Source organism: Girardinichthys multiradiatus, chromosome 3 (genome assembly GCF_021462225.1).
Source record: "Girardinichthys multiradiatus isolate DD_20200921_A chromosome 3, DD_fGirMul_XY1, whole genome shotgun sequence".
NCBI classification, from domain to species: Eukaryota; Metazoa; Chordata; class Actinopteri; order Cyprinodontiformes; family Goodeidae; genus Girardinichthys; species Girardinichthys multiradiatus.
In genome coordinates this window covers 48,436,125-48,575,870 of record NC_061796.1, presented here as the reverse complement: position 1 = coordinate 48,575,870, position 139,746 = coordinate 48,436,125, and the positions used below count along the sequence as shown (strand labels likewise).

General features: G+C 45.1%; 5 protein-coding genes and 1 long non-coding RNA gene across 15 annotated transcripts in view; 2 read left to right on the top strand and 4 right to left on the bottom strand.

Moving 5' to 3' along the window:
• Positions 1-4,900: 4,900 nt before the first annotated feature.
• On the bottom strand, positions 4,901-18,029 carry LOC124865743 (protein asteroid homolog 1-like). Its single transcript, XM_047361113.1, has 6 exons — positions 17,903-18,029; positions 16,410-17,230; positions 15,757-16,062; positions 15,424-15,628; positions 13,800-13,938; positions 4,901-5,324 (listed from the first exon to the last, which is right to left on the bottom strand). Exons 1-6 carry the CDS (start codon positions 18,027-18,029, stop codon positions 4,901-4,903), a joined length of 2,022 nt encoding a protein of 673 aa, XP_047217069.1.
• Positions 18,030-31,139: 13,110 nt separating this feature from the next.
• Positions 31,140-53,218, top strand: aldh5a1 (aldehyde dehydrogenase 5 family, member A1 (succinate-semialdehyde dehydrogenase)). 2 transcript variants are annotated; one of them, XM_047358996.1, is made up of 10 exons: positions 31,142-31,680; positions 42,722-42,805; positions 46,594-46,764; positions 46,930-47,046; positions 47,185-47,328; positions 47,458-47,601; positions 47,681-47,839; positions 49,071-49,234; positions 49,348-49,406; positions 51,359-53,218. In XM_047358996.1, exons 1-10 carry the CDS (start codon positions 31,393-31,395, stop codon positions 51,568-51,570), a joined length of 1,542 nt encoding a protein of 513 aa, XP_047214952.1. In that variant the 5' UTR covers positions 31,142-31,392; the 3' UTR covers positions 51,571-53,218. The 2 variants fall into 2 exon arrangements, with proteins under 2 accessions (XP_047214961.1, XP_047214952.1); XM_047359005.1 differs by lacking the exon at positions 42,722-42,805 and having other exon boundaries at positions 31,140-31,680.
• A 4-nt stretch (positions 53,219-53,222) lies between these two features.
• kiaa0319 (KIAA0319 ortholog) lies at positions 53,223-75,854 on the bottom strand. Of its 6 annotated transcripts, none has more exons than XM_047358941.1 (16): positions 75,699-75,854; positions 75,202-75,281; positions 75,041-75,107; positions 72,040-72,668; positions 67,652-67,763; positions 65,825-65,956; positions 60,664-60,808; positions 60,430-60,578; positions 59,632-59,783; positions 59,418-59,556; positions 59,189-59,348; positions 58,830-58,966; positions 56,555-56,677; positions 56,319-56,409; positions 56,152-56,243; positions 53,223-54,255 (listed from the first exon to the last, which is right to left on the bottom strand). In XM_047358941.1, exons 3-16 carry the CDS (start codon positions 75,081-75,083, stop codon positions 54,104-54,106), a joined length of 2,256 nt encoding a protein of 751 aa, XP_047214897.1. In that variant the 5' UTR covers positions 75,084-75,107; positions 75,202-75,281; positions 75,699-75,854; the 3' UTR covers positions 53,223-54,103. The 6 variants fall into 6 exon arrangements, with proteins under 6 accessions (XP_047214897.1, XP_047214931.1, XP_047214904.1 ...); XM_047358975.1 differs by having other exon boundaries at positions 59,296-59,348; positions 59,428-59,556; XM_047358948.1 differs by having other exon boundaries at positions 60,664-60,805.
• A 692-nt stretch (positions 75,855-76,546) lies between these two features.
• LOC124866046 (DENN domain-containing protein 4B-like) lies at positions 76,547-125,981 on the bottom strand. 2 transcript variants are annotated; one of them, XM_047361673.1, is made up of 29 exons: positions 125,836-125,981; positions 105,855-106,202; positions 103,961-104,216; positions 103,781-103,850; positions 98,819-98,988; positions 98,424-98,665; positions 98,241-98,307; positions 91,767-91,825; positions 91,127-91,271; positions 90,426-90,601; positions 90,236-90,336; positions 89,759-89,974; positions 89,369-89,514; positions 89,149-89,282; positions 88,933-89,047; positions 83,342-83,548; positions 82,962-83,090; positions 82,368-82,521; positions 82,129-82,284; positions 81,818-82,043; positions 81,464-81,743; positions 81,095-81,199; positions 80,845-81,020; positions 80,606-80,762; positions 80,286-80,525; positions 79,090-79,186; positions 78,847-79,012; positions 78,659-78,717; positions 76,547-78,339 (listed from the first exon to the last, which is right to left on the bottom strand). In XM_047361673.1, the coding sequence occupies exons 2-29, from the start codon at positions 106,181-106,183 to the stop codon at positions 78,194-78,196; spliced, it is 4,524 nt and encodes a 1,507-aa protein (XP_047217629.1). In that variant the 5' UTR covers positions 106,184-106,202; positions 125,836-125,981; the 3' UTR covers positions 76,547-78,193. The 2 variants fall into 2 exon arrangements, with proteins under 2 accessions (XP_047217629.1, XP_047217631.1); XM_047361675.1 differs by lacking the exon at positions 82,962-83,090.
• Positions 125,982-134,764: 8,783 nt separating this feature from the next.
• Positions 134,765-139,746, top strand: part of LOC124866048 — a 5,640-nt gene continuing 658 nt past the window's right edge. The window contains exons 1-2 of one of the 2 annotated variants that reach the window (XR_007037712.1): positions 134,765-135,084; positions 135,278-135,508. This is a non-coding gene — a long non-coding RNA (uncharacterized LOC124866048). Of the gene's footprint in view, positions 135,085-135,274; positions 135,509-139,746 lie in introns of both variants that reach the window. The other variant, XR_007037713.1, reaches the window with a different exon arrangement.
• LOC124866047 (CREB-regulated transcription coactivator 2-like) overlaps positions 138,611-139,746 on the bottom strand; it is a 28,932-nt gene continuing 27,796 nt past the window's right edge. For both annotated transcript variants that reach the window (XM_047361676.1, XM_047361677.1), the window contains one exon: positions 138,611-139,746. This exon is cut by the window's right edge and continues 2,360 nt beyond it. The gene's annotated coding sequence lies outside the window, so the exon portion shown is untranslated.

The following is a 139,746-nucleotide window of genomic DNA, read 5'->3' as shown; positions in this document are numbered from 1 at the left end:
AAATAGAAATTTGTATTTGTGAAACTTCATTTCCTACAAATTCAACCAATGACAGCTTTCATAAACTCCTCCCATAACAAGGCAATCTGACCAATCATGGTTTTTCCTAACTCCGCCCACACACAAGAACCTCCCCTTATTTGCTGTGAAGGCCCTACTTGATGCTTCCTGGGAATGACTCCTGGAACACAGTCGATGCACTGATTGGACCCCTTCAATTGAACGCATGTAATTTACAGCAGATATTATGTTAAAACAAGCTATGATGGTCCTGTCAGATGTTGTTGCACCCTGCTGAGAGCAGCAGATGTTTAGAAGGTTTAACATCTTTAACCAAATCTGCCCAAACAGGTGCAGGAACAAAGGAAGTTTCACAATAAAAGTCTTTGAAATAATCCCAGACTACAACAGTGAAACTCCTCCAACCTGTCAGCACGGAGTCTGTGATCAGCGGTCCACGGAGATAACTTATCAACGGGCTCCTTCACGTTCTACAGACAGACACAAAACTGTAGATTTGTTGCAGTTTCTTCACTGGTTTGAATCTAACTCTTCTTCTGAGATGTTTGAGCTTCAGCTTATGTAGCTCCACCCATGAACCTGAGTTCCACACATAAACCTCAGCTCCACCCGGGAACCTTATCTACACCCGGGAACCTCATTTCCATCTGGGAACCTCATCTTCACCTGGGAACCTCAGCTCCACACATACAATCCTTTGGCTGAGATCAGAAGATGAGTCTGTCCTGGTGGTGGATCTGAACCTTGATTGGTTGTCATCAGCCTCAGACAACCTTAAACCTATCTGTGACTCATTGTCAATCAACAAAGAGCCCAACTTGGTCCACTATAGATGACCCTGCTAGATCATTACTCCTCCATCTGATAATAACAAACGTACTGATGCTGGTGTTTTTGGGAACGATCTGCGAGACCAGAACTGAACCATGAATTCTACTCATAGGAGAACATGTTTCTGAGCAGGCTTTTTTTCTCCCTTCTTAATGATGTTGAGTTGACCTGGAATTTGTTTCATTATGATTCCTTGAAGCTAATCAAAAAGCTGCTTCTTTATGTAAATTCAGGATAAATATGAAAAATAATTCCTGGTTTGTCACTGGATTCTCAACATAGAGGTAACTGTGGCTCAGTGGGGGAGAGCAGTGGTCTTGCAATCCGAAACTTGTGGCTCCAATTCCAGTTTCTTCCTACAACATGTCAATGTGCCCCAGGGCAAGGCACTAAGTTGGCAAACAACATAGCGATGTATGAGTGTGACTGTCGCTTTAGTATAAAGTGCTGTGATTGGTCGGTTTGACTGGAAAAGCTCTAGATAAATTCAGTCTATTAATATGTACCTCTGATTTCTTTTTATCTGAAAACAGCAAAAATCTAAATGATCCCAAGAAATGTTGGAATGTTGTGAGATCTGCTTCTGGTGCTTTCTCCTCTAGTGAACTGCCTAATACTATATAAAACTCTGCTGGTCACCAGTTACTAGTACCTAGGATTAGTTATTGATGGGGAGCTTCTTTGAAGCTCCTGATATTAGCTACTTTTCTGCCTGTACTAGATTATGAAGATGTTGTTTATGTGTGCTTCAACCGTTTGCCTGCAGTCCTTGACTTTGGTCTACCACTCTGCTCTGAGATTATCCACTGGTTGTAGGTAAAGCTGACATGCCTTCCTTAAATGTAAGGCTATACACACACTGTATGATTCTGGTTTACAAGCCGTTTCTCTGCTCCTCGCGGTTGTTGGGACCACAGCCATGGTTACAACATGAAGTCCAGTACAGACTTTTCTGGAACTATCTGCTCAGTTTTGTGTACTGTGATCGTGTGTTTTTAAAGTTAAGACAAACTTTACTTATAGGGTGATTTTAAACACAGAAGATTGATCATAACGCATTTTAACTCTTTTATTAACCCTGGTATTTTAAAGGTATGTGTTTGATTCTGGATAAGCTTCTTTTGTTAGCTTTAACTGCTAACAGCTAAGAACACGTGCTGCTGCCAAATAATATTTACCCAGAAAGGTTTAGTTTTCAATCCAGTAAATAATGTGTCCCTAACATCATTTTACTAAATTTGATAACTAAGTAAACACCATTAAACCCATTTCTCCAGAAAGATTTGGCTCTTTTCCAAAATATTTCCTTAATAATATTTCTTTAAATATTATTTTAATAAATAAAGGCAGTTAATTAAACACCGTTGAGAATTAGTCATCCAGAAGGTTGGTTTTATTCAGCAGATCATTATTTAAAACATTATTTTATTAAAATAATATTTTATCTGATCTTACATTGTGAATGATTGTCTAGATGTTGCTGATTATTTCCTAAGTTGGTTCCAAGACTAACTTAACTTCATTTCCAGATTCTTCAAGATAATCCTTGGTTCTCAAACATAAACATTGCATGGTAATGTTGCATCACTCTTTTGGTCATAATTATCAATCATCTTTAATCAACTTGTTTATATTGTACATAGTCCATTAGTCTTCATTATTCTTTAATTCTGCTTGGTAGTTTAGTTGGATTGTTTTAGCAAAGTAAAGAGTTTATTGAGTCAGATTTAGCCTAAACCGGCTCAGTTATGGTTGAGGTCCAAACACACCCTCCATTTCTGCTACCTGTATGACCCCTTCTCTTTTCCAATGGTTATAATCAGTCTGACAGAGAGAGGTATCTCAATCCTTGTGGTTTTTAGTAGAACAATGACCATCAGTGGGACCCTTTGTGAGGTTCCTTGAGACGACATTGTTGTAAATAAGCGCCGTTTAACTAAATAATCTGAACTGAAACTATCTCTGTAGTTATGCTGCTATAGGCTTAGGCTGCTGGAGGACATAATGACCACTTTCACCCTCTTTGCTACATTCTCAAACTACTCTCCAATTTTGCATTATTTGCTGTTATTTCAGCTTTTAACTTTGTTCTCTCTTTTCTCTTCCTAGAAGCTACACCTGGCCTGACTCTCTGTCTACCTGTGACACCTTTCTGGAGAGGGGCATCATCCAAGCTTCTGCTGGCAACAACTTAATGCTCACCTTCTACAGATGATCCACATGGCCCTGTCTTTTAGTATTTAACCCTTTCTCTCTCCTAGACATGGCTACTGACTGAGCTTCTACTGTAACTAACTCTATGTTCTCTCTTTCAGACTCTAACCTTGAAAACTGGATCAGAGTTTATCTGTTCTTTCTTTCTAGATGAAACGACTAAAGGAGCTACATCCATTAACATTTACTTTTCCTTCCCATAGAAAGTACTCCTGGATCAGTGCTTCTTTGTTCTCTTTGTGTCTCTGCTCTGTTCTCTCAAACCTCCAGTCGGTCGTGGCAGATGGCCGCTCACACTGAGCCTGGTTCTGGTTCTGCTGGAGGTTTCTTCCTGTTAAAAGGGAGTTTTTCCTCTCCACTGTCGCTACATGCATGCTCAGTATGAGGGATTGCTGCAAAGTCAACACCAGTGACTGTCCACTGTCTCTACATGCTCATCCAGGAGGAGTGAATGCTGCAAGTCACTGACTGGATGCAATCTGCTGGGTTTCCTTAGATAGAAAAACTTTTTATCCAATTTAAATAAATAACTGAATCTGACTGAACTGTTCAATGGTTACGATTAATTGGAATGTATGAACCTGACTGGGAATCTGGATGATTGAATTGAATTGACTTAGCCCATTTTAAACCATTCACACAATGCAACAGGAAACAACTCTCTCCAATTATTTTTTACCTCCGTCTTCTTCCCTCCCTGTTGGATGGAGTAAGGGGGAGTCAGGTTTAGCCTAAACCGGCTCAGTTATGGTTGAGGTCCAAACACACCCTCCATTTCTGCTACCTGTATGACCCCTTCTCTTTTCCAATGGTTATAATCAGTCTGACAGAGAGAGGTATCCCAATCCTTGTGGTTTTTAGTATAACAATGGTCATCAGTGGGCTCTAGATGGACAAACTTTATCATTTTATTATTTAACTTAGTAACCCTACACATAGCCCATTCTAAAATGGCCAAACTCTCAGTAGTTTAATCTAACCTCCCCAACAACCTGCACCATTCCTAACCGTTTGAGATGACCCTTGAGACGACATGTGTTGTGAATTGATGCTATATAAATAAAACTGAATTAAATTGAATTCCTCTTTACTGGTTCATCTGTCCAGTGTAATTTTACCGTCATCGTTTTTGCTCCACGTTCCTGGTTTGTTTTTGGTATTAATTTTGTTTAAACACTTTCATTTCATGTTTTTGGATGTCGAACTTTGTTTTTGTTGGTTTCTCTTTTGTATTATTAAACATATTTATTTTTTGCTCCACCTCTTCCTCCCTTTTTCCTGTATTCAAGTCCTCCACAACCACCACCTGCTTTCTGTGACAAGATTGTGGGATATTCTGTAATAGTTGAAGGATACAACGTCCCACCCCCTTGGGCAGGACACTACATCCCATCCATTTGTTCTCTCAATCTATATACAAAAAAATAAAACAAATACAAACTCCTTTTCAGAAAATATTTTAGCTTTTAAACTTGAATCCTTTCATCAACAGCAGCTACAGGAAGTAGTTAAATTGTGTAACAAAGTAAGTTTATTTGAAGATTTCCTTTCATCCACAGGATAAATGATGTGTTTAACAGAAAGAAATAAAAGACCAGAGATGAGACCCATTAGAAACATGAAACATACATTAAAAGATAGATAATATATTACTATTAATATTATTATTATTGCTTTATCTGCATTATCACTGACAATGATCCATAAATATGCAGAAAAACATGCCGTCTCCCTGCAGGATGTTCAGCTGTCTCCTAGTTTTGAAGCCAACAAGAACAGACTGAAACGATCCACTCACACTGCTTGCAACAAGTCTGAAAGTCACACTTGTCCATCAGAGGAGGTCCCTGCCCCGACATTCCTCCTTACGGGCCAGTTCTGGTTTCTTACACCTGTTGCTCCTCTCCTTGGTTCTGTACCGTGTTCTCACCAGAAGTTCCTCCTCCAGTTGCAGCTCCTCCTGTGCTGTGATCGCTGCCTGAGCTTCCTTTTCTGCCTCCTCATCTTGGTGCACAAGGAACAGCTGCTGCAGGTCGGTGCTCAGGTCCTTCAGACTCTGCTTCTGCTGCTGATCGGTCGTCACTTTCTGATGGTTCTTTGAGGGCACCGACAGCTGCTGAGCATGGAACTGGAGAACCATGGAGAGCATGGTTTGGTACAGCTCCACACTGCGCCTGTCGCTCTTCAGGAAGGTCTTCAGGTCTCCACCGGTCCTAATCATGTGGACCAGCTGGTGGACCAGCGTCCCCTGATATAACCTAGAACAAAACAGGAGTTTAGATCATTTACCTTCAGAACCTTCACTCATTGGTTAAAGGCTTTTTATTCCCTTGAGGGAAACATTCAGTTCTGCTAACCAGGGTGGAGTTGACTGACAGCTCTCATCCGAGATAGATAGATAGATAGATAGATAGATAGATAGATAGATAGATAGATAGATAGATAGATAGATAGATAGATAGATAGATAGATAGATAGATAGATAGATAGATAGATAGATAGATAGATAGATAGATAGATAGATAGATAAAAACATTTCCAGGCGGCTGCTGTGCTGGGCGCGCATGAACCTGCTCTCCATCAGAACAGTGTACATCCCCGGCGTCCTGAACAGAGGAGCGGACATCATGTCCAGAGGTGGTCCTCGTCCCGGGGACTGGAGTCTCCACCCGAGCTGATTGTTCAGATCTGGAGCAGGTTTGGGAAAGCAGCAGTGGATCTTTTCGCCACACGGGAGAACGCACAATGTCAGTTGTGGTTCTCACTGAGGCCACGGGAGGATCCACCGTTAGGAGTGGACGCCTTTGCTCACAGCCCGTGGCCGAAAACGTTCCTTTATGCTTGTCCACCAGTTCCGCTGATCCCGCGGCTCCTGGACCGAGTCCGAGAGGAACAGCTCTCAGTGATTCTCGTAGCCCCCGAGCGCAAAAGTGCGCCATGGTTACCGACCCTGCAGCAGCTGGTGTCAGGTCGCCCATGGCAGCTGCCGTGGAGAGAGGATGCACTCCTCCAGGCGGGAGGGGCGATCAGGAGCGTCCCAGAGTTAGGTCAACATCTCTGGGTCTGGCCGCTGAACGGGAACGCTTAGAGAGGCTGGGTCTCCTGCACGACGTGGTGCGCCCGATTCAGGGGACACGATCCGCCTCTACCACAGCGTCATACGCATCAAAGTTTTTCAGCGCTGGTGCGCAGAGAAAGGCGTGGAGCCTTTTTCATGTCCATTAGGCTGCGTGCTGTCATTCCTCCAGCAGCTGATGAACAGGAAGTTAGCTTTCAGCACCATTAAAACTTATGCTGCAGCTATTTCTTCCTGTCAGGAGGGTTTTGGTGACAGAACGGTTTTTAACCACCCGCTGATGAAGCGTTTTCTGCAGGGTGTACGTAGACACAGACCCGTGTCACGCCCTCTAGTCCCTCAGTGGGATTTAGCGCTGGTCCTGCGTGTACTGGTTAAAGCCCCGTTTGAGCCCTTAGATCAGGCTCCACTTAAATTTCTGTCTTTTAAGATATTTGTTTCAGCACTAGAGGCCTTTATTTTTGATAGTAGGTAGAGAGGAAAGAAGGGCAAAGAGAGAGGGAGACATTCGGCAAAGGTCGTCAGGACTCGAACCCGGGACAGCCGCTTCGAGGACTATAGCCTCTATATGTGGTCGCGCACTTAACCCCTACACCAGCGTCACGCCTAAATTTCAGTCTTTTAAAACAGCCCTGCTGTTAGCTCTGACATCTGCAAAGAGAGTGCGCTCTCTGTCGCTCCTTAATGTCTCAGAATACGAGCCGACGGCAGCTCAGCTGTGCTGCGTCCTAACCCTGCTTTTACAGGATCGGCGTCCTTTCTGCTCCATTACCGTAATGCATCTTGTATGCGTGACGCTAATCTTTAAGAGAGAGCTGGTGTCGGCTCACTTGACCGCAGTTTTCTTCTGTAGAGTTGATGTCTCCTCACTGAAGCGACGCTGCAAACCCTGCAGTTCGAGCAGAAGTTCAGAGGTGCGGGGTTTCAGAGTCTACAGCTTTAGTCAGCGCTAACCAATAGGGAAACGTCTTACAGCGTTCGTCTTTAGGCCCCGCCCAGGATGTTCATGTTTCCAGAACTCAAAATTCTTTGAGTTCAACCAAAAACAGAGATCGTCAAAACCAAAAGAGAGTCGTAACCAAAGATTTTTGACATGCGCAAATAAAAGTTTGTTTTGGAAATAACTTTTTTCTCTTTGTGAGAAAAAATGAGTCATTTTAATCAAAAAACGTTTTTTCAAACAATTTTTTTCTCCCCAAAATAAAATATTCCATTTAAAAAAAATAATCGTTACAACTCTGAAAGTTTTGATCACAACTTAATATTTTTTGATTGAGATTAATTTTTTGGTTGATTGAATAATATTGAGAGAAATTTACCTCCATACGCTCCCAGCGTCTGTTCATCCATTACAGAGAAAACTCTGCAGGAGGTCCTCTGTCCATCTGTCCAGCACCTCTAACATTGGCTGTGAGGCTATTTCACACACTTATATTTCCTCTGGATTGGATCCTCCAGAGAATCTTAGAGCTCATTCAATCAGGGGGATTTCATCCTCCACGTCTCTGCATGGAGGAATGACAGTGGAGGACATCTGCACAGCAGCCTCATGGTCTTCTTCATGCTCATTTATTTGTTTCTACCTGCGAGATGTGTCAGGTTTCTCCATGACTCATTCTGTTCTCAGGGTTTTGACGGAATGATTATTATTTCGTTATTGAGTCACCCTTCCTGCATGCTGACGCAGGGTGCCATAATATTTATTATCAGCCACGGTTTGTGACTTATGATGTTATTGTCACTGCGGCTGTATTTCATTAAGCCTCTGTGTGAACAGAGGTTATTCTCCTCTGTTGTGTTATCTGTGGCCCACGAGGTTGTTATGCTGCATCATTACGCATGATCCAGTTGCTGATCTGTCTCCACGTCCCTCATGGAGATTTTTGACCTGCTCTGCTCATTGTTACACTGTTACAGTTAGTAACCTTCGGTTTCCTATTTACAGCAGCAGGTCTGTTATCTCAGTCTTTCCCTGACCAGAGATATTCTCTGTTCATTGTGATGCGCAGGATGCTTGGAGTGCGTAATTACACATTCAGAAAGCTGAGTTTGGTTTCACTCATGCGAGCAGATGTTTCAGTTGTGGTCTGGATGGACCCAGTGAGGCATAGACTACATCCTGCTTCACCTTTAACCCACTAGCGATAGCCTTAAAGGCCGAAGCCTAAACGAAATAGAGCATTGGTTACCTGTAACCCCAAATTCTAGGAGTATAGGCGCAGCCCTTTAAGCTCTGGGCCTCACTGGTTCCTGAAAGGCTGAAGAAAAAAGCTATTTGGGAGCCATTTGTCCGGTCTCACCGTAATTGATATGGACCGGGGTGGGGCCCACACAGCAGGTGGTTGTGGACTAAAGGGATAAACCCACTAGCGATAGCCTAATGGTGCGTTCATACCGAACGCAGATTCTGCGATAGCAGCAGCCAATTTACATGTTATCCCTATGTAGAGGCGCGTTCAGGAGCGGCGCGGTGCGAAGGACACGTTGCGGAAGGCACACCGAGTGAAGCTGGAGCGAAGCGAGAGCGATGAACGAGTTGAAAGATCTGAACTTTTTCCTAAAGTCGCGTCAACCAATCAGGGACTGGATGTGGCTGTGATGTAGGGTGAAGAACCGCAGCGGAGAAGAAGTGGTTGTCAGTGAAGATGGAGGACCAGATCATAATGGCGGTGTGCAGCAAGCCAGAGTTGTATGACTCAACTAATTACTTTTACCGAGACAAGTACAGAAAGGACCTGGTTATGTTTAGGCACAAATATCTTATATTTAGGAGATGTGGACATTAAAAACCGACTGTTTTTTATTTACTCACCGAAGACAGATGGACAGGCGTTCAGCAGCGGGGATACAGCGCCGGTAGTTGGTGTCTCGGAGGCCGATTCATCTCACAACGCGGGGCAGCAGATCTTCGAACTGGGTCTTGGATAGACGGAAGTACCGCTGAAATCAACCGTCATCCAGACGCAGCTCCTGGAATAAGTGGTGGTAATCTCCGAACTGTTCCCGTCCCTGAAGAATCTGGTGTTTTTCAGCTCTCCACAGGTAAAACACCGTGATTATCCGTCAAATCCATGTCGGCCATGTTCAGTTGAAACCAGCAAGCAGCAGATAGAAGCTCCTCCTACTTGATGACGCGGCGAAGCGTTGCCGCTTGTTGCCAGATGGCAACGTGGAGTTCACGCAGAATGTCAAGCAGACAAAAGCACACAAATGAGGCGAAATATTCGCAGAATCCGCGTTCGGTGTGAACGCACCATTAAAGGGCTGCGCCTACACTCATAGAATCTGGGGTTACAGTACGTAACCAACGCTACAGCAGTAACGTGCAGTTCAGCCGGCCTACAGAACGAGCCCCCCCACAGCTACGGAGGTTAGCTGCAGTTAACCCTTTGTTCACTGTGGATGTTTTTCTTCAATTTTGTCGCCCTGGACAACTTTTCCTCAGCACGGTTCAAGTAAGAGGTTGGTGTTTTGGGCAGAGAGAAATAGTTTAGAATGAAATAATTTAAACAGTTTTCCTTTTATGTTGTTTGGTTTTGTTTATGTTGAAAACTCAGCTATCTTAGTGCTAGCAGATTATCTGTTCAGTTTGTGTGTTCTGTGTTTGTGTTTTTATTAAAGTTAAGACAAACTTTATTTAAAGGGTGATTTTAAACAGAAGATCAGCCATAACACGCCGTCCACGCTTATACATTTTAACCCTTTTATTAACGGTATTTGAAAGGTATGTTTTTGATTCTGATGATAAGCTATAAGCTTCTTTTGTTAGCTTAACTGCTAACAGCTAAGAACACGTGCTTGCTGCTAAGATCATTTACCCAAAAAGGTTGCTAGTTTTCAATCTAGAAAATAATATTTCCCTAACTATTATTTTACTATTTCCTTAATAATATTTCTTTAAATATTATTTTAATAAAGGCAGTTAATGAGACACCGTTGAGAATTAGTCATCCAGAAGGTTGGTTTTATTCAGCAGATCATTATTTAAAACATTATTTTATTAAAATAATATTTTATCTGATCTTACATTATGAATGGTTGTCTAAACGTTGCTGATTATTGTCTAAGTTAGTTCTAAGACTAACTTAACTTCATTTCCAGATTCTTCAAGATAATCCTTGGTTCTCAAACATAAACATTGCATGGTAATGTTGCATCACTCTTTTGGTCATAATTATCAATCATCTTTAATCAACTTGTTTATATTGTACATAGTCCATTAGTCTTCATTATTCTTTAATTCTGCTTGGTAGTTTAGTTGGATTGTTTTAGCAAAGTAAAGAGTTTGTTAATTGAAATATGTTTGACTTTGAGTTGACTTATTTTTGTTAATAAATTCTTGTATTTTAAGAAATTGTGTGAATTTATTCCATATATGTGCAGAGTTTATGCTGTTCAATAATGTCAGAGCTCGTCTCACACCTTTCTATTTTGTCCTAACAGCCTTACTGGGCTGGTATTCACAGGACAACCCTTAACAGACCCAAATATTATTTGATAAAATATGAAAGTATTAATATTAAATATTAAATGATCACGTTCTTATTATTGGAGACTTTAATATTCACACGTGTTGTCCTGATAAACCACTGGTAAAGGACTTTTTGACCTCATTGACTCTTCTTGGCTTGGCTCTTCACACAAGCGTATCACACATTGGATCTGGTTCTGTCATGTGGTCTGCCTGTGTCTAACATGTACATCTGTGACTTCGAACTTTCAGATCATACGACTGTTTTATTTGATGTTGCTTTTAAACTCTAGTTAAATCTTGGATCCATGCTCTCGCTGTCTGATATTTAATTCTTCGTCTGGTGCATAATTATCTGCGGTTCTAATCAGCTCCCTGTCCCTCCTGATTTCTTCTTATCTCCTGGTTTGATTGTTCCTGTCAAACCTTCCTGGACTGTGGTTCCATTAAAAGCCAGGCAGTCCAAGTCTACACCTGAGCCTTGGTTCAATGACTCATTTTGTCGGGAAGAATCGGAGGTGGAAAAAAGACAAACTGCAGGTGTCACATCAAATCATGAAAGAGCGCTGGCGTCTGTACCAGACACCGTTAGAGAGAAAATAACATATTTTGAAAATGTTGTGTCATCCAGTATGAGGGGTCAAAGTAACAAAAATGAACTTGAAATGAACTGAAGGTGTGAAATACTGACCATGGTAAAATTTAGTGCCGTAAATACAATAGAATCCGTAAAATTGGAGGTCATTAAAATAATAACAGGGTAAATATTAATGTTTTAAATATTAAGGTTATCAAATTTAACGTCTGTTTTCATTCACTGCCTTGATTTTAGCGCGTCCATTTTTACCATTTCAGTTTTATCGTTCATCGCGTTCACGGCATTATTTTTGTTACTTCCAGTAGATCGAAATACGTGACAGCGGAGTACTTGTAGTCCAGAGCCTTTCGATTCCGATCTACCGGAAGTAACAACAATTTTTAAGTTTTAAAGCCCACCTTAGTATTGAATCAGCATTATTAAGAGTCAATACGAGTCAAAAGACCATTATTATTCTTTGGCTTTTAACGTTCCCTTCCTTAAACCACCACCTTAACATGGTGGTGGGGTTTGAGTCCTCGAATGATAGAGGCTATGTTGTCCGGGGCTTAAATGCCCCTGGTAGGGTCTCCCATGGCCAACAGGCGCTGGGTGATGGGTCAGAAGCCTTTATGAGGACTACCACGAGGCTTGTGATGTCACCCGACTCCCACCCAGGAGTCGGGCCTCAAGGGGGAACCAAGAGGGACTGGTACTAAGAGGATCTCCGGATACTTAAACTGGGTATAGGGATAAGGAATATCACCTCGCTGGGGGGCCAGGAGCCTAAGCGGGAGGACGAGAAATTTTGGCTAGATATAGTCGGGCGGGTAGGAAGGTTGTAATAGTGCAATATGCTCGACTACCATGGCTGTCAGGTGTTCATTGTATTCATCAGAGACAGTTTATTATGGATTATTCTTTTTTTAATAACATTTCATTTGTAATAACATTTGGCTAAATTGTACTTTTAGTGGGCAAAATGCCAGCTCCGCCTGGCACTTTGCCCACTAAAAGTTTTGTGGAACATATATGCTTCAACTGATTCAGTCCAGATTTGCTGTAGTTATAGTCCAAATTTTGATGACCCCCCACTGAGGCTTCTGCTGTGTGTTCAAAAGGATTTTTATGATGTTTTGTAATGTTAATTAATTAAAAAATGTGGCGAGGCTCAAAATCTTTTTCTTTTTTCTTTGTTTAATCATAAATAAATCAGACGGAGTAACAGTTACAATAATGACCCACTGGAAAAATATTCTCTAATCTCTTACCTTTTTTTAAGGTACCAGAAGATTGCATTTAGACCTTAAGAACTGTGGAGCTACACTTTTACTTACTATTACTTACTATTGTTCAGTTATGTCATTTCAAGCTAAATTGCTTACAGGCTAGTCTTTTAATGTTTTTATGCTATATTTTTATATTTCTCTTTTCTTTTAATGTATGTTTATAGTTTACAGTTATGTGCGGCACGTTGTTTCAGCTCAGGTTGGTTTAAAGCTCTTTATAGATAAAGTTGGTATAGTATAATAACGGTTCAGGAAGGGGACGGGTTCTGCGTCCCTGAGAAGAACAGTTCAACATGGGCTTAAACGTCATTTAGAGAAGAAGAAGTCATTACATTTGAGTGTTTGGATCTGCATTCAGGGACACAGAGTTTTAGTTTTGGAGATGTCCTGTTTTCTGACGGAACTAAAACCACAGTATGTCCCTCAGCATACCTCCAAATTAGTTAGGTTCCTGATCGAACCGGTGTAACCAGACCTGGATACACCGGTTCTGTCAGGAGGAGTGTGCCAAAATTCCAGTAAATGAATGTGAGAAGCTCCTGGAAAGAAACCAACAACATCTGACCCAAACCAATTTTGCAAAATAATAAAGGAGATGGATGGAAAGTTCTGAATGTGAGGAAAGAAATATTCTCTCTGCTTATTCTGATGTTTAGCAAATTGAAATAATTAAATCAATTTATGCTTACTGACCTGAAACAGGAAGTTTATTCTGATTTATGTATGTAAATATCTGGTTCCACATGTGTACAGTAATGATGAGGGGCCCCATGTCAGCTCCAAGGGGCCAAAGAAAAAGATTGTATTGCATTGAATTAATGCACTTTTACTACTAAACCATAAATCTTCAAAGTAGTCTGCCTGTTTTCGACTTAAATAGGCGCCGTACAGGAAAATGCCATTTTCTGTTTCCCATGACTCAGCATGGCAGTGGTGTATGGGGACAGCTGGAGTAGTTTCAGATACCAGAACAAACCCAGCAGGATATTAGAAATGCCCCAACCTAACTTGTCACTGAAGTTTCAGGTTAATGGAGCTGACAGTCCGATTGTTTCTCAGCTTCTGATTGGTCGTTACATCCTTCAGCTCCCCATCCTGAACAGGGAATCTGATCAATTTGTTCCTAAAGTTTAGATTAGTAACACCTCTCAGGTCGATTTGAAGGTTTGGTGTGTGCTACTCTAAGCCCTCAGATAAAACTAGGCCCAACACACCCAGAGCTCAGAGAAGAAGTATTTAACCAAATCTTTGAGGTATTTTTTACCAAAATAACCTCCAGACGTTTAATGAAGACTTCAGGAAACTGTGTGAACTTCTCACCCTGCGACGTCTGGTTCAGGCAGAGGGAAGTGCAGCAGCTGGTTCAGACGGATGCTGTCCCTCAGACAAGCCTGCCACTGGTTGAAGGCATAAGCCACACGCATGTCCACCTTCTGTTTATGGCCGTTATTCTGCAAAGCTGCAACACAGGCGTACAAATACGAACCAGTTGTTTTACGGGTGTCTTTATGTGAGTCTGCTCACCTGAAGAACAAAAACTTTGATTAAAAGCTAAAAACTTGAACTTTTTAGTGTAGAAGCAGAGCTAAAATAAAGAAGTTCATGATGAACAGGAGACCTAACGTTAGCACCTTTTCATCCTGTTGTGGACATTTTCTTATAATACCCCATTTTTACCAACACTGTTCGGAGCCCATTCCGGTTCCTACTCCTGAACGTGATTTTGAACCGGTGGCACGTGTTTCCACCAACGAAAAGAGGTTCCAGAGCGCGAAATCTGGTTCAACAAGAGCTTCAAATAATACTTGACGAATGAACTGTAACGTCACCTGTGGGCGGGTCGAAGCTGAGGACAATAGAAGTAATAAATACAGCAGGGAGGAGGAAGAATGTACCATACAAACAGAATTTATGTTTGCAGAAACACACTAAACAGGCATTGTATAACTAATAGTTTCCATTACACTCGCAGATGCTGAACACATGCAGATGAGAACATTGTACCTGCTGTTGTTCTTGCACGGAGCCTCCGTCTCCATTTCTGTACTAATTGTAGTTTATAGATCCTCTCTTTTTGCATTAAAAGGAACACTGAGCAGCTCAGGCAGCTCCACTGTCTTGGTACCATGCTGTGTAGCACCTACTGTTGATGCCTCGTGCTTGGTTGCCAAAGCTGGTAGAAACGTCCGTCAATGCTCAACAGAACACCAAAGTTCTAAGGCACCTGAACCGAACCGGCTTAAGAACGAGAGATCCTTCGGTGGAACAACTATTAACGATTTACCAAGCACTTTCTACTAGCTTCCTAAAAACAAGCATTCAGGGCTTTTTTTGTAGCTTAAAAGTAAATAAAATGTGTTGCTGCTGTTTTGATGCAACTGCATGTGTTGGTATTTTCACTGTTAAAAAGAAAAGAAGGCTAAGAAAAGAATCTGGGTCAATAAAAGCAGCTGCTTTGGTCAAAGGCAATAGAAACATGTCTTTAATGTATTTTCTAGACGTAGAAGACTTTGTTTCTTATGGCATCAGACATGTAAGGGATTTCCTTCTTTCTATATGATCAGTAACTTGAACCATCAGGTGCTTTTCATTAAGTTCTCACTAAAGACCTTTTCCAGGGAATGCCAGAGTTTCCTTGTTCATATTTACTGCTTCCATTTGGGTTCACTCCCTCACCTATGGACATATTACAAAAGGATACCTTACCAGGACCTAACACTCCAGACAACACCTCCCCCAGCATCCTAATAGTACTCAAACTACTCCAACAGGTTGGCGTAGCAATGCTGCACTGGGATACCTCAAAACACAAAAATAAGCCCTAACAATGTCTAAGTACCCAAAAAACTGCCAACAGTTTCAACATCATTATTAGTTCCGTTCTAATTTAATATGGTGTTTACAAGTTCTTGTTCTATTTAGAGCCTGGCCTGGTTGCAGTTACCTGTTCTGGATCTCAGCATGTTCCCGTTGCTCATTCCCAGCAGCAGCGCCTCGAGCAGGCTGAGGTCTGGAGGAGGCTGCGCTCGTTGCATCCAGTAGCAGGTGACGGCTGCTGGGAGTTTTAGCTGAGGTGGCAGGAGCCTCAGAGACTCCTCAGTCCCTCCCAGAGCTTCTAGTAAGACCTTCAGACGGTCAGAGAGCGCCGCCTGGACTCATCATGGTGGAGGAAGACCATTAGTAAGGTGTTTAATCTATGAAAGCTCTACTGAGGAATATTTCTGACCAGTAGGAACCTGAATGATAGAGTTATTGCCTTCAGTTTGAATGAAATCACCTCGTTCAGGGAGTTAAGTACGAGACTCTTGCCGACATTGGTGGACTTTGGTTTGACTGGGATGGATGTCACCAGGAGACCCTCTCTATCTATTTCGTCCACTTGAATGGACTTCCTACTGCCCAGCAGCAGCCCGTACATAACCTGTCGGAGCAAACTGGAGGTCAGGTTGGTGCTGGGTGAATCTTGAGGCTCAACGGCACCACCGAGACCTATCGTCTGGAGCCGCAGCACATCCAGGACATATGGAAAAAGCCGGGCTTGAGTCAGAGGCAGCAACATCCAGTTTGGAATGAGGTCAGCTTCCTAAAAGAGAAAACACTTTCAATTCAGTGTGAAATGACTTCCAGCCTTCACTATCATCATCAGCCCTGACTCCTGCTCATATCTGGATCTTCCAGAAGGATTTTTCAATAGATTCAGAAGATTCTGGATCTTTCATTCACTTTGAGTGTGCAGTTGTAGATCTGAAAACCTGATGAACAACAGAAGATTTCCCTACATTTTATAAAGTTCATGTATGCACTGTTAAACATGACATTCAACACCACTCCTGGACTGAGGTTTTAACAAGCTTTGGGTGTTCAGGTCTTTTAGGTTCTAGTTGAAGGTGTTCTGCTATAAACGGGTTTTAGAAATAAGCATTTCATCACCTCTTCCAGTGCTGGGAACTGAGGCGGTGCTCCATGAAGGAAGAACCTGCTCAGAGAGCTCCGACATGGCTGATAGTCCTCCATCCCCAGATGTAGTGTTTGCAGGACCTCCTTCTTCTTCTTCTCGCTCAGTTCTCCCATCAGGACCAGTGCTGCCTCCAAGGCATCCTGAGGGTCCTGGAACTTCTTCAGCCAGCAGACCAGCCCCTCCAGGCGGCTGGAGGTCTCCCTGCCTGCTGGGACAAACTGAACCCAGTTGATCCCTCTCAGCTTCACATAGTCGTTACCAGCCAAGGCGGCAAAGGTCGGCATGAGCTGGTGCTGGAGTCCAAAGGAGGCACAGAAGCTGGAGGTGTAGTATCTCCTACAGGAGATGTAGCTCTGAGAACCGCTCTGTTTCACCTCCTTCCACTGGAAACCAGAGATGGGCAGAAAACCAGCTGGTAGGTTGAAGATGTAGAAGTCACTGTCGTTGGAAAGAACCGGGCACTGCCATTCAGCGGCCAGGGCCGCTATCTCTTGGTCAGCTTCCTCATAACATTGGGCCACCGGAACCTCCAGCCGGGCCAACGTCTGTTTGAAGACCAACTCAGCCATTCGAGGGAGAATCCTCATCTGTTTTCCGCTGACTGCTGCTTGATGTGCTCTCTGGACCCGATCTTCAGACCTCTTTGCGACTGTTTCCACCTTTTTATCAGTTACATCAGAACCTCCATCCAGAACCACATATGGAGTGATCTCACAGGTTCTGAGAGCTGTGATGAAATTCTCAATCAGGTTCCTATAGGCAGCATACTCCCCACCATGATTCTCATCCAGACCTGAAACAGCACAGAACAGAGAGATCAGACTGCTGACCAGAACCAGAACCCTGCTGTCTTAATGGTGACCGGAACTGGTGACTAAACACTCATAACCAGTTATCATGAACACTCGACGGCAGCTGTGGCTGCCAAGGGCAGAGCAACCGGTTCTTAATCTTTTTTTGTATTGAACAGGTCATCTCTGTCTGATATAAAACATTTCAAAATATGGAAAAATACTTTTCCAGAACTCAGGAGACACCGGGCGCTCCTGTGCAGATTATGTGTAGTTTTGATTTTAAATAATTCACAGAAGAAAAGCTTTCAAACACTCAAACTGTCGTTCCATGAATGTTTTATCTGGAAAAATGTAATCAGCGACCGCAAATAAAAGGAAATCTGATGAAATGAGCTCACTCCTTCTTCAAACGTGAGAGCAACATATTATATACATGTTTGGTTTCTATTGATCAGTAGCTTCTGAATAATAGGTTCAGCTTTGAACAAACAAGAGGACAACAGCAAAAAACTAATAAATGTTGGTGTAAATGAGGTACAATAAAAATAAATAAAGACCCAGGCTTCACCTCAAATAGAAATTTACTGAAATGACAACATCTGGATGATTTAACTGGTGATTAAATGAAGTCACCATATTCACTTTGAAATGAATCTGCAGTTGAGTCTCACCTGAACTGAAGTACAGCAGGTAATTCAGGTTGCAGCCGTCAATCACCAGCCGGCTCCTCCTGAATTGGACCTCCCGGTAAATCATCTGGTGGTTCTTTAAGAAGGTCGTCAAGCCCTGAACACCCATCTTCAGTGTTTGTCCTAACATCTCAGTCAGCCTTGGTATACCTTCCCCGTTTCCTTAAGTTTCACTTTCCTTACTTCATGAGGAGTCACTGACTGACAGGTGCTTTGACAGTAGGGTTAAAAATAAATCATGCAAACAATGCATGCAGGATGGAAACATGATACCTGATGAACCTGTAAATAAGGACATATAAAAACTAATATGTGTAGGATAAAATTAGAATGATCTCAGTGTTTGACCTGGATGTCTGACTGGGATCTAATGATTGTTTTCTGTAGGCCTAGAAGGTTTGAGTTCAATCCTTTCTGCTGGCTGTATGGCACTTAAGTCATATTGGTAGATATATGAATTTATACAGAACCTTGTTACAGTAAAATGCACCATAAAGCAAAAACAAACACTTCTGTGTATTTTACTGAGACAGACTAAAACACAGCAGCAAAGGGCAAAGAAAATTATTAATTTCAAAATAAATATCTGTGCATTTAGTTAAGCCCCCTGAGTCAATACATCAAGTTTCAAGTATTGCCACAGATTCTCACGTCTGGACTTTGACTAGGCCATTCTACCACATAAATCTGCTTTGATCTAAACCATCCATTGTATCTCTGGCTGTATGTTTAGGGTGGTTGTTCTGCTGCAATGTCTTTTGCAGCCTCCAACAGGTTTTCTTCCAGGATGTTTCTGGATTTATCTCCATCCATCTTCCCAAGTCTGACCAGCTTCCTTGTCCCTGCTGAAGAAAACCATCCTTTCTTTTCTGCCTCACAAAGCATTCTACATACAGTCCATAAAAGGGACTTCTTCCATATCTTTGCAGTGTCTCCTTGTGACTAACTACAAAAATGACTTTTCTGGCTTTCTTTCAATAATGGTTTTATTCTTTCTTCTCACCAAAGTTCAGATTTGTAGAATGGATGACTAATAGCTGAGGACAGATCATCTCACCTGAAGCATGGATCTCTGCAGTTCTTCTGGTGTTACCATGGACTTCTTGCTTGCTTCTCTGATTAATGCTCTCCTTGCCCAGCCTGTCTACTGTGTTCCTTTTACTTCATGATGCTGTTTGTTCTCTAACAAACCTCTGAGGCCAGAAACAGAACAGCTTCATCCAGCTGGACTCTGTTTGCTGATTAGGTGGCTTCTGAAGGCAAAAGGTTGCACTGGATTTTAATTCAGAGGTATTGGAATAAACGGGGGCGAAAAGCAAATGCAAGCCACACTTTTTAGATTTTTTATTTGTAAAAATGTTGAAAACCATGTATGATTTTCCAGTTCTGCACCAGATAGAACCCAAATTCACCAAAGTTGGTGTTTGGAAAGAGAAAAATGTGGAAAAGATTGTGTGAATACTACTGCTTTGAATACTTTGGAAATAAAAAGTGAAACCTAACAGAGGCTCTGAGGAAGAATAAAGGCCAGCTGATAACAGAATCAGCTGATTATTGCCTCGCTCCACAGACGTGACCTCTTGTCACTATCTAGTTGATGAAGCCATAAGCTTCACGCTCTCCTTTTCTTCTTGTAATCCAGGTGACGGCGAGACAAAACAACTGCATCCTCTCCAGTAGGTTCACCTGTTTACTTCAAAAAAAGAATTATACAGACAAAAATTACCCTCCACATCTAAATAAACTTGAACTGAACTTAGCCTTTTACATTACCAGCCCTAAATTGTTATCAATGTCCTTGAAACAATTACTCAAGAAGTGTGAACACTAATAGAAGGAGCCTAAATAATCTTACTAATACTGAGTAAAACAAGTCCATGTCCTTCACCTCAGTAATAACGTCACCTCTTTACTTCAGAACAGCCCATCAGTTATATTTGGTTCCTAAAGAAGACATTAAGAAGACGATTTGCGTACTGATCATTCTTCTGAAATACGCCTGGTGGTAACTCATGTTTGACCTTAAGCAACAAAAGATGGTTGAGTGTTCATGGTTGAGGGATCTAGGTCATTGAGGTCTGATAAAGCCTTTGTAATGGGCATGCTGTTTATAACCTCTTCTGCTTCAGAAAGCAAGGTGTGTAGGCCTTCTTTATCCAAAATCTGCTCTTTGACTTTGACATTCAGGATTAACTGCTCCCAGGTTCCTTTGTGGTGAGAACCTGCTGGTGGATTGAAATTCCATTGAACACCTCGCTATTGCAAGTGCTTCTCTAAATTGGTTTTGCTCAATTCTTTGTTTGATTTTTTATTTTCACCGTCAGCCGATTTGAAGTTGGTTCTATTATCTGAATAAATCTCTCTGACCTGTCCTCTTCTGGCAAGAAATCTTCTGATTGCGTTGAGACATGCATCAGAGTCAAGTGAAGAGGCAGCCTCTAGATGCACAGCTCTTGTAGCAAGACATGTGAAGATAACATATCTCCATACTTGACCTCTTCCTCTTTTCACTAAGAGTAATCAACTCCAACTCTTGTAAATGGAGGATTGTCAGGCAGGATTCAGCATGTCAGTAGATTTGCCATAAGTTGCTTGCCAGCGGTTCCATGTAGTCTTTTACATATGAAGTGCTTGGAGAGAAATCTCCTGATGACTCCTGTTGGCTCCAGGAATCCAGAATCTTTGAAGTAGTTGAGCCAACATGTGATTCCTTCCTGTGTGTGCTGTAATGTCATGTATGTATCTCAACACAAGCCTTGTGATGTGTAAGTCCTTAGGCAATATGACTTGGTGCGTGGTGTCATCAGGCATTGCTGCGCGGTTCAACCCTTACAACTTCCTCTCGAAGCACAGGATTCAGCATAAATAGTGAGCTACATTTCTTTACTCTTTGCTGTTCCATCAGCATCACCAGATCTTTGAAACTTTGCCCTTGACAGAACTTAATGATTTCTGTTTCTGCTCCAACCAAGTCATAACATGTCAGATTCTTGAAAGCCTACTTGAACTCTGCCATCTTGTTTTATGGAAGGCAAATACTATAATGACCATCTTCTAGCTTCACAGATTTAGACACCATGCTCATAGATTGATGATCATCCTTGGACATCTTGATGGAGTCATTTTGTCCAGCATCAGGAAAGTGCTGCTTAAATTGTAGTTGCCAGAGCTCCTCCAACATTCATATTTAACTGGTTCATCAGTGACTTTGTGGTAAATAAAGTCACAGCTACCTGGATCCAAAAAGGCGCATGTGGTTACCATCTTGGTTCCTTTTTGTGCCTTGACACATACTGGAATGATCGCAAGAATGCAATCTTCCCTACTGGCCCCGGTGACACCAGAGTTGTCAGCTGTTTGTACCAAAGCACTTGATACAGATTGCTGTTCACAACTTTCCTTTATTGGTTATTCCTTAGCGTTTTTACTTGTAATATGTAAAAATGTCAGGTAAAGTCTTTAGCATTCTTGAAACTGAAGCTTCTGTTTGCAGCTGCTACTCATATGACCATGCTTCAAACATGCAAAACACAAACCTTTGCTCCTCAAGAACTCAATCTTGTCTTTGTGTAGCATACGCTTGAATTTTTTGCAGATTGTGAGGATGTCCTGCTCTCCACCACAATAAACACAAAGTTTGGTGGTAGCCTCTGTCATTGTAGATTGTATTTTTGATGATAGTTGTTTGTTATTTTCTATCGTAAACCCTTTCTTTGGTTTGGGTGATTCCATATAATGCTGTTTTCGTTTTGTGGGTTCTTTTAAAGGTTATGGTGGTATCCTTCAAGATTCCATAGAGTGGGTGCAAAAGATACTTAATTTGCTGGTTCAGAAAGTTGACAAAGTCCTTAACCTAACTCTTTTCTTTGTCCTTTCCTGCAGATCACAGGCAGGCTTTCTCCATGATTTATTGAGTTTGTATGGCACTTTGTTTGCCAAAGCCTTTATATTAGCTGTGTTGACCAAGTCTTCCATATAGTTACTTATCCATAAATCCTGATGAGCCCAACCAGTTATATAGACTACAAGCATGTCTTGAAGATATAAAAACTTGGATGACTTTAAATTATCTGCTTCTAAATTCAGACAAGACAGAAGTTGTCGTCTTTGGACCGGAGTCTTTAAAAAAGAAACTGCTTAGTCAATCACTTAACCTGGATGGCATTAAATTGACCTCTGATAATAAAGTAAAAAACCTTGGTGTTAACTTTGACTAGGACATGTCATTTAAATACCATATTAAACAGGTTTCTAGGATTTCCTTCTTTCATCTCCAGAACATTGCCAAAATTAGAAATATCCTGTCCAGGAGTGACGCTGAAAAACTAGTCCATGCATTTGTTACTTCAAGGCTGGACTATTGTAATTCTTTACTATCAGGATGTTCACAAAATGCAGTTAAAAGCCTTCAGCTGATTCAAAATGCTGCAGCAAGAGTTCTGATAAAAATTAAAAAGAGAGATCATATTTCTCCTATTTTAGCTTCCCTTCATTGGCTCCCTGTTAAATCCAGAATATAATTTAAAATTCTCCTCCTCACATATAAAGCCCTTAATGATCTAGCTCCATCATACATCAGAGATCTGATTGGTCCATATGTTCCTAACAGAGCACTTTGTTCTCAGACTGCAGGTTTACTGGTGGTTCCTAGAGTCTCTAGAAGTAGAATGGGAGGCAGATCCTTTAGTTATCAGGCTCCTCTCCTGTGGAACCAGCTCCCAGTTTTAGTCCGTGAGGCAGACACCCTGTCTACTTTTAAGGCTAGGCTTAAAACTTTCCTTTTTGATAAAGCTTATAGTTAGAGTGGCTTAGTTTATCAGGGAGGGAGCCTTCCTCCCTCCCTGTTGGTTGGAGTTGCAAACACACCCTCCATTTCTGCTACCTGTATGACCCCCTTCTCTTTTCCAATGGTTATAATCAGTCTGACAGAGGGAGGTATCCCAATCCTTGTGGTTTTTAGTATAACAATGACCATCAGTGGGACCCTTTATGAGGTTCCTTGAGACGACATTGTTGTAAATAAGCGCCGTTTAACTAAATAATCTGAACTGAAACTATCTCTGTAGTTATGCTGCTATAGGCCTAGGCTGCTGGAGGACATAATGACCACTTTCAACCTCTCTGCTACATTCTCACACTACTCTCCAATTTTGCATTATTTGCTGTTATTTCAGCTTTTAACTTTGTTCTCTCTATTCTCTTCCTAGAAGCTACACCTGGCCTGGCTCTGTGTCTACCTGTGACACCTTTCTGGAGAGGGGAATCGTCCGAGCTTCTGCTGGCAACAACTTAATGCTCACCTTCTACAGATGATCCACATGGCCCTGTCTTTCAGTGTTTAACCCTTTCTCTTTCCTAGACATGGCTACTGACTGAGCTTCTACTGTAACTAACTCTATGTGCTCTCTTTCAGACTCTAATCTTGAAAACTAGTTCAGAGTTTATCTGTTCTTTCTTTCTAGATTAAACGACTAAAGGAGCTACATCCATTAACATTTACTTTTCCTTCCCATAGAAAGTACTCCTGGATCAGTGCTTCTTTGCTCTCTTTGTGTCTCTGCTCTGTTCTCTCAAACCTCCAGTCGGTCGTGGCAGATGGCCGCTCACACTGAGCCTGGTTCTGGTTCTGCTGGAGGTTTCTTCCTGTTAAAAGGGAGTTTTTCCTCTCCACTGTCGCTACAGAGGACCTCCTGCAGAGTTTTCTCTGTAATGGATGAACAGACGCTGGGAGCGTATGGAGGTAAATTTCTCTCAATATTATTCAATCAAACAAAAAATTAATCTCAATCAAAAAATATTAAGTTGTGATCAAAACTTTCAGAGTTGTAACGATTATTTTTTTTAAATGGAATATTTTATTTTGGGGAGAAAAAAATTGTTTGAAAAAACGTTTTTTGATTAAAATGACTCATTTTTTCTCACAAAGAGAAAAAAGTTATTTCCAAAACAAACTTTTATTTGCGCATGTCAAAAATCTTTGGTTACGACTCTCTTTTGGTTTTGACGATCTCTGTTTTTGGTTGAACTCAAAGAATTTTGAGTTCTGGAAACATGAACATCCTGGGCGGGGCCTAAAGACGAACGCTGTAAGACGTTTCCCTATTGGTTAGCGCTGACTAAAGCTGTAGACTCTGAAACCCCGCACCTCTGAACTTCTGCTCGAACTGCAGGGTTTGCAGCGTCGCTTCAGTGAGGAGACATCAACTCTACAGAAGAAAACTGCGGTCAAGTGAGCCGACACCAGCTCTCTCTTAAAGATTAGCGTCACGCATACAAGATGCATTACGGTAATGGAGCAGAAAGGACGCCGATCCTGTAAAAGCAGGGTTAGGACGCAGCACAGCTGAGCTGCCGTCGGCTCGTATTCTGAGACATTAAGGAGCGACAGAGAGCGCACTCTCTTTGCAGATGTCAGAGCTAACAGCAGGGCTGTTTTAAAAGACTGAAATTTAGGCGTGACGCTGGTGTAGGGGTTAAGTGCGCGACCACATATAGAGGCTATAGTCCTCGAAGCGGCTGTCCCGGGTTCGAGTCCTGACGACCTTTGCCGAATGTCTCCCTCTCTCTTTGCCCTTCTTTCCTCTCTACCTACTATCAAAAATAAAGGCCTCTAGTGCTGAAACAAATATCTTAAAAGACAGAAATTTAAGTGGAGCCTGATCTAAGGGCTCAAACGGGGCTTTAACCAGTACACGCAGGACCAGCGCTAAATCCCACTGAGGGACTAGAGGGCGTGACACGGGTCTGTGTCTACGTACACCCTGCAGAAAACGCTTCATCAGCGGGTGGTTAAAAACCGTTCTGTCACCAAAACCCTCCTGACAGGAAGAAATAGCTGCAGCATAAGTTTTAATGGTGCTGAAAGCTAACTTCCTGTTCATCAGCTGCTGGAGGAATGACAGCACGCAGCCTAATGGACATGAAAAAGGCTCCACGCCTTTCTCTGCACACCAGCGCTGAAAAACTTTGATGCGTATGACGCTGTGGTAGAGGCGGATCGTGTCCCCTGAATCGGGCGCACCACATCGTGCGGGAGACCCAGCCTCTCTAAGCGTTCCCGTTCAGCGGCCAGACCCAGAGATGTTGACCTAACTCTGGGACGCTCCTGATCGCCCCTCCCGCCTGGAGGAGTGCATCCTCTCTCCACGGCAGCTGCCATGGGCGACCTGACACCAGCTGCTGCAGGGTCGGAAACCATGGCGCACTTTTGCGCTCGGGGGCTACGAGAATCACTGAGAGCTGTTCCTCTCGGACTCGGTCCAGGAGCCGCGGGATCAGCGGAACTGGTGGACAAGCATAAAGGAACGTTTTCGGCCACGGGCTGTGAGCAAAGGCGTCCACTCCTAACGGTGGATCCTCCCGTGGCCTCAGTGAGAACCACAACTGACATTGTGCGTTCTCCCGTGTGGCGAAAAGATCCACTGCTGCTTTCCCAAACCTGCTCCAGATCTGAACAATCAGCTCGGGTGGAGACTCCAGTCCCCGGGACGAGGACCACCTCTGGACATGATGTCCGCTCCTCTGTTCAGGACGCCGAGGATGTACACTGCTCTGATGGAGAGCAGGTTCATGCGCGCCCAGCACAGCAGCCGCCTGGAAATGTTTAGCAGCTGAGCCGAGCGCACACCTCCCTGGCGATTTATGTAAGCTGCTGCCACTCTGTTGTCTGTGTGGATCAGAACATGCTGATCCCGCAGCAGAGGAGCAAAATGCTGTGTCACCTTCCACACTGTGAGAAGCTCCAGCACGTTTATGTGGAGAGACATGTGGTCTGGCCACTGTGCTCCCACCGCCTGAGACTGACACGTTCCTCCCCATCCCGACAGTCTGTGTACACTGAGACGTGTGACGCCGGTCTGCTGAGGGGATTTCCCCAGTGGGCCAGGTCGGGTCCCACTGAAGGAGGGACTGAGATCATCCGCCTCTTCTGATGTACAGAATCTATGTGCAGGCGGATGAACCATCTCTGTAGACGTCTCATATGAAGCAGATCCAGCAGAACAACCAGGTGAGCTGCTGACATCATTCCCAGTAATCAGTGACAGAGCTGTCACTACGCTGTGATGTTTGACACGGAGGAGAAGCGCTGACAGCGCGTCTGTTCTCGGCTGAGAGAGCCAGGCTCTCATTGTGGCTGAGTTTAACTCCACCCCCAGATAAACAATCATCCGGGATGGGAAAACAGAACTTTTCTGCCAGTTTATTGAAAACCCCAGAACTGTCAGATGTGCGGCCAGCTTCTTTGTCTGTACCGCTGCTTCCTCTCTGGACCGAGCCAGCAAAAGCAGGTCGTCCAGATAAAAGAGGATTCTCATCCCTACCGAGCGCAGCGGCTGCAACGCCGTCTCCACACATTTGGAGAACGTGCGTGGGGCGAGAGAGTAACTGAACGGCAGGCGGTTGTATTGATATGAGATCCCCTGATAAGAGAAACGTAGATATTTGCGGTGTTTCGGGATAACGGGGATCCTTCAGATCTATGGAGGTGAACCAGTCGTTCTGGTGAACGTTCTCCATCACCTGTCTGACTGTCAGCATGTGGAAACGTCTCTCCATGATCGCTTTGTTGAACAGGGACAGATCGAGAATCGGTCTCATTCCTCCTGTTTTCTTGGGAACCAGAAAATATCGAGAATAAAACCCCGTAGCTCATGGTGTAGTCGGTATTACACGTCGGGCAAAGGCGGATGACGCTAGTCATTGGTCTTCTTCCAGAAATCAGTGCTCTTAAGTCGCTGAAGAAAAAATGGGAGCTGTTTGTCCAGATTTGATCAGAATCAGAATCAGAATCAGAAAAGCTTTATTGTCAAGTACGTTTTTGGACATACAAGGAATTTGTTTTGGCGTAGTCGGTGCAATACAATACAAATTAAACAGTATAAACATATCTACAATATAATATAAATATATGTGCACAGTTTTAAGTGAGTGAGAGTAAATATAGAGCACTATAAGATGCAAGAGCAATACAACAGTACAGGTGATCATTGTGCAAGTAAAGCAGGAGTCCAAGCTGAGCGTTAATGTAACGCATAGAGTTACAGGTTACAGGTGAAAGGGAGAGTGTCAGGGTGGTTTCTGGGCTTTGTTAACCAGGCTGGTGGCAGATGGGAAAAAACTGTTCTTGTGGCGTGAGGTTTTGGTCCTGATGGACCGCAGCCTCCTGCCAGAGGGGAGAGTCTCAAAGAGTCTGTGACCAGGGTGGGAGGGATCAGCCAGAATCTTCCCTGCCCGCTTCAGGGTCCTGGAGGTGTACAGTTCCTGGAGCGACAGTAGACTGCAGCCAATCACCTTCTCAGCAGACCGAATGACATGCTGCAGCCTGCCCTTATCCTTGGCTGTAGCAGCGGCGTACCAGATGGTGATGGAGGAGGTGAGGATGGACTCAATGATGGCTGTGTAGAAGTGCACCATCATAGTCTTTGGCAGGTTGAATTTCTTCAGCTGCCGCAGGAAGAACATCCTCTGCTGGGCTTTCTTGATGAGGGAGCTGACGTTTGGCTCCCACTTGAGATCCTGGGAGATGATGGTTCCCAGGAAGCGGAAAGATTCCACAGTGTCAATTGTGGAGTCACAGAGGGTGATGGGGGCAGGTGGGGCTGGGTTCTGCCTGAAGTCCACAACCATCTCCACTGTCTTTAGAGCGTTGAACTCAAGGTTGTTCTGGCTGCACCAGTCCAACAGATGGTCCACCTCCCATCTGTACGCGGACTCGTCACCATCAGAGATGAGTCCGATCAGGGTGGTGTCGTCCGCAAACTTCAGAAGCTTGACAGACTGGTGACTGGAGGTGCAGCTGTTGGTGTACAGGGTGAAGAGCAGAGGAGAGAGAACACAGCCTTGGGGGGAACCGGTGCTGATGGTCAGGGAGTCAGAGACGTGCTTCCCCAGCCTCACGCGCTGCTTCCTGTCAGACAGGAAGTCAGTGATCCACCTACAGGTGGAGTCGGGCACACTCAGCTGGGAGAGCTTCTCCTGTAGCAGAACTGGGACGATGGTGTTGAAGGCAGAGCTGAAATCCACAAACAGGATCCTGGCATAGGTTCCTGTGGAGTCCAGGTGCCGGAGGATGAAGTGAAGGGCTAGGTTGACTGCATCATCTACAGACCTGTTGGCTCTGTAGGCAAACTGCAGGGGGTCCAGGAGGGGGTCGGTGATGTCTTTTAGGTGTGAGAGCACAAGGCGCTCAAAGGACTTCATCACCACAGAGGTCAGGGCGACGGGTCTGAAGTCATTAAGCCCTGTGGTCCTTGGCTTCTTGGGAACAGGGACGATGGTGGAGGACTTGAAGCAGGCTGGCACATGACATGTCTCCAGTGAGGTGTTAAAAATGTCTGTGAAGACTGGAGACAGCTGATCAGCGCAGTGCTTCAGGCTGGCTGGTGAGACAGAATCCGGACCAGCAGCTTTCCGGGGGTTCTGTCTCCTGAAGAGTTTGTTGACGTCCCTCTCCTGGATGGAAAGAGCCGTCCTCAGCGTGGGTAGGGGGCTGGTGGGGGGGAACTTCAGGGTGGGGGTTGGAGGTGCCAAGGCCCCTCTTGAGGTTGGAGAGATGGGGGTGGTGGATTGTAGCTGCAGCTGTTGGGGGGGCGTCGTGGGGGATGGTTACAGGACTGTCCCTTATCCAGTCTTAACCTTCTGAGTTTAGCTGTGAACCAGGGTTTGTCGTTGTTGTAACTCACCCTGGTGCATGATGGTACACAGCTGTCCTCACAGAAGCTGATGTAGGAAGTCACAGCCTCTGTGTACTCGTCCAGACTGTTGGTAGTAGTCCTGAACACATCCCAGTCTGTACAGCCTAAACACGCCTGGAGATTCTCCACAGCCTCACTGCTCCACTTCCTTGTCGTCCTCACAACAGGTTTGCAGAGCTTTAGTTTCTGCCTGTATGCAGGAATCAGGTGGACCATGATGTGGTCGGATTGGCCCAGTGCAGCACGTGGGACGGCGTGATAAGCGTCTCTGATGGTGGTGTAACAGTGATCCAGAATGTTGTCCTCTCTGGTCGGACATTTTATAAACTGTCTATATTTGGGGAGTTCGTGGGTCAGATTACCTTTGTTAAAGTCGCCAGCGACGATAACTAAGGAGTCCGGGTTGGTCCGCTCCACACTCAGTATCTGGTCGGCGAGCATGCGCTGTGCGACCTGCACGTTAGCTTGCGGTGGGATGTAAACACCGACCAGGATGAACGAAGCGAACTCACGGGGGGAATAGAAAGGCTTACAGTTTATGATGAAGGCTTCCAGGTCTGGAGAACAGTGCTGCTGAATCACTGTCACGTCGTTGCACCAACCACTGTTGAGGTAAAAACAGATTCCTCCACCTTTCGCTTTGCCGGAGAGTTCCGTGTCTCTGTCCGCTCTGTAGAGCTGGAATCCTGCCAGCTGCAGCGCAGAGTCTGGTATTAATCCACACAGCCACGTCTCCGTGAAGCACAAAACTGCCGATGAATAAAAGTCCCTGTTTTTCCCCAACAGCAGTTGTAGTTCCGGGGTGGGGCCCACACAGCAGGTGGGCATGGACTAAAGTTTTCAGTGCTGAGCGCGAAGGGATAAACCCACTAGTGACAGCCTTAAAGGGCGAAGCCTATACGAAATAGATCTATATGTGATTAGAAGCTGAGTGTGTGGGATGTATGTGAGATGTTGACATCACTCCTCCGGACAGAGGTGGCGCTGTGCGCTGTCGTAGCTGAGAATTAAGAGTGAAGGAGTGAGGTCGGTGTTCTTGTGTGTGGGGGTAGAGACGGCGACCGGGGCGGCGTTATATGAGTCTGTTAGCCCGGTGTTTTACGTGCTACAAAGTCATTAAAAAAACCCGAATCTCAGCAACAACTCAGTGTTTTGATGCTGTTCCTTCATGCTCCAGAAGGAGTTAACCCCGAGGAAACTAGTAACTTCGGCCCTGGAGGAAGCGTCTCCCCTGGTTACCAGACTACGACCAGGGGACGGAAACAGGAAAGGTTAACACTGGTTCATAAAAATCTGTCTGGATGACTCGACACACGCTTGGAAGCATCGGCACATTGGACCCATCACTATCGAAAGCCGCAGAAATAAAAATTAAAAACTGCATAAAAATGACTTTATTTATAAAAGACAACTAGTGGAGACAAAAATTTTTCATAAATTAAGAAGCTATACAGTAACTTATTTCTTTCCATCCATCTCCACTCCTCAATTCAATTCAATTCAATTCAGTTTTATTTATATAGCGCCAATTCACAACACATGTCGTCTCAAGGTTCTTCACAACAGTCAGGTTCATATATTCCTATTAATCGTAACTATTGAACAGTTCAGTCAGATTCAGTTATTTATTCAAATTGGATAAAAAGTTTTTCTATCTAAGGAAACCCAGCAGATTGCATCCAGTCAGTGACTTGCAGCATTCACTCCTCCTGGATGAGCATGTAGAGACAGTGGACAGTCACTGGTGTTGACTTTGCAGCAATCCCTCATACTGAGCATGCATGTAGCGACAGTGGAGAGGAAAAACTCCCTTTTAACAGGAAGAAACCTCCAGCAGAACCAGAACCAGGCTCAGTGTGAGGTTTGAGAGAACAGAGCAGAGACACAAAGAGAACAAAGAAGCACTGATCCAGGAATACTTTCTATGGGAAGGAAAAGTAAATGTTAATGGATGTAGCTCCTTTAGTCGTTTCATCTAGAAAGAAAGAACAGATAAACTCTGATCCAGTTTTCAAGGTTAGAGTCTGAAAGAGAGAACATAGAGTTAGTTACAGTAGAAGCTCAGTCAGTAGCCATGTCTAGGAGAGAGAAAGGGTTAAACACTGAAAGACAGGGCTATGCGGATCATCTGTAGAAGGTGAGCATTAAGTTGTTGCCAGCAGAAGCTTGGACGATGCCCCTCTCCAGAAAGGTGTCACAGGTAGACACAGAGTCAGGCCAGGTGTAGCTTCTAGGAAGAGAAAAGAGAGAGAACAAAGTTAAAAGCTGAAATAACAGCAAATAATGCAAAATTGGAGAGTAGTGTGAGAATGTAGCAAAGAGGGTGAAAGTGTTCATTATGTCCTCCAGCAGCCTAAGCCTATAGCAGCATAACTACAGAGATAGTTTCAGTTCAGATAATTTAGTTAAACGGCGCTTATTTACAACAATGTCGTCTCAAGGAACCTCACAAAGGGTCCCACTGATGGTCATTGTTATACTAAAAACCACAAGGATTGAGATACCTCTCTCTGTCAGACTGATTATAATCATTGGAAAAGAGAAGGAGTCATACAGGTAGCAAACTCACTCCACAACCGTTATTTTTTTCTAAACAGTGTAGTTTGGATCTGTGATAGGGGTTTTCCTGCAGAGATGGGATTTGTAGTCTTTATGAGACCGGAAGCAGGTCGGAGCGGCCCTCTCTGTTTCACTTGCAGCGTTCGCAGGAGCTCCAGCTGCAGCTCTGCGGGATAAACTCCTCGCTGGTCCACCTCAGAGCTCTTCCCGCTCCCCGGGATGTCCGCTGTCAGAGTTTTAACGAGCCAGCGGTTCCTCCGGCAGGTTGCCTCCAGACTCCCAGCCTCAATGCGCCGACACTACAGCCTGGACGTGCCCGCTGCACTGCTCCGGACTCAAGGCTACTTGGGCGGCCGCTGGGTCTCTGCAGCTTCGGAGTTCCCGGTTCTGGACCCGGCCACCGGACAGGAGCTTACTCAGGTGTCGGACTGCGGTCCCGCAGAGGCCAAACAGGCGGTGGATGCCGCCTATGAGGCGTTTCAGTCCTGGAAACAGACCACAGCTAAGGTAGGAGGCTGCTGCCTGCTCTGCGGAACTCTGTTTAAAAGATACATTGTTCAAATGAATGCAGCATATTTACCAAATAAAGACTCGGAACCACCTGTTGGGCTTTTACATAACGACGTGTTTTCATGTTACTCTTCTCTGCAGTTTTTTGCCAAACTCGCACATATGATGTAAACATAGATCTAATTCTTCTGTTCTGGAAGATTTCAGGGTTCATGGCAGCTTTTTGCTGATGATGTGGTTCTGCTGGTCTCAGAAGCTGAAGGTGGCTTCTGATTCATTTTTCATCACCTTGAGCATCTTTAATCTGCTCCAGCACCAGAACTACAGAACCTAGAATCTTCAAACCTGGACCAGAATGTTCTGCATTAGTAGCAGAATGTTTTAGGATTTGTGAAAGGCCATATTAGTGGCTTTTTGGTCCACCTGTCAAACCGTGAAGTCTTCATGAATCTTCATGAATTCCTCCCTGTTTTTGGTCAATTTTTTTCAAACTCATTTATTCCTTCCTTGCTCTGCCAAATGTGTCGATCACATAGAACAGCTTTTAAAGCACAGTCAAATAGGGCTGCAACTCACCATTATTTAGTTCATCGATTAATAATCGGATAGCAAAATGTGTTTAATTGGAGATTTGTTTTTACAGAATTAGAACCAGGTGAATTTAAAGCCACGCCACCTGAGGAGCTCTAGATTGAGCATATTTACTAACCAAGGAAGTTTTTCATCTTAAAAGCAAAATGTGTATATTTTTGTTCAAATTTGGCCTAATTATTGCTCTGAGTAGGTTGTTCTTTCAGCAAATGGCCAGTTTTAGTCTGTATACTCTGTTAATGATTATTCCATTAATAAATTAGCTGACAATAACTTTAATAATTAATCACCATTACTTTTTTCAGCCCCACACTCAAAAAAGGCTGAGACCTGATTGTTTTTAGCAGACGTCTATGACTTTTATATTAGTTGTGGGATTGAATTATCAGATTATAAAGTTGACTTTTATCAGCATTAGAGGTTCATGTTAATAAACTGGCTATTTAGATCAACTGTTTTTATTGATTACTTTTGAAGTAAAAATTTATATTGTACAATTTTTCTTTTTCTTGTGTGAAAAAAGTTTATTATTTTATCCTTTAAATAGAATTTATACATAGAAATTTTAACTTATAGTCAGACAGACATGTTTCCATTATGTTACATTACCATGCAGGATTAATATTCTGCTCCTCCAATCATTTTACTGCTTCAGACTGCCACGCTTTAAGAATTGCTCTTAAATGTCTGGTGGAAGTTCATGCAGCAGAAGTAAGTTAGACTTCTGTCCTCATGTACCTTCGAGCATTAAGGTATTAAAGGCTAGTAACTTTGTAAAAAGGTTTGATATAATTACAGGGGATTCAAATTTAATCAGGCTATCCAATTGCCTCGCATCTTTTAAGATTATAAAGTTTTTGAGGCGGGGGCTGTCTGTGGAGCTGGGGTTCGGGCACGAGCCCGGGCTAGCCCGGACCTGGTTCAGGTGCTGGGGCGGTCTGCCTGTCCACCTGCCTGGACCACCTCCTGGGTCTGGGGGCCGGTTGTCCCTATGGGGTATCGGCACATGGACCTGGGAATATAGAGTATGTATGGGGAGTGTGAGTGAGTGAACGACGTCCATTTTTTCTTTACGTTGGGTGCGTGGGTGTGAGTGTTTCTATGTGTGCGCATGAAGATGGGAATGTTTGATTGTTACTGTGTGTGCCTGTTTTTTGTGTCAGGTTGTGTCTTGGGCTGCTCCCTCTCCTGGATCACTTTATTCCCTCCCTGCCACACAGCTTGCCGGTGTACTTGTGGTTCTTGGTATTCGGACCTGGGTGCTTTGGTGTGTGCAGGCTCACTCCCAGTGACTGCTGGCCGGGGCCTTGGCCCCTGGGACCTGTCAGGCTTCTGCTTGGGGGGTGATGTGTCCCGGGGTCTTGGGTCTCTGGGTTCATTGTTGGATCTGCTCCGGTCTAGATGGCTGACGGCGGGGCCTGTGGGCTTGTCGCTGCAGCTCCCGGGGGCTTCTGCACTGTGGCTGCTGGATGGTTCCCCTGGGATTATCCCCAGGTCTTCTCTGGGGGGGTTGTGGTAATCCCGGTGGTGGTTCTCCTGGGGTTCCTGTGCTCTGGGGGTCCTTTAGTTGTCTGTGGCTTGGATCTCCTCCGTATCTGTCCCAGGTCCAGGGGGGCAGGTCTGTGGCTCCTCACACTCATTGTTGCATATTTTTATGGAGAAACCTTGTATACACAAGCGGACTCACACTGAGACCTACAGGTGTTTAGATTCAGGTGTTAACAGATAACAGATGTTCTATATTGAGCCGCATTTACCACTAAATACATCTTGCATTCATAAGTACCGTGCACTTTTTTGGTAACAATGCTGCTAATACAAACATTTCTGCAGGTGTAGAAGCAAGCAGCGTGTTATCTTGTATTCTCTCAATCCTTCTTTCTTTCCTCCATTCTTTTCTCCTTCTCTCCCCTTTCCCTCTTCACCCTCCTTTCTCTTATTCATGCTTCATTTTGTTTCCTTTTCATTTCTGTCTCCGTGTCCGTAACAGCTGAAATAATCCCAAAGCAGTTTCCAATAAGGTTTCTTTTCGTGAATATCAAGCAGAGCTTTAAAGTGTTAGCTGTAATGCTCCGCTTGTGAAAGTAAATCTGTTGGGCTTTTTCTTGGCACTCAGACAACAATACTGAGCGCTTCTCTGCCGGACAGGACACGGTTAAAAAAAACAAAGATGATAAAGTTTTCAAGAAATAAACTACTTTTTATAGGGTACCATTTGTGTCATTGTCTAATATTTATAATTCTTTTTCCTTGGACCAAAGGAAGAGCGTTTAAAAGTTAGCACACAGCTTCAGTTAATACAGCTAGAAACCACCAGTCAGGCTGGAAACCTGGGTGTAGTGATGGACTCAGACCTGAACCTTCAGAGGAACATAAAGACAGTAAGAAGGTTGACCTTCTATCACCTAAAGAACATCTCCAGGATTAAAGGACTAATGTCTCAGCAGGACCTTGAAAAACTAATTCATGCGTTCATCTTTAGTAGAATTGATTACTGCAACGGTGTCTTCACAGGTCTGCCTAAAAAGTGGATCAGACAGCTGCAGAACCAGAACCAGAACCAAACATGGAGAAGCAGCTTTTGGTTCTTATGCTCCACTAATCTGGAATAAACTCCCAGAAAACTGGAAAAGTGCCGAAACCCTAAGTTGTTTTAAATCAAGATTAAAAATGTATTTGTTTAGAGTGGCCTTTGACTGGGCCATCTAAACATTATTAGTTAAGTTGTCAGTCCTTTCATTTTCTTATCCATCATTCTATTCTCTTTATTTTATTTAAATGACCTCTGTTTGATTTTATCATTTGTTTTTCTGTGTCTGTATCTGTGTTTATTTTCATTGTAATTGTATGTACAGCGCTTTGACTGTCTCGTTGCTATATAAATAAACTTACCTTACCTTAATTGAAGCCTGTTAAGTGGCTAGTGGATTTATGAAAATCTACATGCAAGCAGCCCCAATAAAGCAGCTTGACCAGAGTAAGATGATTTCATATAGACTGATGTTTTTAGTGAACAGGTATGGGGGGCCAGGAGGTTGTTGCTGTTGCTCCATTTAATCCACCAAGGAAGCTGGTGACAAGGCCTGCAGCAGTTTGAAGAGTAATCTGGCCTTGGATGTAGACAAGTAAACAACTGGTCCATGTTGATATGATAGCATCACACAGATGCTGCAGATTTGTCGGCTGCATCCATGATGAGAATCTCCCGTTCCACCACATCTCAAAGGTGCTCTATTGGATCTGGTGACTGTGGAGACCATGTGAGTCCAGTGAACTCATCGTCATGTTCAAGAAACCAGTCTGAGATGATTGGTGCTTTATGACATGGCGCGTTATCGTGCTGGAAGTAACCATCAGAAGATGGGTCCACTGTGGTCATAAAGGGATGAACCTGGTCAGCAACAATACTCAGGTAGGCTGTGGCGTTGACACGATGCTCAGTTGGTACTAAGGGGCCCAAAGTGTGACAAGAAAATATCTCCCACACCATTACACCACCAGCCTGATCCATTGATACAAGGCAGGATGGATCCATGCTTTCATGATGTTGATACCAAATTCTGACCCGACCATCCGAATGTTGCAGCAGAAATTGAGACTCATCAGACCAGGCAACGTTTTTCTAATCTTCTATTGTCCAATTTTGGTGAACCTGTGTGAATTATAGCCTCAGTTTCTTGTTCTTAGCTGACAGGAGTGGCACCCGGTGTGGTCTTCTGCTGCTGTAGCCCATCCGCCTCAAGTTTCAACGTGTTGTTCAGAGATGCTCTTCTGCATGCCTTGGTTGTAACGAGCGGTTATTTGAGTTACTGTTGCCTTTCTATCAGCTGGAACCAGTCTGGCCATTATCCTCTGACCTCTGGCATCAACAAGGCATTTTCACCCACAGAACCGCTGCTCACTGGATATTTTCTCATTTTCAGACCATTCTCTGTAAACTCTAGAGATGGCAGTGAGTGAAAATCCCAGTAGATCATCAGTTTCTGAAATACTCAGACCAGCCTGTCTGGCACCAACAACCATGCTACGTTCAAAGTCACTTAAATCCTCTTTCTTCCCCATTCTGATGCTCGGTTTGAACTTCACCATGTCTACATGTCTAAATGTATTGAGTTGCTGCCATGTGATTGGCTGATTAGATATATGCGTTAACGAGCAGTTGGACAGGTGTACCTAATAAAGTGGCCGGTGAGTGTATGTGTAGTCCTCCAAACAATTAATGAGGTCCTCAACTGAACAGTTCCTTTGGTCCCATGACTGAGTCTTTTTTTTCAACCAAGTCTTTTTATTGGCATTTTGTATTAGTACAAAGTTACAAACATATGTAAACCTAATGTACCACCCACCCATTACCGTACCACACAGCATCTTATATTTTACATATATTGCTCGTAAATTACAGTTCTATTTGGAGAAATAAAACAAAACGTGAATGAGTTTAAGTAATAGAAATACACTTGGATGAGTGCCTAATAAATATAAATGAATGGAACTGTGAAAAATTAATAAAATCGAAAAGAAATAGAAACAGATAAAAAAGCATTTGTTCTAGAATACGACGGGATCAGTCCTGAAGTACATCAACCATTGTGACATCTAGTAGTTCTATGTAAAATAAGAAAGGCTTGAAGTAAACTAGAGTTCTTGTGCACATCGTCTCATAGAACAGTGAATCTTCTCTAGAACCAAAAGTTGTACAAGATAGTTGATCCACATCTTAAAGGTTGGAGGGAATGGCTCCTTCCATCTAAGAAGAATCAGTCGCCTAGCAATTAAAGTCCCAAAATCTATTATATTTTACACCCTGCGGTTAAGATTGATATCATGTGGTATTACGCCAAATATCGCAAGGATCACTGAGGGATTTATGGGTGTTCTGAATATTGACTGCCAGAAACTGTGTAGCTCTAAACAGGACCAAAACAAATGTGAGAGGGTAGCTGCTGATTGCTTGCATCAATCAAAAATGGGACTGGTATTGGGAATACATTTTTCAAGCTTTGCTGTTGACCAGTGGAGATGATGCACTAGCTTAAACTGGATAGCCATGTGTCGTAGACAAATTGAAGAAGAATGTATCCTAAGGTTTTCCCCCAAATCGCAGAGATATCCAGACCTAGATCCCTCTCCCATTGGATTTTTTATATTATTAAGAGTTTCAAATTATGTGTGTTTAGGAGAGAGACTTTCCCAGTTGTTCCTTTGCAATTTATATTAAGTTCAAAGATCTAGGTCTGGGAGAGTTTCAGGTGGACAGGATGGGAAATAGGTATATAATGTTGAGGTAAAACTTCAAAGCTGGGGGGATCTAAAGAAGTGGCATCGAGGGATATTAAATTTAAATAGAAGTTGGTCAAAGCATGCAAAAATGACATCAATAAATAGATCTTCTACTGCAACAGTTCCTTTTATATCCACTCATGAAACGCTTGATCTGTGGTTGAAGGTATAAATTGATGATTTCTATTGATAGGTGCACACCTTGATGGGTCCTTGAGGGAAAATACTCATCTGAACTGTGCCCAAAATTTCTTAATTACATTTTACGTATATTTTGATGTGGTTTCAGAAAAAGGTAGTTTAGAACAAAGCAGAGAGTTTGGAGAAATATGAGAACAGCAAGAATTTTCCATTCGTAACCGTTCTGAGGGCATATTAGATTCCCTCCAATGAAGCATCGCTGCGATGTTAGCAGCCCAGTAGTAATCCTGAAAATGTTGACAATGTGGCTGTAGGATATTTTTCCTTATCCTGTGGTTCTTTTTATTCCATAGAAATCTTAATATCAGCTTATCCACATTTGTAGAGAAGGATTTAAATATGTATATAGGGAAACACTGAAAAAAATGAGGTAGTACATTCATTTTGATTGTATTAATTCTCCCTCCCAGTGAAAGGGGTAGCAGGCACCATCGCTCTAGAACCTGTTTAAGTTGTGTTAGTAATAGTGAGAAATTATCTTTAAAAATTTCCGTTAAAGAGTGTGTTACCCAAATTCCAAAGTATTTACATTTTTTGTAAACTGACTCTAAAAGGGAATAGATCAAAATTAGTTTGCTTGGCTTCTGTATTCACTGGCATGATTTCACATTTGTGTAAATTAACCTTGTATCCTGATATGTTGCTGAATTCATCAAATAAAGCCAGAGTGGTTTAGCTTCACCTTAATTACTGGTGTATTATAAAGCCTGTCCATAACTTTTGTCATAACAAATGGGGTATTTTTATTAATAAGAAAAGCCACTCCTCTAGATTTGGAATGAAAATTAGAGTGGAATGACTGTTCAACCCACCCTTCTCTGAGGCGGAAATGATCGAAGGTTCGGAGATGAAGATAAATAATTCCTACATTACGTTTATTCGTATGGCTTTTTACAGGAGAATTTAAAGATTTTACATTCCAGCTTATAAAGTTTACATCACAACCAGCTGAAACAGGGTGCATTCCCTGTCTAAATATTGAATAGTAATAAAGACAAATGTCAATGGTGTTTTAACACCCTAATCTGAAACAAATAGCAATTTAGTAAGAAAAATGTATAGTAATAACAACGCCATGCAACAAGGTCTTCACCCATGGAAGTGGTGTAGGTCAAATGGACTATAAAGTTTCAACCATCAGAGCAACATGTCACAACAGTCGTGAATATGATGAAATGACTAAAGTAGGGTGGCCTGGTACTCCCTTAGAGATAGGGTGAGGAGCTCGGAGTAGAGCCGCTGCTCCTCCACATCGAGAGGAGCCAGTTGAGGTGGCTCGGGCATCTATACCGGATGCCTCCCTGGGGAGGTGTTCCAGGCACGTCCCACCGGGAGGAGGCCCAGGGGACGGCCCAGGACACGCTGGAGGGACTGTGTCTCTCGGCTGGCCTGGGAACACCTTGGGCTCCATCTGGAGGAACTGGAGGAGGTGTCTGGAAAGAGGGATGTCTGGGTGTCTCTGCTGAGTCTGCTGCCCCCGCGACCCGGTCCTGGATAAAGCGGAAAACGACGAGTACGAGTACGACTAAAGTAGAATGTTCACATTTGTTTTGGTGTTCTCAGTTTTTTACTTTTACTCAAGTAGAAATATCTTAAAGTGGTGCTACTTTTACTTCAGTACAATTTTTTGGTGCTCTACCCAGCACTCACCATGAACTAACTAGCAAGGGACGTAACCTATTCTTGTTAACTAGCTTAACATGGTATAGTGGCATGTATTAACACGTCATCATTTAGCCAACGTTGGTCTAGCTGGTCTGAAGAACATCCTGACTCTACCCACACTGTGAAGCCCCTCGTTCAGCAGCAGGTGTCCCATCTGTGATCCACATTAGCAGTGTACGCTTATGGAACGTTTATGGGCAGCTGGGAAAAACAAGTTACCACATGTAAGAAGCGGATGAAACGGTTGTAGCGGCTGAAAAAAGTGCAGAGGACATAGGGCACAGATACGGAAAGTGGGAGGGACATGTCGCATGCATACTGCTATAAGGGCCCCAGGAAGTCAATATGCTTTAATGAATAGAAAGAATCGGAACCCATTATTAATGCCCAGATGTGTCTCATTATTGCAACGGTGGCCATCTCAGCTCATGATTATTATACAATAATTATTATAATTCTAATTATAATAACTGTGTTGGGAACAAACCTCCATCAGGCTCCTGGGTGATGGAGGCTTCTAGGCCATTAAAGATGGGACGTCCTGAATGTGTGTTTGGTAACAGTCTTCCTGATAGAAATACAGGTCCTTCTCAAAATATTAGCATATTGTGATAAAGTTCATTATTTTCCATAATGTCATGATGAAAATTTAACATTCATATATTTTAGATTCATTGCACACTAACTGAAATATTTCAGGTCTTTTATTGTCTTAATACGGATGATTTTGGCATACAGCTCATGAAAACCCAAAATTCCTATCTCACAAAATTAGCATATCATTAAAAGGGTCTCTAAACGAGCTATGAACCTAATCATCTGAATCAACGAGTTAACTCTAAACACCTGCAAAAGATTCCTGAGGCCTTTAAAACTCCCAGCCTGGTTTATCACTCAAAACCCCAATCATGGGTAAGACTGCCGACCTGACTGCTGTCCAGAAGGCCACTATTGACACCCTCAAGCAAGAAGGGTAAGACACAGAAAGACATTTCTGAACGAATAGGCTGTTCCCAGAGTGCTGTATCAAGGCACCTCAGTGGGAAGTCTGTGGGAAGGAAAAAGTGTGGCAGAAAACGCTGCACAACGAGAAGAGGTGACCGGACCCTGAGGAAGATTGTGGAGAAGGGCCGATTCCAGACCTTGGGGGACCTGCGGAAGCAGTGGACTGAGTCTGGAGTAGAAACATCCAGAGCCACCGTGCACAGGCGTGTGCAGGAAATGGGCTACAGGTGCCGCATTCCCCAGGTCAAGCCACTTTTGAACCAGAAACAGCGGCAGAAGCGCCTGACCTGGGCTACAGAGAAGCAGCACTGGACTGTTGCTCAGTGGTCCAAAGTACTTTTTTCGGATGAAAGCAAATTCTGCATGTCATTCGGAAATCAAGGTGCCAGAGTCTGGAGGAAGACTGGGGAGAAGGAAATGCCAAAATGCCAGAAGTCCAGTGTCAAGTACCCACAGTCAGTGATGGTCTGGGGTGCCGTGTCAGCTGCTGGTGTTGGTCCACTGTGTTTTATCAAGGGCAGGGTCAATGCAGCTAGCTATCAGGAGATTTTGGAGCACTTCATGCTTCCATCTGCTGAAAAGCTTTATGGAGATGAAGATTTCATTTTTCAGCACGACCTGGCACCTGCTCACAGTGCCAAAACCACTGGTAAATGGTTTACTGACCATGGTATCACTGTGCTCAATTGGCCTGCCAACTCTCCTGACCTGAACCCCATAGAGAATCTGTGGGATATTGTGAAGAGAACGTTGAGAGACTCAAGACCCAACACTCTGGATGAGCTAAAGGCCGCTATCGAAGCATCCTGGGCCTCCATAAGACCTCAGCAGTGCCACAGGCTGATTGCCTCCATGCCACGCCGCATTGAAGCAGTCATTTCTGTAAAAGGATTCCCGACCAAGTATTGAGTGCATAACTGCACATGATTATTTGAAGGTTGATGTTTTTTGTCTTAAAAACACTTTTCTTTTATTGGTCGGATGAAATATGCTAATTTTGTGAGATAGGAATTTTGGGTTTTCATGAGCTGTATGCCAAAATCATCCGTATTAAGACAATAAAAGACCTGAAATATTTCAGTTAGTGTGCAATGAATCTAAAATATATGAATGTTACATTTTCATCATTACATTATGAAAAATAATGAAGTTTTTCACAATATGCTAATATTTTGAGAAGGACCTGTATAGGAGGCAAATTCACGTCATTATGATGATCAGCATTGAGTTATGATTAAGTTCAGCATTTGGATCTGATGCAGCCACTGTAGAACTAAACGGGTTCAAATCAACATTTTATTTTCAGTCTGGTTTTAGTCGCTGATTAATTCAAGAAGTTGTTGGTTTGCTGGAACTGACTACAAATATCCCTCATGGTCTAGTCAAAGTCTCTCTGTGACTGTTACCACAGTGATGCCAGGGTTATTTGAACACATGATGGGTGTCTTGCGGTTATTTATGCATATGTATTTATGGGCGGGGACCAGGCGCTCCAGCGCCACGTGCAGCTGAGCCCAGTTCACCGCAGAGTAGATGTATGAAGGCTACGTGTGCGGTGATGTGTCTACGCATAGTTTCTACATCTTAATGTTTTTGTTTCAGAATTTGCCCATACCTCCAACCTTTAGTATGAAAGCTGCACACTTTTTAGGAAATGAGACCACTGATCTTGATCCAGAAGAAGTTGGATTGCCATCTTCAGATTGGGAATGAGTTGCTGCCCCAAGTTGGAGGGTTTATATCTCTTAGGGTCTTGCTGACAAGTGGGGGTAGGAGACTGGTGGATGGACCTGAAGCAGCAGATGTTGCAAAGGAAATTGATGCTTAATTTAGTTGCTGATGTGCGTCCTGACCCTGACTTTTGGCCAGGTGCTGTGCTGGAGGACTGAAACAAAGAGATCCTGCTTAGAAGCAGCGGAAAGTATCTTTTGCAGATCTACTTAACCTCAGGGATATGGTGAAGAGGTCAGAGTCTCCTTATCCAAAGGAGCCGTCTGTGGGGGTTTGGACATTAGCTCAGGATGTCTTCTGAACCTCTTCCCAGTGAGGTGTTTTGAGACATTTTCCTACAGGGAGGAGACTTTCTGCAGACTTCTTCTGTCCTGTAGGGTGGGGTTGGTGGGGGTTGTTTAGTGTTGATGAACATCTCAGCCTGAATGTCTTCGCCTGTTAAAGGTTCAGAAGATTAAGGTTTTTCACAGATTGCTGAATAAATTTCGAGCTTTATCCCAGAACATGACGCGTCTGACAGATCATCCAGACAACAGAAGATCTGATGTGATGTGTTGTCCTGCAGGAGAGGAGCGTCCTGCTAAGGAAGTGGTTCGACCTGCTGATCTTGCATAAAGAAGACCTCGCCAAACTGATCACATTTGAATGTGTGAGTAAAGTCATTCTTTAACATCTGCTGAATGTTGAACATCGATGCGCCAGAAGTTGAGGATGGTACAGAGTAAAGCTTTGATTCCTGCATTCCAGGCTACAGCTCATTCCGGAAAAACCTTTAGTTCAACTTTTTACTGCCTTGTAATGTTCCCATTCCTTTTGCCAACACCTCAAGCTGTTCTGACTTGTTAGAGTAGAAGAAGAAGGTTAGAAGAAGGGAACCAGAGAAGTTCCAGATATTAGTCTGATTTTTCCTGCAAACAGTTGTCCACCTGCAGATCATCTGAACATCTGTATCCCTCAGACTTTCCTGGAGGCTTCTATGACCACATCATAATTACAGTGACCTGTTTGAAGTAACAATATTCGTTATTTTTACCTAAATATCTCATAATTGGGATAGGTAAAAAATCTGCTGCCTGATCCATCTTTGCACTGGTCCTTCATGGTTCCCCCTGCAGGTGGTGGGCCCACTGGGGGATGTCCTCGTGTCTCTCGTTTGGGCTTGGCTCCCGCAAGGAGCTAAATAGCCACCAGGCACTCTCCGAGTCCCGAGCCCGGGCCTGGCTCCAGGGTGGGACCCAGGCTCTGCTGTGCCAGGTGACATCATGTGCCTTAATGTTTTTGGTCCCGATGAAGGCATCTTGAACCGGTCTTTGTCTGACCCGTCACTCAGAGCCTGTTGGTCATGGGAGACCCTACCAGGGGCATTTAAGCCCTAGACAACATAGCTTCTAGGATCATTCAAGCACTCAAACCACTCCACCACGTTAAGGTGGCGGTTCAAGGAGGACTGAACAGCCCATGCTGTGCTCACCTCCATGCACAGGCTCTGGAACCCAGCTCCCCACGAGAAGCTGGACTTTCTTCTACTCTGGAGTGGCCCGCAGGGAGAGGCAGCGAGCTGGGGTGGGTCTGCTTGTTGCCCCCCGGCTCAGCTGTCTAGTGTTGTGGTTTATCCCAGTGGATGAGAGGGTCACATCCCTGCGCCTTCTGGTCAGGGACAGGTCTCTGACTGTGTCCTTCTTGACATCCCTGTTGGGTGAGCTGCATAGTGCCCCTCCTGGTGGACTCCGTTATTCTGCTGGGGGACTTCAACGCCATGTGGGAAATGACAGTAACACCTGGAGAGGCGTGATTGGGAGAAATGGCCTCCCCGATCTGAATCCAAGTGGTGTTTCATTATTGGACTTCTGTGCTAGTACGGATTGTCCATAATGAACACCAATAAGGGTAAGTATAAGGGTGTCCATCAGTGCACTTGGCACCAGGACACCCTAGGCAGGAGGTCAATGATCGACTTTGTTGTCGTATCATCAGACCTTCGGCCGCATGTTTTGGACACTTGGGTGAAGAGAGGGGCTGAGCTGTCCACTGATCATCACCTGGTGGTGAGTTGGATACGCTGAAAGAGGAGAAAGCCGGACAGACCTGGCAGGCCCAAGCGCATAGTGAGGGTCTGCTGGGAACGTCTGGCGAAGCCCTCGGCCAGGGATGTATTCAACTCCCACCTCCAGGAGAGCTTTGACCAGATTATGGGGGATGTTGGAGACATAGAGTCCGAGTGGACCATGTTCTCCGCACCTCTTTTCCCCAGCAATCCCCGAACCCGGTGGTGGACACCAGCAGTAAGAGATGCTGTCAAGCTGAAGGAGTCCCATCGGCTGTGGTTGGCTTGTGGGACTCCTGAGGCGGCTGACGGGTACCGTGAGGCCAAGCGTGCCACGGCCCGGGCTGTGGCAGAGGCAAAAACTCGGGCCTGGGAGGAGTTCGGTGAGGCCATGGAGAAGGACTACCGGTTGGCCTCGAAGCGATTCTGGGGAACCGACCGGCGCCTCAGGAGGGGGAAGCAGTGCTTCGCCAACACTGTTTATAGTGGGGGTGGGAGGCTGCTGACCTCCACTGAGGACATTATCAGGTGGTGAAAGGAGTACTTCGAGGATCTCCTCAATCCTGCCATCACGCATTCCCTGGTGGAAACAGAGGCTGGGGACTCGGGGTTGGACTCTTTCTTCACCCAGGCTGAAGTCACCGAGGTGGTTAAAAAGCTCCGTGGTGGCAAGGCTTCGGGGGTGGATGAGATCCACCCTGAGTACCTCAAGTCTCTGGATGTTGTGGTGCTGTCATGGTTGACACGCCTCTTCAACATTACGTGGCGGTCGGGGACATTGCCTCTGGACTGGCAGACTGGGGGTGGTGGGGGGACCGGAAGTAAGGCATTCGACTGTGTCCCTCGTGATGCCCTGTGGGGGGTGCTCCAGGAGTATGGAATCGGGGGCCCTTTACTAGGGGCCATCCGGTCTCTGTACGAGCGGAGGGCTGCCCTTTGTCACCGGTCCTGTTCATAACTTTTATGGACAGGATTTCTAGACGCAGCCAAGGGCCGGAGGGGGTCTGGTTTGGGGACCAGTGGATTTCGTCTCTTCTTTTTGCAGATGACGTGGTCCTGCTGGCCCCCTCTAGACAAGACCTACAGCATGCGCTGGGGCGGTACGCAGCCGAGTGTGAAGTGGCTGGGATGAAGATCAGCTCCTCCAAGTCCGAGGCCATGGTTCTCGACCGGAAAAGGATGGCTTGTCCTCTTCAGGTTGGAGGGGAGTTCCTGCCTCAAGTGGAGGAGTTTAAGTATCTCGGGGTCTTGTTCACGAGTGAGGGAAGAATGGAGCGGGAGATCGACAGATGGATCGGTGCGGCTGCCACAGTAATGACGAGGTCTCTGGGGAGACGGAAGTCTGGGTGTCTTTACTGAGTCTACTGCCCTCGCAACCTGGTCCCGAATGAAGTGGAAGACGACGAGTACGAGTCTCCCATAAATCCTTACGTGAGGAATGGAAGAAGAAAAGACGTGGGAATTTTAGCTTCATGCAGCCGAGTGCTGAATGAAAGAAACTAGAGATATCAATGTTCATAATTGTCAGTGTTTTTTGTTGTTTACATCACCTCCTGACATTCTAGAAGTTACACATAGATTTTAAGCTGCTGTGGCCTGTGTGTGTGTGTGTGTGTGTGTGTGTGTGTGTGTGTGTGTCTGTGTGCGTGTGTGTGTGTGTGTCTGTATGTGTGTGTGTGCGTGTGTGTGTGTGTGTGTCTGTGTGTCTGTATGTGTGTGTGTGTGTGTGTGTGTGTCTGTGTGCGTGTGTTTGTGTGTGCGTGTGTGTGTGTGTGTCTGTGTGCGTGTGTGTCTGTGTGTGCGTGTGTGTGTGTGTCTGTGTGTCTGTATGTGTGTGTGTGTGTGTGTCTGTGTGCGTGTGTGTGTGTGTGTCTGTATGTGTGTGTGTGTGTGTGTGTGTGTGTGTGTCTGTGTGTCTGTATGTGTGTGTGTGTGTGTGTCTGTGTGTCTGTATGTGTGTGTGTGTGTGTGTGTGTCTGTGTGCGTGTGTTTGTGTGTGCGTGTGTGTGTGTGTGTCTGTGTGCGTGTGTGTCTGTGTGTGCGTGTGTCTGTGTGTCTGTATGTGTGTGTGTGTGTGTGTCTGTGTGCGTGTGTGTGTGTGTGTCTGTATGTGTGTGTGTGTGTGTGTGTGTGTGTGTGTCTGTGTGTCTGTATGTGTGTGTGTGTGTGTGTGTGTGTCTGTGTGCGTGTGTTTGTGTGTGCGTGTGTGTGTGTGTGTCTGTGTGCGTGTGTGTCTGTGTGTGCGTGTGTGTGTGTGTCTGTGTGTCTGTATGTGTGTGTGTGTGTGTGTCTGTGTGCGTGTGTGTGTGTGTGTGTGTGTCTGTGTGTGTGTGTGTGCGTGTCTGTATGTGTGTGTGTGTGTGTGTGTGTGTCTGTATGTGTGTGTGTTGCAGGGTAAACCCATGCGGGAGTCTCTAGGAGAGATGACCTACTCTGCCTCCTTCCTCGAGTGGTTTTCAGAGGAAGCTCGGAGAGTTTATGGAGACATTGTTCCACCTCCAGCTAATGACAGAAGGATCCTCCTCCTCAAACAGCCAGTAGGAGTCGCCTCCATCATCACACCGGTCAGCAGATGGGACAAAACATGTTAGAGCAAGCTTTCAGGGGAGTTGGAAGATAACTCTTGAGATAGGTCTTGCCTCCTCTGGATGCTCTCTCTGTCTCCTAAAGTCCAGAATGTAGAAAGTGATCCAAGCGAAAATGTAAACGCGTGTTTGGTTTTTTCTCAGTGGAACTTCCCCAGCGCCATGATCACCAGGAAGGTTGGAGCTGCTCTGGCTGCCGGCTGCACGGTGGTGGTGAAGCCAGCTGAGGACACGCCGCTGTCCGCTCTTGCTCTAGCTAAGGTCAACTTCCTGTTCTGGTTCGGTTGGTTTTGTCTGTGTTGCTTCCGTTCCCATCAGATTTCACACCAGTGTCCTCAGATTCTTTCATGAGACCCACCAGAAGGAGCTCATTTTTATGCCACTTCTTGTTTCCTGCAGCTGGCGGAGCAGGCGGGGATCCCTCCGGGCGTGGTCAATGTGGTTCCTTGCTCCAGAGAGAAGACTCCATCAGTCGGACAGGTTCTCTGCACCGACCCACTGGTGGCCAAAATCTCCTTCACTGGATCCACGGCTACCGGGAAGGTGAGATCCTGCAAGAACATTCTCTTTAGAAGAGATTTGTGTAGGAACCTGAGCTAGCTGCGGGGAACCAACAGGGATGGAGTTTCCTCAGTCGGGGCTCTGAGTCATTTCTGTTCTTTCTGCTCCCAGGTGTTGCTAAGAATGGCTGCCGACACGGTGAAGAGGGTTTCAATGGAGCTTGGTGGCAACGCCCCCTTCATTGTGTTTGACAGCGCAGATGTCGACAGTGCGGTGGGCGGAGCCATGGTCTCAAAGTTCAGGAACTCTGGGCAGGTGAGCTCAGAGAATCCATCTGTGCTGCTCCGATGCAGCATCATGCTGAACACGCTGACTGCTCCCCATGTTCCTGCAGACCTGCGTATGTTCCAACCGCTTCCTGGTCCAGAGCGGCATCTACGACCGCTTTGTGGACAAGTTAGGACGAGCGATGGACACTGAGCTCCGTTTGGGTCACGGATCAGATCCCAGCACTACACAAGGACCGCTGATCAACACCAGAGCTGCAGAGAAGGTTGGACTGAAACTACAACAGTCCCTGATCTTTCCAGTTTTCCATTTAACATTCCAAAACATTTCCAGAATCTTAAGCACATCCTCAGCTTCTGATTGGGTCCTGATTGAGGATATTGGATCCATGTGGTGTCCAACCACAGCTCATTCCTTAAGGAAAAGCTATGAAAAAACTTACGTTTTTGTGCTGTTTTGGTCGGGAACTGGGTTTTCTAATTCTATCATCTCTAGGCACGTGTTTCCAGAAAACTGTGGATGATTTAAGAACATGTGTTTCTGGAATAGTTAGTCCTGGGATAGATAGTTCTGGAGAATGTGATTCTGAAACAGGTAGTCCTGGGGCATATGTTTCAGGATTACATGATGAAAAGTCCAAGAACAGATGGTTCTGGGAGACTCCTGGAAAAAATAGTTCTTTATCCAGATGTTCTAAAGCAGATGGTTCATGATGGTTTTGGTTCAGATGTTTGTTGATTTAATAGTTCTGGGACAGATGGGTCTTTATTTCCTGTTCAAATGTTCTGCAACAGACAGCCTAGCATCAAAATACTACATGGAGTAAGAGGAAGAAACTTGACTTTATAAAAGTTGAATATTTGATATCGGTTGAAATTGTGAAGGAGTAGTTCGATGCTGAATATTGGGCGGAAGGCAGTCAACCATATACAGTACTGTGCAAAAGTTTTAAGCAGGTGTGAAAAATGATGTTAACAAAGAAAGCTTTCAGAAATATAAATGACGATTGTTTCTTTTTATCAATTACTAAAATGCTAAATGAACAAACCTAAACATAAAGCCAAAGTCATGAAGAACTATCTTCAGCACAAAGAAGAACCAGACTTACTGGAAGTGATGGTCTGGCCCCACAGAGCCCTGATCTCAACATCATGGAGTGTTTCTGGGATGACATGAAGAGACAGAAGGATGTGAGGAAGCCTCCATCCACAGAAGATCTGTGGTTAGTTCTCCAAGATGTTTGGAACAACCTACCAGCCGAGCTCCTTTAAACACTTTGTGCAAGTGGACCTAGAAGAATTGATGATGTTCTGAAGGCAAAGGGTGATCACACCAAATATTGATTTCTCTTTTGTTTATTCACTGATTTTTGTTGATTGATGGAAATAAATGATTAAAACTTTCATTTCTGAAAACTTTCTTTGTTTACAGCATTTTTCACACCTGCCTAAAACTTCTGCACAGTACTGTACTTGTTTTCCGTTTCCGTCCCTCAGGTCCTCCATCAGATATCGGATGCTGTGTCACAGGGAGCCAAGGTTCTGAAAGGTGGGAACCGCCTGGATGGGTCCTTCATGGAGCCGACCCTGCTGACTGATGTCACTGCAGACATGTTGTGTACGAAAGAGGAGACATTTGGACCGCTGGTTCCTGTCATCAGGTTGGTTTGATCACAGAAACCAGGATAAGAACTTGTTTTATGCTGGGAGGCTCTGAATGAACACAGATTTCTCCAGGTGTGGACCAATCAGCAGCTGTGTTTCTGATCTCCAGGTTTGAGACAGAAGAAGAAGCTCTGGCTGTGGCTAACGCTGCAAACGTCGGACTGGCGGGTGAGAACGTCTGGTTCCTCTGGGATTCATCCAGATCTGCAGAAACTGAGCTGATATATCATTTCTTCATAAATCAGATACTCTCCCATTAAAATCAGTAAAACACACAAATAGATAAACACACTACAACCAATGAAGGTCCACTCTAAACCTAAAGCAGTGAGAACATACATACTTTCTGAACTCTGAACTCTGAACCAGTCTTATGGAAAGCAGAACATCTTCCAGAGTTCAGGAGAAACTGCTGCAGAGACACCTTATGTGTGGGTCATCTGAAAAAATATCTGATTGGTTGAGCCCAGGGTTCTGACTGGTACCAGGATGTTAAATTAGTTTGAAACTCTGCAGTCAGACCAGTTAGAACTTTAAACACTCGTTATAAGATCACGGTTTTATGACCTACAGAAGAAGAAATGAACTTCCTCTGACTGAATACATGGACAATAATTACAGTAACCTGACAAAGTCTTTAACAATAAGGTCTGAAGATCTTCTTCTGACCTTAGTTTGGACTGCTCAGGTGCTCCTGTGTCAGAGTTGGTTCTTCTGTTCTTCAGGGTTATTTAGGATGATATTATGAGCAGATAGGTCCATCTGTAGTAGAACGAATCCACAAAAAATTCGAGGTGCAAGCAGCATTGGCGACCTTTGCCACACAGCGCCGCTTGGCCTGTGTGGCGACCGCGGCAGCCTGAAATCGTCGCCTCCACACCACCGATGAGCTCAATTCTGCACGTCGCCACTAGGCAGCACTGTGAGCAATCCTTCATACAAACTCCCTTCATGCCGAGTTCTGCTCTGGCGAGAAGTGTTCAAAATATGGGTGAATGCGACCTTCCCAATATAAGCTGCGCTCACTTGGTTGTTAGTGGGTGGGGTTAAATTGATGTATGATTTACAGCCAACCGTACTCAAATGGCAAGATATCAAGATTTGCCACGCCGCCACGCCCTGAGGCAACAAAAAGCTTTTGATAACTTTTGATCCACAATGCCTTGAGAGTATACTGAGTGATTTTGAAGTCTGTAAGTCAAAAGCTGTAGGAGGAGTTAGGCCACGCCCACCAAATATTTAACTAGGCCTCTTTTGGGGGCTGGACTAAGATGGAGTCTATAGAATTTGGTGCAGATCAGATGATATATGTGGAAATTAGAGCCAAACGTAAATGGCCACAGCAAGACATCACACTTCGCCACCCCGCCACGGTCACGCCCTGCTGCTTACAGGCTCTCTATTCCAAATGAAGTTAGACCAACTTGTTATCTGTCTTCTGACACATTTTTTAGTTGATTGGGTCAATCAAAGAAAGTTTGGTTTCAGTCAGTTGTTTGACTGTTTTGGCGAGTAGGTCAAGTTCGTTCCCTAGCCACCCCCCTAAACATGCTCAAAACTCATGACTTTAATAGCTTTTCACCCCACATGCCTTAACTGCATATTAACCAAATATGAAGGTGATGGCTCAAAATCCCTAAGAGTTTGTTAAAGTTCGACATGTACAAAAGTGAAAAATGGCCAAAAATGACCCTTTGACCTAAAATGGCCGACTTCCTGTTGGTGTTAGGGCATACCCCCAAGAGACTTTTTTTTTTAATGATTTGGAGGGATCTAACTATATACCCAATTTCAAATCTCTAGGACCTACCAGTTGACCGTTCTCAGTTTAGGGGGCGCTGTAGAGCTGTTTAGCCACGCCCATTTTCAATTCCATTAAAATTTAAACATTTTAGTTGGGGGACAATTTTGGGTAAAGTTTGGTGAGTTGGTATGTTTAGGCCTCCAAATAGCCGCTTTAGCGGGCAAAAATAAAAGAAGAAGAAGAAATCTGCCATTACAGTACGTCTTCGCAGCGACCTCACAAGCCTGCGTACAAAGAAAACTGGATGGAGCCTCTCTGGATCCTCTGAGACCTTTCTGGCAGTTCTGATCCAACTTTGTTCTTTCTCTGCTTACAGGTTACTTCTACTCGCAGGACGTGGGTCAGATTTGGCGGGTGGCCGAGGCGTTGGAGGTGGGGATGGTTGGGGTTAATGAGGGCCTCCTATCCACCCCTGAGGCCACCTTTGGTGGGGTCAAACAGTCCGGTTTGGGCCGAGAGGGTTCCAGGTATGGCATCGACGAGTACCTGGAGGTGAAGTACATGTGCTACGGAGGACTCAAACCCTGAACTGGGACGGTGCTGTTCTGCTGGGACCATAAATGAGTCAAGAGATGGTCGTATGTTGACTGTGACAGTCTTTTAACTTTTGTGTTTTAGAGATCAGAAGGACTGAATGTTGCTAATTAAAGTGATAGAGGAAACATCCTGTTGGGGGATCAAAACAGTCAGAGAGGATCGTTTTGACCTGGTTCTGTTTGGTGACTAGATATAGTGGTGATATTAACATGTAATCTGATCTGCTGTCTCGTTTCCACCAATTAGTGCGTAATAAATGCTGCCATCTAGTGATCAAGTTAGGGAATGCAATTACCCTGAACCCCATCAGATCACAGCATCATGATCATTTGGGTTAATGACATCATTTCCTCTTCAGTAGCTTCCACAGCAGTGCTCTTTGTCCTAACCCTAATGTCGTGCTTCCACTATGGGGTTGCTGAGTGGAACCTTCTCCCACTGCAGCAGTTACATCTCATCTAGTCATTACAGACTGCATAGAAATGTGGAACTGCCACAAAGGTTAAAGGCATTACACCAGCATGTTCTGTCACTTAATGAGGGGAGAGCCCTCTGTTCCAGTCATTAACTTGGATTACAGCACTGTGAAACTGGATTATAATCCCTTCAAAGTCAGAGGATTTTTCCAACATTCAGATATTTATTTAAAAAAAAGCCAGAGAGACATCCAAATGGAGCATAAACCAAATGTTTCATTAAAATCTGTTAACCCCAACTCTGCTTTCTCACTCCAGAAAACTCCCGTCAAACGTTCCTGGTACTTGGAATAGTACTGACTTCCTACCAGGGCTTTGTTTCGAGTACATTTTGTTTTACACTGGTACATGTAGTGGAAACACAGGGTGGTAATAACGGGCCGCTGGTTTCTGCAAAAGGTTCCTCTCTTGGAGACCTGCCCAGAATCTCTACAGAAACCTCTGATGTCTCAGACTGGTCGCTTTAAACGTTGTTTTTTGTGTCATTACTGACCATAAGAAGCTTTTTACATTTATTCTGGAACCACAAAGCTCCAAACATTCTCATACATCACATCTTTGAAGCCATTTGATTGGACCCAAATTTAGAAATTCCTCCCCTGATGCATTTGGGCAACAATGTGTAAACGATAACACCGTAGTTTAAGTTACTGTTGACTTTAATCTCATAAAAATGATCCATCCATCCACTGTCTTCACTTCTGATCTGAGATCGGGTCGCAGGAGCATCAGAGAACCCCCAGACATCCGTCTCTTCAGCGACATCCTCCAGCTCATCCTGAGGCGTTCCCAGTCCAATAGTTCCTTCAGCAAGTTCTGGGTCATCCCTGGGATCTCCTCCCAGTTCCTGGTAGACCTCTGAAGGGAGGCACCCAGAGGGCATCCTGTTGGGGTAGGGGGGATGTTTCAGATGCTGAAGATGAAATGTTTATCTGAACAAGTTTTTCTGAGGGTTTCCAGGCAGCTGCTTGAAATCTGTGGGTTTGTTTGATTAAACATGTCCTAGATGGGATTTTAGTGTCATTAAAACATGTTTGTGATCAGATGGAAGTAAAACATCCATCAGTTTCTCTGATTATCCTGGAAAATGTTGTTGTAGATCCAATAATTCAGATGTTTCTATCTGTTTTTGTTTGATCTAAATTAAACTGATGGGAATAAAACATGTCTGGATCATTTATTTTATTTAGGTTTTCTTGAAACTTCAGAAGAAGAACCTCAGGTGCAGAAACCAGCATAACAAACTGGATTCAAACAGGAACATTAGCCTGTTTGCATTTAAATAACTAACTGGTAACCAGTTAGTCTATGTTAAACCTGACAGACTTCTGGGAGCTGCAGCAGTGGAACATCTCAGTTCAACTTATTTTCTGCATGGTTTCTTTAAACCAGCTACAGGTCCACATTTTTCCAGGATGTTTCTTCTGGATCGTGTTATTCTGCTGGAAGTCCTTCAGCACTGTGTCTGTTTGTACTCCCAGAGCAAAGCAAAGCACATCACATGAGTTAATGTCCTACAGCAATTTGGTGTTCACCATTAGGAGGTCCGAATGCTAAATATTTGTGTGGAATTCTCATCTGGGTCGGTTTCACATGTTAAAAAGTGGCACCTGTAGGTGCTGTTAAAATGAACAGCGACACTAAAGGAACAATCCGCCTCTGCAGTCCAACAGACCCAGATGGACATGGACTTTGGGACAGAACCTGATCATTCCCAGCCAGGATAAACTAAATGCCTTTCCTGTCAGCTGTGGAAGCTGGCCAGTGCTGCCCCCTACAGGCGTGTTAGTGACGTCCCAGATGAACAGGTTTTCTGAGCTGGGAATAAAACCGGCTGATAAGATGTTACAAAGTTCTGGATGGAGATCAGTTCATCCTCTTGCTTTTCTGGAAGGAACATGTGATTCCTCGGAACCAAACTTTAAAGCCGTTGTGTCGTAAAGAATAATCTGTCTGCAGCCTCCAAGAGGAGACACTCAAAGTTCCTCTCTGCATCCCCAACCTTAGACATCCCTCTGAGATCCTGTCCAGGTCTGCAGAAGCTCCCTTCATCCGAAGGCGTTTCCATTCCGAGCGACCTGGGAGCCGATCCTGTTCCTGTTGCGGACTGGGCGGCTGAAGACTGAGTCCTGGTCGCTGTCCAGCTCCGACTCGGACATCATGAGGCTGGAGTTGTGTTCCGTGCTGCGGTGCTTCAGACCTGCAGGGAATGTGTTGAGTTAATTTGCAGAAAGAAGAAGAGTTTTTATCTCGGAGAACGGAACGACTAAAACTCCGATCCCTCAGTTAGAACATCTGATGTGTGAAAGGTTGTTACCTGGAATACTGTAACGATCCCACTTTCAGCACTTTTATTTTTATCTTCGTACAGATAAAGTATGAAAAGGTCTGAAATTAGCCTTTTATCCACTTCTGGATAAATAAGACATCATTTCCTTTCCTGACTTTATTCTATTCCTGAAAAAATCTAATCTGCATTTCTAAACAGTTCACACATCCAGAGGTTTCGTGTTGTTTTGAGTTTAAAGACGGTCCAACTAATGCTGGCAGTGTGATCTGGGAGAACTTTGTATTAAAACTGGTGCAAACTTTGCCACAGTTTTTTTTGCAAAGTCAGAGTAAAGAAGCGTTTCTTTCCATCAGGATTAAACTGATTAGTCGGATTTCTCGCTGTTAGGACATGAGATCTTTAGCTTTAAAAAGATTCTTCTCAGTTGGTTTCGTTCTGTGTTTTATTTAGAAGCTTTGCTGCCAATTACAGTAAAACATTAAAACGAGCCAAAATCTTGATGTGTTCCAGAACCCTCCGCTCAAAGCTCGTTGGAGACGTCAGGATTTAAGGAGTCAGCAGAAGATTTCATTAAGGATGCTCCAGTGGTTCCTGAGGGAGATATCTGAGGAAACACTGAAGCTCAGGTCTGATCAGGTGGAGGCCTCAACAATCTCCTGGATCAAAGACTATCTGACAAACAGACCACAGTTTGTGAGACTGAAGGGTTGTGAGTCTAACCAGGTAGTCAGCAGCACAGGAGCACCACAGGGGACTGTACTCTCACCATTCCTTTTCACTCTGTACACCTCAGACTTCCAGTACAAGACAGACTCCTGTCATCTGCAGAAATACTCAGATGATTCTGGAGTTGTGGGGTGGATCAGAGATGGACAAGAAGCTGAGTACAGGAAGGTGGTGGACCTCTTTGTGGCATGGTGTGGAAACAATCATCTCATTTTGAACGTGACTAAAACAAAGGAGATGATTGTAGATTTTAAGAGAAACAGGAATAAGTCAAAAACTATTTCTATCATGGGAGAAGAAGTGGAGGTGGTGGAGGAGTATAAATACCTCGATGTTCACCTGGACAACAGACTAGAGTGGAGATGCAACTGTGAAGCCATCTACAAGAAGGAACAGAGCAGACTGTACTTCTTGAGGAAGCTTAGGTCCTTTGGTGTTTGCAGCAAGATGCTGCAGATCTTCTATAAGTATGTTGTGGAGAGTCTGATCTCTTCTACCATCATCTGCTGGGGAAGCAGCATCAGAACCAGGGACTTAAAAAAGCTCAACAAGCTGATAAAAAAGGCTGGTTCTGTTCTGGAGACTCCTCTGGAACCTCTGGAGATCATTGTGGAAAGAAGGATTCTTCATAAAATGAAGAACATTATGGAGAACCCTGAGCATCCTCTTCATGAGACTGTCCTACAACAACAGAGTGTCTTCAGTCAGAGGCTTCTTCAGATCTGCTGTAAGACGGAGCTCTACAGGAGATCCTTCCTGCCCACAACCATCAGCATCTACAACGTCTCTTTGAAGAAACCTTCATAATATGAGCTACAACAACATTTAATTTCCCTTTGAGATTAATAAAGTATTTTTGAATTGAATTGAATTGAATTGAATTGAATTGAATCATGGATGCTGCTGAGGAAACTTCCAGCAGTTTTAAACTTTTTCAGTCGTCTGCAGATTAGATCATTTTTTGAATTTAATGTCAGGACATCAAGATCTGATTGGAGAAGGTTTTGGACCCATTTGCTGTCCATGTGTGTTGCTTCCACCTGATTGAACCCTTCCTGGAGCTTCGGGAAATAAACTCACTGAATCTGGGTCGGAGCTCCAGCCGCTCCTGCTCGTCCATGTCGTCCAGGATGGTGTACCTGGTTTTCTTCCTCCCTTTGGTCTGCTTCCTCCTACAGACACACAAAATACTTGGAGCAGACTGGACTTGTCTGGGATCAGATCATCACCTGGACGTTAAGATTCACCTCCTGCTGCAGCAGATGAAGGTCCAGCTGAGCAACAGGATGAAGACCATCATCAGGAAGCTGCTCAGGATAACGTACAGGACTCTCCACTCTGAGAGGACAAGCAAAGTTGGATCAAAGCCCTGCGCCCGGGTCAGAGGAAACATCTGAGGATCTCCTCAGATGATCTGATCTTTCAAAGTGATTAAAGCAGGAAATGCTTTCCACCTGCCCAAGAATAAAAATAAAACCGTTACCACAGTTACTCTCTCCATCACCAAGGTAAAGCCGGATCAGGTTCTCAGTCCAGAACGGGTCACAGGAACACTGCTTGGTGATTGGATCACACTGGCCCCGCCCCGAACAGCTCAGCTCACATGCTACCGTAAACAAACAAAGAACGTAACATGAAGTGACGCCACCTGAAAGCTCTGGTGTCTCTGTAGGAACCTGGTTGCCATGGTAACTGATCTCCCACCAGGAACCTTGTGGACAACCTCCTAAATCAACTCCCTGTCTGCTGCCCTCAGCGTGATTCAATGGTTCCTACTGGTGATAAATTAAAGGGCTGTTTCACCATTTTTACCACATCCAGACTGCATTTGATCCACTCTGGTTCAAAAAGTTGAACGTTTAGACGAACAAACCTAAACTGGATTATACTAAACTCAAAAGAGATGCTTTGAAACCGTTTCAGAAGTTGGAATCCTTCATTCTTTATATAACAAGTCAAAGAAAAGCTTTTTCAATGTTTTGTGGTATAGAACCTGGGTCAAGTTGGGTCTGTGTTTAGGACTTCAAATATCCTAAACCCTGTGTAGATATTTAAGCTAATTTCCTGTTCATCAGATGTTGGATCAGCAAACTGCTTCCACTTTAGCAAACATGATCAGATCTTTCCCTCCTCAGCCTTCTCATCCAGCTCTACTGGGGGACTTCTCAAGTCCAGATCCCAGAGGGATGTAGAGTCCCAGAGGTGACTGGGACAACTGGGCGACTCTGAGCTCCTCACTTCATCCCAAAGGATGAGTCCAGCCACTATGAAGCTACCTGGATCATTATTAATATTCAAATTTTATCACTAAAATCTTAAGATCTCCAGGCGGAGCCTTGAGTCATTCACTGCTCAATGATTTATTTTCTTCATTTAAACTGTAATTAGAATTTACAGAGCTGTGAAAAAGTATGTACGCCCTTACAGATGTCTTCTGTTTTTGTTTTTGTCAGATCAAACTAAAGTTAATATCAGACAAAAATAACCTGAATAATAAATCAGCTACCCCAATCAAGCTGGCACCATCTTAAAAAGTAATTACACCCCTTGTGTAATTGAGAAGTAACTGTGATTAACCACCGAACCAAATAAAAATCATTCAAATAGAACCTGTAAGACAACATGAAGTAAGGTGGAAAAAAATCTCTGACATCCATCAGTCTGCAAAGGGTTCCAGAATTGTTTCTAAGGCTTTAGACTCCACAGAACCTTAGCGAGAACCATTATCCATGGAGAAAATATGGAACAGTGGAGAACCTTCCCAGGACCTCATCAGCATATATCGTCTCATATTTACCAAAAAACATCTTAGATGATCTCCAAGAACTTTTGGGTAAATAATTTGTGGACTGACAGGACAAGACTGGACCAAACTAACACTCAGTAGTTTATTCTTACCTCCCCAACAACCCTACACCATTCCAGACCCTTTGTGAAGAGCCTTGAGACGACATGTGGTGTGAATCGGCGCTATAGAAATAAACTGAATTGAATTGAACCTTTCTGAAAGGCGAGTGACCCGTTATATCTGGAGTAAAACTAACAACATTTCATAAACAGAAAATCATACCTTTACTCAAACATGGTGGTGATGGTTTGATGGTAATGGGGCTGCTGTGCTACTTCAGAACTTGGAGAACTTGCTTTAAATGGTGGAACCATGAATTCTGCTTTCTAGCAGGAGATCCCGAAGGAGAATGTCCAACTATCAGTTTGAGCGCTCGCTGGTTGTGCAGCAGGACAGTGATCCAAAGCTCACAGGCAAGTCCACCTTTGATTTGAACAAAGAAATAAAGCCTTGGAGTGGTCTAGTCAAAGTCTGAACTTGAATCTGATTAAGATTCTAGGATCTAACCTTAAACAGGCTGTTTAAGCTGGAAAACACTCCAATGTGTCAGTTCAGCAAAGCAGAGTGGGTCAAAGTTCCTCCACAGTGATACTGAAGACTCATAATACCTGGTACCATGAAGACTGGATGGCAGCTGTTGCTGCCAAGGCTGGAGCAACCTGTTCTTAAGTTGAGGGGGTAAATACTTTTTAACAGCTCTGTGTCTCCAGCAGGTTCATTTAATAAACTGAAGAGCCAATCAGAGTGATCCAACAAGTGAAATCATCTAAACCGACCCACGTACCCAACGGACTGTTAACCTCTATCAGGACAAATGTCCCAGATGGTTCTGATGGTCCAGATTGTTCTGAAGGCCCGAGAGTCTCTGTGCTGGAAAACTTGATCACAGACAGGTCCGTCAACAACTTACCGACGGTGTCGACTCTCAGAACTTTGAAGAGCAAGAAGTTACTCTTTTCTTGCAGCAGCTGCTTCTTCAGCAGAACCACCAGGCTGGAGGCAGAGAGGGGCCCCGAGGGGCCCTGAACGGAGAACTGCAGCACCGTACTGGAACAGAACATAAAAGAGTTCTGACCCTACAAACAGGTCCAAACATTTCATTTACACTGAGGTGTGGGGTGCCGAGAATTACAGTTTAGACTCCAGCATTTACAGGTCAGGTAAGTGTCACTGGAACCCCAAGCTCATTCAGAACATTTTACAGATTAAACTTTCTGGAAACTGGGTCAGTTTGGGTCAAACTGAATGACCAAGTCCAGGTCCTGATACCTGAGTTGAGTTCTTCCTTGCAGCGCTCGGACCTGGATGTCTCTGTCTAAGACATGAATCAGTGCGGCGAGCTGTCGGACCACCGTGTCCCTCTGAGCCACACTCACCTGAGACACCAACACCAGCATCTCCAGCTCCACCTGCTGGCCACCTCCAGGTTCTACAGAAACAAAGCAGGAACAGTGACCAGAAGTCAGTTCAACCTTAGAATCTCAACCGTCAGCCCCACCTGGTCGGACCTCCACAGTGGCCGTGGCTGAGCCGGACCGGCCCTGAGCATCTGTCACCCTCAGCTGGAACAGGTAGGTCCCTTCAACCAGACCTGACAGGTAGAGGGATGGCTGGGTCTCTGAGCCAAACAGAACCTCCTGCAAAGAACCTGGGGGTTATCTGATCCGTTCTGTTTTCATTCTGCCTGTAGAATCTTTCTGAGCGGCCTGTACCCCAGCAGCAGGACTCTGGCTGTCTCTTTTCCACAGGTACCGGACCTCGGTCTGGTCTCTGTCGGTCACCGAGCCTTTTAGGACCAGAGAGTTGTTGGGCAGAGTCAGAACGTGGCTGCCGCTGGCGTGAGCGACCGGAGAAAGACTCCTGGCTGCAGGAGGAAGGACAGACAGTGTGATGATCCAGATGAGTCAGGAGAACAGGACATTCCATGTGCTGAAATCCAGTGTGGAGAACAATGCAGATTGAATTCTCCCTTGTGCTGATGTACGGTTTTATGTGAGCTAGGATTCATCTGACAAAATATTTGGCTAGGGTAAGTATTATTGGACAATATACATTTGGACAGCTATCACTTTTCAAGAGGATGGAGGATTCTGCATTTTTTGCCTTCTCTAGTTGAAAATCTCACATACTTAAATTGTTTCAGCCTGAGCTGGATTATTCTACCCCGAAGACAGATTCTGTAAAACACAAATGAAGATTGATTAATAAAAATGTATTAAATTTAGGATATGTGAAAAGTAGATAAATTTCAGATGTTTTTGGGTGAAGAATCAGCATAGAATAAGACAGGCATAACATTTTTAACTGGTCAAACCCAAATTCAACTGTTCTAAATGGATTACAGATAACCTAAACCTCAGTTTGAAACCTTTACAAGTACATCAGTTGTGACAACTAAACTAAAAAAGTGTTATAAAGTTCAGAACATCTTTATAACACTTCTTTAAGATGGGATCCACTTCTTCCACCAATCAGCAACTTTTGATCCATGAAGCTGCAGCAGAACTCACCTTCCTGAATCCTCACCGACAGCAATGCGCTGTCTGTCGCCCCCTCCTGGTCAGTAACAGTCAGTTTGAACGTGTAGCACCCTCCTCTGAGACCCGTCACCATAGCAACAGCTTGATCAGAATCCTGCAGCAGTAGCCCAGAAGGACCGCTGCAGAAACAGACAGCATACACTTTCCATCAGATACCGAGCAGCTGCTTCTGGATCAGAAGGTCCACCACAGAGCTTCACCCACCTCACCACCTCCCAGCTGTAGCTGATGATGCCGCGGTCGTCGGTGCTGCTGCTGCCGTCGAGCAACAGGCCACTTAGAGGGAGAACCAGCTTCCTGTCCGGACCCACGACAGCAACTGGAGCACGGTTTGACCCCTTGAGTTCTGCTGGGGATCAGAGGACAGACCGGATGTTGTTTTAATGTTTGTGGTGTTTGGACCTCACAAAGCAAATAAATGTACCGCCCAAACAAGGAGCAAAGCTTTAAACATGCTGCAGCCACAGAGTCTCATAGAAAGAACCAGTGAACAGTCGGTGCACTGAAGTTATCAGAACCACATCCGATTAAAGGCTGCAGGTCAGCGATGAAGACGAGCTTCCTGCTGACATGTTCTGCTGGGTTTGTGTTTATGACACAAGGAGCAAGACAGAAATGGGTCCAGAACCAGAATCTGTGCTGATTCTGAAGTTGCAGACATCTTGTTCTGGGTTCTCTTCTCTCAGGCGGGTTTTTACGGTGGCCGTGGGGTGCAAAACACTTTTACAAGTACCGAAACAAATTTACATTTCAGAAAATCAACCGGAAAGGGAATGTACCAACGCCGAGGCTGACCCGGAAGTCAGCCTCAGGGCTGCATCCTTCGAAGGCCGTATTTGTAGGCCGATTACGTCACAGCGCGGCGACGAAGGCTGTCCCAATTCATGAATCATTCCGAGCAAATGCTGCCGACAAATGTGTCCTTATTTTGCCCGATTTGAAGGATGCGTTGTGAGTATCCTTCGCGGCCCATCATTTCCCATCATTCATTGCGGGTCGAAGCGGATTGGTCAAGCAGGAGAAGCCATGGCGGACCATAGCAACAAAAGCTGTGAGTAAAGTGTGGAAAATTACACTTTCTGTGACACAAATTAACTTCTACAATGTTTTTAGTGCGGGAATATAACTATGTAGACGTGAAATATCTGCTTGATTTATCAAGACATCACTTAATTTCAAATGTGCTCCGACGTGTTCGGAGTTTTCCGTTCCCGGCGTAGTAACCGGCTCGCCTCGCCAGTCCTACCGGCGGTGAGGTGAGCTAGACCCGGTAGAGATCTGACCGGACTATCGGCACTAAGCTCCCGCTGGCAGTCATCACAATGAACGTTTAACACAAGTGATTTCTAACAGTTTACGTTATTATTTTAATTGTTACTGAAAATCTATTTAATATTTCAGGTGATATTAAGGTTAATCAGAATAAATGGACAGTTTTATGTAATCTAACTGTATCGCTGGATTGTGTGATTGAGAATAAATAATCTTTTCAATATGAATTTTTAATGAAGAAATGTGCTATATGTTTTAAAAGTTATTTATAATTCAGTTAGCATTATAATTTCTGATTCCAGGTACAATCCAGAGACAATCATGTTCAGGTAAAAAAGATGTTTGATTTAACTAGCCAATAAACAAAGAGATAGCAACTTTATGGCTAATATATGTCACATATTTTATATATATATATATATTATAAACAACAACTTTAAATTTTAAGATAGATGGGAATTATAAAGTATTTGATCCCCTCTGGCTGTTCTTAGATAATTATATAATAATGCAGTGTTTTTGGTGTATTAGTATCTACTTCCTTTGATTACTTAAAATATCCAGAAGCATGCCTTAAAAATAATGTGTTTTTCCATCTCCATTCTTCCCTTTTCTAGACCAGACCTCTTTACTGCAGGATCAACCTGAGTGTCCCAGTCCTGAAACGCTTCTTCAACCAGGAGGACACCAGACGCCACAGAGTTTTTCTTAAAGCTGTGGGTGCAATTGACGGCTGCCATATCCACTTCAGGTGTCCAAGCAGCCCTGATGGTCAGTGCTACAGGAACAGGAAACTCTTCCCTTCCATAATCCTGCTGGCAGTTTCTGAGAGCCATTTTATTGACACGTATGTGGGCTGGCCTGGGTCAGTGCATGACTCTACGGTGCTCCACCACAGCCCACTGTACAGTTTATCCTCCTCCAGGGTATTTTATCCTTGCTGATGGAGGATACCCATGCCTCCAATATCCACTCCCCCTCATCACTCCCTACAAGAGGACAAGACAAGGTGTGGGAGCCCAGCGCTTTAACAGCCATGATGAAAACCAGATTCAGGGCCATCTTCCTGCAAGCGCTGGAGGTGCACGACACCTTTGTACCTCACGTAAGTTTTGACCTAGATCCATTTTATATATATATTATACATAATATATACACATATATGCACCCTCTTTTAAATAGTTTTCAGGTCATAACAGCATGCACCATCCTCCACAACATCTGCCTTGGTGCTGGGGATGTCATGGACCCAGAGGATGACCCAGAGGAGGCTGTAGAAGAGGATGAGGGTGAGGTTTGGACTAAGACAGTCAGCGTTGCTCTCTGGCAGGACCAGCTTTCAGCTGAGGTGTCCGCCCTGGAGGAGGTACCACCAGAACATGACTACTGTGTCAGCCAAGTATAATATTATAGATGTGATTAATGTTTGAGGAGTATAACTAATTGTAATATTTTGTGAGCACCATCTTCTATTTCTGCATATTTCCGATTACATCTTAGTGATGTGGCAGCCGTCAATTCAGCCGCCCTTTAAACCCACTTGATGGACGATGACGTGGACAGTGGAGAGAGACATCACAAACATCTGCAGACCACCTGTGTGATGCTTCGCTCACCATCCAGAAAGACAAACCAAAGGTCTCAGTTGCAGCATCCATCCAAGTCTCTGACCTTGTGAGAGATTTAGCCACATCTCCAGACTTTCTGTTCAGAAAGACATCTGCCTCTTTGTTCTGTTGAAGAGGTTTTACCAGGAACTGGTCACTCAGGTTGATCCTGCTGTCTCCATTGTAAATATTTGTACATAGTTTTATTTTATACCTTTTGTCTTGTAATCTTGATCTGTTTGAATGTTTTCTTCCCTCATTCTGTTTAAAATGTTATTTGTATTTTTCATAATAAATTCTGTTTATAACTTTAAATGAAGTTGATGTATTGTTGGATCAAATGGAAATAAAATACATTAGTGACAAAAACAATTTAGAAATTTATTAGAACACCTTAAAATTTTAAGAAACAATCTGAACAAAACTTTATATTATTTCTTATGTAGCACCTTATTTCAGTACCATTCTTTCTAAGATGGAAAACAGTCTGTCCATTCTCTGTGTCCTCATGTCCTCCCTGATCAACTCCATCATCTCTGTCCCTCTTTCTTTTCTGACCCCTTCCTGCTGGCTCACTGTCTTCCTTCTCCATCTGGTTGTCCACCGCTCCACTTGGCCCTGGAGTGTCCTCAGGGATGGAGGCAATCAGGACAGGAGGTGTTGTGGAAGACCTCTGACCCAACATCTCATCCATAAAGACAAACCAGGTCCAAGTAGCAGCAGTGGGCTTTTCACTGACTCCCTCTCCTGACCCTGGATACTTACAATCCTAAAGTTAGATGGAATAAAAGAAGAGTTGACTAAACAGAGAAACCAACAAGACTTTTAGAAATATGTTTTTATTTGTGTGACATGAGAACTTCTGAACATAATCTAAATTCATTTTTTTTTTTTTTCAAATTGTCCCACATTGTGTTGTCCTGCAAGGTGGTGACCTTCCCCTGTTGGTCCATCTTCTCCAGAATTGTCCTAAACTGAAAGAAGTATGTTAATCACTGGATGGATATTTATGAAAGTTAGAAAGATAGGAGTTATTAAAACTGGACAGAAACTGACTGTAAAGAATGTAGTTATTGTACCTCCAAGCCACGGTGGCTGAGTTTTTAGCTCCAGTAAAAAGGTGGTGGTTCTGATCCCTGAGCTTCATAAACTGACCCGTCTGCTGCTTTGTACCTAAACAATAAAATCAACAAAAAAAACCATCTTGCTTAATATCAGTGTAAAAAAAAGTCTTTTTTAATTTTACATTTGTCTTAATTTTGAAGAAAATATCTCTATGCTAATGACTAAAACAAGCTCTTTCAAACTTTTAACTTCTTTACTGAGATTCATTTACATTTGGAGGTTTATTCCTCGTCGGGTTTACCTGGAATCAGAAATTATAATGCTAACTGAATTATAAATAAACTTTTAAAACATATAGCACATTTCTTCATCAAAAATGAATATTGAAAAGCTTATTTATTCTCAATCACACTCTCCAGCGATACAGTTAGATTACATAAAACTGACCATTTATTCTGGTTAACCTTAATATCACCTGAAATATTAAATAGATTTTCAGTAACAATTAAAATAATAACATAAACTGTTAGAAATAACTTGTGTTAAACGTTCACTGTGATGACTGCCAGCGGGAGCTTAGTGCCGATAGTCCGGTCAGATCTCTACCGGGTCTAGCTCACCTCACCGCCGGTAGGACTGGCGAGGCGAGCCGGTTACTACGCCGGGAACGGAAAACTCCGAACACGTCGGAGCACATTTGAAATTAAGCGATGTCTAGATAAATCAAGCAGATATTTCACGTCTACATAGTTATATTCCCGCACTAAAAACATTGTAGAACTTAATTTGTGTCACAGAAAGTGTAATTTTCCACAATTTACTCACAGCTTTTGTTGCTATGGTCCGCCATGGCTTCTCCTGCTTGACCAATCCGCTTCGACCCGCAATGAATGATGGGAAATGATGGGCCGCGAAGGATACTCACAACGCATCCTTCACATCGGACAAAATAAGGACACATTTGTTGGCAGCATTTGCTCGGAATGATTCATGAATTGGGACAGCCTTCGTCGCCGCGCTGTGACGTAATCGGCCAACAAATACGGCCTTCGAAGGATGCAGCCCTGAGGCTGACTTCCGGGTCAGCCTCGGCGTTGGTACATTCCCTTTCCGGTTGATTTTCTGAAATGTAAATTTGTTTTCTGAAATGTAAATTTGTTTCGGTACTTGTAAAAGTGTTTTGCACCCCACGGCCACCGTAAGTTTTGGGTTTTTGTTTACAAAAAGAGAAAAAAACTTTTTGGAAAATATAAAAATAAAACAAAATTAAACAAACATTTAAATCGGACCATTCAGAACATCTGACAGAAGCTAACAGAGACGTGATAATCTGAGGTAGAACATCAACCCAGTCCTTTCATGTATCTGAAACTGCTCTGAGTCAGAACCAGAACCTGGTGGAACTAGAAACATGTAAATACCTGCAGTGGCAGCAACCAGTGTTCTTGTGGTTGGAGGGAGAGCAGCTGAGGAAAAGGTGGAGAGGTCAGAGGTCACGTCGTGGTTCAGAAGGTCAACGGTAGCTGATAAAGACTGATGGAACTTTACCGGGCCTGTCAGAACAAAAAGACTAAGCTCAGAGACAGGTTTTATATAATGGGTCATATAGCAAGTTAGTTAATAATGGTTCTGTAAATCCTGGATGTGTTCCAGTCGGGTTTTAAAGCACTTCATAGCACAGAGTCAGCCCTGCTGAGGGTTTCTAATGATATTCTCCTGGCTTGTGATTCTGGTGACTCTGATCCTTGTCCTGCTGGACCTAACTGCTGCTTTCAATACAGTGGATCACAGCATTTTATTGTCACGCTTACAGCACCAACTAGGTATTGGTGGGTCCGTTCTGAAGTGGCTTAGGTCCAATCTGCCAGACAGAACATTTTGGTTGAACGGTTTGAATCATCTTCTGCTCCTCTGTCATGTGGGGTCCACCAGGGCTCAATATTAGGGCCTTTGCTCTTTTCTCTGTTCCTCCTTCCTCTGGGGTCTAATTTTAGGAAATATGGCATCTCCTTCCATTGTTATGCTGATGATTACCAAAGCTGTGACCCGTTAGGGCGAGGTGATGCCTGGTCCATCAAACCTCTTTTATCCTGTCTTGAGGATATTAAAGCTTGGATGGCTTTAAATTTCCTTCATTTTAATTAAAAAAGACTGAGGTACCTGTCTTTGGACCTTGTGGAGCATGTCAGACACCTCCTGTTAATTTAGACCCCCTGGCAATGTATATTATGTCCACAGTTAGAACCTTGGTTTTAAGATGGACAGTGATTTTAAACTTGATGGTCAAATAAGGGCCACCATTAAGTCTAGTTTTTACCATTTAAGAAAAATAGCAAAGGCAAAATCTATTCCTTTAAGGCAACAGTTGGAAACAGTAATCCATGCATTCATTACATCCGCTAGATTATTGTAATTCACTCCATCTTGGAAACAGCCAGTCCTCACTTAAACGCCTGCAGCTGGTTCAAAACGCTGCTGCATGCATTTTAACAGGAACACATTAGCCCTGTTCTGGCTTCGCTCCACCGGCTGCCTGTCTACTTTAGAGTCCATTTGAAAGTAAAACTCATTAAAAACGTATTATTACTCATCAAGTAAGCAGTATAGGAACCTGAACCAGAACAATGTGCAGGACTTCCGATCAGACCTGATGTACGCTTGTTTCCTGTTTCAGAGAAATCTGTTGGTTCTGATGGGACGGCGGCGCTGAAATCCACAGGGTCTCCCAGAGACGCTGCCAGGGGAGGATCTGCAGGGAGAGGTTCCAGACGAACCTGCTGAATCTCACAGTTAGGTAGGAGGGAACCACAGGGACCAGAACCAAACCAAACTGATGAAATGGATCAAGATGAAGTATTTCTGCAAGTGCAGCAGGTCCATTGGTTTTGACCCACTCACAGAGATTTTTTTGGTGTCCTGAAGTTAAGCAGCTACTCTCACAGAACAACACCAGTTACCATGGAAACAACCAGAACAGTTTTGGACCAGTCAGTGTTATTCTGTGGTGTCACTGGTTCTATCTCTGATTTTAATAAAGGGAAAGAACAGAGAGAGAACAGCTCATCCTTCAGAACCATCTTAACCATCAGATGGTTCTGCCTTCCTGATTTCCCCTAAAACAACCTTCTTGTCAACCCGACTGCGCTGGCAGAGTTCGGTACCTCTGACTCTGAACTGACTGGACCTTCATAGCTCAGTTTCCCTTAATGTTCTGCAAATGATCCGAGGAACAGTTCAGGGTCACCTACCTGGATTCACTGTGGTGCTGATGATGTCAGAGGGTGTGGTCATGTGATCTGTTGGGGCGGAGTCAGTGGCAGGCGTCAGTGATGGAAAGACTGCAGTTCTCTGCGTTTCTGTCTGAAAAAGTGAAAGAAAAAAAAAAACAGGATGAAGAGGAGCGATAAATTCCTACCTGCTGAGGAGGAAGGAGCTGAACACGTTTAAGAGGTTCTGTTAGAATTTCTGTTGGCCAAAACCCCAGAACTTTCAACATGTGTCCGTCTGGAATATTTCCTCTGATCTTCATCTGATCTTGTTCTTCTTGGAAAACTGGAAAATGTTTTAGTGGAAAAGTAGAAGAAGAAGTCAAATAAAATGGAAGATACTCTAACCGTTTTGAAAGGATTCACCCAGAACCTTTCCACATTCTGTCCTGGTCCAATAACAAACTCCAATCTATTTTATTGGGAATTTCTGTGACAGACAAACACAAAGTAGTGAAGAACAAAGAAGTGGAAGAAAAGTGTTTTTTTTTAAAATCATTTTTAACTAATAAAAGTATGAAGTATGTATGGTGTGCATTTGTATTTTTACTCTAATACCCCCAAATAAAATCCAGTGCAACAAGCTGCCAGGTGTCTCCCAATAAGTAACCAGTCCTTAGATGTTCTTTAGACAACATTCGAGAACAACCAGCATCATAAAGACCAAGGAACCCAGCAGACAGGTCAAGGAGAAAGTTCTGGTTCTGTTTAAAGCAGGGTTAGGTTCTACAACAACACCCTAAGCTTGGAACATTTCCTAGAACACTGATCATTCCATCATCTGAGTGAAGGAAAGTTGAAAACTCCACCTCAACCTGTAAACACCACCCACTGTCAAACAGAGTGGTGTTCACAGTTTACTGCAGCTGTTAAACGCTTCACCATCAAGTGACTTTAATCAGATCCCAGCACTGACAACTGGACTGAAAACGTTAGAGAAAACTATCAGATGGAGAGAATCCCTCACCGAGGATGCAGAGGGAACTGTTCACTAAAAGGTGGAGAACCGTGAACGCTCCGTTATTCTGAACAGCTAAACTGTATGCTGCTCCACACGTCGGCACATTCAATGGTGTCTCTGAATATGCGTCGTGGTATTTACACTGAGACCTGTGAGATTACTGTTTGGAGAAGGTCATAACCTTTAATTACATCTATCAGTTTGTATGAGTCATGAAAACCAAATAAAAATAAAGTTCTAGAAAAAACAGGGGGGTGGTAGTATCATGCTGTTGGACAGAGAAACTGGTCAAAGTTGATGAGAAGATGTATGGCGGTAAATCCAGGACAATCCTGGAGAAAAACCTGTTAGAGGCTGCAGAAGACCTGAGACTGAGCTGGAGGTTCGCCTTCTAGCAGGACAACCACCCTAAACATACAGCCAGAGATACAATGAGATGGTTTAAATCAAAGCATATCCATGTCTTAGTATGGCCTAGTCAAAGTCCAGATCTAACTCCAACAAAACAGATCTGTGGGAAGACTTAAAACTGATGTTCACAGATGTTCTCCATCAAACCTGACTGCGCCTGCGTTGTTTTAGAGATAGACCCCAGAACACCTCCACCCAGATGTGGTTCTATAGAGTTCTGACTCTATTGAATGCATTACTGAGAGTTTTATTTGTAAAAGAAAACCCAGTTTTTTTCTGGTGACGGGTGAATTCTGCTCAGCTTTGTGTTGGTCCATCAGACAAAGTCCTAGTAAAACTTTGTCTGTGGTTAAAATGAGACAAGAGGGGTTCAAGCCTAAACCTCCAACTTGTATGTTAGACCCAATCCCAACCAAATTATTTAAGGAAATGTTCCCTCTGATTACCAGCCCCATTTTAGATATGATTAATCTATCTTTAGTAAATGGATCAGAACCACAGGCTTTTAAGTTAGCTGTAATTAAACCTTTACTTAAGAAACCTTCGCTTGATCGAGATGATTTAATAAATTACAGACCTATATCCAATCTTCCATTATTATCTAAAAGTCTTGAGAAAATAGTTGCTAATCAAATGTGTGAACATTTATACAACAATGACCTGTTTGAAGAGTTTCAGTCAGGCTTCAGAGCTCATCATAGCACTGAAACAACTCTGCTGAAAGTCACTAATGATATTCTTATGGCCTCAGATAATGGACTTGTGTCTGTTCTGGTTCTGTTAGATCTCAGTGCTGCATTTGATCCAGTCGACCATAATATTCTCTTAGAAAGGCTGGAATATGCTGTAGGGATCAGGGGAACAGCGCTAGGCTGGTTTAAATCTTATCTGTCTGACAGATTCCAGTTTGTTCATGTAAATGATAAATCATCTTTAAACTCCAGGGTTAATTGTGGAGTACCACAGGGTTCAGTACTTGGGCCAGTTCTCTTTACTATATATATGCTTCCAATAGGTCAAATTATCAGGCAGCATAGGATAAATTTTCACTGTTACGCTGATGATGCTCAGCTTTACTTATCCATAAATCCTGATGAGCCCAACCAGTTAGATAGACTACAAGCATGTCTTGAAGATATAAAAACTTGGTTGACTTTAAATTATCTGCTTCTAAATTCAGACAAGACAGAAGTTGTCGTCTTTGAACCGGAGTCTTTAAAAAAGAAACTGCTTAGTCAATCACTTAACCTGGATGGCATTAAATTGACCTCCGATAATAAAGTAAAAAACCTTGGTGTTAACTTTGACTAGGACATGTCATTTAAATCCCATATTAAACAGGTTTCTAGGATTTCCTTCTTTCACCTCCAGAACATTGCCATAATTAGAAATATCCTGTCCAGGAGTGATGCTGAAAAACTAGTCCATGCATTTGTTACTTCAAGGTTGGACTATTGTAATTCTTTACTATCAGGATGTCCACAAAATGCAGTTAAAAGCCTTCAGCTGATTCAAAATGCTGCAGCAAGAGTTCTAATGAAAATTAAAAAGAGAGATCATATTTCTCCTATTTTAGCTTCCCTTCATTGGCTCCCTGTTAAATCCAGAATAGAATTTAAACTTCTCCTCCTCACATATAAAGCCCTTAATGATCTAGCTCCATCATACATCAGAGATCTGATTGGTCCATATGTTCCTAACAGAGCACTTTGTTCTCAGACTGCAGGTTTACTGGTGGTTCCTAGAGTCTCTAGAAGTAGAATGGGAGGCAGATCCTTTAGTTATCAGGCTCCTCTCCTGTGGAACCAGCTCCCAGTTTTAGTCCGTGAGGCAGACACCCTGTCTACTTTTAAGGCTAGGCTTAAAACTTTCCTTTTTGATAAAGCTTATAGTTAGAGTGGCTTAGGTTATCCTGAACTATCTCTGTAGTTATGCTGCTATAGGCTTAGGCTGCTGGAGGACATAATGACCACTTTCACTCTCTTCGCTACATTCTCATACTACTCTCCAATTCTGCATTGTTTGCTGTTATTTCAGCTTTTAACTTTGTTCTCTCTTTTCTCTTCCTAGAAGCTACACCTGGCCTGACTCTGTGTCTACCTGTGACACCTTTCTGGAGAGGGGCATTGTCCAAGCTTCTGCTGGCAACAACTTAATGCTCACCTTCTACAGATGATCCACATGGCCCTGTCTTTCAGTGTTTAACCCTTTCTCTCTCCTAGACATGGCTACTGACTGAGCTTCTACTGTAACTAACTCTATGTTCTCTCTTTCAGACTCTAACCTTGAAAACTGGCTCAGAGTTTATCTGTTCTTTCTTTCTAGATGAAACGACTAAAGGAGCTACATCCATTAACATTTACTTTTCCTTCCCATAGAAAGTACTCCTGGATCAGTGCTTCTTTGTTCTCTTTGTATCTCTGCTCTGTTCTCTCAAACCTCCAGTCGGTCGTGGCAGATGGCCGCTCACACTGAGCCTGGTTCTGGTTCTGCTGGAGGTTTCTTCCTGTTAAAAGGGAGTTTTTCCTCTCCACTGTCGCTACATGCATGCTCAGTATGAGGGATTGCTGCAAAGTCAACACCAGTGACTGTCCACTGTCTCTACATGCTCATCCAGGAGGAGTGAATGCTGCAAGTCACTGACTGGATGCAATCTGCTGGGTTTCCTTAGATAGAAAAACTTTTTATCCAATTTGAATAAATAACTGAATCTGACTGAACTGTTCAATGGTTACGATTAATTGGAATGTATGAACCTGACTGTTGTGAAGAACCTTGAGACGACATGTGTTGTGAATTGGAGCTATATAAATAAAACTGAATTGAATTGAATTCAAGGGGCATGAATATGTTTCCCAGACACTGGAAAATAGTTTGTTTTCTTATCTTTCTGTTTTAATGGTTCTGATACACAGACAGTTTATTCTTAATGGTTCTGGTCAGATCAGTTTATTTGATTGTGTTTTTCAGGCACAAACAGGTTGCAGTCTTCACTCACAGGTTTCTCTGCAGCAGCAGGATGAGTTGGCGCCATGGTTCCGTCCTCGTCCTTATGATACGTTGTTTTGTCAGACAGCATTTTGATTTGGGTCATGTTGCTCTTTGTCCCCACTTCTTCAGGACCCTCTTCCTGTGATTGGTTGAATGTGTCCTGGGTTTGATCCACCTCTGAGCCGACTCTGCCCCGTACCTCTGGGTCACCCTCTGAGTACTCCACATCCACCATCCCCGGGTCTGAATGGCCTGAGCGGGGCCCATCAAAAAGGGCAAGGCCCTTCAGTGGATCCAAGTCCCTGTCGGTCCCCCAGGGCCTGCTGTACGGCTCTCCTCTCACCAGAGACTGCAGCAGCAGGGACTGCGGGGACGCCCTCTGCAGGAAGGCCACGACTGAGTCGGCCCCAGGCCTAACCTGGGGCTGACAGTTCGCCCCCTCCTGGCAGCTCAGGATGTAGCAGCGCCCCTTAAAGAGCCAGGCTAGGTCGTAGCCAGGCAGGTCGCAACACGCCGCCACACAGTGTTGCAGGGAGGCCACACCTGGCACACGCATGATCCTACTGCTCTCCACTGCTGGGGACACAACCGCCTCTGGAAAAGTTGCCCCCTGCCAGCATGGAGATGCCACTGTAGCTGTAATGGAAGCAACAAAGCATGGTATTCTGCTGTGAAGGGCCGAGAAGAGTCTACATGCTCTGGAAAAATCCATACTGTGAGAGTATTAAACATTTACATTTCTGAGTCCAAAACAGTAAATCTATCTGAAAGATTTCAGAAGGTTCAAGACAAAGACTTTTATTAAAGGGTGCCAATGCAAATTCTATCTGAAAATGTTCACATACATCTGCTTCTTCATGTTAAGAAGTCTGATATTTCAAAGGAAGAAGAAGCTGCTAAGGAAGGTAAGAAACGCTGTAGAGTCAGTGGTTGCTATTGGATCAGACAGGCAGACAGAAACAGAATGTAAGCCACATGGAAACAGTCACTGTGTGAAAACTAGAGGTGGATTTAAAGACATTTATGAGCTGCAGAACTTTCTGCTGGCCTTAAATTTAGATTTTTATGTATCTGAAAAGTTTTTTGTAGAAGATCTGACAGGTTAAACAGAATCTTCGGGTCCAGTTTCTCCAGAACCATTCAGAGTTGAAATCTACAAGGAGTTAATGAGCATGTGGGTGTGCCTCTTTAGGCTCTGAGCTCTGATTGGTCAGAAAGCTGTTGGTCCTACAGGAGTGGAAGACACACTAGGAGACAAAAATACCTACGATTGGATGGAGAAACTGTTCAAATCCAAAAGATTCTGAATATTTCACCCAACACATTCTTCAATAGGTTCAGTTCAGAAACAAGCTCAGCATCCTCCTCTCCTGCTCACAGCCAAACAGACATTCCACCTTCCTTTGACCCACAGGACCCACAGCTGTCCAGTAACACCTCACATTTTTATCTTCCACCTCAGCCCTAGAACCTTCTGCTTCTACATGTTTGCCTTCAACCATATCAGAAGATGCTGATGCTTCCTTTGCTTCCCCCTTCCACCTGTGTGTCTCAAAAAGTCAAGTGAAGATGCAACTGGAGAGACTGAATCAGAATAAGGCTGAGACTGAAGGGTTGTGAGTCTAACCAGGTAGTCAGCAGCACAGGAGCACCACAGGGGACGGTACTCTCACCATTCCTTTTCACTCTGTACACCTCAGACTTCCAGTACAAGACAGACTCCTGTCATCTGCAGAAATACTCGGATGATTCTGCAGTCATGGGGTGGATTAGAGATGGACAAGAAGCTGAGTACAGGAAGGTGGTGGACCTCTTTGTGTCATGGTGTGGAAACAATCATCTCATCTGGAACGTGACTAAAACAAAGGAGATGATTGTAGATTTTAAGAGAAACAGGAATAAGTCAAAAACTATTTCTATCATGGGAGAAGAAGAGGAGGTGGTGGAGGAGTATAAATACCTCGGTGTTCACCTGGACAACAGACTAGAGTGGAGATGCAACTGTGAAGCCATCTACAAGAAGGGACAGAGCAGACTGTACTTCTTGAGGAAGCTTAGGTCCTTCAGTGTTTGCAGCAAGATGCTGCAGATCTTCTATAAGTCTGTTGTGGAGAATCTGATCTCTTCTCCATCATCTGCTGGGGAAGCAGCATCAGAACCAGGGACTTAAAAAAGCTCAACAAGCTGATAAAAAAGGCTGGTTCTGTTCTGGAGACTCCTCTAGAACCTCTGGAGATCATTGTGGAAAGATGGATTCTTCATAAAATGAAGAACATTATGGAGAACCCTGAGCATCCTCTTCATGAGACTGTCCTACAACAACAGAGTGTCTTCAGTCAGAGGCTTCTTCAGATCTGCTGTAAGACAGAGCTCTACAGGAGATCCTTCCTGCCCACAGCCATCAGCATCTACAACGGCTCTTTGAGGAAACCTTGGATGATATGAGCCATAACAACATTTAGTTTCCCTTTGGGATTAATAAAGTATTTTTGAATTGAATTGAATTGAATTGGTCAGATTCATCATCCCACTCTCCGCTGAAAATTATGTGAGAAAATCTGGAACCTAAACTGTGATTATGGGAAAACTGGAAAAGGAATCAAGATGATAACTGGGTCAGGTAGAGTCCAATTTCCTAACTTTAAATGATGGCTGAGCTATGGAGGTCCAAATAGGAAAGGTTTTATTCCTGCTGCAACCTAAATCACATCAAGGTCTATGAGGCCGATTCTTTAGTTGTTTTGCTTTTCTGAATCTTTACCGCTAAAATGTATTTTTGTGTTTGGACCTTCTAATCCTGGCTGCATGTTTGTTCACTATCTCTGGCAAACAGACAATAAAATATTGAGAAGCAACGTGCTCAATATTAATGATGGTGATTCAGTGATTTCAGAACCGCACCCTCAATAACTGGAGGGTCACATGAATTAATAAGAAAGGTTTTCTACACATCTCTTTGAGAAACTCCATCAGAGTAAAATCCTCAAGGTAAACATGAATGTTTTTACCTTCCAGGATGTGAAGGAGCAGCAGAACTGTTTTCCCCCACATGGTGGCGCTGTGTGGATATGCAGTCTGAAAACAAAGAATAGCTGGAAGATTCTGACTGACAAGTAACCAAGTCAAGGCCCGATTTTTATGTAAAGTAACATTTCTGGTCTGATTTTACCTGCAGGTTTGACCGGTAACAACCTGTGCTGCAGTTTCAGAACCACAGAGCTGGACAGCGCCACCTATAGCCCCGCCCAGCTGCAGGACGGAGGCAGGCAGTGACATAAAAATCAAACATTCACCTCTGTAAACCGTACAAAATAACACGTTTGAGGAATGAATGATAATAAAAGACTTTCTATTTATCACTCCATTGGGTTGAGATTAGGAGCAATAATGAGCAAAAAAATATCTAAAGACAAACATTTCAACTAGGAGATATTTCTATCAAATGAAAATAGTAAAATACAAACAAGACCGAATTATTAAACACATAAAACTAGTTTTGTTTAAAACAATATCTGTCACAAGAAACCGTAAATGAGATTTTTGAAGGCAGCTACCAGCGCCAACAATCCGCCATTTGCAACAATTTTCCCTAAAGATGAAACGACTCCAACCTTCCTCGTGCCGCCGGTGATCCATTTAAAACACGTGACAGGTTATTAAACCTACCTGGAAGAGGCCTTTCCTCCCAGTTCTCCCAGTTCCACTGTGACCCAGCTCGCTGGTTCTCTACAATCCGATCAGCATCTCGTACCTCATGCTGGAGGAATGAAGACAGTCACGTCGAGGCAGAATCACCTGTCCTGTCGACACAGACTTCCGGTCGATGGTCAAAATAAATGAGGAAAACAAATGATAAGATCTGTTCCCAACAAGAAACCTGAGCAGTTCCATTTGGATCCCTCATTATTTATCATCGGCCGGTAGAACCTCATGGAGCAGAAATTACTCTGCAGAACCTTTATCCAGTTCTACAAATCAGAGTAACATTCACAGACTTTACTGAGCAGAGAAGTTTACCTCAGAGGAGTCTGGGCTCAGAGGTTTCTAGGTAGGAGGTTGTATCATGGTGTGGGCTTACCATGGCTGAGACAAAATCTCCTTCATAAACTGAAAATGTTACCTTCTTCAGGCAAACCTGGCTGGACTGTGGTAGTTAGTTTGACACAGATGAATTTAATGAGACAATGTCACACAGTAACATTAACAGTAGAACAGCGACCTGACGGCTGTTGGAGTTGCTTCAGTCGTACCTCCAGCTGTCAGCGGGTCAGTGGAAACCTAGAGCCAGTGGAAAAAGGGCAAGAGACTGGATATCCTCAATGACCTCCAAGCAGACCCAAAACTCTCAAGATTGACCCTATATTCCTTCTTGTATAGCAATGCCTCGGATTCCACCAGGAAGAGCTGGAGAGGGTTGCTCCTCCTGGAGACCATCTCAGACTTACAACGATGGATAGATGGAGGGAGGGAGGGACAGATGATGGATGGATGGATGAAGAGAAACAGCAGCAGGGTATCATTGACGTCTTTTATTGGTTTCTTTGTTAAAAAAGCAACGTTTCCATGTGAGTCACAGTCAAATATAAATTAGACAAACAGCAGATTTAAATAAACATCTCTGTGTCGGAGCAGCCAGGACGTTCCTGGTTTCAGTCCTGAGTTCTGACCTTCAGCCTATCAATCAGAGTTAGTGAACAGAACCAAACCAGAGACAGGAGGGTGGGAGCAGGTTAAGTTAGGGGAAGCTTTCTCAGAAACAAGGATGGATTCCTGAATCTGAAAAACGCATCATTCCTGGGATAATATTCAGTTGTCAGAACACTGATTAACAATTCAGAAAGACTGGCAGCACTGACACCTCCTGGAACCTCTCATTATTATCAGCATCATATTGTGTATTTCTAATAGGTTTGGAGGAATGCTGTAGACCTTCTGCAGCTGGAAGAAGACCATCATGGAGGACTGAAGACACAGTGATGAACTGCCTGAGGAGGCAGTTGGAAAAGTAGCTGGAAGGTGAAGTCCTAAAGTGTTCCTGACTATCTTTATATCCCAGACTGGATTTCTTGAGGAAAGCTGAGAAGCAGACAGGTGATCTGGATCATTATTGGACGCCATGTTGGAGACGAGCTTCTGGTTGGAAAACTGATCACCATAAATCAGGGTGGCGGGAATATTTTCTGACTCAATTTGTGGCTCTGATGTCAAAATTCTGATCTTAAAATCAGAAATAAATGTCAATGTTTTACACATGAGCCCAGAATCGGCATGTTGTTGCCGATCAATAAAAACTCAGAACCTTGTCCGGGTTCTGGCTTGTATTTAACCATCCAACGGCTCCAATATTTTACATTTATTTTTTTTAATTTTCTTAGAATCTGTTCAGATTGAGATGGAAAACTATATTGCTGAATCTCATCACAGCTTACTAGAAGAGGTAACTACACCCAGGTGGTTCTGACCCGCCCTGAGCTGAATGGAGCTCAACAACGGGATATTTCTATTTGAAACCTGCAGCTACATCAAGAGGAGTAAAAATGGAAAGTTTTTGTTTCTGAAACTAAAACTCTGGTGGGCTTAGGATAAAACCCAAGCTGGTTGGAAAACTGAAGTCTGAAGAAGCTGTCAGGAGAAACATCTCAGTAGCTTCGCTGAGATTCTTTGTAATCTGGGGAAACAGAGAAGATGATCCTAAAAACATTTTCCAGTTGTAGTAAAACAAGCTTAAATCCGATCTGTGGATTCAGGAAACTGTGAGAGCCGATCCAAACCAACTCCACGCTAATTAAACAGTTTCTATGGAGTTTTTTGATGCTTTAAATCCACATTTCAGTTTCAACAAGAACATTCTTAAAGTCTCTCTGGAAGGAAAACAGAAATCCCACAACACTCCAGTTCAGGAAGACGATTCCAAGATAACTGCAGTTCAGATCCAGGATGCAGCTGATCCTGGTGCCGGTGCACGAACTGTCCTCCATCTCCAACTTGAAGAATCAATCCAAAATCAGTTTGCTCTCTGATTAAGCTCCGATCCGATTGCTCCGACTGTTTCAGGATTTTCCCTCAGGGTTGCAGCAGACAGGTGAAGCGGGTGGAGGCTGCAGGGTCCAGTCTGCCACTGTCCCCTCTCCCACAGAGGGCTGATCCAGAATCAGGAACGCTCAGCACTCCAGGGTCGGGTGGAAGCTCCTTCTGCAGTCGATGGCTTTGGTACCGGGAGGCTGAGCTCGCTTCCTGCGGAGCTCGTCCTGACCCAGAGAGCTGCAGAGCCGCATGTACGCCGCCTTGTACTTCTTATCGAAGGCAGCTGAGGACACAGACAGGGAGAAGATTACACAGGCAAAGCTTCCAGAAGCTTCCTGGTTCCTCTTCGGAGATTAAACCAAAGTCTGACATTAAGAATAAAAACAGGGGCTGCAGTCTAAGGATCACACCTCTGGTTTGAATCTGGAAGGAGGGAAAATCTTGGAATCTTTGGTCTGAATTTCGTTTGTCCCGTCAGGATTCTTCATGCTCCAGTTCTCTGATCCGTGTTAAAAACATCTGACCTTTAACAAAACCTTGACCTAACGCCCAACCTGGATTACTGTGGTAACTTACAGTGTGGGTTGTGTGTGGAGTCTTACCGGCGTGGTCTTTTCCCATCGCTGCCAGAGTCAGGAACAGGAATTCTCTGTAGAGACTCCTGTCAGCCAGGAAAACACAAACATCACCTTAAATTCATACAGACCATGAAAAACGATACATCAGAGCCGGATGTATGATCAGGGATGGGACATTTTTTATCAAAAATGTGTCAAATCCAAGCACACACCTTTGGATCTGTGGAGACCCAGGCTGCTTCTCCAGGGTGTCCAGGAAGAGCGTTATGGCCTTATGCACCTCATTCATGCCCACCCAGCGAAGCACCTCCTCCAGGAAGGACAGGGTGAATGGGTGGTTGTGTCGCCTCCAGCTGTAGCTTCTCATTAGGACGCCACCTGGTGGGAGACTCCATTAAAACCACTGCAGGGACTATTTGTGTCTCCTGATGCAGATATCTGCTGCTTGTCCTTACTGTGGATCCTCCAGAGGACATAGAGGGGGGGCCACCGGTCTGTGTCAGGGCTCAGGGTGTCCCAGAGGAGCCGGACTCTTACTGCAGAGGTCTCTGACTGGGATGCATAAAAACAACCTGTGAGTTAGCGACATACTCGTCTTTTTGTGTGTTTAATGACACAGAAGGCGCCCCCTGGAGGAGAGGTTCAATAAAACACTTGTTCAGGCTGCAGATTTGTGCTCAGAACCAACAAATCCCAGGAACACAGCAGCTGTTGGTCCTGATCCAAACAGAGCACAATCACTGAGAACCTGAGGTAGCAAACAGAGGTCTTTCATGGAGTTTTCCTGGAACATAGCCATTATTTTTCAAGAACTTAAAGGTTACTTCTCAGGAACGTACACGTTTCATTCCAGAAGTTATTTTCTTCAGAATTTAACTTTCTGATTATTTCTCAGGAATTTACAAGTTACTTTAAAAGAACCTGCAGGTTACAGGGCATTACTGATTATTTTATGTAGAACTTTTTCAGAACGTCCAGGATTCTTTCCTCTAAACTTACAGGTTACATTTAATTCAATTTAGAGGTTACTTTCCCCAGTGCTTCGGGGTTACTTTCTTGAGTCTTATGGTTTACTTTTCTGGATAACCCCGATTGCTTTTGTGGAGCTTACAGTAATGTTCATGAACAGGTAACTTTCCAGGAGTTTGACTTTATGTTTATTTTTATCGCCCGTTTATAGGAACTGCAGCGAACAGAATAAACAGAAAAAAAACGGCAGCTTTAATGACAGCGTTACGGTACGCTGTGAAAGAACCCTGGAGGTCTCAGCCTCCTTTCTGGAGTTCGCTGATTATTTACTGTGAACATCTTCATTCTTCAACACAACCCGAACCCTCTGAGAAACACTCCTCTTAGGCTGCTAAAGTCTTGTATTTTCTCCATCAGGATGGCTCCACTCTGCTTCAGTACCGTCTGGATCTGGGCCCTGTTGAAGTTTCTTTGTGTTTTCTGTCTATGTTTGTTTCCCTGTTGTAGGATTGGGTTTGGGATCAGTCTCAGGCTGCAACATGAAGCTCACATCAATCAGAAACCTGCTCCAGGTTCTACGTTCAGACAGCAGAACCTTATTGAAGTCAATTAGATCATGTTCACAGTTCACTACCTAAGCTAAATTCACATCTCCCAACCTGAACAAGTTCATATGAGTCACCTGTGTGAACTGGCTGGCCAGTGGTGAGCTCCAGACCAGCTGCAGCAGGTTACTGGGCACGCTGAGTCGCTGGAAGTACCAGACCAGGTTCCAGAAGATGATGGAGTGGCTGTCCAGAAACTGAGGTTGGGCCAGAACAGACTCGCCCTCATTCTCCAGCAAGCTCTCCAGCTCCTTTCTCAAAACCAGAGGACTCAGGTAGGCCACTGTCACCTGAGGAGTCCCTCCCACTGACGACACCTGAAGGAGAAGGTGGAGCCTGTCAGTGACTGAGGATCGATGGAAGAACGGCAGCAGAGGTGAAGGTGGTGAGATGTTACCGTGGTGGCCTTGCTAGTCTCAGAGTAGGAGCTGGTTTCAGAGCTAGAGTCATCGCTCAGGCCGTTCCACTGAGGCCGCAGGGACACCTCATGACCACTAGGGGGTCTCACAGCGCTCTCCACCTCATCCTCCAGGTTCACGTTACAGCACTCCACACTGTGAAGGAACAACAGCAGAATCAGTAACATACAGAACCTGGAACAAAGGACCGTCTCCATCCCGTCTCCTGGTTCTGTACCTGCCGACGGGCCCCAAGTCGCAGATCTCTGCGTTCAGGAAAGGGACAAAGGAGGCGCCGCAGAACGGGCAGGATGAGTTCAGGTTGGAGTCATCTGAGGACCAGCCCGCCATGATCTCCTCATCGTAGACCAACGAGTTGCAGCTACGGCACAGTGAGCAGCTGGACATCAGAACCTGGACACAAACACAGCAGGAAAATGAAGCCAGGACAGTGGAACCACCTTCACTGACCATAACAACCCACTTACCTCAATCCCCACCCCCTCCTGGTTGGCGTCCCATGACCTGCGCAGAGGATATGCTGCAGTGGGCGGGTCTGTCAGGTCCAGGTCACTTCCTACAGACAGTGAGCTCTGAAGAGAGATACTGCATATTATTCTAAACTTCAGGAGACGCTCAAAAATTCAGAACTTTGGTCAAGAACTATAGAGAAACATCTCAATGAGCAGATCTGAACAGTTTCTGTTCTGAAAACCTGAAGCTTTGATTCAGAGTTTGAGGTTCAGTTCAACATCTGAAAGAGAGCAGCCCCTAGTGGTGAACACTGGATCTGCAGCTCATCTCCGTCCACCTGCATCAAATTAAGCAACATTTACATCACATGAACATGCAGTCACCTCTGACGTGGCGTTCACCAACCGATCCTTTGCCTTCAGGAAAGTTTCAGCCACTTGAGATTTCCTAGACTGCCTCTGATCCGACACTCTGCGACCGATCCGTCCTCCTCCTGATCGGCGGTTTTCAACGCTGGTGGCCCGCCGTACCGACGTTCTGTGTCTGCTTGGTGTGAGGAGCTGTTGCAGTTTTCCTGCCAGACCTCCTCGGTTTGGAGACGACACATGGTTGTAGTTCTCATCTACAATCCCAGCCTTGTTCCTGCCACTGGAGCGTCCCGTTCTGTAGTTGGAGCATAAATCCCATCAGATTGGACGGAATAAACCTGAACTAACAGGAGAAACAAACACACCGACCTGCTGTATCTCTCCTCAGGATCACAGCTGCAGTCCAGTAGAGGTTCTGCACACTCTGTGTAGAAGGTGGAAAGGCAGACATCACTGCGCCGAACCACGGCTTCACCAGGCAGCGCTGCAGGTGGAGCAGAGGCTTCTCTCCGTCCAAGAGGGGGTTTAGAGAGGACTGGGTCCCTGTTTGTCGCTGAACTGGGGAGGATGGAGGACTTCTTACACACTCTGAGCTCTGAGGACCGAAAGGACATAAGAGTCATCATCATCAATCATTAGTGATTACTTTGTGGTACTGATCTGTGGGATAGAGTTCTTACTGTCGCTGGATGTTTTCATGCTGCTCAGGCTGCAGCTCTTCACCAGTGACCCACTCAAAGACTCGTGACTCGAGCTTTCACTCAGACCACTCCAGCTGGACTGACGAATCAGAGCACACTGTGGGCGGGGCTTCTGGTTGGGTTCAATCATGGCTTCTATGATAAAAACAGAGAAATCTGCATCACCTTCCTTAATTAGAGCAGCGACATGTTTATACCTGCAGGATGAACAATGAGACCTTTTGGACTTCCTCTGGAGCTCACAGAGTCGACCTTCTGCTGCCGTTTGATTGGCTGTCTAAACTGAGCTACAGCCAATAGAACGTTCCTTAGCTTAGCCCAGCGGAGATGACCGCCCTGATTGGTCGAGGGCCACTTACACTCCAGCACAGCCTGAGGAGGAAAAACATAAGATCAGCCTGAAACATTACAAAACGGGATAAGTGTTTATGTGTGTGTGTGTGTGTGTGTGTGTGTTCCTGTCTTGGCATCACAGTGAGACCATTTTCCCGATTTCACCATTAAATTGAGGACCGTTTGTACCAAAGTGAGGACATTTTGCTGGTCCTCACGACCTATTTTGCTAACAGTTAGGTTTAGGACTAAGATGTGAATTGAGTTTAGGTTAAGGTTAGGGTTAGGTAAGCACTGGTAATGGTTAGGTTTAGGGTTATTGTCAGGGTTAGGGTTAGACATGCACAGGTAATGGTTAGGTTTAGGGTTATTGTCAGGGTTAGGGCATAGAAAGGGTTGAAAATGACTGAAAATCAATGGGAGTCAACACATGGTCCTCACTACATATAGCAAAACAAGAGTGTGTGTGTGTCAGTGACCTTGTTGTAGTATCCGTAGGTGATGGTGTTGGGAGTGATTCCAGCCTTCTTCATCTCCAGCAGGACTCTGACGGCGAGGACCGGCTGACCGTACTGACCACACAGCTGCATCAGGATGCGGTAACACACCTGACGCGCGCGCACACACACACACACACACACACACACACAGATATTATGTATTTCTATCTTTATAAGGACTTTGCATTGACTTCCATTCATTTTCTAGTCTTTTCTTCGGCCGATCCCTAAACCCAACCCAAACGGCACTGCTCCATATGGGTCCCAAAGCCTGGGCCCCATATGGAGCAGTGCTTACCAGTGAGAAGTGTTCTGTAACCTGACATCGGAGCAGTTCTGTACGACCTGGTTGGTCTCACCTCATCTGGCAGCACCACCTTCCGGGTCTCCATGTGTTTGAGGACGTCGTAGGCCGTGTGCAGGGCACGGACCTTGGAGCTCTCAGCCCGGACGAAGGTGGGCAGGTAGATGAACCAGAGGCCGTAGCAGTGACCAAGCAAGCACTTGGACCACATGTCTGGAACCGCAGAGTACTTCTGAGCTTGTTTCTGGGCCAGCTTGATCTCCTGCAGAGACAACGTGGTTATATGAGCTGAAGCTAAATACATGAGAGGTGGATCAGAACATTTGAACTGGATTATATTTGGTCCAGTTTCTGTTAGGCTCACTGGTATTCTGCAGCAACCCCTGCTGCTTTTTGTAGTTTCTGTTTAAAACGTCTTCCTCTGCTTCAACCACATGATGAAACAGCAAATCATTTTGGATGATCAGAATCAGAATCAGAAATCAGAAAAGCTTTATTGCCAAGTACGTTTTTGGACATACAAGGAATTTGTTTTGGCGTAGTCGGTGCAATACAATACAAATTAAACAGTATAAACATATCTACAATATAATATTAATATATGTGCACAGTTTTAAGTGAGTGAGAGTAAATATAGAGCAGTATAAGATGCAAGAGCAATACAACAGTGCAGGTGATCATTGTGCAAGTAAAGCAGGAGTCCAAGCTGAGCGTTAATGTAACACATAGAGTTACAGGTTACAGGTGTCCTGTCAGTATAAAGGGGGGGTGTGGGTGAAAGGGAGAGTGTCAGGGTGGTTTCTGGGCTTTGTTAACAAGGCTGGTGGCAGATGGGAAAAAACTGTTCTTGTGGCGTGAGGTTTTGGTCCGGATGGACCGCAGCCTCCTGCCAGAGGGGAGAGTCTCAAAGAGTCTGTGACCAGGGTGGGAGGGATCAGCCAGAATCTTCCCTGCCCGCTTCAGGGTCCTGGAGGTGTACAGTTCCTGGAGCGACAGTAGACTGCAGCCAATCACCTTCTCAGCAGACCGAATGACACGCTGCAGCCTGCCCTTATCCTTGGCTGTAGCAGCGGCGTACCAGATGGTGATGGAGGAGGTGAGGATGGACTCAATGATGGCTGTGTAGAAGTGCACCATCATAGTCTTTGGCAGGTTGAATTTCATCAGCTGCCGCAGGAAGAACATCCTCTGCTGGGCTTTCTTGATGAGGGAGCTGATGTTTGGCTCCCACTTGAGATCCTGGGAGATGATGGTTCCCAGGAAGCGGAAAGATTCCACAGTGTCAATTGTGGAGTCACAGAGGGTGATGGGGGCAGGTGGGGCTGGGTTCTGCCTGAAGTCCACAACCATCTCCACTGTCTTTAGAGCGTTGAGCTCAAGGTTGTTCTGGCTGCACCAGTCCAACAGATGGTCCACCTCCCATCTGTACGCAGACTCGTCACCATCAGAGATGAGTCCGATCAGGGTGGTGTCGTCCGCAAACTTCAGAAGCTTGACAGACTGGTGACTGGAGGTGCAGCTGTTGGTGTACAGGGAGAAGAGCAGAGGAGAGAGAACACAGCCTTGGGGGGAACCGGTGCTGATGGTCAGGGAGTCAGAGACGTGCTTCCCCAGCCTCACGCGCTGCTTCCTGTCAGACAGGAAGTCAGTGATCCACCTGCAGGTGGAGTCGGGCACACTCAGCTGGGAGAGCTTCTCCTGTAGCAGAACTGGGACGATGGTGTTGAAGGCAGAGCTGAAATCCACAAACAGGATCCTGGCATAGGTTCCTGTGGAGTCCAGGTGCCGGAGGATGAAGTGAAGGGCTAGGTTGACTGCATCATCTACAGACCTGTTGGCTCTGTAGGCAAACTGCAGGGGGTCCAGGAGGGGGTCGGTGATGTCTTTTAGGTGTGAGAGCACAAGGCGCTCAAAGGACTTCATCACCACAGAGGTCAGGGCGACGGGTCTGAAGTCATTAAGCCCTGTGGTCCTTGGCTTCTTGGGAACAGGGACGATGGTGGAGGACTTGAAGCAGGCTGGCACATGACATGTCTCCAGTGAGGTGTTAAAAATGTCTGAAGACTGGAGACAGCTGATCAGCGCAGTGCTTCAGGCTGGCTGGTGAGACAGAATCCGGACCAGCAGCTTTCCGGGGGTTCTGTCTCCTGAAGAGTTTGTTGACGTCCCTCTCCTGGATGGAAAGAGCCGTCCTCGGCGTGGGTAGGGGGCTGGTGGGGGTTGGAGGTGCCAAGGCCCCTCTTGAGGTTGGGGAGGTGGGGGTGGTGGATTGTGGCTGCAGCTGTTGGGGGGCGTCGTGGGGGATGGTTGCAGGACTGTCCCTTTGTCTTTCAAAGCGGCAGTAGAACTCGTTCAGGTCGTTGGCGAGGCGTCGGTCGTTGATGGAGTGGGGGGCTTTCGGCTTGTAGTTGGTGATTTGCTTGAGCCCTTTCCAGACAGACGCAGAGTCGTTGGCTGAGAACTGGTTTTGGAGCTTCTCAGAGTACAGTCGTTTGGCCTCTTTCACTGCCTTGCCAAACTTGTACTTAGCCTCTCTGTATATGTCTTTGTCCCCACTCCTGAAGGCCTCTTCCTTATCCAGTCTTAACCTTCTGAGTTTAGCTGTGAACCAGGGTTTGTCGTTGTTGTAACTCACCCTGGTGCATGATGGTACACAGCTGTCCTCACAGAAGCTGATGTAGGAAGTCACAGCCTCTGTGTACTCGTCCAGACTGTTGGTAGTAGTCCTGAACACATCCCAGTCTGTACAGCCTAAACACGTCTGGAGATTCTCCACAGCCTCACTGCTCCACTTCCTTGTCGTCCTCACAACAGGTTTGCAGAGCTTTAGTTTCTGCCTGTATGCAGGAATCAGGTGGACCATGATGTGGTCGGATTGGCCTAGTGCAGCACGTGGGACGGCGTGATAAGCGTCTCTGATGGTGGTGTAACAGTGATCCAGAATGTTGTCCTCTCTGGTCGGACATTTTATAAACTGTCTATATTTGGGGAGTTCGTGGGTCAGATTACCTTTGTTAAAGTCGCCAACGACGATAACTAAGGAGTCCGGGTTGGTCCGCTCCACACTCAGTATCTGGTCGGCGAGCATGCGCTGTGCGACCTGCACGTTAGCTTGCGGCGGGATGTAAACACCGACCAGGATGAACGAAGCGAACTCACGGGGGGAATAGAAAGGCTTACAGTTTAAGATGAAGGCTTCCAGGTCTGGAGAACAGTGCTGCTGAATCACTGTCACGTCGTTGCACCAACCACTGTTGAGGTAAAAACAGATTCCTCCACCTTTCGCTTTGCCGGAGAGTTCCGTGTCTCTGTCCGCTCTGTAGAGCTGGAATCCTGCCAGCTGCAGCGCAGAGTCCGGTATTAATCCACACAGCCACGTCTCCGTGAAGCACAAAACTACCGATGAATAAAAGTCCCTGTTTTTCCCCAACAACAGTTGTAGTTCCTCCATTTTGTTGGGAAGTGAGCGCACGTTAGAGAGAAATATTCCAGGTAACGGTGTTCGTAGTCCACGCTGGCGAAGACGTACCAGCACCCCAGCCCGTTTCCCTCTCTTCCGGCGTTTCACCGCGTGAACAAAGGTGAGTAAAGGTGAGCGCACCTTTGACCAGAATGTCCAAACATTCCAGAGCAGTAGGCAGAAATGTTGGAAATAACTCCTCTGGTGTAGTAGCCCTGATGTTCATGAGTTCTTCTCTGGTGAGAGAGCTCCGGGTACCATCACAGAAGACCGTTTTAAAGCAAAAAACAAAACAATGCGAACCAACACGCCGAGGCGACCATCTGCGGTGCCGCATTGGGCCTATCCTGCTGAAAGGCCCAATGACCCATTTTCTGGCCAAGTTCACCAGATTTCTATTCAAATGTCCGGGTCTTACAACGAGTTTCAATTCACAACATTTCATTGACCTTAGCAGAAAAGCTAAGTTCCACCTGTAGACTCTGGACAGGTTGTTAAGGGATGATAAACCAGTCTATCAGACTAATCATTTCTTTAAATCATGATTCCCATATCACTGTAGCTTCAGTCACATACATTCATCGCTAACGGGTTCAGATTTGCTCAGATAAAAGCCATTTTCTGCTAGATGTGAAAACTACTACATGTTATAATCTCATTTATCAAACTATCCCAGTGACTCATGGCAACAAAACAGAAAGCACTTTTATTAAAAGGTGCTACATTTGGGCATGACTGACTGACTCCAATCGTTTTGTCTGAGCTCAGTGCAACAAATCGTAGAGGTAGAGCAGCAAAACCACAAAGGATTTCAGATGTTTGCATAAATTATTAAAGGTTCACAATTTTAAAAAATCCTATTAGAAAAGAACATGAAAGCAGTGATGCTGTCTGGATTTCTTGTTGTGAATCTTTAGAGCACTTTTATACATTGATTCAAGAGGTTTTACGAACGTCCTGCATGCCTGCGACCAACTAGCCATGCAGTACAGAAAACGCAAACAATCAGAGTTTAGATACACGTATGACATCTCAATGGTAAGAGAACCCTGCATTTATTTGAGACTTGAATTTTGCAACCAATCAGCAACCTTCTTCAGTTCCCTTGTCAATCTTCCACAGCATTTCCCATGAGGGAACAGGACAGTATCATCCGCATACATGATAACATTAGTGTCGCACACCGAAGGGAGATTATTGACATATAGAATAAAGAGCAGAGGCCCTAAAATCAAGCCCTGCAGAACTCCCATGATGCAGTGTAGGGCTGAAACAATTAGTTGGATTAATAGTGATTAATCGATTACTGAAATAATCATCGACTAATTTTGTAACTGAATAATCCTTAACTGTATATAGAGTATACAGACTCTAAAACATGAAATGTGCCTGAAAGATCAACCCCCTCAGAGTAGTAATTAGGCCAAAATTGAACAAAAAGACATACATTATGCATTTAAGATTAAAAATGTTCTTTGTCTGTAAATATGCTCTATCTAGAACTCATCTAGCTTTAGTTTCACCTGGTTCTGTAAAAAAAATCTCCTTTTAATCACCTTTTGCTATCCTATTATTTTTCGATTAATCAAATAAATTAATTGACAGATGAATCGATTACCAAAATAATCATTAGTTGCAGCCCTAAGGCAGTGTGTGATTTACTCTAGCACACCTGCCACTCAGGTAAGATTTACACCAGTTTATTGTTCCATTAGACAGTTTAGAGATCCTCCACTGTACTGAACAGTGACCGTTAGAAGATATCCCTCATGAGCATCCTTAGTTTTCACAGAAGACACGCCTTCCCTCCATGAACTGTATGATGTTTTATATTTTCCTGCAGACAGGTTCAGCTCCTGTATTAAAGTTGGTACTGATGCTGCCCTGCAGAACCATCCTCTGGTCTTCCTGACTTGTCCTAATCTAAAGCCTAACATTTCCCCACAGGCCCACTGGCAGCCTGCTGTCTGTGAATATTGGATGAGCAGTGAAATATTGATGCAGAATCATGCTGGCTCCATTCCTTCAGGGAAACTGGGTCACTCAGGAGAACCTATTCTCTGCTAAAATGACACATTTTTACCTTATTTCATCTCTCCTTAAAATTGTATAAACCTTTCGTTCTGTGCTCGTCAATGTGAGACCTTGTTGCATCAGCACCAGGTCAGCCACTGCATATTATCTACCTGTTTGGTCCGTCGGGGGGCGGGGCTGTTGGGGGCGCTGCCTTTAGCCGGGACACGGAGCGGGTCCTGCGGTCGGTCAAACAGCTCTGGTTTCAGGGAGGGGAATGTCTCATAACTGGATGGGATGTTTGTGAAAAGTAAGGAACGTGTCAGATCATGTGACGTCTCACCTCCACCTCTCATCTGTTAGCTCCACCCATTCAGGTGGAGTCTTACCTGTAGCGGGCAGAACACTCAGAGCCATCGGCTTCCTGCGGCTCTTCAGGAGGCATGATGAAGACGGTGTGTTCGCCACTGTGGGTCTCATCCAGGTCAATCAGCCTTACCTCCTCCGGTTTCTCCACATCCACCTGAGAACAGCCATATCCAAATGTTACCAGGTCAGCAGGTAAACCGAACTGTTTTGTTGCTGATGAAGAAAAAAAAAACCTCAGACCTTCTGGACGCACTCATCGAAGAACTCGAGGCAGGCGTGTCGGTCGCTGACAAAAGAGCATTCTTCGATGAACTGAGTGAACATCTGAGTCCTCGTCAGCTGGATGTATAACTTCTGCTGGGTTCGCTCACGAGACTTCAGGAACCCTGCAGGATGACAGGAAGTTGCTTAAACATCTCAGCTTTCTTCATTCAGCCCTGATTCCTACCATGTTTTGTTGCTCGCTGCTTCTCCCACAGGGCTGAGATAGCGAGCTCTAACTTTTGGTAGCAAGTATTAAGTGTTCAAGCAGGTGGACCATTATCAGGTGAGGTCCTCACATCTCTGCAATACAACTTTCAAGCAGCAGCTAAAACCCTTCAGATTTTAACATGAGAACGGAGGGCGCACCCTGCAGGTTGAACAGGGAGCTGCAGTCGGTGGTGGTGTCAGAAGGCGCCTGTGTGATGGGCAGCAAGAAGGTTCGGTATCCTTGCAGCAGGCAGCTCATAAAGCGCAGGAAGGCCTCCTGGATCTCCAGCTCCAGCTGCTTCTGACGCCTGTAGATCTGATCATAGTCTGTTAGCAGGAACTCCAGTGTTGCCTCCTCCTGGCCAGGACTGCAAACTGCAGGATAAACAACAGGGTCAAGGTTATGTATTGGGACTGTTTAGAGTTGCTATAGTAACGGTAGCCGGGGTAACGTGGGTGGTATAAGCCATGGCAGCTAAGAAGTAAAGTGCTGAATGCTTGATCACCAAGTTGATGTTAATTAACATTTCCATGTCTTTAATGTTCTGTAGCGACACAAAACGGATGAAGACATCACAGTGAAACCTTCAGCTTATCTCCAGCTGCTCTTTCTGGACTTTTTCAGGATTCACTCACTCTTCTCCAGGGTCCGGTGGAGGTTGGTCAGGGTGCTGAACAGACTCTTTCCATGCTTCCTGGGTAACGATCGCCATGACAATGGCTTCTTATCTTCTGACCTGCCAGCCAACAAAACCAGCTGAGGATCTTCACATTACCAGCTGCAGAAAATGAAATGATCTGGGGCACAGGGCACAGCTGGACTCACTGGAAGATGGTGTTGGTGTCCAGGTCAACACAAATAACTTCAGGCGGGGGGTCGTACAGGTCAAAGTAGCTGGAGTGAAGGCCGACGATGAAGGGCATTGGTGCCAGCAGCACGTCGGCCATCTGCAGCGGGCACAGAGGGATGTAGGGGCAGAGCCAGCGCAGGGGGAAGGTCATCTGCACAAACAGAGATCAGGAGGAAGTTCTACAGGAATCTTAATGTTGTATTTATGATCAAGCTTCAGTCTGACAGAGGAAACATTTCTCTAACATTATCAGACACACCCAAAGTTATTCAAACTAATAGTATTAAGGGGTCCTAGTCTAGATTTAGAGACTCCTGAGCAGCATTTTGACAGGTCCAATTTCTATAATTTAATGGGTTTGAACTACTGAAAAAAAATACCTGCTTATCTGGTGCATTGTGGGAATTCCAGGGTTCAAATGTTAACTAAAGGAAGGTTGGGTATAATCTATTCTCAGCCTTGTAAGAACCACCAATCCTTAAAGGTTTGGTGTTTTATTTCTGGAAATTTGTCCTTTTAGGCCTTTCTAACTTTTCATTCCAAAAGCACAATCTAGTGTCCCTGTGGTGTAATTTGCTCTAAGAATCAGAACCGAACAGGGTCCTGCAGGTTCTTCTCAGTAACAGGAAACAGATCTGAGAGTTCTGCGGAGTTTAGGATGAAGACCGTGTCTTACCGAGACGAGGGCCTCGCTGACGGAGGTGAGGACATCGGGTCGCAGAGAATGCAGCAGCAGCTTGTGTTCAGTGAGGACGGCGAGCAGCAGTGTGCAGGCGTTACCCGGACCAAGGTTCTGCAGCAGCTTCAGGAAGCTTGCTCCGCTACCAAACAGAGGTCAAACATGGATAGAATGCAGATTAGAGTTAGAAATTACAGAAACAATTTTTGCCCCAATACGAAGTACTGGTCTGTTTTTAATCAAATTAAACTGTGGGTGGGTTTGTACTGGTGTTTCTCAAGGTTCTGTATCTGGCCCAGTTCTCTGCTGACCAAACCCAGTTTTGCGCCTCAATGAGACAGGTTTACACTAAACTGCTACTAAAGGTTGGTAGGTGTTGATAGTTTGTTTTAACTCTGACCACCATGAAGACCCAATGGGTGGATTTTGAACTGTGACATCTGTGAAATTCAGTGTTTTCCTAACTGATGATAAAAGATTATTTTATCAATTTTTCTCATGTAGGCTTGACAACGTCTACACTCATTTAGCTAAATATAATTGGCTTTAATATTTCCATCTGCCTGTTTTCATCCATGAATACATGAGTATGGATGAATGCCCTCTCCAGGGGCCTGTGGGTGTTTCTGAGACTCACCTTAGTGGGAGTGGGGAGGAGACCGGCTGGCAGAGCAGCAGGTTGTCGTACGGTGAGAGCTGCAACACAGACAAGCAGAATTAAAACATGGAGGGACCTGAAGTCTGTCAGGTCTTCAGGTCTGAATCTGACCTGAGCAGTAGGCCCACATCACAGGGGAGCAGAGAGAGGCGTGAGCACTGAACCCGTTCTCTTATATATGCTCCTACTTGATAAAATGATCAGACGATATCTTTTTATTGTCAATGTTCAAAAAAAGCACAATGAAATTTAAAAATACCACCTCTCAAAGATATCCCCCAGTGGGCCCACCACCTGCAGGGGGAACCATGAGGGACCGGTGTAAAGAGGATTGGGTGGCGGACGAAGGTGGAGACCTCAGCGGCCCGATCCCCGGATGCTTAGGCTGGCTCTAGGGACGTGGAATGTCACCTCGCTGGGGGGGAAGGAGTCTGAGCTTGTGCGGGAGGTCGAGAGATATCGACTAGAAATAGTCGGGCTCACCTCCACGCACAGCGTGGGCTCTGGAACCCATCTCCTCAAGAGGGGTTGGACTCTCTTCTACTCTGGAGTGGCCCACGGGGAGAGGCGGCGGGCTGGTGTGGGTTTGCTTGTTGCCCCCCAGCTCAGCCGTCTCGTGTTGGGGTTTACCCCAGTGGATGAGAGGGTCGTATCCCTGCGCCTTCGGGTTGGGGAGAGGTCTCTGACTATCATTTCAGCCTACTTCTGTGCTAGTCACGGCAGGGCTGCCCTTTGTCACCGGTCCTGTTCATAACTTTTATGGACAAGATTTCTAGACGCAGCCAAGGGCCGGAGGGGGTCTGGTTTGGGGACCAGTGGATTTCGTCTCTTCTTTTTGCGGATGACGTGGTCCTGCTGGCCCCCTCTAGCCAAGACCTACAGCATGCGCTGGGGCGGTTCGCAGCCGAGTGTGAAGCGGCTGGGATGAGGATCAGCTCCTCCAAGTCTGCAGCCATGGTTCTCAACCGGAAAAGGTTGAGAACCATGGCCTCTTCAGGTTGGAGGGGAGTTCCTGCCTCAAGTGGAGGAGTTTAAGTATCTCGGGGTCTTGTTCACGAGTGAGGGAAGAATGGAGCAGGAGATCGACAGACGGATCGGTGCGGCTGCCGCAGTAATGGAGGCGCTGTGCCGGTCCGTTGTGGTGAAGAGAGAGCTGAGCAGAAAAGCAAAGCTCTCGATTTACCGGTCGGTCTACGTTCCTACCCTCACCTATGGCCATGAACTTTGGGTCATGACCGAAAGAACGAGATCACGGATACAAGCGGCTGAAATGAGCTTCCTCCGTAGGGTGGCCGGGCACTCGGAGTAGAGCCGCTGCTCCTCCACATTGAGAGGAGCCAGTTGAGGTGGCTCGGGCATCTATACCGGATGCCTCCTGGACGCCTTCCTCTGGAAGTGTTCCAGGCACGTCCCACTGGGAGGAGGCCCAGGGGACGGCCCAGGACACGCTGGAGGGACTATGTCTCTCAGCTGGCCTGGGAACGCCTTGGACTCCCCCCGAGGAGGTGGAGGAGGTGTCTGGGGAGAGGGACGTCTGGGCGTCTCTCCTGAGTCTGCTGCCCCCGCGACCCGGTCCCGGATAAGCGGAAGACGACGAGTACGAGTACGACCACCTTTCGAAGATACAGAGAAACTGCAAGAGACACACCAAAATGCAGTTCAAACAAGTGTATTCATACATGAGCATGTATACACACACACATTATATATATATATATATACAGTACTGAACAAAAAAGTGTGAAACAACTGAAAATATGTCTTATATTCTAGGTTCTTCAAAGTAGCCACCTTTTGCTTTGATTACTGCTCCACACACTCTTGGCATTCTGTTGATGAGCTTCAAGAGGTAGTCACCTGAAATGGTTTTCACTTCACAGGTGTGTCCTGTCAGGTTTAATAAGTGGGATTTCAAGACTTATAAATGGGGTTGGGACCATCAGTTGTGTTGTGCAGGAGGTGGATACAGTACACAGCTGATAGTCTTACTGAATAGACTGTTAGAATTTGTATTATGGCAAGAAAAAAGCAGTTAAGTAAAGAAAAACGAGGGGCCATCATTACTTTAAGAAATGAAGGTCAATCAGTCCGAACAATTGGGAAAACTTTGAAAGTGTCCCCAAGTGCAGTCGCAAAAACCATCAAGTGCTACAAAGAAACTGGCTCACATGAGGACCGCCCCAGGAAAGGAAGACCAAGAGTCACCTCTGCTGCGGACGATAAGTTCATCCGAGTCACCAGCCTCAGAAATCGCAGGTTAACAGCAGCTCAGATTAGAGAACAGGTCAATGCCACACAGAGTTCTAGTAGCAGAAATCTGTGCTTTGGTCTGATGAGTCCAAGTTTGAGATCTTTGGTTCCAACCACCGTGTCTTTGTGCGGCGCAGAAGAGGTGAACGGATGGACTCTACATGCCTGGTTCCCACCGTGAAGCATGGAGGAGGAGGTGTGATGGTGTGGGGGTGCTTTGCTGGTGACACTGTTGGGGATTTATTCAAAATTGAAGGCCTACTGAACCAGCATGGCTACCACAGCATCTTGCAGCAGCATGCTATTCCATCCGGTTTACGTTTAGTTGGACCATCATTTATTTTTCAACAGGACAATGACCCCAAACACACCTCCAGGCTGTGTAAGGACTATTGGACCAAGAAAGGAGAGTGATGGGGTGCTGCGCCAGATGACCTGGCCTCCACAGTCACCGGACCTGAACCCAATCGAGATGGTTTGAGGTGAGCTGGACCGCAGAGTGAAGGTAAAAGGGCCAACAAGTGCTAAGCATCTCTGGGAACTCCTTCAAGACTGTTGGAAAATCATTTCAGGTGACTACCTCTTGAAGCTCATCCACAGAATGCCAAGAGTGTGTGGAGCAGTAATCAAAGCAAAAGGTGGCTACTTTGAAGAACCTAGAATATAAGACATATTTTCATTTGTTTCACACTTTTTTGTTCAGTATATAATTCCACACGTGTTAATTCATAGTTTTGATGCCTTCAGTGTGAAGCTACAATATTCATAGTCATGAAAATAAAGACAACTCTTTGAATGAGAAGGTGTGTCCAAACTTTTGGTCTGTACTGTATATTTATTATATATATATATATACACACACGTACTTCAGGTATATATATACATATGTGTATATTAACCATTAGCTATATATAAGATGAATTGATGCTGTATTGGCCGCAAAAGGAGGTCCTACACCATACTAATAAATTATTGTGGTCTAAAACCAGGTGTTTCAGTTTCATTGTCCAACCAACCTCTTGCCACATTTCAGGCTTCAAACATAAAAATATAAAATTATAATTTTTTGTGAAGAATCAACAACAAGTGGGACACAATCATGAAGTGGAATGAAATTTATTGGATCAAACTTTTTTAACAAATAAAAAACTGAAAAGTGGGGCGTGTAATATTATTCGGGCCCTTTACTTTCAGTGCAGCAAACTGACTCCAGAAGTTCCTGTTGTCAAGAACCTGTTGGAGTCTGTAAGAGATCTGAGACTGACGGAGATTTATCTTCCAACAAGACAATGATCCAAAACATAAAGCCAAATCTACAATGAAATGGTTCACAAATAAACGTATCCAGGTGTTGGAATGGCCAAGTCAAAGTCCAGACCTGAATCCAATCGAGAATCTGTGGAAAGAGCTGAAGACTGATGTTCACGAACGCTCTCCATCCAACCTCACTGAGCTCCAGCTGTTTTACAAAGAAGAATGGACAAGAATTTCAGTCTCTTTATGTGAAAACTGATAGAGACAAACCCCAAGAGACTTGCAGCTGTAATTGCAGCAAAGGGTGGAGCTACAAAGTATTAACACAAGGGGGCTGAATAATATTACACGCCCCACTTTTTAGTTTTTTATTTGTTAAAAAAGTTTGACACATCCAATAAATTTCATTCCACTTCAAGATTGTGTCCCACTTGTTGTTGATTCTTCACAAAAAATTATAATTTTATATTTTTATGTTTGAAGCCTGAAATGTGGAAAGAGGTTGAAAAGTTCAAGGGGGCCAAGTACTTTCACAAGGCTCTGTATATATATATATATTAAAGGAACAACTGGAATTTCATCTTCAAGATGTGAGAATATTAACGTTTTCATTTATTGATATTGGGGTAAGAAAATGAAAAGGTCACTGTTTAGGTTTTGGATGAATTTGCAGCGTTCTGGACAACAGGACATTTTTTTCAGTCTGTTTGTTACTGTCTTTATTAGAAGGTAAGAGTTGAAAGAGGTGGTGACCAGGGTGTGAGGGGTTCCTGGGGGCTCTCCAGACGCAGCAGGTATTCTAGATCCCCTCCAGAGATGGAAGAGGGCAGCCAATCACTCTCTGGGCAGTGTTTATGACCCTCTGGAGCTGCTTCCTATCTGCTGCAGAGCAGCTGGGGAACCTCAGCGAAATGCTGTGGCTTAACCCCGACTCCACAGGATTGAGGTGGAGTTTGCAGTCCAGGCTAGGTCTTCACTGATGTAAGTGCCCGGGAACCTGAAGTTTGGCACCATCTGCACCTTCTCCCTGGGTTGAATGTCCAGTTCATAACCCTTAAAGTCTATAATACGTTCTTTTGTCTTGGAGGTGTTCAAGTTGAGGTTGTTGGTGGTGCGCCAGACAGACAATTGCTCCACCTCTATTCTGTAAGCAGTCTCATCATCTACGGACATGAGCCCCACCACCGTGGTATCATCCGCAAACTTTATGATGGTGTTGTTTGGGTGGGTGGGGATACAGTTGCAGGCGTAGAGGGTGTAGGGTAGGGGGCTTAGCACACAGCCCTGTGGAGAGCCGGTGCTGGTGCTCAGTGCTGAAGACAGGTGGGATCCTACTTTCACCCTCCGGCAAGCGGTCTCCGTTCCACGTGTGTCAGCATGGTGTGCAGAGCAGTGGCGATGGCATCCTCTGTAGACTGGTTGGCTCTGTAGACACACTGGTGGGGGTCAAGTGTAGGTGGCAGGCATGAATTGATGTGACTCCAAACCAGTTTTTCAAAGCATTTCATAATGATGGGGATCAGTGCCACTGGCCAGTAGCCCCTGAGATTGCTAATACTGTTCTTTTTTGGCAAAGGGATGATGGTGGAGGACTTTAGGCAGAGTGGGATGGAACACTGGGTGATTAAAGATGCTGGTGAAAACCCCAGCTAGCTGGTCCACGCAGTCCCTCAGCACCCTCCCTGTCACACCATCAGGTCCAGCAGGTTTCCGGGGATTCGCTGCCCTTAGGATTTTCCTCAGTTCCTGTGCCTGCACAGTGAAGGTCTGGCTGTGGAGGGATGCCAGCTGCGGTGTGGGCTCCACTAGTGACTCCGCCTCGAAACAGGCGAAGAAGTAAGTGAGGCATTCCCGGAGACTGTGGTGGTGTTGCCGTATCTAAAATTAATGATGTGCTGGACCTCTTGCCACACCTGCTGATTGTTGTTCCTGTAGCAATCTTTCTCAATCCTCTACTTGTAGTTTGCCTGAGCCTCTCTGATGCCCCTCTTCAGAGCAGCTGTACAAGTCCCTGTCCCCAGATCTGGAAGTGATGTTTCTCTCCCTCAGCAGTTCCTTGACGTCCTTGTTCATCCAGGGCTTCTGGTTGGGAAACACCCGGATGTGCCTGTCTACTGTGACGGTGTTGACACAGTGCTGGATGTAGCCGAGCACTGCAGAGGTGAACACCTCCAGGACCTGGAGGCAGAAAATGTCCCAGTCTGTGTTTGTAAAACAGTCCTGCAGCTGCTGAGTGGCACCATCAGACCATGTTTTCACTGTCTGTGTTGTGGGGGGGTGCTTGCTTCTTCACTGATTTGAATGCTGGAATAAGAAGCAGGGAAAACAGAAGGGAAAACAGACATACTAAGAAAAAACAATGTCGACGAGGAGCTCCGAGCTGCTGAATCTGTGTGCACCACCGTTAGATCCAGACCATATGTTGATGATACCGAGTTATCTTTATCCATAAAGCATTTATATCTGTTAATTACACTACAGGCATGTCTTGAAGTCACACAAACCTGAATGACACAAAGTTATCATCTTTGGACCGTAACAAACGAAGCTCTTCAGTTCCGGCTCAGTTGTCCTGAACAGAAACGTTTGGACCTTTGTCAGCCTTCACAGGGAGGCAACTAAATGACTGGTCCATTTTCCAGGTTAAAGTTAAAGGTTTGATGTTTATCCAGATGCTGATGACCAGAATAAACTCTGAGGTGGAAAGCTGAGAGTGATGTGTTCCTGAGAACACAGCGTCCCCTGCAGGTGTAAACAAGAACTTCTTTGCATTCTTCGGAAGGAAAACAGTCTAGACATGTTTGGTTAAGGTTTTCAGTAGCTCCTATAAATCCTGTCTGAAATCTTCTGTCAGTCTTGTGTATTTATCTATTAAATCTTTCATTCAGTATTAAAACCCCTTCTGGTTCTGCTCTCGGGCTCAGATGCGAGCTCGGGTTTGAATTTTACCTGAACAAGGATCCGAGGACGCTGAGGGGAAGGAAATGGGACGTTGTGCATGAAGCTGGAGATGTGTCTGCAGGGAAAAAAACAAATCTGTAGACAGAGAAGAATAAAGTCTACAGACCTGGAATCTAAAACAAATCATGACCCAGCTGAATCGCAAAGAAAAGTAAAATCCCATGTACTGACTTCTCGAGTGGCAGGATGTGCGGCCCGGAAATAGAGTATCTGTAGATGAAGGTGAGGAACTTCTGGAAGACAGTGAAGAGAGGCCAGTGGGAGAGGACACAGATGCTTTTCTTGGTGTGCAGACTGCGGCTGGTTATTGGCCGCCGGTCCACCACACTAAGAAGGCCGAGCCGGATGTTCTGTCGCTCTGACAGAAGCTCCCTGGAGAACGACTCGTAGAACTGGATGGCAGCTCCATAAACCTGCAGGAAAGGCAATGCGATTTATTCCTTTGCTCTCCTTCACTCAGACACATGGAGCTTAGCTCAGCAGCTCTGATATTCTCAGCTTCATCTATCTGATCTGTTTGGTTTATTCACATCATTTAGAGCAGATGCGATTTGTGACTGGCCCACCTTGTCTCCGGAGGCAGACGTGAGGACGAAGGTGGAAAAGATGGGCAGCTGGTACTTGGAGTTCAGCGGCCAGCTCTCCACTGTGACGCCCATCGGTAGACAGAAGACCGGCACCGACTCGGGAAGGGGGAACGCCTCCAGGTTCTCCTCTGGGTATCGGCTGATCAGACCTGCAGAACACAGAGGTTGGGATCACTGAGCTGGGCTGAACCTGTCTTTTCAGACAGAAGGAGAAGCTTTATGTCAAATGGAAAATCTTTCTGCCTCTTTGTCCAAACAAAACCCTGATTATGATGCAGCAGTCCTGCTTAAAGTTCTTAAGGGATCTAGAACCCTTTCTTTGGACTCTGGCAGATGATACAGCATGTTAACTCACTTCAAGCTAGTCCTGGTAGCTTACCCTTAAAAAATTTGTTGCAAAGCTCAGCTATTAACTATACCAGAGACCTGAAACCAATCCGGGCCAGTTCCTGACAGTGTCACCTGGAGGCCTGGCAGAGCATCTTAAGACGTACTAAAGCACCCTGTTCGTCTGGCTGATAAGAAACATATTGTAAAGAAAATCATAAAACCTGATGTCCATCTGCCTCGCCATGTCCATCAGATCATCCCTGACATCAATTCAATTCAATTAAATTTATTTATATAGCGCCAATTCACAACACATGTCGTGTCAAGGTTCTTCACAACAGTCAGGTTCATACATTCCAATTAATCGTAACCATTGAACAGTTCAGTCAGATTCAGTTATTTATTCAAATTGGATAAAAAGTTTTTCTATCTAAGGAAACCCAGCAGATTACATCCAGTCAGTGACTTGCAGCATTCACTCCTCCTGGATGAGCATGTAGAGACAGTGGACAGTCACTGGTGTTGACTTTGCAGCAATCCCTCATACTGAGCATGCATGTAGCGACAGTGGAGAGGAAAAACTCCCTTTTAACAGGAAGAAACCTCCAGCAGAACCAGAACCAGGCTCAGTGTGAGCGACCATCTGCCACGACCGACTGGAGGTTAGAGAGAACAGAGCAGAGACACAAAGAGAACAAAGAAGCACTGATCCAGGAGTACTTTCTATGGGAAGGAAAAGTAAATGTTAATGGATGTAGCTCCTTTAGTCCTTTCATCTAGAAAGAAAGAACAGATAAACTCTGATCCAGTTTTCAAGGTTAGAGTCTGAAAGAGAGAACATAGAGTTAGTTACAGTAGAAGCTCAGTCAATAGCCATGTCTAGGAGAGAGAAAGGGTTAAACACTGAAAGACAGGGCCATGTGGATCATCTGTAGAAGGTGAGCATTAAGTTGTTGCCAGCAGAAGCTCGGACGATGCCCCTCTCCAGAAAGGTGTCACAGGTAGACACAGAGTCAGGCCAGGTGTAGCTTCTAGAAAGAGAAAAGAGAGAACAAAGTTAAAAGCTGAAATAACAGCAAATAATGCAAAATTGGAGAGTAGTATGAGAATGTAATGAAGAGAGTGAAAGTGGTCATTATGTCCTCCAGCAGCCTAAGCCTATAGCAGCATAACTACAGAGATAGTTCAGGATAAACTAAGTCACTCTAACTATAAGCTTTATCAAAAAGGAAAGTTTTAAGCCTAGCCTTAAAAGTAGACAGGGTGTCTGCCTCACGGACTAAAACTGGGAGCTGGTTCCACAGGAGAGGAGCCTGATAACTAAAGGATCTGCCTCCCATTCTACTTCTAGAGACTCTAGGAACCACCAGTAAACCTGCAGTCTGAGAACAAAGTGCTCTGTTAGGAACATATGGAACAATCAGATCTCTGATGTATGATGGAGCTAGATCATTAAGGGCTTTATATGTGAGGAGGAGAATTTTAAATTCTATTCTGGATTTAACAGGGAGCCAATGAAGGGAAGCTAAAATAGGAGAAATATGATCTCTCTTTTTAATTTTCATCAGAACTCTTGCTGCAGCATTTTGAATCAGCTGAAGGCTTTTAACTGCATTTTGTGGACATCCTGATAGTAAAGAATTACAATAGTCCAGCCTTGAAGTAACAAATGCATGGACTAGTTTTTCAGCGTCACTCCTGGACAGGATATTTCTAATTCTGGCAATGTTCTGGAGGTGAAAGAAGGAAATCCTAGAAACCTGTTTAATATGGGATTTAAATGACATGTCCTAGTCAAAGTTAACACCAAGGTTTTTTACTTTATTACCAGAGGTCAATTTAATGCCATCCAGGTTAAGTGATTGACTAAGCAGTTTTTTTTTTAAAGACTCCGGTCCAAAGACGACAACTTCTGTCTTGTCTGAATTTAGAAGCAAAAAATTTAAAATCATCCAAGTTTTTATATCTTCAAGACATGCTTGTAGTCTATCTAACTGGTTGGGTTCTTCAGGATTTATGGATAAGTAAAGCTGAGTATCATCAGCGTAACAGTGAACATTTATCCCATGCTGAATGATAATTTGACCTATTGGAAGCATATATATAGTAAAGAGAATTGGCCCAAGTACTGAACCCTGTGGTACTCCACAATTAACCCTGGAGTTTAAAGATGATTTATCATTTACATGAACAAACTGGAATCTGTCAGACAGATAAGATTTAAACCAGCCTAGCACTGTTCCCCTGATCCCTACAGCATATTCCAGCCTTTCTAAGAGAATATTATGGTCGACTGGATCAAATGCAGCACTGAGATCTAACAGAACCAGAACAGACACAAGTCCATTATCTGAGGCCATAAGAATATCATTAGTGACTTTCAGCAGAGCTGTTTCAGTGCTATGATGAGCTCTGAAACCTGACTGAAACTCTTCAAACAGGTCATTGCTGTATAAATGTTCACACATTTGATTAGCAACTATTTTCTCAAGAATTTTAGATAAGAATGGAAGATTGGATATAGGTCTGTAATTTATTAAATCATCTCGATCAAGTGAAGGTTTCTTAAGTAAAGGTTTAATTACAGCTACCTTAAAAGCCTGTGGTTCTGATCCATTTACTAAAGATAGATTAATCATATCTAAAATGGGGCTGGTAATCAGAGGGAACACTTCCTTAAATAATTTGGTTGGGATTGGGTCTAACATACAAGTTGAAGGTTTAGATGAAGCTAATATTTCTGATAACTCAGGAAGCTCCACAGGATCAAAACAGTCCAAACACAGATCAGGTTCTACAGTTACTTCCAATGTTGTCTCACTTGCTGAGGATGAAGTAATCATCTTCAGGAATATGTCAAAGATTTTATTTTTAATAGAATCAATTTTATTTAAGAAGAATCCCATAAAGTCATGACTGCTAAGAGCTAAGGGAATGGATGGCTCAACAGAGCTATGACTCTGTGTAAGTTTAGCAACTGTACTAAAGAGAAACCTAGGATTATTCTTGTTCTCTTCTATTAATGATGAGAAATAAGCTGTTCTAGCTTGGTGAAGTGTCTTTTTATACAACAGTAGGCTATTTTTCCAGATTAAGTAGGAATCCTCTAGGTGTGTAGAGCGCCATTTTCTCTCCAATTTTCTAACATTGTGCTTTAAAGTATGCAGCTCTGAATTAAACCAATGAGCTAGCCTCCTATTAATGATTACCTTCTTTTTCAAGGGGGCTGCATTGTCTAATGCATCACGCAATGATGAAGAAACACTATGAACAAAAGAATCAATTTATGAAGGGGCAGAAACAGAATTATTGCCCTCCATTGTGTTTTTCAGTGATAATGAGGAAACTAAAAGTGGAACAGATTCTTTAAAGGTTGTTACAGCATTGTCTGATAATGATCTACTGTAATGAAATTTTCTTTCAGGTGTGGAGTACTCGGTTAAATAAAACTCAAAGGTTATTAAGAAATGGTCAGACAGGACAGGGTTATGAGAAAATATTGTTATGTTTTTACACTCAATGCCATATGTCAGCAAAAGGTCCAGAGAATGAAGACAAAGGTGGGTAGGTTTGTTAATGTTTTGATCAAAGCCAATTGAGTCTAAGATAGCATTAAAGGCTATATTTAGGCTATCACTTTCAGTGTCAACATGAATGTTAAAATCCCCCACTCTAATAACTTTATCTGTATTTAACACTAAATCAGATAAAAGGTCTGAAAACTGATCTAAAAATTGAGAGTAAAGGCCTGGTGGACGGTACAAAACAACAAACAGAAGAGGTTTTAGTGCTTTGCAATTTGGATGAGGAAAACTAAGGATTAAATATTCAAAAGAGTTGTAGCTATTGATTGGTCTGGGACTAATCAATAAATCGGACTGAAAGATGGTTGCTACTCCTCCTCCTCGCCCAGTATTTTGAGGAATGTGAAAATTTAAATAATTAGTAGGAGTTGACTCATTTATAGTAACATAATCCTCTTGCTGCAGCCAGGTTTCTGTGAGGCAAAATAAATCAATCTGATTTTCACAAATCAGGTCACTAACTAGCAATGTCTTTGAAGAGAGAGATCTTATGTTCAGTAAGCCACATTTAATTGTTTTATTTTTATTTTCAGTCTGAGTTGTGTTTATTTTTATGAGATTTTCATGTTTTCTATCCAAAGTGGGATGGATGCCATCTCTCCGGATCAGACCAGGTTTTCCCCAAAATGTTCACCAGTTATCAATGTAACCCACATTGTTTTCTGGACACCACCTAGACAGCTTGCAGTTGAATGACAGCATGCGGCTAAACATGTCGTCACTGGTCAGATCAGGGAGGGGACCAGAAAAAATTACAACATTGTTTTGGCAAACTTACACACCGAAGCAACACTAACTTTGGTGACCTCCGATTGACGTAACCGGGTGTCATTACCGCCAGCGTGAATAACAATCTTACTATATTTACGCTTATCCTTAGCCAGCAGTTTCAGGTATGATTTGATGTCGCCCGTTCTGGACCCTGGCAGACATTTGACTATAGTCACTGGTGTCTCTAGTGCCACGTTTCTGACACACCTCCACCCAGTGTTAGTGGTACAATATGTAACTGCAGAGTGAGACTCACTGGCTTCGAACACCAGGGCGTTGGCTTTGGCCATGGCTCTCTTGTAGCACACATGCAGAGCTGGACCCCACTGTAGAAACAAGAACCCCTCCATCATTATTCAGACCTACACACACTCACAGCAGTATCAGCTCTTCCCCTCAGGAATTTAAACTGGCCCGGCTCACTGTCGCTACTCACCATGCCTGTGTTAAGGTTCTTGTTGACCCGACAGAAGGTGTGCGGCGCCACCTCCCCCTTGCTGGGCATCAGCAGGGTGATGTCGGTGATGCCCAGAGTGTGCAGGCCCTGGGAGTCCAGAGCCCGGCGGTATGTCAGGAAGACCCGGTGTGCCGTGGGACCGCCACCAGAACTCAAGCTGGCTGAGCGGCTGTAGGGCGTGGTCTCGATGATGTACCAGCCCTGTTTCAGCTGCTCCTTCCCCTCATACAGAACCCTGCAGGGGCATTTAACAGCGTCAGCTGGTCAGAACACATTAATGAAAGGGATGGTATATGTGCCTTGGCCACTTGGTGGCAGTAAATACACATGCTGATCCTTTACATCAGATATTTACAATGTGCATTTCTGTTCTTCTAATGTAGTGGCCTGCTGCTCATTTTAAGTGAAAGAAAAAGAAAATCCTGTTTCCAGATAAAAATAAAGCTGTTAACAGCGTTCGGAGCCCCTCGTAGCTCCACGCCGCTCAGCCTGTGTCGCCACCACGGTAGTCTTGCATCGCCACCGGTGAGCCTGCCGCTCAATTCCACATGTCGCCACTAGGCTGTATCACGAGCAAGCCTTTGCAATATCTTTGGTCATAGTGAGTTCTGCTGTGGCGAGCAGTGTTGAAAATGTTGTTGAAATCTGACCTTCCTGATGGGAATGACCCTTTGACCCGAAATAGCTGACTTCCTGCTTATTTTAGGGCATTCCCCCAAGCGATTTCTTTTCTTGATTTAAAGGGATCTACCTGGGTGCGGCGGTGGCGGCACAGGTGTAAAACACGTGACCATTGTCTGAGACTTCAGTCCTCGACACAGCTGTTGTGGGTTCGACTCCCGGCCCCGGAGACCGGGTCTCCCTCCTCCCCTTTCCTGTCAACTTACTGTTGAAAAAAAAAGGCCGCTAGTGCCAAAAAAACATGAGAGGGATCCACCCATGTACCACGTTTCCCATCTCTGCGACTTACCAGTTGGCCTATCTCAGTCTAGGGGGCGCCGTAGAGCCGTTGGGCCACGCACATTTTCAATTCCATTTAAATACTAAATTGTGGGGACAATGTTCAGTGAAGTTTGGTAAGTTTTTGAAAATGTTAAGGCTCCACTTCCTTTTGGAGAATAATAATAATAAACATTTGAATTACAACAGGCCTTCGCAGCACTTTCGCAGAGCAACATCGTCAGGACACTTTTCTTTCTCTGGATTAAAAAAACAGTGTTTGCTGGTTGGTGGTGAGCTCTGAAAGATTTTCGGATAAACATCCCTATCAGGTTTCTTTGGATCCTCCATCTCCTGGTGGTTAAAGCTGACCATTGAAGACTAACCACTCTCCTTTCCGCAGCTTTAAATCACACTTCCTTCACTTTCCTTTGAATGATTCGCTCCTGATTTCAGAAATTTCAGTTCACTAAGCTTGAGGACCAATGCTCAGCCTGGAAGTTTACTATTCAGCTCATCAAGAGTGAGAAATAAAAATAATCAGTGCTGAGTGTTAAATGAGCTCAGGGTTTACGGGAGGGAGAAAATGTTACTGATTTATTCACCAATTAAGCAGCTAGAATAATTGATGCTGTTTTGAAGGCAAAGGGTGGTTGCACCAAATATTGATTTGATTTAGATTTTTCTTTTGTTCATTCACTGCATTTTGTTGATTGATGAAAATAAATGATTAAAACGTCCATTTATGAAAGCATTCTTTGTTTACAGCATTTTTCTATACAGTCTGAAAACAGTAAAAAGTGACTGACAGCAGCAAGACTCGATTGGGTTGGATGTACTTCATGGTCCATCACTGAGTTCTTCACTCAGCTGCATCTAGCTAGCTGACATCCTTATACAACCAGAACAATTCAGAATGTCACCAATTACTCACCCCAGGTCCAACACAGGCGGTTTGTCACGCCCTCTCCGGTAACACAGGTACAGGTGCGGGTTGTTGATAAGGCCGGCGCTCAATTCGGCAGAGTGACCTCCCAGGGTCTTCTCAATACAGGTGAAACCTTCTGGTACTTCCTCCCCAAGACCCCGAGCGATCACCACCAGGTCCGTCACCGGCTCCACTGCCCGAACCAACGGCGAAGATGAGGAGGAAGAGGACGAGGGGCTCCTGCCATCTTCGTCCAGGGACCTCCAAGGCCCAGCAGGGTTCAGACCTGCCACCACAAAGTAGTCCACCAGCTGGGGACATTTTTCATCTGTCATGCCTCTGGTGTGGCCTTCACTGCAGGAAGAGAGAGAGAGCAGGGGTCATCATGTGAGGCCCGGAGGATTAAAGCTCCACAGAAAACAGTTTCTACACAGACGGTTTATTAATATAAGAAATCCTATGAGTCCCGCAGGCTGTTTGAGACAAACCAGTGACACTGAATCCCTCTAGAGGCTTCAATCATCTGATTTGCCAGCATGAAGCTCCATGAGGTCTTCAACATCATACCAGTGATGGGGTTATCTCAGGGTATGACGTGCAAGTTGCAACACTGCCATCACAATAAACTGTTAAGAAAATTTGGTCCGAATCAGGTCTGAACCAGGTCCAGACCAGGTCCAAATCAGGTCTGAATCAGGTCAAAATCAGGTGTGATCAGGTCCAAACCTGAGTAAATATGATCACAAGCTAAAAAAAGTCCATATAGAGATCAAAACGTGGCCTAAACACTTGCAAAAAGTTACTTTAATTTCCATGTAAAACCGGGTCAAGGACCAGGTCCGGGACCAGTTATTACTGCCACACAACCAGTTTGAAAACTTGAGATACATCGAGATGGATTCAAGAAGAAAAATGAATCTAAAAAGCGTAATCGTACTCGTCGTCTTCTGCATTATCTGGAACCGGGTCGCGGGGCCAGCAGACTCAGCAGAGACACCCAGACGTCCCTCTCCCTAGACACCTCCTCCAGCTCCTCTGGGGGTCTATCCAAACCGAAAAACTTGGATAACCTCTGACATAAAGGCACTTCTGATGGCCTGGAATTCAGCCTTTAAGTCCAGAGACAGAAAATCGGGTTTTCGGAGAGGCATCAAAGCAGCTAAAGAGAAGTGCAGAAGGAAAGTAGAGTCACATTTACAGGAGAATGACTCACGCTGGGTGTTGCAAAGGATTCAATCCCTGACTAACTAAAGTAGCAACCTGCCAGCAGCATTCACAGATGTCTCACTAGCTGAGAAACTCAAACACTTCTTTGCCCGCTTTGAGGCATCCAGACTTGCAACCCAAAGACAAAAACCCAAAGCTGCTCTACTAGTGACCAACCCAAAGAAAGTGCTTCACTTCTGTGCTGTTCAGCTGGCAGGAATCCTGACTGGGATCTTTAACACCTCCCTGTCCCTGGTGGAGGTCCTGTCTTGCCTAAAAAGCAACCACCGTCCAGGTGCCAAAAAACCCCCCCAAAAAAAACAAATGTGTCAAGAAGCCTCAACGACTACAGACCAGTGGTGCTGAAGTCTGTAGTCAAGAAGTGCTCTGAAAGGCTTGTTCAACAACACCTGAAGGCCAGCCTCCCCAGGGACTGCGATACCCTCTACACCTATGTCTGTTATCCCATCCACTCCTCGAACTCTATCAAGTTCCCAGTCGACACCACCGTTGTCGGCCTGATCATGGAGGTTTGACGAGATGGTCTACAGACAGGAAATACAGGAGTTGGCAGAGTGGTGGTGTTTAAGATGTCGTTAAACACCACAAAGAACAAGGAGATGGTCACTGATTTGAGGAGGCAGAGAGGAGATCATGCTCCTCTGACCATCTACAAGGTTGCTGGTGTCCTTTTACCGGTCCAACATTGAGTCAATGCTGATGTTTGGTGCGGTCGGCACGGCTGCAGACAAGAAGGCACTTCAGAGGGTAACCAGGACTGCTGAGAAGATCACAGGTTGCCCTCTGCGCCACCTGGGCATCAACTGTCTGAACAGGGCACAAAAGATCTGTGCTAGTTCTTCGCACTATTTGTTTAACCTGCTACCATCAAGAAGGCGGTTCAGGTCTATAAAAGTAGGATTAACAGACTAACAGCCTTTATCTGTGGGCTGTGTTACATCCCCTGGCTGGTCTCTGGGATATGAGGGACTAATACAATCTAGACAGTGGCATCGAAAGTGACGGGCATATTGCCACAGAGAAAATGCCACTAACCAAATTTGTACAAAAGGATCTGCAACAAAGCTCATTTCTACTTCTTGGATCAAATTACTACCATGACAGGAGGAATGATCACCTAATGGTAACACATTAGATCACAGATCTAGACCAACCAGTAGCTCTCATGATTTTAATGGGTGTTCAAGCTCCGGACTTCCTGTCAAAGACACAGCAACATCCAGCATGTAGGGTTTAAAGATGACTGATTCTTTTGCTTTAAAGCGGGACATTCAACCACAACATGACCAAGTTCATCACAATAGAAGCAGTTCCTTTCAGTCTTTGAGACTGAAGCCTGCCATAGGCTTGGAGGATCTTTTATTGGGAGAGGCTCCCTGGTGGTGACTTCACGTTTCTGCCCAAAGACAGTTTTAATTCATCAGCTACCACAGCTGCTTCTTTCAAAGCTGAAACCTTCAGTTCATGTAAGTATACTACAATATGCTCTGGCGGGCCATTTTTAAACTCTTCCAGCAGTATTTGTTCACATAAAGAGATGTAACCAGGAGGTTTCGTGCTAAAATCGATTTATCAAACAGGGTTGCTTTACTCTATACTACTCTTCTAAACTCTACTATAAAAGTCTGATCTATTTTTTGGGTTATGACAACGTTGTCTACATGCTTCTGGAACAAGTTCATAAGCAGCAAGGATAGCAGACGTTGCTACTTCAGTTCAAACTCTCTTCCAGAGACAAAGCAGAACAGACTTGCCTTAAAATTTATCCTGAAGACCAAACCTCCCTCAGTCAGTGCAATGAAACAGCAACATGTTCAAACACTCTGATATACGTGTCAACTTCTGTATTTGACCTCCCTTTCAATCTGCAGCTCCAACCGTTTCAGTTTCAGAACTTTTTCTGTTTCCACTTCCAACTCTGCCCGACCAGCTTGGATTATCCCGAGCCTCTAGTTGTAATTTTGCCAAACGCACCTTGATGAATACTTGTTGTTTTGAATGAGGAGAAGGAATTGGAGTAACTAAAGAAGGCGTGACATCAGTGCTTAGGTTTCCAACCTTTGATTGATCCACAACCACAGACCTTTCACACAGCAGGTTTAATCTTTCATTAGAAGTTCTATTGGGAGGAACTGGCAAACAAGTTGGGTCAGAAACAGGAAGCAAACCTTCTTCCACAAGTTGGTTTGAAACAAATCTTTCATCATTTGTTTTGCTACATTTAATTTAAAAAGTGCAGATATAGAAATAAGTCTTGTTTTCTACATACATTTAGCTGCTCCCAAGAAGGATTATTCAAAAATGCACTTAAGTTAAAAATACCAGTTGCCATACTAAACACCCTGTACCAAATACACAAGCAAACAGAAAAACCTCCAAACGTTCACCATCTAGAAATGGGTTGGACAGGATTTAATCTGGGACGAGCCTCCCTGGCAGGTCTCGGGAATATGTAAAGGACTGACATAATTCTAGAGACAAGATGGTTATTTTTCTGCCATATTTTAGCTCTCTTCTGTACACACCGATAGCTTCAAGGAGAGTTCATGCCAACACAACAAACAAAACAACCCAAAGGAAGATTAGAGCTGAATTTACTTAAAAAAACTAAATATATAAACCTCCGCTAACAAGCATGTAAACAGGAGAAACCTGAGATTAAACAGGCAGCTCTCCCCTACAAAGACAGTCCGACCAAACATTCATCAGAATCAGGAAAACATTCAACAGGCGTCCAGGCCTGCATAAACAATAGGAGGCTGTATGCCAGTAAAAAGGCCCAGAAGTTTCACAGACATTTAATAGGCCACAGCTAATTGATGATTGGCTTAAGACCCAGGAAGCAGCACCCAGCCTCATGGGAGGAGGCGGAGCCTAGAACAAAAGACTTGACAGAAATCCCAAACATCCACCTTTAGGGATGTAACAGCTGTCGGAGTCCTGCATCACTTCACTTCAGGAAACGATCCTATATTCTCCATCCAGGCTTACAACATTTTTAGGTGCAACATTTATTTTGTACAATATCTGGTACTCCTGTGCAATAATCACTGTTCCATTCAGTTCACAAATCTACACTCACTGTTTACTTGCATGTATGTGTTTTTATTGTATATTCCTATTTTAATAAACATGTTATTATTCTGTTTTATTACTTTGAAATTAGTTTTCCTCCTATTCTATTAATATTTCTGTTCCCGGTTTATATTAGTGTTCTTTTTTCATGCAGACAAGGATGATGACAATAAAACTATTCTGATTCTGGGTTCTCCCTTCCAACATCTACTGTCCAATATTCCCACCATCCCTCCTCTACACATGCCTACACCATCTGAGCCTCACCTCTCTAACTTGGTCTCCAACCTCAGCTGTCCCTCTGATACACTCTGAATAATTCTGACCCAGTTCGTCCCTCCCAATGAATATCTGAACATCTTCAGTTTGAACCATCCACCAACAGCTCTAGCTTCCATCTTGGAAACTTTCCCTTTTTCTCCTGCAGCTCTCCTTCATCACTGACACTCATCTCCACCCACAACATCCTGCTTGGACCTGCTTTACCTCTCCTGCTGCTTTGGATGGTTGATCCCAGGTACTGCTACACCTTCAGAACCTCTGCCCACCCACCTTTTGACTCTCTCACATGATGGACCACTGCTGCCAGCAGCAACAACTTCAACTATTCTGTAAACATCTTCCAAGGTTTAGGAGCATGGTCATAGTTGGATCAGAACCAGAACTGCACCCTCTGCTCTAATTCATTCCAAATCCTTTCAAGAAGGCTGAGGACAGGACTCTGCAGACCAGTCAAGGTTCTCCACACCTGCAGCCGTGGAAGTGACTGGACCACCAGAACTTATTGATTTGATCTCCCTCCCCGCTCCATCTTTCCATCCATCCATCCGTCTTTCCATCCATCCGTCTTTCCATCCATCCATCCATCAATCCATCCATCCATCAATCCATCTACCTTTCTTCCAAAGCTGCTGAATCAGCAGATTTCTCAGATCAACCCTGGATTTCCTTCCCTTCCTGTAAAGCTCATATTTAGTCCCATCAGACAGGGGAACTGACAGAAGAGTGTTGGAAAATACAGCAATGAGGTCAAAGGTCAGCCAGCAAACAGAAAGAGGACTTTTAGCCTGCTTCCTGTTCATTGATGACTTCCTGTGTGGTCTCTGTTCACCAAGGTGACAAAACATGCAGTTTTATTCATCGTTATCGAATGATCCGTTACCTTCACAGTTTGAACAGTTAGAACATGAGGAAATAAACCAGCAGCAGCCGTTCTCTGACTCCGATCATCCACTCAGAACAACAACAAGTACTGCAGCGGCTGGGTCTGAACCTGCACAGAACCGAGGTACTTCAGGCAAACAGCATCAGGTGTGGAACCAATTAAAATTCTGTGAAAAACCAGTAGAAACAGAACCAATACCAGTTCATGAATCTATCTAAGACAGAATCATGACAGATCTAAAACCAGTGAAAACAAAACAGCTCAAACTACAACAAGGCTAAACTATGAACAACCAAATCATTAAAACTGGGCCGAAGCCGGGTGGAAACAGAACTTCCAACAAAACCTAGTTAAAGCAGGTCCAAAACCAGATCCTTTAAACTGAAACATATTCTAAAAACACACCCTCAGCACACAGAACCCAGTCTGAATACACTGTGGAATCAGTCCAAAACCAAACCATTACATGTTCAACCAAACAGCAGTCCCGAAACCAGAGCTAAACCAGTCCATTACTGATTCAAAATCTAATCCAAAACCAGATCTAAATTATCAGCAGAGCCAGTCTGACCAGTTTATCCTCAGGAGTTAATTACAAAATGAAGAGTTGAAACCAGGACAGAGAAAGTCAAGACCCAAGTAACCAGGCTAACCAGTCCAAAACAGAACCGGGTCAACATCAATCAGACACTAACACAGGACTTCTCAAAATCTAAATAACAAACATTTATAACCCAGTCGAAACCCATAGAGGAAGTAAATATGTAAACCAGTTTATGACCAACAATTAAACCAGTTCATAACCAAACTTTTCTAGTTTAGGACCAGTTCTGAACCAGCCTAAACCAGCCTAACCCAGTTTAACCAGCCTAAATCCACTGGAAATCAGTTCTAAATATAGTTTGAAACCAGTAAGAACAAACCAAATATTAAAGAATTCAAACCAAATCTGAAACCCTTCTAAAAAAAAAAATCGAAAATAAAAAGGAGACAGAAGTTAGGACCTAGAACCATAAAAACCCGGGTCAGGGGTCATTCATCATTAAACCCTCCAGATGCTTTTCCAACAAATCCGAAAATTATTCCAGAAAGGAATCAAACCAAATTAGCTCCAGCGCCCCCTGCTGAAAATAGCCTTCTGTGATCTAAGGAACAAGAAGCAACATTTACTGTAGTTTGACCGTTTCCAGAAGAACTTCTCTGTGCTGCAGAAACCTTCACAGATATGATGATCAGGGCCTGAGTGGGTGGAGCTCACTGACTTCCTGTTTCTACAGGAAGGACAAGAGCCAGAAAAGGACAAACTAAAAATAAATATGATGAAGTTTGTCAGTTTCACCTCTATTATTAAACTGAAATGTTTCAGAGTTATGAACCAACTTCCTTCGGAAACCAACCTCAGAAACCTGAAGAAACAACATGCAGGAACCTTCCAGAACCTGTTTCTGATAAACTCTGTGTGTGTCTCCATAAATCCTTAGTGTGCCATAAAGCTCCAACTTATTTAACAAGCATCCATGTTTAGTCCACATCTGCTGCAGCTGCAGAACAAACAGCTGGTTTCATCACAGCCACTTCTCTTTTTCTGGCTCTAAACACATGCGAGAAAACCCCACGAAATGGTCTAGATTTCCTCACTTTGGGTCATACAGCAGCAACATCACTGGAGGATTGGTTCTTCCCGGAGTCTAGTCCTTCCTGCTGTAAACCTGCTGTTTATCAGTGGTTAAGCCAAGAGGAGAAACACCATTACTGAGTTTTATTCCATGTTGATCTGATGTTTAAAAAAGAGAAAACTCTCCAGAAAACTCGTACTCGTCGTCTTCCGCTTTATCCGGGACCGGGTCGCGGGAGCAGCAGACTCAGCAGAGACACCCAGACGTCCCTCTCCCCAGACACCTCCTCCAGCTCCTCCAGGGGGAGCCCAAGGCGTTCCCAGGCCAGCCGAGAGACATAGTCCCTCCACCGTGTCCTGGGCCGTCCCCTGGGCCTCCTCCCGGTGGGACGTGCCTGGAACACCTCCCCAGTAAGGCGTCCAGGAGGCATCCGGTATAGATGCCCGAGCCACCTCAACTGGCTCCTCTCGATGTGGAGGAGCAGCGGCTCTACTCCGAGCTCCTCCCGGATGGCCGAGCTCTTCACCCTATCTCTAAGGCAGTGCCCGGCCACACTCCAGAAAACCTCGGAGGAAAATGTCTGCAAATTTTATTATATTATCTAAAAATCTTCCATGAATCCAAGATATCCCAATGACCCCAAACTGACATACTCAGCTCTTCTTCAAACACAGGAATCACCATCAGCTGCCAACATTTCAGTACTTAAGGTGCATCGTCTCACATCGTACTGAGAGAGGATCTCAGGAAAGACCCAGAACCTACACAAAAATTAAAATAAAATCCTCACTGAGAGCAAAGTGTACCATCCATTATTAGCATACCAATTTATGGGACAGGAACAGAGATGATTCTTCTGACATTAGTTTGAGTTGTTTATCTCCAACAACCACCCTGAGCCATGTTCCTCCAGGAGCCACTGAGAGACTAACCCAACACTACATGCCAGGCTTCTCGTGTGACCCACTGAGCAGTCAGGCTCTGTGATGGTTGGAGGTGGGATCATGACTGTGACTGTGGAGGCCAGGTCATCTGGCGCAGCACCCCATCACTCTCCTTTCTTGGTCAAATAGCCCTTACACAGCCTGGAGGTGTGTTTGGGGTCATTGTCCTGTTGAAAAATAAATGATGGTCCAACTAAACGCAAACCGGATGGAATAGCATGCCGCTGCAAGATGCTGTGGTAGCCATGCTGGTTCAGTATACCTTCAATTTTGAATAAATCCCCAACAGTGTCACCAGCAAAGCACCCCCACACCATCACACCTCCTCCTCCATGCTTCACGGTGGGAACCAGGCATGTAGAGTCCATCCGTTCACCTCTTCTGTGCCGCACAAAGACACGGTGGTTGGAACCAAAGATCTCAAACTTGGACTCATCAGACCAAAGCACAGATTTCTGCTGGTCTAATGTCCATTCCTTGTGTTCTTTAGCCCAAACAAGTCTCTTCTGCTTGTTGCCTGTCCTCAGCAGTGGTTTCCTAGCAGTTATTTTACCATGAAGGCCTGATTCACACAGTCTCCTCTTAACAGTTGTTCTAGAGATGTGTCTGCTGCTAGAACTCTGTGTGGCATTGACCTGTTCTCTAATCTGAGCTGCTGTTAACCTGTGATTTCTGAGGCTGGTGACTCGGATGAACTTATCGTCCGCAGCAGAGGTGACTCTCGGTCTTCCTTTCCTGGGGTGGTCCTCATGTGAGCCAGTTTCTTTGTAGCACTTGATGGTTTTTGCGACTGCACTTGGTGACACTTTCAAAGTTTTCCCAATTGTTCGGACTGACTGACCTTCATTTCTTAAAGTAATGATGGCCACTCGTTTTTCTTTACTTAGCTGCTTTTTTCTTCCCATAATACAAATTCTAACAGTCTGTTCAGTAGGACTATCAGCTGTGTACTGTATCCACCTCCTGCACAACACAACTGATGGTTCCAACCCCATTTATAAGGCTTGAAATCCCACTTATTAAACCTGACAGGGCACACCTGTGAAGTGAAAACCATTTCAGGTGACTACCTCTTGAAGCTCATCAACAGAATGCCAAGAGTGTGTGGAGCAGTAATCAAAGTAAAAGGTGGCTACTTTGAAGAACCTAGAATATAAGACATATTTTCAGTTGTTTCACGCTTTTTTGTTCAGTATATAATTCCACATGTGTTAATTCATAGTTTTGATGCCTTCAGTGTGATGCTACAATATTCATAGTCATGAAAATAAAGACAACTCTTTGAATGAGAAGGTGTTTCCAAACTTTTGGTCTGTACTGTACATATTATATATATGTATACACACACACGTACTTCAGGTATATATATACATATGTGTATATTAACCATTAGCTATATATACAGCAGACACGTCTTTGAAACTCCTGAAGGTTGCAGATGACACCACTGTCATTGGACTGATCCAGGACGGTGATGAGTCTGCCTACAGACAGGAGGTGGATCGGCTGGTCCACTGGTATAGTCAGAACCATCTGGAACTTAACCCGCTCAAGACTGTGGAGATGATGGGGAACACCACCCCCACATATCCCCCTCACCATCCTTAGCAACACTGTGTCAGCGGTGGACCACTTCTGATTCCTAGGAAAAACCATTTCTCCAAACCTGAGATGTTCCTCACACATAGACGATGTTCAGAAGAAGGTCCAGCAGAGACTGTACTTCCTGAGGCAACTCAAGAAGTTCAACCTTCCACAGGAGCTGCTGGTCATCTTCTCCACTGCCATCATTCAGTCTGTCCTGTCTTCATCCATCTCAGTGTGGTTTGGATCATCCACCAAACAGGACAGGTCCAGACTGCAACCAATAATCAGGACTGCAGAGAGAATAATCAGAGCTGACCTTCCCTCCATCCAGGACTTATACGGGTCAAGGGTCAGGAAAAGAGCTGCTAACATCTCTGCAGACCCCACACACCCTGCACATAAACTGTTTAGGCTTCTACCTTCAGGTGGCGCTACAGAGCACTGTTCACTAAAACCAGCCGCCACAGAGACAGTTTCTTCCCCTAGGCTGTTTCTCTGATGGACAGTCAAAGGACCCAGATCAATACCAAGCATATCTGCACAGTTCAAGCTTGTCTTCCTCTCGTGTAAAAAACATTGTGTCTGTACATATTTACAAAATAAACTTTTATTTTTATTTCCTTTTTTTATATATTCATATTTAAAATGTCCTCACTGAGAGCAAAGTGGAACCAAAGTCAAGTTCCTTGTTTGTGTGTCAAACATGGCGAAGAGAGTTGGTTCTGCTTACTGCAGCAGAGGAAAAGGAAGTGCAACAGCTGAAACCAGAGACTGAATTGTTTTTAACAGTTGAACATCTCCTTTGCATGCAGACCCAGAACCCACAGGTTTCTTCCCACCCCAGAAGCTTTGCAGAAACATCACATCAGTCTGAAGCACAATGCATAAGAAGATCAGGTTTAAATGAGGCCACGGGGGAAACCACCAGGTCTGGGTTTCACGCACTTTCTTCCGTTTGTTCCACAGTGTCCCACCCGTCCAACTAGTCTGATTTTTCACCTCAGTTATAATGTTTGTGTGTCTCGGCCTGTTATGCTGAATTTATTCTCACGATTAATTGTAAAGTCATTTGCCTGAAAGAGATGACAAGACTTCAAACAGATGATACCTCAGATGGGTTTTCACAATAAGAACAAAACTGATTAATACACAAACTGTTATCTGCAGATCTCAACAGTCCAACTGCTGTATCAAACAGGAGGTGAGTGCAGAGAGATAAACACTGTGATTTTGGCTCGTCCTGGAATCTCTTGGTTTCACCAGAAAGCTCAGCTAACCGTCATTGGACTAAAAACGGTCAGGAAGCATGTTCACAGAGAGGAGACCCAAGTCAACAGTGCTAAATAGTCACTCCTTTAGCTGTGATCATCATCAGATACAGGAACATCGGACTTTTATTCCTGCTCATTAAATGCAGCCGAGCTTAAAAATCACACTTTTTCAGGAAATTAAATAAAAGTTTGGGACAGATGCTTTGATGCACAAATGGGATGTATTAAGTTTGCATGTGCTAAATGTCCTTAGAAAATTTGAGATCCGTGGGAATTCTGGAAAAGCCTGCTCTGTGCATTAGTCAATTTCAGGATCAAAGCTGCTGGTATTCAGAATTTGCAGCCAACACAATGCGTGGACTGGACCATCAAACCTCCCAGCAACTCTTTCAGAGTGAAGAGTGGATCCACAGGTCCACAGCCAGGATAACAACCACACGGCTTCTCCTGAATCAGAGCCTTCTCTCCTCCACCCTGGACCAAACTTTTCCAGGGAAGAAGATAAATGTGTTTCCTGGATAAGGGCCTCAGAAACAGCAGAACTGGCAGAGACGGGTTAGGGCCTGTCTCAGACTACGAGCTGGAAGGTCTCAGTGTCGTCCTACCGACTGAAGTGTTGGAGCTTTAGCTCAGGTGTGATCTGGACAGTAACTCTGAACCACACCTTCAGGAAGTTAGTGAAAGAAAAAAATAAGGTTTCATTTCCAGTTTTTTTGGGAGTGTAACGTGCCGCTGAGTGGGTTTCATTTCCTCTGGAGATGTGGAGCTGTCGTCTCCGACTCTACAGGCATCAGCTGGGCGGCACCGCAGGAGCACCAACAAAGGCTGGTTGTATCTACTGGGTGTCATGGCAACACGTCAGCATCTCAGAGCCAGTTCAGTGACATCCACCCAGAGTCACATGACTCCAACTGCAGCAGCGAGAGGTCCAAACCAAAACTGGACCCACAGAGAGAGAGAACATAACTGTAACAATGAACCATGTTAAATTTAATCCTTGTGGATTTTTCTGCTCATTCAGCATAAATCTGAACCAACGGGAACCAATCAAAGAGAAGCAGGAAGCAAAATAAAAACATCTTCATGGTTCATAAAACAAACAAACATAAAACAGTCCAGCAGCAACGTCAGACTGGTTCCGTCCACATCCATCCAGAACTATGTTCTTCATTTCATCTTCATACATAAAATTGAACCAAAACAGAATAAAATATGAATACAAATTATTTATTTATTTCAGCCTATAACTGATGGATTAATTTGTTTATTTATTCATTTTATACATTATTAAATTTTTCTTGTGCATTTATTGCTGTTTATTGTTTTAGTGCCTATTTTGTTTAAATGTGTTTTCATTATTTTATTATATCAGATGTCTTCCATGCAGCTGCTTCACCTGGAGGGCAGCTGGTTGATCTGACGGTTCACAGTTTCCATGATGTGGAAACGTTGCTTCAGCAACAGGCGAAGCCTCCAATGGTCTGAACTCTTCCAGGAAATAGAAACATCACATAGGTGTCAACCACTTCCTGTGTTGCAGCAGCAGCTTTACTTTCGACATCTTTCATCACTTCAGTGTTGATCAGAACCAAGTCGCTCCCTTTCAGATCCATTTTGCATCAGTGTTGTTTGTTTTAAACATTAATTTATCGCCTGCTGTTGTTTAGAAAGTTGGTCTCATCTGCATTGTTGGTTCTGGTGTCTCTCATCTTCTTCTGCAGCCCATAGATTCTCTGTGGGGTTCAGGTCAGGCCAGGTTCCTGAGGTTACCATGGTGATTACAGCAGGTAGTGGTCCTGCAGGCAGTGTGGGTCAATACCAAGTCCTGCTGGAAAATGTATTCATCATCTCCATGAAATGCTCTAAAATGTCCTGGTAGATGGCTGTGTTGACTGTGAACGTCAGAAAACCCAGTGGACCAGAACCAGCAGATGACACGACTGTCTGCATAGATCATGTCTGGCTGGAAGCCAGAAGCATCAACCTAACCAGAAAGACTCTGTGTTTATTGAAGCTATATATGAACTCAATTATACTGCTGATGATATTCTGTCTACTGTAAAAGGCTACTTGTTTAAGCATAAAGTGTTGAAAGTGTTGGAGTTCATGCAGCTCAGTGCTTTGGACTCTGACCCGACTAAGACGTTCTGAGACGTTGACCAACGGCAGGGCTGAAAGTGGAGGAGCTGCAGATTCTCAGAGGAGATCTAAATATCTCTGCTCTAATTTTAGACAGAGAGCATCAGGAGAGCCAAGAGGACACGCAGCTGCTTCTAAAATTAATTTGCATGACGAAGCAGCTTTCATGACGTGGAGAGGAACCACAGAGAGTTCGGCTCCATATTTAGACCTCACCACCTTCATCTGGTGACGAGCAGATAAGATTCTGATGGCTCATCTGAAGATAACATTAAAAAGCGTTCACCAACTAGTTCATGAAGTTTGAAGCAAACCAAAGACTCTTCCAGGAGAACCTTCTCTCTGAGATCTGCAGCAGGAACCTCAGAACAAATGGTTTTATTCTAACCTGTGATGCAACAGAATAAGATTCTGGTCCTACGGACACAGTAAGACCAAACCTTCCTCAGTCAGTTTGGGCCAAACCTCAGCTGTTGGACAGATGGCCTCACACGTATTCCCGTATTCTAGGGTCCTGTTCTGTCACATAATGGTGTCCAAATCAAGCAGCATCAAAACAAGCCCATATAATCACCCCTCCACCACCGTGCTTCACATTTGGTGTGAGGTGTTTGTTCTGATCCATTGTGTTTGTTTTTTCTAAACATGGTTCTGCCAATTATGGCCCAACATCTCTACTCTGGTCTCATGTGTCCAGAGGACATTGTCCCAGAGGTCTTGTTCTTTATCCAGATGCAGCTTTGCTAGCCTAGGTCCTGCTGCCATCTTGTTTTTAGCGAGAAGAGGCTTTCTCCTTCAACTGTCTCAAGCAGTCATACTGGTTCAGTGTCATGACCTTTAACCTTTAACCTCCTAACTGAAGCCTGCAGAGTATGAGACGGAGGTGTTTTTGGTCATTTCTCTGAGCTTCATGCTCTGACCTTGGGCTGACTCTGATGGGACATCCACTCCTGGGAAGAGGAGGACGTCTCTGAGATGTTTTCCTCTTGGGAATAATCTTTCCCTCTGTAGACTGATGAACATCAGACAGTTTGGAGATGACCTTCTAACCCTTCCCAGGTTGATGAGTAGCAACAGTTGCTTCTTTAAGGTCACTGCTGATGTCTTTCCACCATGGCATTGTGTTAACACACACCTGGATGCTCCAGAGCAGCAAACTGACCAATCTGCTTTTATCTGATGATGATCAGGAGCTCCTAGTTGAAACTGAACTTGTTTAATCCTGTGGAATCTAAAGGTTGGAGGCGATTCTGCCGTGGGGTTTTGTTCACATTGTCTACATTTGACTGAGATATTTTAGGAACAGGTGAACCCCAGACCATAAAAACCCACAAGTAAAACAGGGGTTATTCAGTTCATGTGAAAGTTCCTTCTCTAGACCATTCATATCATTTTCTCATTTAAAGAACCAGTGTTCTCTCTTTGAGCAGAGGTCCATCGTGTGTTTATATTAGCTACATCTTTGTCAGATGCTGATCAGTTACAGCTTTAGACATGATGGGACCGTGAAGCCATCTGAGCAGCAGGACAACCTGGAGTTGCATTTTCCCACAGACTGAGGTCGCCTGCTCGCCAACATGGCTGCTCATGTACAAACACACCAGATATCTTGCAGGAGATCTCAATGGATGGATGGGTGGATGATGGATGGATGATGGGTGGATGGATGATGGGTGGATGATGGATGGATGATGGGTGGATGATGGATGGATGGATGGATGATGGATGGATGATGGGTGGATGATGGTTGGATGATGGATGGATGATGGATGGATGATGGGTGGATGATGGATGGATGATGGGTGGATGATGGATGGATGGATGATGGGTGGATGATGGATGATGGGTGGATGATGGATGGATGATGGATAGATGATGGGTGGATGATGGGTGGATGATGGATGGATGATGGATGGATGATGGATGGATGATGGGTGGATGATGGATGGATGATGGATGGATGATGGGTGGATGATGGATGGATGATGGGTGGATGATGGATGGATGGATGATGGGTGGATGATGGATGGATGGATGATGGGTGGATGATGGATGATGGGTGGATGATGGATGGATGATGGATAGATGATGGGTGGATGATGGGTGGATGATGGATGGATGATGGATGGATGATGGATGGATGATGGGTGGATGATGGATGGATGATGGATGGATGATGGGTGGATGATGGATGGATGATGGGTGGATGATGGATGGATGGATGATGGGTGGATGATGGATGATGGGTGGATGATGGATGGATGATGGATAGATGATGGGTGGATGATGGGTGGATGATGGATGGATGATGGATGGATGATGGATGGATGATGGGTGGATGATGGATGGATGATGGGTGGATGATGGATGGATGATGGGTGGATGATGGATGGATGATGGATAGATGATGGGTGGATGATGGATGGATGATGGATAGATGATGGGTGGATGATGGATGGATGATGGGTGGATGATGGATGGATGATAGATGGATGATGGGTGGATGATGGGTGGATGATGGATGGATGATGGATGGATGGATGATGGGTGGATGATGGATGGGTGGATGATGGGTGGATGATGGATGGTTGATGGATGGATGATGGGTGGATGATTAATGGATGATGGGTGGATGATAGATGGATGGATGATGGGTGAATGATTAATGGATGATGGGTGGATGATGGATGGATGATGGGTGGATGATGGATGGATGATGGGTGGATGATGGATGGATGATGGATAGATGATGGGTGGATGATGGGTGGATGATAGATGGATGATGGGTGGATGATGGATGGATGATGGGTGGATGATGGATAGATGATGGGTGGATGATGGATGGATGGATGATGGGTGGATGATGGGTGGAACCTGGATGGATGGATGATGGGTGGATGATGGGTGGATGATGGATAGATGATGGGTGGATGATGGATGGATGATGGATGGATGATGGGTGGATGATGGATGGATGATGGATAGATGATGGGTGGATGATGGATGGATGGATGATGGGTGGATGATGGGTGGAACCTGGATGGATGGATGATGGATAGATGATGGGTGGATGATGGATGGATGATCGGTGGATGATGGATGGATGATGGATAGATGATGGGTGGATGATGGATGGATGATGGGTGGATGATGGATGGATGATGGATGGATGATGGGTGGATGATGGGTTGATGATGGATGGATGACTCCTGTTATGCAACAGTGAGAAAAGTTTCAGGAAACATTCCTGGGATTTTCGGAGCGCTCGTCGTTCTGATGGAAAACATGTGGCAGCAAACGCAGCGCTGCAGGAATGCTGAAGATCCATCTGCCGATTTCAGTTTCTGTTCCCAGCGCATGCTGCGTTTTGGTGTTCTCAGATCATTGGTTTTATTTCTGGTCTTTTTGATGTGATGAAACTGTCTGATGATCTCAGCTTCACTGACAGAAGATAATTTTCTCCCGCTGATGTTTGGTTAAATTCCTGAAAGTTCAGGATTCTTCACCGAAAGAGTTCTCTTTGCTCTGTCAGATAAAATTCCAAAATCCCTCCTGAAAACATCCAGCATTAATCAGATAATTCCTGATTTAATCTAAAATCAGGGATAAAATATTCAGCATATTATCTTATCTCTGCTGAGACGAACACGAGGCGACACGTCCCGCAGGCTCAGGTATCCTGCTGCCAACACAAACTCTCACCTGAAGCAGCCGTCCCACCTGAGGTCACATGACTCACAGAGGGCTTGTGGTAGGACGGGCCTCGGAGGATCAGACTGACAGGAAACCTTCAGGAACTGCTGATAGGTTCAGATCAGTTTCCTGGGATGAAAACAGGAAACTCAGGAGAGTTCAACGCTGCATGGAGTTCTGCTGCATACAGCACCTCTGTGACCATCTACAGATGTTTCCTCTGATCAGGTTCCTAGTTCTCCACATCAGGGACCATCTTTGGAAAACTGAACTCATATGTTTTTTATGGTTCTGTTTGGTTCTGTTGTTTGAAATGTTCTGATCAGAGATGTTCTGGACTCTGAAACTGAGCTTCAGCCACAGGATTTACAGCTTGTAATGATGGTCACTGCAGAACCAGCTCAGGCTGGTTGGTTTCTTTCTCCTAATGAATCTCTTGTGGTTCTGTTTGCTGTTGTTATGACTTTACTGGAACAATCTCTGGTTACTCAAGGTCCATCATTTTTATTCATTATCAGTTTGGATCTCAATGTTCAACTGAACACCAGATCTGTTCTTCAGTCGGTTCCGGCTCCATCATTGACTGATGGTTCAACATCTACCAATCAGGATGATCCAGATTTCGTTTTTTTGTCTGAGGTCTGACACGCAGATTTGGGTTTCCAGAACACATCAAGATAACCTAAGCCAGAAGATTAGAGTCCTAAAGAAAATAAAGTAGTTTTCTCCCATTTCTGCTCCAAAGCATCTAAACTCTTAAGAACCTGAAAGAACCTGCTGCTTGTTGATCCATTTACAGACTGAAAATGGTATTTTTGGGATCTGATGCAGATCAACATTCAGATCCAGTAAGGGGAAAATGTCTCTAAGGTATCAGAACATGACGTCCATCAAACTGTGCAAGAAAGGCAGACAGAACTTTAGGATTGACCTAGATGGAATTCCAGAACAAACACGGAGGAGCCAAAGATCCGAACCAGATGGTCATCATCAATTCACCAGGTTGGACCATGTGAAACAGTAGATCTTAGAGGAAGAGAAACCAAAAGAGAGACCGGGCCCAGAGAAAACTTGAAACCGGCCCATGATACAAAACAGGACCAGTGATCAGGCTTTGCCCTGTTGAATGGGTCGGTTTGATCTGGAACTGATGGAGGAGCAGGTTTTGAAGCCAAGTTTCCTGATCTAGTTCCAGAACCACACCAGAACCACAGTAGAACCTTCAAAATAAATACTAGAGATGTGTGCGATGATCAGAACATAGTCACAATCGGATCATCTCAGCGCCGGACGGTTAAAACAACAGAAGCTTTTAACAAATGAGCCGTAGATTTTGAACCAACTGGAACCAGAATTTTAACAGAACTAACAGATGTTTTCTGTTAGTTCTGATCGCCGATAGAAACAACCAGAAGATTCATCAGTCCACATTCAATCAGCTGCTGCAGAACCGACCCGGGATCGGTTGGCATCAGCACAGAGAAGGGGAACAGATCACCTAAAGGCACAAATTCTCCTGAATTCAGACATGAAAACCATCTTCAACCAGAGCAGGAGCAAAGTCTGAGGGAACATCAAAGTTCAAATGTGCTTCTCCATTCATAAAAAGTCCTCAATAATTCCTAACAAAACCTAGAAATCCACAGCAAAGATCTCTGCAGCATCTCCATGGAGGTTTGGGAGCATATTCCAGGCAGCAGCTCAGCTTCATGAGGAGCAGCATGAGGAGCAACATGAGGAGCAACATGAGGAGTAACATGAAGAGCAACATGAGGAGCAACATGAGGAGCAACATGAGGAGCAGCATGAGGAGCAACATGAGGAGCAACATGAAGAGCAGCATGAAGAGCAACATGAGGAGCAACATGAAGAGCAGCATGAGGAGCAACATGAAGAGCAGCATGAGGAGCAACATGAGGAGCAACATGAAGAGCAGCATGAGGAGCAACATGAAGAGCAGCATGAGGAGCAACATGAAGAGCAGCATGAGGAGTAACATGAAGAGCAACATGAAAAGCAACATGAGGAGCAACATGAAGAGCAACATGAGGAGCAACATGAGGAGCAGCATGAGGAGCAGCATGAGGAGCAACATGAGGAGCAACATGAGGAGCAGCATGAGGAGCAACATGAGGAGCAGCATGAGGAGCAACATGAGGAGCAACATGAAGAGCAGCATGAGGAGCAACATGAGGAGCAGCATGAGGAGCAACATGAGGAGCAACATGAGGAGTAACATGAAGAGCAACATGAAAAGCAACATGAGGAGCAACATGAAGAGCAACATGAGGAGCAACATGAGGAGCAACATGAAGAGCAGCATGAGGAGCAGCATGAGGAGCAACATGAGGAGCAGCATGAGGAGCAACATGAGGAGCAACATGAAGAGCAGCATGAGGAGCAACATGAAGAGCAACATGAAGAGCAGCATGAGGAGCAACATGAGGAGCAACATGAAGAGCAGCATGAGGAGCAACATGAGGAGCAGCATGAGGAGCAACATGAGGAGCAGCATGAGGAGCAACATGAGGAGCAACATGAGGAGTAACATGAAGAGCAGCATGAAGAGCAACATGAGGAGCAACATGAAGAGCAACATGAGGAGCAACATGAGGAGCAGCATGAGGAGCAGCATGAGGAGCAACATGAGGAGCAACATGAAGAGCAGCATGAGGAGCAACATGAGGAGCAGCATGAGGAGCAACATGAGGAGCAGCATGAGGAGCAGCATGAGGAGCAACATGAAGAGCAGCATGAGGAGCAACATGAAGAGCAACATGAGGAGCAACATGATGCAAAAACAGGCCTCAACAGCTGCTGCAAGACACGGCTTCCATCATCGGACCCCCCCCCCCCCCCCACAGACAAATATCCCGGGAATAAAACGGGACGGTTCCGGGACTCTGGCCGGGCACTGAAACAGCGTTTCTGGTCCCAGAGGGTCGGTCAGAGCTGGGGACGAAGCGGGAGGTTTCCAGTACCGGACGGACCAGGGGTCCAGGTTTGTTCCACTGAATTTGACGTTAATGTGTTTAAAACTAATTACTAATAAACGACAATCAACCCGGATACAAAACCAACCCACTGCAATGGTTCCGAACCGTTGCAGGTCCGAACATCATGACAGCCAGCCAGAGGACTGTCCGATAATGCGCGCACCGCGGTGTCCGTTACCCTCCGTAGCTATTAGTAGCTAACTGGGACCCAGAGTGGTCCGTTCCGGTTCGGTTATGCGCGAAACCGGCTCAGCTGGAGGCGAGAAGACCGTACCTGGATGTGAGAGCTGGTTCGTCCCGCAGGTGAGAGGAGGAAGGATCATGGTCAGGTCGATGCCTCCCAGGATCCGTCCATGTTAGCAGTCCGGTCCGAGAGGCGTAGAAGAAGAGAAACGGCAAAACGGTAGACTGGTTCCGGAATGGACCTTCAAAGTAAGAGCATGAACGTTTCGCCTGATTTACAATGATGGTGTGGTTTCATCCATCTATCGATCATCCATCCATCCATCATCCATCCATCATCCATCCATCCATCATCCATCCATCCATCTATGCATCCATCATCCATCCATCATCCATCCATCATCCATCCATCCATCATCCATCCATCCATCTATGCATCCATCATCCATCCATCATCCATCCATCCATCTATGCATCCATCATCCATCCATCATCCATCCATCCATCATCCATCCATCATCCATCCATCCATCATCCATCCATCCATCTATGCATCCATCATCCATCCATCATCCATCCATCATCCATCCATCATCCATCCATCCATCATCCATCCATCCATCTATGCATCCATCATCCATCCATCATCCATCCATCCATCATCCATCCATCCATCTATGCATCCATCATCCATCCATCATCCATCATACATCCATCATCCATCCATCATCCATCCATCCATCATCCATCCATCATCCATCCATCCATCATCCATCCATCATCCATCCATCTATCCATCCATCCATCATCCATCCATCTATCCATCCATCCATCATCCATCCATCCATCATCCATCCATCCATCTATCCATCCATCATCCATCCATCCATCATCCATCCATCATCCATCCATCATCCATCCATCCATCCATCATCCATCCATCATCCATCCATCTATCCATCCATCCATCATCCATCCATCATCCATCATCCATCCATCATGCATCCATCATCCATCCATCATCCATCCATCCATCCATCCATCCATCCATCCATCATCCATCCATCATCCATCCATCATCCATCCATCATCCATCCATCCATCATCCATCCATCATCCATCCATCATGCATCCATCATCCATCCATCATCCATCCATCCATCCATCCATCATCCATCCATCATCCATCCATCATCCATCCATCATCCATCCATCTATCCATCCATCCATCCATCCATCATCCATCCATCATCCATCCATCATCCATCCATCCATCATCCATCCATCATCCATCCATCTATCCATCCATCATCTATCCATCATCCATCCATCCATCCATCCATCATCCATCCATCATCCATCCATCCATCATCCATCCATCATCCATCCATCATCCATCCATCCATCATCCATCCATCCATCCATCATCCATCCATCCATCATCCATCCATCATCCATCCATCATCCATCCATCCATCCATCCATCCATCCATCATCCATCCATCCATCTATCCATCCATCCATCATCCATCCATCATCCATCCATCATCCATCCATCCATCATCCATCCATCATCCATCCATCATCCATCCATCTATCCATCTATGCATCCATCATCCATCCATCATCCATCCATCCATCCATCATACATCCATCTATGCATCCATCATCCATCCATCATCCATCCATCCATCCATCATACATCCATCATCCATCCATCCATCATCCATCCATCATCCATCCATCCATCATCCATCCATCCATCTATGCATCCATCATCCATCCATCATCCATCCATCCATCATCCATCCATCATCCATCCATCTATCCATCCATCCATCCATCATCCATCCATCCATCCATCCATCATCCATCCATCCATCATCCATCCATCCATCCATCATCCATCCATCATCCATCCATCCATCCATCCATCATCCATCCATCATCCATCCATCTATCCATCCATCATCTATTCATCATCCATCCATCCATCCATCCATCATCCATCCATCATCCATCCATCATCCATCTATCCATCCATCATCCATCCATCATCCATCCATCCATCATCCATCCATCCATCATCCATCCATCCATCATTCCATCATCCATCCATCCATCCATCCATCCATCCATCCATCATCCATCCATCCATCATCCATCCATCCATCATCCATCCATCCATCCATCCATCATCCATCCATCCATCTATCCATCCATCATCCATCCATCCATCCATCCATCCATCCATCATCCATCCATCCATCCATCCATCATCCATCCATCATCCATTCATCCATCATCCATCATCCATCCATCCATCATCCATCCATCCATCTATCCATCCATCCATCCATCCATCCATCCATCCATCCATCCATCATCCATCCATCCATCCATCCATCATCCATCCATCCATCCATCCATCCATCATCCATCCATCATCCATCCATCCATCCATCCATCATCCATCCATCATCCATCCATCATCCATCCATCTATCCATCCATCATCTATCCATCATCCATCATCCATCCATCCATCCATCATCCATCCATCCATCATCCATCCATCATCCATCCATCATCCATCCATCATCCATCCATCCACATCCATCATCATCCATCATCCATCCATCATTCCATCCATCATCTATGCATCCATCATCCATCCATCATCCATCCATCTATGCATCCATCATCCATCCATCATCCATCCATCCATCTATGCATCATCCATCCATCATCATCCTCCATCATCCATCCATCATCCATCCATCCATCCATCATCATTCCATTCCATCATCCATCCATCATCCATCCATCCATCATCCATCCTCCATCTATGCATCCATCATCCATCCATCATCCATCCATCCATCCATCATCCATCCATCATCCATCCATCCATCATCCATCATCATCCTCCATCCATCATCCATCCATCCATCGATGCAGCCATCATCCTCCACATCCATCCATCACCATCATCATCCATCCATCCATCTCCATCCATCCATCTATGCATCCATCACCATCCATCATCCATCCATCCTCATCCATCCATCCATCTATGCATCCATCATCCTCCATCATCATCATTCCATCCACATCACCATCTATCCATCCATCATCTCATCCATCCCTCCTCCATCCATCCATCCATCCATCCATCCTCTATCCATCCTCCATCCATCATCCATCCATCCATCCATCCATCCATCCATCCATCCATCATCCATCCATCCATCCATCATCCATCCATCATCCCTCCATCCATCCACCATCCATCCATCATCCATCTATCCATCCATCATCTATCCATCATCCATCCATCCATCATCCATCCTCCATCCATTCATCCATCCATCCATCCATCATCCATCCATCATCCATCCATCCATCTCATCCATCCCATCATCCATCCATCCATCATCCATCCTCCATCATCCATCCATCCATCCATCTCATCCTCCATCATCCAGTCATCCCATCCATCTCCATCCTCCATCATCCATCCATCCATCATCCATCATCCATCCATCCATCATCCATCCTCCATCATCCATCCATCCATCATCATCCATCCATCATCCATCCATCCATCATCATCCATCCATCATCCATCCATCCATCCATCCATCATCCATCCATCATCCATCCATCCATCCATCCATCCATCATCCATCCATCCATCCATCCATCATCCATCCATCATCCATCCATCCATCCATCATCCATCCATCCATCCATCCATCATCCATCCATCATCCATCCATCCATCATCCATCCATCATCCATCCATCCATCCATCCATCCATCCATCATCCATCCATCATCCATCCATCATCCATCTATCCATCCATCCATCCATCCATCATCCATCTATCCATCATCCATCCATCCATCATCATCCATCCATCTCATCCATCCATCCATCCATCCATCCATCCATCCATCCATCCATCCATCATCCCATCCATCATCATCCATCCATCCATCCATCCATCATCCATCCATCCATCCATCCATCCATCCATCATCCATCCATCCATCATCCATCCATCATCCATCCATCCATCCATCCATCCATCCACCATCCATCCATCCATCCACCATCCCCAGCACAGCATCCAGCCCTCCATCGCACTCAGCCATCCAGCCAGCCAGCATCATCCACCATCATCCACCCATCACCATCAGCCCAGCCACATCCAGCCATCATCATCCATCATCCATCCCACCATCCTCATCCACCATCATCCATCCAGCATCCATCCAGCCATCATCCAGCAGCCAGCCATCCATCCATCCATCCACACCATCCATCCCATCACCATCCATCCCGCCATCAATCCATCATCCATCACATCCATCAGCAGCCATCCATCCATCCATCATCCATCCAGCCATCCAGCCATCCAGCCATCATCCATCAGCCATCATCCATCCCATCATCCATCACCATCCATCCATCTCCCATCCATCCATCAGCCCGCCGCAGCCAGCATCCTCCAGCCATCCAGCCATCCATCATCCATCCAGCCATCCCCCCACATCATCCATCCATCACCATCACCAAGCCATCCTCCATCATCCATCATCATCCAGCCAGCACCATCCAGCCAGCTAGCCATCCAGCCCCAGCCACCTCAGCATCCAGCCATCCACCCCACCACATCCAGCCCGCCAGCATCCTCCAGTCCATCTAGCCATCCAGCATCCATCCATCCATCCATCCTCCAGCAGCCATCCAGCCTCACACAGCCATCATCCAGCCATCCATCATCCAGCATCCATCCATCCATCATCCAGCCCACCACCAGCCATCCATCATCCACCAGCCATCCATCCATCATCCCGACCCAGCCACCAACCAGCCATCCATCCATCCACCACATCCTCCCTCCAGGCAACCAGCATCCATCAGCCATCCAGGCCATCCAGCCATCCATCCATCCATCCATCCATCAGCCACCATCCAGCCACCATCCATCCATCATCCACCGCCATCCATCCACCATCAGCCAGCCGCACCCCAGCCATCCAGCATCCATCCAATCCACCATCCCTCATCCATCATCCACCAGCAGACCCATCATCAGCATCATCCATCCATCAGCGATCCAGCAGCCATCCATCCTAAGCCCAGCCATCCACCAGCATCCAGCCATCATCCATCCATCATCCATCACTATCCATCCATCATCCATCCATCCATCCAGCCATCCACCATCCATCCATCCAGCCAGCCAGCCAGCCATCCAGCCATCCAGCCAGCCATCCAGCCAGCCGCCAATCCACATCAGCCATCCATCCAGCCATCAGCCCACCACTCCACCGATCATCCAGCCAACCATCATCCATCAGCCAGCCACCATCCAGCCATCAATCATCCATCCATCGCGCAGCCAGCCATCAGCCATCGACAGACTCATCCAGCTCAGCATCCAGCAGACATCCAGCCATCCAGCCACCCACATCACCCAGCCAGCCAATCAGCCATCCAGCATCCAGCCAGCACCACCAGCACCGACCACCAGCAGCCAGCCAGCCATCAGCCATCCGCATCAGCCCCAGCAGCCGCCCGCATCCACCCAGCAGCCAGCAGCAGCCAGCAGCCAGCAGCCAGCCACAAACCAGCCCACCAGCCAGCAGCCAGCCAGCGCCACCAGCAGCCGCCAGCAGCAGCAGCCAGCCAGCAGCCCGCCCCCAGCAGCCAGCCATCAGCCAGCCCCCGCCAGCCACACCAGCAGCCAGCCAGCCAGCAGCGCCAGCAGCCAGCCAGCGCCCGCCAGCCCAGCAGCCACCAGCAGCCAGCCAGCCCCCAGCGCCGCAGCCAGCCAGCAGCAGCCAGCCACCAGCCAGCCACCAGCCAACCCCCAGCCAGCCAGCCACGCCAGCGCCATCAGCCAGCCGCAGCCAGCCAGCCACCGACAGCCACCGCAGCCACCAGCAGCCGCCACACCAGCCACAGCCAGCCATCCAGCAGCCAGCCAGCCAGCCAGCACCGCCACCCCAAGCCATCCAGCAGCCAGCCAGCCGCAGCCAGGCCAGCAGCCCAGCCGCAGCCAGCCAGCAGCCCAGCCACGAGCCAAGCCAACCAGCCAGCAGCGCCACCGCACCCAGCCAGCAGCCAGCAGCCAGCAGCCAGCCAGCCAGCGCCAGCCAGACCAGCCACCAGCCGCGCCAGCCAGCCAGCCAGCCAGCAGCCAGCCAGCAGCAACCAGCAGCAGCCACCAGGCCAGCAGCCACCAGCAGCCGCCAGCAGCCACCAGCCCGCCCCGCCCAGCAGCCAGCCAGCCATCCAGCCCAGCGCCAGCAATGCCGCAGCAGCACCGCCAGCCAGCATCCCAGCCGCACCGCCAGCAGCCAGCCAGCCAGCCAGCCACCGCCAGCAGCCAGCAGCCACCAGCCGCCAACCAGCAGCCAGCCGCCAGCCACCACCAGCCCACAAAAAAGCCGCAGCCAGCAGCCAGCGCCAGCCACCAGCCACCAGCAGCCGCCAGCCCAGCCAGCAGCCAGCCAGCCAGCAGCCAGCCAGCCACCAGCCAGCAGCCAGCCAGCCCGCACCAGCAATCCAGCCGCCAGCATCGCCAGGGCCAGCACCAGCCAGCCAGCGCCTCCAGCACCAGCAGCAGCAGCCAGCCGCAGCCAGCCGCAGCCACCAGCCGCCACCGCAGCATCCAGCCAGCCCCCCAGCCGCCAGCAGCCACCAGCAGCCGCCGCAGCCGCAGCAGCCGGCCGCCACCACCAGCCGCCAGCAGCCCAGCCACCGCGAGCAACCAGCGCCACCAGCCCGCAGCCACCGCAGCCAGCCGCAGCCGCCGCCACAGCCAGCCGCAGCCAGCCAGCCAGCAGCCGCCAGACCACGACCAGCAGCCAGCCAGAATCCAGCAGCCGCCCAGCGCCCAGCCAGAAAGAAGTCCCCGCAGGGCCGACAGGGGTGGGCCCGGGGAACGGGGGGACAAGTAACCCAACGGACGGGAGGGCAGGGGGAGCCAGGGAGCGGGACAAGAGGGGGAGTGGTGGGAGGGGCGAGAGGTGCATAAAGACGGGGCGCCGTAGTGTGGATCATCCTGCAGAACGACACGGTCGGTTTGTGCGGGGTGGGGTTCAAAAGAAATTAAGAATGATGCGCAGAGTGGCTGGATCGGTTGCGCCCTCAAGAGGTGAATAACTCAGCCTATCTCACTGAAGAACATCCAGGTGTTCAGGAACATGTTTGATTTGTTTTTATGCTTCATAATAATTTCTGTGTTGGTGGGAGAGATAATTAGGAATTAACTGAGGTGCTTTCCAAGAACTTGAAGATTTTTGATTTTTGTTTAATTGGGTCCTTCAGAATGCACTCCGCTCAGAGCTTAGGAGGAGGAAAGACTTCACAATTAGATCAATACTGAGTTCAATAATTTCCTTATATTTAAAATTAGAAAATAGAAGAAAAATTCAAATGTTATTTTAATATGATAAAACATCAGGTCCATGAAGAACTTTTTTAAAACCTCTTTATATCAGACTTTATCTCTTTGTGTTACACTTGGCTGTATAAAACTACTCTAGAAAGTTCCATTGAATTAATAATCTAATAATCTAATGAATAATCCATAAATCAATCTGACTTCCTGTTTTCTTTTTCTCTTCAGTCTGACGTTGGTGGCGCGACATGACAAGCTTTTATTTTGAAGGCTTGTTTCCGGTCTAGATGCCGTCACCTTGACGCCTGTGCAGCTGTCAGACGAAGGATGAATGTTTTCAACCCTCCTCTTCATCAGGATCAGCACAAATATATCAACAGCAACCTCCGGTTCGGGCCCATCAGACCCATCCCAGCAGCACAGAGTTTTATACGTAATGTAACAGTTTAAGGAGCAGAACACGAACAGAACCATTCGGGTTTTACCCATGTTGTGCTTTCTGGGCCTGTCCACATGTTTGTTTGTTTGCTTTGCTGCCTCCATGTGTAATCCGCTCTTTTTTAGAACATTATAGTCCAAACCAGACCGGATCTTCACCTTCACAGTCTGCTTCTTTTGTGGTTCTGGAGAGGGCTTACACCTGGGTCTGCTGAAGGACATTGTGAAAGGTTCTGCAGGAATATCAGGAGTCAGTTTCGGGGCTCCAGGCTATGGACCTCCACAGGAAGAAGAGCAGAGTCCAGTTGGTCCCAGTACAGGTCGGACTCCTCCAGAGCTGTTTAGACTTCAGAGCCAGGGGGAGAATCTCAGTTTGAGGTTCTGGTTCTAGAAGAAGGTGGAACACTCCCTTTAGGTCAGAGGTGAGTCTTTGCTTCCAGCAGAGGACGTCCAGAATCCGGGTGTTCCAGAATGATGGCAGAATGGAGAAGGGGAGATGGATCAGAACTTCATCTGCAGTAACAAGAGCGCTACTCAGGTTTGTTGTGGAGAAGAAAGAGCTGAGCTAAAAAGTGACCCTCTGGATCTTCTGCTCCGTTCCAACCATCATCTACAGTCCTGAGATATGGATCAGTACAGAAAGGACCAGATCCTGGATGGAAGCAGCTTCCTCTGTAGAGGCAGAAATGTAAAGGAGCTCCATCAAGCAGTTCTGGAGAACGTTGTTAGGAGGAAGGTGTGTTTCTCTGCTGGACCTTTTCATTTCAGTGGAAGATGAACTGAATTATTCATCATGAAGCTGCTGGAAGTTCTAGAAAATAACTAGGAACTGTGGGTTTACAGGCCATAAACCATCCATGAAGACAGAACAGAACCAAACAAGGCCAAGCAACACATGGTGAGCAGACCAAGAAGAACCAGAACATGCTGAATGCATCAGAATCAATTCATACCAACCAGGAGGACACAACAACAGCAGCATCTCAGCTCCAAATACCCAAACTGCAGCTGCAGTCATCAGAACCAGAACCCAGAAAAAAAAAAAACAGTTCACTGCAGGCACACCATGACTTTGATGTAGCTTGGAGCAGCAGGTCCAGTACAACTCGTCTGGGATTAAGACAAAAAGCCCACAGAACCAGATCCACAGAATCAGGTCCTTCTAACTGGTTTTATTCTTTGAAGACAAAATGCCTGAGGCAGGTTTTATTTTCTGGAAATTAATTATGTCCACCAAACATCACGATGCTGAAGAAGGTTTCTGGTGGACTGGATCACAAAGGCCTGTTATTCTGTCATCAGAACCAATTTCCATCATTTCAGAATCTGTGAGGCTTACATGAGGACAGAACAGAACTTTGATACCTGTATTCTGGTTTCAACAAGGGAATAGAATCTAAAATAGCTGTTCAGTACTTTGTCACCTGAACCAGCTGTGCTCAGTTTAGGAACCGCAGGTCCAGTTGAAAACCCAGATTTAAGGTGAATAAATCTTTCTTGATTTTTTAATCTGTATAAAAGTGGAAGTTCTGAGCCAGAGACCCAGAAACCACAGAATTGATGACTGGAATTTTAAGGTCTGCTTGTGATGTGGGAAATTGGTACCAAACCCATTAACGAGAGATTAATCAGGACCGCTCTACCCTCTGGTTCTATCTTCTTTATATCCCAGCAGTTTCCATCAATGCCGTCTAATGTGGAACGAATCCTGGTAGAACTGGTCTCAGAACCAGTGACGTGATGCATCCCACGCTCAGAAATCTGAATAATCATTGTCATGTTCAAGAAACCAGTCTGAGATGATTGGTGTTTTATGACATGGCGCGTTATCCTGCTGGAAGTAACCATCAGAAGATGGGTCCACTGTGGTCATAAAGGGATGAACCTGGTCAGCAACAATACTCAGGTAGGCTGTGGTGTTGACACGATGCTCAATTGGTACCAAGGGGCCCAAAGTGTGCCAAAAAAATATCCTCCACACCATTACACCACCACCACCAGCCTGAACCGTTGATACAAGGCAGGATGGATCCATGCTTTCATGATGTTGATACCAAATTCTGACCCGACCATCTGAATGTCGCAGCAGAAATCGAGACTCATCAGAACAGGCAACGTTTTTCTAATCTTCTGTTGTCCAATTTTGGTGAACCTGTGTGAACTGTAGCCTCAGTTTCCTGTTCTTAGCTGACAGGAGTGGCACCCGGTGTGGTCTTCTGCTGCTGTAGCCCATCCGTCTCGAGGTTTCAACGTGTTGTGCGTTCAGAGATGATCTTCTGCATGCCTTGGTTGTAACGAGTGGTTATTTGAGTTACTGTTGCCTTTCTATCAGCTCCAACCAGTCTGGCCATTCACCTCTGACCTCTGGCATCAACAAGACATTTGTGTCCACAGAACTGGATCACTGGATATTTTCTCATTTTCTCTGTAAACTAGAGATGGCAGTGAGTGAAAATCCCAGTAGATCATCAGTTTCTGAAATATTCAGACCAGCCTGTCTGGCACCAACAACCATGCTACGTTCAAAGTCACTTAAATCACCTTTCTTCCCCGTTCTGATGCTCGGTTTGAACTGCAGCAGATCATCTTGACCATGTCTACAGGCCTAAATGTATTGAGTTGCTGCCATGTGATTGGCTGATTAGAAATTAACGAGCAGTTGGACAGGTGGACCTAATAAAGTGGCCGGTGAGTGTATTTGTTTTTCACAAAGAAGAACAGGAACGTCCAAATGCACACATAGCTGAACTCTCAAGGAGTTTAGACCGCAATAATCAAACTGTGAACCTAATGTTGAAAAGCCCAGACCCGACCATATGTGGGCAGTGACATCACGAGGTGAAGCAAGCTTCAGAAGCACAAATTAAAAAGAGTCAGTGTCAAACTTGCTCTCCTTGTCCAGCCTCTTGGTCTAGGTGGACATCCACATCTTCTCCAGGTCTGAAGTTGGTCCATCCTCTCTCCATGTCCAGATGGATTGAACAGAGCTATAGGAGATGTTTAGAGCTTGGGATGTTGTTGTAGAACCTAACCCTGCTCTAAACTGAACCAGATCTTTCTTCTTGACCTGTCTGTTGTAGTCCTTCGTCTTCATGATGCTGATTGTTCTCTAAAGAACCTCTGAGGACTAATTAGGTGCCTTCAGAAGATAAATGGCTGCACTGGATTTTATTTAGAGGCATCGGTAAATGTGGCTGAATACATGCACACCACACTTTTAATTTTTATTAGTAAAAATGTTGAAAACCATGAATCATTCTTCTTCCATCTCACAGATCTGCTCTACTTTGTGTAGGATGGTCAAAAGAAATGCTGGAAAAGGACAGAATGTGGCAAAGTTTAAGGGGTGTAAATACTTTTTGTAAGGTGCTCCAAACTCAGATGCCGATCCTGTGACTGTATGTTTACCTTGGAGGGACAACTGTACCAGTGGGGCTGTTTATCACTTTAATATCTTATTTTCATATAAACAGAAAATCTCAAAGTGAATAAAGATGAACCAATCAGCTCTTTCATATCTGAAACAGACAGCAGGGGGCAGCATTTCTGCAGGTTGGTTTATTTTCTGTAAAATAATGTGAGGATACAATCTGTCTCTCTGTAAAAATGTCTCCTATTCACGTCAAAAGCAACATATACAGCATTCCCTGGTTATTAATATTATTTTTAATAAACAACTTCAACAAAAACATCTGAATACAAACAAACATCAGTTTTTCCTCTGAAACTATAAACAACATGAAGGATGTGAGAAATGAATAAACATCAGTACAAAACAGGATGAAGTATGGCCTCAAACTGACCCCCAGTCAGCACACACACACACACACACACACACACACACAGACACACACACACAGACACACACACACACAGACACACAGACACACACAGACAATCACACACACACACACACACACACACACACACACACACACACACACACAGACACACACACACACACAGACACACACAGACACACACACACACACACACACACACACACACACACACACACACACACACACACACACACACACACACACACACACACACAGACAATCACACACACACACACACACACACACACACACACACAGACACACACAGACACACACACACACACACAGACACACACACACACACACACACACACACACACACACAGACACACACACACACAGACACACACAGACACACACACACACACACAGACACACACACACACACACACAGACACACACTCACACACACACACACACACACACTCACACACACACACACACACAGACACACACACTCACACACAGACACTCACACACACACACACACACACACACACTCACACACACACACACACACAGACACACACACTCACACACAGACACACACACACACACAATCACACACACAGACACACACACACACACACACACACACACACACAGACACACACACACACACACACACACAGACACACACACAGCTGCAGCGTCCACTAAGTTTAAACAGAATCATCGTGGAACGAACAGGTTCACAGAACCTGATTTGTTCGTGATTCGCTCAGAACCGAAGCTCCGCCACATCTGGTTTGATCGATCATTGAAGAATTAAACTGAGTCTGTTTAAGAAGGACTCTCTGGGTCGTTTTTCAGGTCCAATTCGCCCTCTGAGAGCAGAACTCTGCTGACTGAGAAGGAACGAACCCAACTGAGCCAGAAATGACATTCATCCTTCCCGAAGCTTTTTCCGGTCCCTCCTTGAGGAATCCAAGGGGTTCCGAGTTCAAAGACATCTGGGTCTGCTCTGAGTCTTTCTGACAGAACCAGAACACGTCCCACAGTGGGCGGCTCCAGGCCCATAGACTGTCCCACTGACTGAATGATAGAAGATGATCTGAGAAGGTTTGAGCTTCTCGCTCACAGTGACTCCTCGGGTTTAAATTTAGGCACATTTTCACATGGTTCTGGTTAACAAACTGACTTTAATGGTCTGGGTCTGGGTTTGGTTCTGGTTTCTGTTTTAAGAGAATAAATCTGCAGCAGCCCACTCTGACCTGCAGGGGGCAGAACCTGATTTTCTCCACGCTCCCGCTCCCAGATCTCAAACCTTAGACCCACTTGGAGGATCTCAGCTAACAGAACCACACAGTCACATCGGTTCTGCCTAAGCGCTTCGACTTCCAGAACATTTAGCTCACTTTAATTCTTCAGCTTTGTTTCTAAATCCAAACACCTCCCACATGAACATGGTGGCCTGGTTTCATGTTGGAGCCAGAACCAAAATGTTCTGCTGGTGTCAGAACATCAACATATCTCCAGCACCGTTCAGAGGTCCACTCATCTGCATTAACGTCATACTGATTTGGATCTTTTACTGATTTATCTGAACAGACCCAAACATCCAGCTGGTCCACTTTGGCTTCAGGGTGAATTTTTTCAGACCCACTCCAGCCTCTGAACTTGAGGAGAACAAGATGATCGGTGATCCGGATGAAAATGATTTATCCGTCAGCGCTCACTGGACTCACCAGAACTCAGAACAATGGGAGGGTCCAAGAACTCAGAAAGAGACATTTTTAAACATCCGCAGATGGATCAGTTCAAATGGCGTCATGCAAATAAATCATTCAAGGTGTGGATGAAAACCCAAACGGTTCCCCAGATGGAGGAGAACTTAGTCCAGATCTTCGTGACTGACCCAGAAACCACCAAGACCCGGGCGTGCCATGAACACCAGTGTCCCTGTCCATCATGCTGTCAGAAGGTGGCAACTAAGAGAGAAGCTCCTGAGAACATCAGCTGGATGGTTCAATCTGGACCCAGCAGGACCACGATCCCAAACACAGATCCAAACTGGTTTTAATGGATGGTTTTAACTGGACTCTGCTGAGAATTAATGGATAAAGCTCCGAGTTCATCCCTGTTCAGAATTTATGGACAGCGATGAGAATCGGGTCGGTGCAGGAATCAGACCAGTTTAATAAACTCTACCGGTCCAACATTATTGAGGGGGTATGTAGAACTGTGACCCAGTGTGGATCAGAGGAATCTGAACAGAACGGTTCTGATAAATCAGGAAAAGATACAAACTATTCTGAAATTTATGACCAAGAATGGATGGGAACCTCTGAGCAGAACTTTC

What these genes read in the sequence shown, in the direction of transcription:
- LOC124865743 (XM_047361113.1), bottom strand. Translation starts at nt 18,029, where the DNA reads ATGGGTGTTCAGGGCTTGACGACCTTCTTAAAGAACCACCAGATGATT. An exon ending in TACTTAACTCCCTGAACGAG is followed by an intron (nt 15,629 to 15,756) that starts GTGATTTCATTC and finishes TGATGAGTCCAG; the next exon opens with GCGGCGCTCTCTGACCGTCT. An exon ending in CATGCTGAGATCCAGAACAG is followed by an intron (nt 13,939 to 15,423) that starts GTAACTGCAACC and finishes CCTGTGTTGCAG; the next exon opens with CTTTGCAGAATAACGGCCAT.
- kiaa0319 (XM_047358941.1), bottom strand. Translation starts at nt 75,083, where the DNA reads ATGTGGGGGAAAACAGTTCTGCTGCTCCTTCACATCCTGGAAG. An exon ending in CAGCACCACAGTGAATCCAG is followed by an intron (nt 65,957 to 67,651) that starts GTAGGTGACCCT and finishes TTGTTCTGACAG; the next exon opens with GCCCGGTAAAGTTCCATCAG. An exon ending in TCTGAGAGTCGACACCGTCG is followed by an intron (nt 56,678 to 58,829) that starts GTAAGTTGTTGA and finishes TGTTTACGGTAG; the next exon opens with CATGTGAGCTGAGCTGTTCG.
- LOC124866046 (XM_047361673.1), bottom strand. Translation starts at nt 106,183, where the DNA reads ATGACAGATGAAAAATGTCCCCAGCTGGTGGACTACTTTGTGGTGGCA. An exon ending in TCCTCCCCACTCCCACTAAG is followed by an intron (nt 91,272 to 91,766) that starts GTGAGTCTCAGA and finishes TCTGTTTGGTAG; the next exon opens with CGGAGCAAGCTTCCTGAAGC. An exon ending in GATGGGAAAAGACCACGCCG is followed by an intron (nt 78,340 to 78,658) that starts GTAAGACTCCAC and finishes CTGTGTCCTCAG; the next exon opens with CTGCCTTCGATAAGAAGTAC.
- aldh5a1 (XM_047358996.1), top strand. Translation starts at nt 31,393, where the DNA reads ATGTCCGCTGTCAGAGTTTTAACGAGCCAGCGGTTCCTCCGGCAGGTT. An exon ending in AACTGATCACATTTGAATGT is followed by an intron (nt 42,806 to 46,593) that starts GTGAGTAAAGTC and finishes TGTGTGTTGCAG; the next exon opens with GGTAAACCCATGCGGGAGTC. An exon ending in AGTTCAGGAACTCTGGGCAG is followed by an intron (nt 47,602 to 47,680) that starts GTGAGCTCAGAG and finishes ATGTTCCTGCAG; the next exon opens with ACCTGCGTATGTTCCAACCG.